The sequence below is a fragment of the Dendrobates tinctorius genome, unplaced genomic scaffold (assembly GCF_039654945.1).
Source record: "Dendrobates tinctorius isolate UK_male_01 unplaced genomic scaffold, ASM3965494v1 ptg000039l, whole genome shotgun sequence".
NCBI classification, from domain to species: domain Eukaryota; kingdom Metazoa; phylum Chordata; class Amphibia; order Anura; family Dendrobatidae; genus Dendrobates; species Dendrobates tinctorius.
The window spans coordinates 57,209,339-57,353,517 of NW_027361707.1; positions in this window are offsets into that span (position 1 = coordinate 57,209,339).

A 144,179-nucleotide genomic window follows, 5' to 3' on the forward strand; every position below is an offset into this window, starting at 1 on the left:
AATAAAGTGCGATCATGCTCATTCAACAGGTCCTTAATAATAATGGTGGAGCATTTAAATAGACCATCCTCCCAATTTTTCTGGAAAGCACTATCTACTTCCCAGGGATCAAACCACAACGTTTGTACTCCTCAAGACTCTTGATGTTCCACCAAGTCTTGGTGAGGGTTTTATGCAAATTAATAAGATCCCTAGAAAGGGCATCAAAATCAGTATGTTGACCACTACTCCCCACAGAGGAGGGTACCACTGGGACATCCTCAAAATTCCCCCGTGCCTGACTGCTCCAAGCAGCCTCTCGTGCTACAAGATCCATAATAAGATCACCATAAACTGTGTACCAATATTCCTGGGAAAGAATGGTGATAAACCACCAGCAAAACACTATGATAAATTGGAAACAGGAGGGCACCACTGGATAAAGGTGGGGGATACACCGGTGATCAGTAAAGACAATACAGTAGAATAAGTAGAAGAAAGCTACTGATCACAAACACAGGGATCACCACAAAAAATTACAATTTTTATTGCAGAAAAAACACACCATGTATAAAAACATTAAAAAGTCATACAATGACATAGCAAAAAACACGCAAGGCCCATAATAGGGCAAACAAAGCTCACCCTAGAGCATGAGCGCTAATGCATAGGTACAGGACATGATACATGTTACACATGCAGCAGTATTTACAGCAGGGTCATATGGTCCAACGTTGATCCTAAGGAAAATAATAAAAAATGAATATACACCAAAACAAGTTAGGCCAAAAAAATGCCAGTGGAAAAGGCATAAAAGTGATAGAAATGTATGAAGAAACAATGCATGTTAGCACCCTGCACAACTGTGCCATGTAGAAGCCGTACCTAGAAACAATAATGAAACACACTCAGGCTGGTTTCACACTTGCGTTTTTTTTCGCGGGATTTTAGCGCTAAAAAACGCATGCGTTTTTTTTTCCTATACTTTGCATGGGATGCGCTTATGTGCGCATACACACGCGTTTGTATGCGCTTTTGCGCGCATGCGTTTTTTTGCGGTATGCGCTCGGGCGCACAAAATGCATCCTGTTGCATTTTTTGGGCGTCCGACTTGCCTCAAAAAAACGCATGCGCGCGCAATGCGTTTTTTTACAGCAAGACACCCATTATAAGTCTATGGGTGCGCATATGTGCGCATTGGCATGCTTATGTATGCGTTTTTTTGCACATGCGTTTTTTTTTGTTAACCATGGAATTTAGGGGTTTGGGTTAGAGTTAGGGTTAGTTAAGGGGGTTTAGGGTCAGGGTTAGGGTTAGGGTCAGGGTTAGGGTTAGGGTTAGGGTCAGGGTTAGGGTTAGTTAGGGTTTAGGGTTTGGGTTAGGGTTAAGTATGGTTTGGTTAAGGGTTAGGGTCAGGGTTAGGGTTAGGGTCAGGGTTCGGGTTAGGGTTAGGGTCAGGGTTAGGGTTAGGGTTAGTTAAGGTTTAGGGTTTGGGTTAGGGTTAAGTATGGTTTGGTTAAGGGTTAGGGTTAGGGTCAGGGTTAGGGTTAGGGTTAGGGTTAGGGTCAGGGTTAGGGTTAGGGTTAGGGTTAGGGTCAGGGTTAGGGTTAGGGTCAGGGTCAGGGTTAGGGTCAGGGTCAGGGTTAGGGTCAGGGTCAGGGTTAGGGTTAGTAAAGTCATGGTTTAGGTTAGTGTGAGGGGCCACCTAATGTTTGGAAAAAACGCAAACGCGGTAAAAACGCACTAAAAACGCATACAAACGCATAAAAACGCTGCGTTTTTTTCATGCATGCTCATAAAAATGCTTGAAAAAAACGCAGCAGTTGTATGCTTTTGTATGCGTTTTTTCAATGCGTTTTTTTGAGGGAAAAACGCGCTGCAAAAAAAAGCAAGTGTGAAATTAGCCTCAGTGAGGCAGGAAAATGCCAATACCTATAAATGAGGTCATGACCAATGCATAAGCCAAAGAAGGCTGAAGCATGCAGATACAGCAGATAAATCCTGCCTAAATCATCTGAGAGTGGTATCGCTCACATGAGGGGGAGCTTGTGGAGTGCCCGATGCATGTCGCCACCGCATGGTGTCTTCGTCAGGGGCTGGAGAGCCAGTCTGCAAAATGCTATTTAAATACAGTATGTTCAATAATTAGTAATAATAAAATACAGCCGCAGCGATATACCTGTTAAAGGCACCTTAAACATGGAGGCCAAGAGGCGCAGTCACGCCAGAGGGGGAGGTGTAGTCCCGGGAATCATTTCCTGGTTAGAGTAGTGTGACGTATCAGATTTCTACTGCGCAGCATTAGCATTTTGCAGACTGACACTCCAGCCCCTGACGAAGCCACCTTGCGGTGGCCACACGCGTCGGGCACTCTACAAGCTCCCCCACATGTGAACGATACCACTCTCAGATGATTTAGGCAGGATTTATCTGCTGTATGTGCATGCTTCAGCCTTCTTTGGCGTATGCTTCAAACGCAACCTGAAAACCCATCTTTTCAGGAAAGCTTACAGCCTGCAATAACTATTCTGCCGCCTCATCACCGCCTGAGCTGCTGAACCCCCGACCTTCTGTCTCTTCCCCACAATCCTGTAGAATGTAAGTCTGCAAGGACAGGGTCCTCTCCCCTCTGTACCAGTCTGTCATTGTAAATTTGTTTACTGTTAACAATATCTATAACTTTGTATGTAACGATATCTAAAACTTTGTATGTAACACCCCCATCTCATGTACAGCACCATGGTATTAATGGCGCTATATAAATAAATAATAATAATAATAAAAAGAGAAGTAACACTTTTTTCTTTAACCCTTAGCCCATCTGGCATTGCAGCTTTGATTATCCTCACTGGTCTATGGTTATGTTTGAACTCGTCACTGTGGATGTGAAGTGAATGGATAGAAAACTCTGCAGATATACTATAGTCACCAATCACAGCTGTGCCCTATTGGAGGCTACCTTTAAAATTAAGTGGCCACCATTAACCCCTTAATGACCGCTGATATGCCTTTTAACGGAGGCATTTAAGGGTACTTATTCCTCAGCGCCACTTTTTAACAGTGCTGAGAAATAAGGGTATAGCTCCCCCAGCGTCGTAAAATCGGGGTTGGATTGTGTTAGGGTTGGAGTTAGAATTGGGGTGCTTCCACAGTTAAGGTACATCACGAGTCTCCAAAAGTGACATGGCACCAGTCTTTGATTACAGCCAATTTTGTGTTCAAAAAGTCAAACAGTTCTTGTAACCTTCTGAGCTCTTCCATGAACCAAAACAGTGGCATTCCTCCACATACGAGGTATTGGTGTGCTCAGGAGAAATTAAAAGACAAATTTTGTGGTCCATTTTCTCCTGATACCCTTGTGAAAATAAAATCGTTTGGTTCCAAAGTATTTTTTTTTGTGAAAAAAGTAAAATGTTCATTTTTTTCCTTGGCAATAGGAAAAATAGAAGTGGATCCAGCTCACTCACAAAGCTTATTTAAAAATTAGCTAACTTTTATTGGAAAATCCTTTAAAAATTCAAGATTACAGACAGACATCTCAGATGGCACAGCAATGACAGGGGGTGTTGTGTAATGAGACCATACGCGTTTCGAGCAGTGTTCAAGAGCCGTGTTGCTCGAAATGCGTATGGTCTCATTACACACCCCCCCCCTGTCATTGCTGTGCCATCTGAGATGTCTGTTTGCAAACTTAGTTTTAGTTCTGGTAAACTTTTTGGATGTGGTTTTGAGCACCTTGAGGAGTGCAGCTTTTAGAATGTTGTCACATTGGATATTTTCTGTTATATTGACCCCCCAAACTCACTTCAACTGTAAGCTGGTCCCTAAAAAAATGGCTTTGTAAATTTTGCTGGAAAAGGAGAAATCACAGGTCAATATTTAACCCTTATAACATCTTAACAAAAAAAGGTTTCCAAAATTGAGCTGCTGTAAAGTTTAAATGTGAGAAATGTTATTTATTAACTATTCTTTGTGACATGACTCTGATTTAAGGGCAAAAAAATTAAAAGTTTGAAAATTGCAACATTTTCTAAAGTTTTGCCAAATTTCCATTTTTTCATAAATAAATTCAAGTCATATCAAAGAAATGTTACCACAAGAGTTGAGCGAAACGGGTCGGCCAAATTCAGAAGTCGCCAACTTTGGCTAAAATTGGGTTTTGCCTATCGAAACCTGACCACAGCGTGAGGTCGGCCATGAGGTCACCGACTTGAGCGCCAAAGTCGCGTTTACCACAATGCTTCCTGCGCCTTTTCTCAGCCAATCATCAAGGACACACACTGTGGGCAGCGCAATTACATAGGCAGCAGCCCCCACCATCTTAGAGAAGGGCATCCAAGTGATTGGCTGGCTTTGTGTGGCATCACAGTGGCTATAAAAGGATGTTACCGCCGACCGCCATCTTACTTCTGCCGATCTTAGCATAGGGAGAGGTTGCTGCTGCTCGTTCTCAATAGGGAGAGTGTTTAGGCAGGAAAAAAAAAGTGCTTCTGCTGATAGCGATTTTCACTGTACAACACAACAGTACAGTATGCAGTGACAGGGGAGGCTATATTTGTGTGCAGCAGCTCTGTTGGTGACTAGGCTGCCTTATAAGGTTCCCTGATAGCTGCATTGCTGTTTGCACACTGCTGTGCAGAGTGCTTTTTTAAAAGCAAAAAACTTTTATTCCTTTTCTCTGCACAGTTACTAAGCGTTCATTTTTTCACACTTTTGTGTGCAGCATCGCTGGTGGTTATTAGGCTGCCTTATAAGGCTACCTGATAGCTGCCCTGCTGTGTGCACACTGCTGTGCAGACTGCTTTTTTCAAAGCAAAAATACTTTTATTCCTTTTTTTCTGCACAGTAGTTACTGAGCGTAAATTTTTGCACACACCGTATAGAGGTGTACGCTCCTCATACACTACCGTGTAACGGCTGGTATCACGGACAAATACATGCTATATGTGTGTGACTCCGTAAAAAAATACACGGAGATTAACATTTTTCCATACATACACCGTACAAAGGTGTCCGATTCTCAAACAGTATCGGATATCTGCTGTTCTTAATAAGGTCACATCTACACAAAGTCAGCGTGTGTGTGTGACACTTCGTAAATACATATATGGACATTTCCTTTTCTCCATACACCATATTGAGCTGTACGATTCTCAAACAGTATTGCATATCTGCTGTTCTTATTAGGGTCACATCTACACAGAGTCAGTGTGTGTCTGTTAGACTCCGTAAATACATATACGGACATTTCCATTTCTCCATACACCTTATTGACTTGTCCGATTCTCAAACAGTATCGGATATCTGCTGTTCTTATTACGGTCACATCTACACAGAGTCAGCGTGTGTCTGTGAGACTCCGTAAATACATATACGGACATTTCCTTTTCTCCATACACCGTATTGAGCTGTCCGATTCTCAAACAGTATTGGATATCTGGTGTTCTTATTACGGTCACATCTACACATAGTCAGTGTGTGTGTGACACTCCATAAATACATATACGGACATTTCCATTTCTCCATACACCGTATTGAGCTGTCCGATTCTCAAACAGTATTGGATATCTGGTGCTCTTATTACGGTCACATCTACACAGAGTCAGCGTGTGTGACACTCCGTAAATACATATACAGAGATTTCCATTTCTCCATACACCGTATTGAGCTGTCCGATTCTCAAACAGTATTGTATATCTGCTGTTCTTATTACGGTCACATCTATACAGAGTCAGCGTGTGTGACACTCCGTAAATACATATACGGAGATTGACAGTTTCACCAACAACGTATACAGCTGTACACTTCTGATACAGTACCATATATCTGCTTGTTGGATTACGGTGAAATACATACTGGATGAGCGTCTGTGACTCACAAAATATATGCGGAGATTTAACTTTTTACATACACCTTACACAGCTGTACTCTCCTCATACAGTACTATTTCTCTGCTGGTATTTTTGGTACATTTTCCCAAACATGAGGAAGTATGGTGGATGAGGCCACGGATGTGGGTGTGGGGGGCCAGCTGGTACTGATGGTGGTGGTGGTGCATCTGCTGGTAGTGCCAAAAGCTCAATAGCAGCTAAGGCAGGAGATGTTGAGCCTGCATCATCGTCTGGCACAAGAACGCCTTTAAGGCTCCCTTTCCTGGGAGTAGGTAAACTGCTTTTAAAGCCGGAGCATCAGGAACTGGTTTTGCCTTACATTGCCGAAACAGCCTCCAGCTCTATCCCCTCCTCTTCTGAAGTTTAAAAAATGCAAGCACTGAGTCGTCAGTGCAAGCTTCTTGTCAGGAACCACCCGTTTCCTTGTCTCCTTCACCCCCACTAAAAGTGAAGGATGCGGCAGCCCACACTTCAGATTACTCCTTGGAGCTCTTTTCACATACCATGCCAGTGTTATCAAGTGAAATTCTGAATTCCCCAGTCCAACATGAATCAGAGATGGAGTGCACTGATGCACAGCCACTGCTAGATGATTCTGCTGGTACATTGACCCACAGCACTACATTCCCCTCGCACTCTACAGAGCCAGAATGTAACACTGATGAAACTCAGGTGCCCCTTCCCGCACACTAAACCACCTTACACAGTGACACAGAGGAAGGTGCAGAGGAAAGTTCCGGTTCCCTGAGCAGGTGGGGGGTCCTACTTGTGGGTGACGGCAGTGGCACAGGGCCCCTTATAGTACGCAAAAATGTCTCTGCTGGTGGGAGGGCCCACTCGCCGTCAGACATACCGTCGTACTATGAGTGGCCTTGTGCCAGTGCCGTCACCCACGAGTGGGCCCCGCATGCTTGCTCAGGGCCACAGCACTTGCAATACTTACCTCTCCCTGCTCCACCGCCGTGATGTCTTCCGCTTTTCCTGACAGTGACATTCAGGATACAGAGTGCGATGACATCACGTCTGTATGCCCTCTACCGAAACAGTACAAGTGCAGAGAGCTTGGAGATGGCAATGCTGAGGAGTCCAGAGTAGAGCAGTGTCCAGAGAGGAGAGGTATTTATTTTTTTTAAATATTGGGAGCATTTTTTGGGGAGCAATATACACTGGAGAATGATATATGGGGCCCATCATACACTGGAACATCAGCCCATCATATACTGGAGCATTCCAAATGGGGGACAACAGACACTGGAGCAGCATTTACGGGGCCCATTATACACTGGAGCATTAGAAATGGAGCCCATTATATATGAAGCATTATTTGGGCCCATAAGACAGTGGAGCATCATCCATGGGGACCAACATATACTGTAGCATTATGTGGAGCTCATCATATACTGTATGGAACATTATATGGGACCAATTATTCTGTATGGAGAAATATATGGGTCTCATTATTCTGTATGGCGCACTAGGTGGTGGCCATCATACTGTATGGAGTAATATACTGTCCGTTTTTTGAGCTATTGTAGTATTTAAAATAGATATCAGTCACGTAAGCAGTGAAGTATTTTTCATTGTACTATAACTATATTTCTATGCCGTATCGGAGCATTATGAATTGTGGTATGTGTTAAAAGGGCGCACTGACACTCTTTGGCCCAGGGCACACGAAAACCTGGCGTCAGCCCTACCCCCCACAACTTTAGCCTAATAACCCCCAGTTTTCAATGCGTAACTATTATTATAAAGTAAATTAAGGTTGACAAGCTTAAGTAATAAGAATTGATGTTGTTGGCATTGAAATGGGCACTGTAGGTGTGTTTACTGTCCTCCACTCCCTGCCGACTTTGCTACCCCATTGACTTGCATTGGGTTTCGTGTATTAGTCGGACCTCGACTTTTCACTATAGTCGGCCAATTTCGTTCGACCCGACTTTTAAGAAAGTCTGGTTTCATGAAACCTGACTCGACCTGAAAAAGGCAAAGTTGCTCATCTCTAGTTACCACTAACATAAAGTACAATATGTCATGAAAAAAAATAACAATCTCAAAATCAGTGGGATCCTTTGCATCGTTCCAGAGCTATAACCTCATAAAATGATAGTGGTCAGAATTGTAAAAAATGGCTTGGCCATTAAGGACAAAAATGGCTCTGTCACTAAGGGGTTAAAGATAGATATCAGTAATGGAATAAAAATGTAGATATATATGTTTTAAACCTCATGTAGAGTCATCCAACTGTTTGTAAAAGGGGACAGATAGCTTTTACAGCTCTGGCATGTCATCTACAGCAGTTTTTTTTATATAATGGACTGTTTATTTTGAATCTTTCTTGAAAGAAAATAAAATATATTTTGTTGACCCCACTCTGCCTCAGGGTAGTGTACAAGATACTGTTGTATATCACAGCTCAATACTGAATAATATGTGGCTTGCAATGATGTATTTTTTCTTCCAGCCATCAAGTGAAACAGATTAAATCAACATTTTAGCATTAGCCATCAGCAAGTTATAAAATGAAATTTTGATCTAGGATTTTCTAGATGTTTGCTAGACCATTCTAATGGTGCCACAAATCAAATCTCAATCTGTTATGTGATCCCAGTATGATTTTGTTTTCCTGCTAGCTCATGGATGCGTTATATAAAAGATTTGACAATACTGCTACCTGTAGGGATCTTTTTTTTATAGACTTAACCATTATTATTTTATAAATGAATAACCTTTGTTAATCCATAAAAAGATGACAACCGGGGACAAAAATTTAATTTTCCAGTTCAGCTCAAATATGGATTTTAGGAATTAGAAATGTTGGATTGTGTGATTTCTTAAAAAAAGTCTTATATAATAAGCATTAAGAAATGCGCTTACAAGGTTTTATTGTAGAGGCACTAAAGGATACATAAGACTAACTATAAAAAAACCCCAAAACTAAATAAAAGTTAAAATGTAAGAATGCACTGAGACACTGACTTAACTCTTAAAGTTACATATTTTATTTATAATCTTACAAGCTGAAGAGCCCGGCGCTGCCCGGGCATAGTAACTAACTGTGGTTAGTTATAGCAAATTATAATTATCCTCCATCCCATAGTCCCGTGCCCATATACCCATCATACATATCCACAATCCCATAGTCCTGTGCCCATATACCCATCATACATATCCACCATCCCATTGGCCCGTGCCCATATACCCATCATACATATCCTCCATCCAATAGTCGAGTGCCCATATACCCATTACACATCCTCCATCCCATAGTCCCATGCCCATATACCCATTACACATCCTCCTTCCCATAGTCCCATGCCCATATACCCATCATACATATTCGCCATCCCATAGTCGAGTGCCCATATACCCATCACACATCCTTCATCTCATTGTCCCATGCCCATACATCCATCATACATATCCTCCATCCCATAGTCACGTGCCCATATACCCATCATACATTTCCGCCATTCCATAGTCCCGTGCCCATATATTCATCATTCATATCCTCCATCCCATAGTCCAGTGCTCATATACCCATCACACATCCTCCATCCCATAGTCAACCATTATGACATCATAATGAGCGGCTTGCAGCCTATAATGCCATCAGTGAAAAAAGGAGGATGATTGACCTCATGGAGATCAACATCCGACACTGCGGAGACACCATCACGTGTTTCTCAATGCAGTGATTCTAGAGCACTGCTCCCATCCCTTATGGGAAATATGTAAAACATGCAAATATATAAGCCGCGGAGACACCATCACATGTTTCTCAATGCAAGCAATGACTAGCCAGGTCTTTCACCGGGAAGGAACAACCAAGGGAAGGGCAGTCCCCAATTTGCATGTTTTACATATTTCCCATAAGGGATGGGAGCAGTGCTCTAGAATCACTGCATGGTTTTTTTTACATTTTTGGGAAAGGGATGAGTTTGTGGTTTGAATCAGGGTTATGAGCTTCGGTTCCCTGCATACAGGGGCCAAATCATCAAAGAGTATACAATAGAAATTTGATGTAAACTTTTTGAAAAATCACACAATTTGTGAAACATGTGGTTATCCAAAATTGCATTTTTCTCTGGTATTTTTACACTAGTACTGGTCAACTGTGCAGAGCTTGGGAGGAGCTGGGGTGAGGTGAGGCCTTAGGTGTGGCCATGCCCTCCAGCCAAATACTCAATAGTGCTGGCATTTCTTACTACAGAATTGTTACTCCAAAATCCAATCTATGATCAAATCTAAACTTTGGTAATTTTGCTGTCTACAGACAGGTAGGAAAAAAGGTAACCTAAAGACAGTGACTCATGGTTCTATTATTTTTACTAACAATGTTCTTGTACTTTCAAGCAAGTGGTGTCAGAGACCCACTTCTTAACCACTAAAGTCACGTGGAACTGAAAAAAATAATGTCCACTTTCTGTTTTTTGTGACCTCATTGTTTCATCAATAAAGGATGCCCTTTGAATATAGAGTTGCAGTTATTTTAAGAGAGATGTCTGTATTGACAAGTATTCTATCTGATATTTTTGGGGAAAAGTATTGGTCTAACTACAGTTTATTTTTATTATGCGTACTTATATAGTGCCATTAATTAATTTATTTTTCTCATTTACATAGTACCGTTAATTCCACAGCGCTTTACAAACAATATTGGCACTGTCCCTATTGAGGCTCACAATCTAGAAACCCTATCAGTATGTCTTTGGAATTTGGGAGGAAACCTATACAAACACGGGGAGAACATAAAAACCTCTTTGGAGATGTTGTCCTTGGTGGGGTTTGAACCCAGAACCCCAGCGCTGACTGCAGTGGTAACCACTGAGCTACCGTGCTACCCCTAACATTGACTTTGTTATCCTTAAGTCACTTTGCTACCATTTTGTCAATATACTTTGGGTCATTGTCCATTTGGAAGACCAATTTCCGCCCAAGCTTTAACTTCCTGGCTGATGTCTTTAGATGTTGCTTCAGTATTGCCACATAATCTTCTTTTCTCATGATGGCATCTATTTTGTGAAGTGCACCACACTCTCCTGCAGCAAAACAAACCCAAAACATGATGCTGCCACCCCCGTGTTTCACACTTGGGATGATGTACTTAGGCTTCCAAGCTTTATTCTTTTTCCTCCAAATATAATGATGGTCGTTATGCCCAAAAAGTTCAATTTTAGCTTCATCAGACCACAGGACATGTCTCCAAAAATTAAGACCTTTGCCTCTGTGATTATTTGCAAGCAATAATCTGGCTTTTTTATGTTTCTCTAGGAGTGGTGGCTTCTTCCTTGCAGAGTGGCCTTTCAGTGCATGTTGATACAGTACTCGTTTCACTGTGGATAATGACACAACCTTACCAGCTACTGCGATCATCTTCACAAGGTCTTTTGCTTTTGCCCTTGGGTTGATATGCACATGTCAGACCAGTGCATGTTCATCTCTGGGACACAAAACCCTTCTCCTTTCTGAGCGGTATGATGGCTGGACATTCCCATCTTGTTTGTACTTGTGTTTAATTGTTTGTACAGATGAATGAGGTACCTTCAGGTATCTTGAAATTGTACCCAAGTGGTGAGCCAAACTTAATTTTTCTTCCTGATATCGTGGCTGATTTCTTTAGACTTTCTCATGATGTACACAAAGGAGCAATGTGTTTCTGGTGTGCATTAAAATACATCCACAGGTGTGTCTCTTATTAACTCAGATGTTCTAAAAAGAAATAGAAGCTTCCCAACACATAACAATCCAGAATTGTTTAAAGGCATAAAAATTTGTGTATGTAAACTTTTGTCTTTGCGTAAGTAATAAAAATGCCTTAAAACATTCTCTCATTATTCTGGCATTTGGCAAATATCAATAATTTTGGTAATCCTAATTGACCTAAAACAGGAAAGTTTCATTCTGGTTTCATGTCAGTTATTGAGAAAAACATGCATATGTGTATTTTTTGTATAGTGCATGTAAACTTCTGGTTTCAACTGTATCTGTCTATCTATCTATCTATCTATCTATCTATCTATTGGTGTAATGTGTCCTCAATGTGTAAGGTTCGGCCAGGGTGGTAGTCATGGCTGAGGCTTCTGTTCCATCACACCCTGGCCTCCCCTCACATAAACATCGTGTCCCTTAGTCAGCATACCTGTGTCCTCAGGTCCAGCATCGTCAGGTTCTCTTCTGTGCCACTGAAGGCTGTCTGCAGACGATTTCGGAAGAATTGAGACATAGTCCATTTCAACATGAAACTGAACATCTTTACTGTTCCCGTTTCTCAGCACATCCAAGTATTTCACAGCATTAATCACAGGTTGCATATCACATGTTCCTTCATCTTTCCCTGCACTACTTGCCACGTCCTCCAGTATATTACGGGGTAATAGCGTCTTTGGCGGTACAGCAGCATCCTCCTTGAAATTCACTGTGTTTGGGGATCCCCTCATCTTTTTTGCCCCAGATCGAAAGGCATCAGCCCATGCATTGACCTGCCACATATTGGACAATCTGTGCCCTGTACTCTTCCCGGACTGCTTTCTTTCTTCTCTTCCAAACTGCTGCAACACTGATACTTAATACTGATCTTATGTCCTAAGGACCCCCGAATAGCTGGGTTTCACTGCTCCCTTAACCTAACAGACCTGCTGCGGCGTCCTGGGCCTATAACCCATGTGGACAGTTTGGGCGCCTGGGTCCTTCTGTTTCAACCTAACACTGTGTACTTGCTTAATACACAGCAGCCCCTCCTACAGTTTAACTATTCACATGCTGGTTTCCTATTCCTACTATACTATATACAATCCCATGAACTCTGTGCCCCATCTAGTGGTCAATCTTATACTTGCACTTACCCTATTAAACATAGCAACATTACAAAAGTATAACATTATACAAATACACTCACTGGCCACTTTATTAGGTACACCTGTCCAACTGTGTGTTAAGACTTAATTTCTAATCAGCCAATCACATGGCGGCAACTCAGTGCATTTAGGCATGTAGACATGGTCAAGACAATCTCCTGCAGTTCAAACCGAGCATCAGTATGGGGAAGAAAGGTGATTTGAGTGCCTTTGAACGTGGCATGATTGTTGGTGCCAGAAGGGCTGGTCTGAGAATTTCAGAAACTGCTGATCTACTGGGATTTCCACGCACAACCATCTCTAGGGTTTACAGAGAATGGTCCGAAAAAGAAAAAAAATCCAGTGAGCGGCAGTTCTGTGGCCGGAAATGCCATGTTGATGCCAGAGGTCAGAGGAGAATGGGCAGACTGGTTCGAGCTGATAGAAAGGCAACAGTGACTCAAATTGCCACCCGTTACAACCAAGGTAGGCAGAAGAGCATCTCTGAACGCACAGTGCGTCGAACTTTGAGGCAGATGGGCTACAGCAGCAGAAGACCACACTGGGTACCACTCCTCTCAGCTAAGAACAGGAAACTGAGGCTACAATTTGCACAAGCTCATCGAAATTGGACAGTAGAAGATTGGAAAAACGTTGCCTGGTCTGATGAGTCTCGATTTCTGCTGCGACATTCGGATGGTAGGGTCAGAATTTGGCGTAAACAACATGAAAGCATGGATCCATCCTGCCTTGTATCAACGGTTCAGGCTGGTGGTGGTGGTGTCATGGTGTGGGGAATTTTTTCTGGGCACTCTTTGGGCCCCTTGGTACCAATTGAGCATCGTTGCAACGCCACAGCCTACCTGAGTATTGTTGCTGACCATGTCCATCCCTTTATGACCACAATGTACCCAACATCTGATGGCTACTTTCAGCAGGATAATGCGCCATGTCATAAAGCTCGAATCATCTCAGATTGGTTTCTTGAACATGACAATGAGTTTACTGTACTCAAATGGCCTCCTCAGTCACCAGATCTCAATCCAATAGAGCATCTTTGGGATGTGGTGGAACGGGAGATTCGCATCAGGGATGTGCAGCCGACAAATCTGCGCCAACTGTGTGATGCCATCATGTCAATATGGTCCAAAATCTCTGAGGAATGCTTCCAGCACCTTGTTGAATCTCTGCCACGAAGAATTGAGGCAGTTCTGAAGGCAAAAGGGGGTCCAACCCCTTACTAGCATGGTGTACCTAATAAAGTGGCCAGTGAGTGTATATACATTTAGCAAGAAACCGTAGCAGTACCATTGTATAGAAATTGTAATACACATAATTGTGTAGCAGTGCCATTATATAGTAACAAATATACATACACTGATAATATACTCTGTCATACGGTACCGGGACGAATGAGAAAGGAAAGGTATAGCAGTAATATAGTATACCCCTACACATGGACAAAATTATTGGGACGCCTACAAATTACACTTACAGAATTGTTAAGAACATAGCATTTTAAATTCATAAGCATTAATATGAAGTTGGACTCCTTTTGCAGCTACAAGTTTCCACTGTTTTTGGATAGATTTTTACAAGGCTTTGGAACTTGTGTATGGAAAATTTTGCCCTTTCATTCAGAAGATCATTTGTGAAATCAGAAACTGAGGTTGGACAAGAGAGCTAGTTATTTTTTTCCACATCAAACTTCTCCTAACGTGCCTTCATGGACTTTGCTGTAGGCACTGGGCCACAATCCGACTGGAACATCAAAAGGACTTCCTCAAAACTGTTCTCACAAAATTGGAATACTGCGAGTGTACAAAATACTTTGGTATACTGAATCATTACCATTTCCATTCACTACAATTGATGAGTTTAGGCTAAACCCTGAAAAATAACTCCACAGCATTATCCCTACAGCATGAAACATTACATTTGGCTCAATGAATTCAGGCAAGTAACGATATTCTGCCATTCACCAAACCAAAACTTGTCCATCAAACTGCCAGGTAGAAAAATTTGGTGAATTTAAATTTCAAAAGATTTGATCATCTCTATTTATAACATAAAGACGAATTCTTGCAGAACTCCACTATCGTGTCTCATTCCATGAAATTAAGAAGCAAAAATGTAAGATAGGTATCCTGTAGTGTCGACACCACATGATCATGTCTGTGTAATCTGTCTTTCAATAACTTTATGTTGCAACTTTTATGACTAAACACTTTTGCTTCATTACTTCATCATATTTATATCTCTTGGTACATTCAACAATATCCCCTCTTTGCGCTGACCACCTGTTCTAACGCACCTGCTGCAATTTATAAACCATATGCTGCAGTCACAATTTAAAGATATTTAGACATGGTGTGCTTAATTTCGGAATACTTCACAGGCTTAGTTTTCCTTCGCTTCAAAACGATGTTGAAGCATTGATTTAAGAAACTTGTCAAGGCACTAGAATGTTTTTCTGCATTTCAATTCTTCCTTAGGCCACAGAAATATAAATCGGTCTAACGCTCAAATATTCCAGACAATAGGAGCTATGTTTGTTATTAGTAATATCTTTTCGAAAGGGACCTCATACTTTATCTATTTTACAAAAAACAGCTTAGCCGTGTAGAGATACAGTGGAAGTCAGTTTAATCGTTTAACCTAGTTTTGTGCTAATGCAATAAAGCTCTATACTTGTTTGTAAAAAATCCTGTATATTTTTTTTTTTTATTATCATAAGCTAAAAAGAAATGCAACTATCGGTCTAAGTCATAAAGATTTTCAATTGCTAAATATATGGAACATAAATATGTTAAATGTGTTTAACTGAATTTAGATCACTAAAGGCTTCTTAAATTCTTAAGGGATAATACAACACAAATGCAATGGCTAAACTTCCCATGCAAAAGTAGGCCACAGCAATTTAAAGCTCAATGAAACACTGCGCTAACAGAAATTTAACTCTTTGCTGCACTGTCATGTGAAGATATTGGATAATCCTTATCATTCTAAGAAAATTAATATTTTTCAGGATCACATAACAAAAATATGCTCTTGCAGCTAATGATCAATTCTCATAGTTGTTCATTTATTCAGAATATTTCAGTAAAAATATACGTCAATGTTAAGTAAAACAGATATTTTTCCTTAAAGGGAACCTGTCATGTGAATTAAAACACTACAAACCTACAGATATGAGGTTAATCTGCAGGTCGATAGTGTTCTGAACCTGCCCAGTGCCTGCCCTTAGAGCCCTGCTGCTGGTAGGAAATTAACTTTATTCTTCCCGGCAGCGTTCGGACTTCACTAACGGGGTGGCATCGGCATGGGTTCAGTCACTGCTGTGTGTATAGAGAGCAGCGGCTCTAACCACGACCCGACACTGACTGACAGCTGGCCCAAATGTTGAGCTGACGTCAGTCAGTGCCAGGGATGTGGTTACAGCTTCCACTCTTCAAACACAGAGCAGTGATTAATCCCGTGTTGGCACCGGCACTGCCTCCATGAGGAGCTCTAAGTGTAGGTACCGGGGAGATTCAGAACACTATTAATTGGGATATTAGCCTCACATCTCCAGGTTAATAGCATTTTTTCATGTGACAGGTTCCCTTTAAGTTTGTTAATACTGAAGAGATCAAGTTAGGGCACTGCTGGGTGGAAACTCTGATTAATACTGATGTGCAATGTATAGAATGACATATTTCACAGTGCTTATAAGAACTGCAATGCCTGGACTGACCTCTGATCTCCTGACCCAAATTTGTAGGAGGCTGTAAGTACAGGTGGTCCACATACAGGCAATGGTATTGACAGTCTGAGCCCTGATTTACAAATAGCCTGAAATCACAAATGCATATTATGGGGAGTTTTTAAGTCAATTTTTGATCCAAAGTAAGGGGTAGATATGAATGAGGGAAACCTGAGAAGACTGAGGCTAGTTTTACACGTAGCATATTTAGTGCTGTTTGTATGTGTAGATTCTATGAATGTAAAATCCCCAATACCTTACAGTATTAGAAATTGGATGAGTTTTAACCTAAAGGGGTTGTCTGGTTATAATATATGGAATAAGTCATCAATAACAGATTAGTTGAGGTCCGACACCTGGCATTTCTATTAATCAGATGTTACAAGCTCTTGAGGCAGATATAAGTACATGGAAGGAAGCTGCACTAAGCAGGAACTGTACACTCAATATGAAGCGGCTGCTGACAACTTCTGTAGAATGGATCTTTACTAGTTTTGAGCTTTCCGATACCGCAAGTATCGGGTATCGGCCGATATTTGCCGTATCGGAATTCCGATACCGAGTACCGATACTTTTTTCGTATCGGATACCGGAATCGGAAGTCCAAAATGCAATGAGCCACTTTTGTGGCTCTGATTGGCTGCCGAAATGACGTCATCATGATGCGCTGTCTGTGCGCATCATGATGCGCCGTCAGTTCGGGCCTTCGGGGGGGCTGTGCCGACTGTCCGGGGGTCTGTGCCGGCCTGCCAGGGGGCTGTGCCGGCCTGCCGGTGGTCTGTGCAGGCTCCGGTGGTCTGTGCGGGCCTGCCGGGGGGCTGTGCCAGCCTGCCGGTGGTCTGTGCAGGCTCCGGTGGTCTGTGCCGGCCTGCCGGGGGGCTGTGCAGGCTCCGGTGGTCTGTGTCGGCCTGCCGGGGGGCTGTGCAGGCTCCGGTGGTCTGTGCCGGCCTGCCGGGGGGCTGTGCCGGCCTGCCGGTGGTCTGTGCAGGCTCCGGGGGTCTGTGCAGGCATCGTCTGATGGGACTACAAGTCCCATCGGGCGATGCCTGCTACCATGACAGTGATTGACACATTAGCCAATGATGGGACAGTAGTAGTCCCATCATCCGGCTAATGTGTTGAATGTAAAAAAAAAAAAAAAAATTACATGCTACATACATGCTACATACATACAACATGCATACTACATATATACTACATGTAACATACATACTACATACATGCTACATACTACATGCCTGCTACATACATGCTACATACTACATACATGCTACATACATACTACATATATACTACATGCATGCAACATACATACTACATATATACTACATGTAACATACATACTACATATATACTACATGTAACATACATACTACATACATGCTACATACTACATACATGCTACATACATACTACATACATAATACATATATACTACATGCATGCAACATACATACAACATATATACAACATGCATGCAACATGCATACTACATATATACTATATATACTACATGTAACATACATACTACATACATACACTACATGCATGCAATATACATACTACATATATATACCACATGCATGCAACATGCATACTACATATATACTGCATATATACTACATGCATGCAACATACATATATACTACATACAATACATACATATAGACATACAGTACATATAACATAGAGTAAATATTTACCGTCACTTGTCACTTTGATCCCCGAAGCCATTGTCATCTGAGGAATAAATATCAAAATAAAAAAACACCAATATACTTACCCCGATCCGCAGAAGTCCACGAGGGTCCCACGTCCATCTTGCGTGGAGAACAACAGCATCAGCTGATGCTACCGTTCTCTACCAGCTCCAGGAATACAATGACGGGAGGTAGGTATCCTTCCGCACTGTATTCCTCCACCACTGTAAAAAAAAAAAGTCCCTAGTCTCACTTTATGCCATTGCTGTGTGGGAATTTCCCACGCAGCAATGGCATAAAGTGAGACTAGGGACTTTTTTTTTTTAAAGTGGTGGAGGAATACAGTGCGGAAGGATACCTACCTTCCGTCATTGTATTCCTGGAGCTGGTAGAGAATGGTAGCATCAGCTGATGCTGCTGTTCTCCACGCAAGATGGACGTGGGACCCTCGTGGACTTCTGCGGATCGGGGTAAGTATATTGGTGTTTTTTTATTTTGATATTTATCCCTCAGGTGACAATGGCTTCGGGGATCAAAGTGACAAGTGACGGTGAGTATGTACTCTATGTTATATGTACTGTATGTCTATATGTATGTATTGTATGGAGTATATATGTATGTTGCATGCATGTAGTATATATGCAGTATATATGTAGTATGCATGTTGCATGCATGTGGTATGTACGTAGTATGTATGTAGTATGTATGTTGCATGTATGCAGCATATATGTAGTATGTATGTTGCATGTATGTAGCATGTAGTGTTTATGTATGTAGCATGTATGTAGTATGTATGTTGCATGTGTGTAGCATGTAGTGTGTATGTTGCATGTATGTAGCATGTAGTATATATGTAGTATGTATGTTACATGTAGTATATATGGTATATATGTAGTATGCATGTTGCATGCATGTAGTATATATGTTGTATGTATGTTGCATGCATGTAGTATATATGTATTATGTATGTAGTATGTATGTAGCATGTATGTAGTATGCATGTTGCATGTAGTATATATGTAGTATGTATGTTACATGTAGTATATATAGTATATATGTAGTATGCATGTTGCATGCATGTAGTATATATGTTGTATGTATGTTGCATGCATGTAGTATATATGTATTATGTATGTAGTATGTATGTAGCATGTATGTAGTATGTAGCATGTATGTAGTATGTATGTTACATGTAGTATATATGTAGTATGTATGTTACATGTAGTATATATGTAGTATGTATGTTGCATGCATGTAGTATATATGTAGTATGTATGTAGCATGTATGTAGTATGTAGCATGTATGTAGCATGCATGTAGTATGTAGCATGTACGTAGTATGTATGTTACATGTAGTATATATGTAGTATGCATGTTGCATGTATGTAGCATGTATGTAGCATGCAATTTTTTTTTTTTTTACATTCAACACATTAGCCGGATGATGGGACTACTACTGTCCCATCATTGGCTAATGTGTCAATCACTGTCATGGTAGCAGGCATCGCCCGATGGGACTTGTAGTCCCATCGGACGATGCCTGCACAGACCACCGGAGCCTGCACAGCCCCCCGGCAGGCCGGCACAGCCCCCCGGAGCCTGCACAGCCCCCCGGCAGGCCAGCACAGCCCCCCGGAGCCTGCATAGACCACTGGCAGGCCGGCACAGCCCCCCGGCAGGCCGGCACAGACCACCGGAGCCTGCACAGACCACCGGCAGGCCGGCACAGCCCCCCGAAAGGCCCGTACAGACCCCAGAGAGTCTGTACAAGGCAAAAATAGGGTTTTTCTTATTCCGATACCGGAAGTCCCATAGACTTGAATGGGACTTCCGGTATCGGAATCGGCGATACCCGATATTTTTTTTAGATCGGCCGATACCATCCGATCCGATACTTTTAAGTATCAGACGGTATCGCTCAATACTAATCTTTACTCTTGAATAGCTGTTCTGCAGTACCTAAGCATGGCCATTACATATTGAATGGATAAGTCATCAATATATGACTGAACAACACACTTAACCTCATTCACATGCTGAGTTTTTATTTTCTAGTGTGCAGCATAGTCACAAATTTTTAAGATGATTTTACCTATTTTACCTATTTCAAAAAGGACTTTACATTCAGAGGTTAAACCACTGACCTAGCATGGTATGCTAAATTGGATCTGATTGTACAAATCCGATGGTGCTAAAACCGCCTCCACAGTACCATCCATTAAGGGGTTATGATTGACCCATCTTAGATTTTGGAGTTTTTAGCTGCCCGAGGCAATGGGAGATTTAGTTTCAGCCCAGAGGGCAGGAGCGGAGTGACCCAAAGTGGTTAAATACTCGTGTAAAGCATAGCCTATTGCTTTTAATCTGTGGAGGTCACCACAATACATAGTGTGGATAAAAGTCAAGTAACAGGAGCTCACCTCACATCTAGATACATTTAGATACATTCCCTGAGGGGTCTAGTTCCAAAATGGCACCACTTGTGTGGGGTTTCCACTGTTTAGGCAAATCAGGGGCTCTCCAAATGAGACATGGCATCCACTAATAATTCCTGCACATTTTGCGTTAAAAAATTAAATGGAACTAATACCTTACTGAGTACTGACTTGCACCCAAACAGTAGTTTTCCCTCACATTTGGGGTATCGGTGTATTCAGGAAACATTGCACAACAGATTTTGAGGTCCAAATTCTCTTCTTACTCTTATGAAAATCAAACATTTTGGACTAAAATTACATTTTTTATGGAAAAAATTAGTTTTTTGGCTTCCACAGCTCAACATCATAGATTTCTGTGAAACACCTTGGGGTTCTAGGTGCTCACCACAGATCTAGCTAAGTCCTTGAGGGGTCTAGTTTCCAAAATATGGTCAATTGTGGGGGTGTCCTCTGTTTGGACACATCAGGGACGCTCTAAACTCGACATGGAGCCCGCTTTCGATTCCAGCCAATTTTGTGTTCAAAAAGTCGAACTGTACTCTTTCCCTTTCAAGCCCTACCATTCGAAAAAACAGTACCTTTCCCCCACATATGGAGTATCAGCGTGCGCAGGAAAAATTGCACAACAAATGTTGGGGTTCATTTTCTCCTGTTACCCTTGTGAAAATAAAGAAATTTGGGCCTAGAGTAAAATTTTCATAGAAAAAAAGTCAAATGTTAATTTTTTCCTTGCACAATGGAAAAATTCATGTAAAGCACCTGAAGTGTTAATAAACTTATTGAATGTGGTGTTGAGCACCTTGGGATGTGCAGTTTTTAGAATGGTGTTAATTTTGGATAGTTTCTGTCATATAGGCACCCCAAAGTCACTTCAAATGTAACGCAGTCACTAAAAAATGGTTTGGGAAAATTTGCTGGAAAAATGAGAAAACACTGGTTAAATTTTAACCCTTCTAACTTCCTAACAAAAAAATTATCTTTAAAAAATTGTGATGATGTAAAGTAGATATGTGGGAAATGTTATTTATTAACTATTTTGTGTGACATAACCCTGCTTTAAGGACATAAAAATTAAATGTTTGAATATTGCAAAGTTTTCACAATTCTTGCCAAAGTTACAATATTTTCACAAATAAACGTAAGACATATTGAACAAATTTTACCACTATCATTAAGTACAATAAAAAAACGAAAAAGAAAAATCTCAGAATGAGTGGGATCCCTTGAAGTGTTCAAGAGTTATTTCCCCATAAAGTGAAACTGGTCAGAATTGTAAAATTTGACCTGGTCAGGATGTTTAAAACAGGCGTGTGGTGTAAGGGGGTTAATGGAAACTTAATGATTATCTGTGCTTGCTTTCAACAGTTGTTTGTGCTGACAAACTCTCTTTAAGGCTACGTTCTCACTATCTGTGTTTTGTCAGTATTTTTAAGCCAAAACCAGGAGTGGGCCAAATATACAGAAGCGGTGCAAATGTTTCTCTAATAATTTTTCATCATCGCATTGGAAACACATTACACACAGATGACCATACGGAGAACACTTGTGCTACACTCAGCAGGGAGACTCGGACCAATTTTCCATTTCTTTACTGTGACCCCAGCCTTAGTGTGTGGGAAGCAGGAAGGCACTGAGGAAGTGGCAGAACAATCTGGAAATGCATATCAACCTTTCAACTTTAAAGCATGATATAAATTTATTGAAACTAATATTTTCAAGTATGCAGGATAATTACAGGAAATTCCAATAGTGAGACAAGCACATAAAGGGAACCTGTCAGTAAATTCGTGCTGCCAAAACCACAATCTGTTAGGTGTCAGGTTCCTGCCTCTGCACAGCAGGAACCCAGGCCTTGCCTTCTGCGGTCTCCCATTCCTCTCCAGCCGCAGAGGAGCCTGCTCAGCAAAGATGTCATTCCCAGCGTCTTGCTCAGTCTACTTCTGTTGGCTTGGTTACTGCTGCAGATCAGGGTTCAGCTATGGTAAGCTGCAATAGCGAGCAGCTCTTGGGACTAAGTCCTTCTTTCGGCCCACTGAGCATGACCGTGGGATGTCCTCTCATTAGAGGTCTGAGGTCACGTGCTCAGGTCCTATTGCTGCTCCAATTGGACCACTAGGAAGGACTATAAAAGGTTCGCATTGCCTCTCGGCCATGCGCTAATATAAACGCTATTACTCATGGTGTGTATGATGATGGATACATGTATCTGGTGACTGACTCATTGGAAACAACTACCCTTGGTTGTGTCTGTTGGTATAGGGATTCAGAGTTAGAGTCAGCACAAAAGGGTGGCTGTGCTCACGCCACTGTGCTTCTGGTACACTGCACACACTAGCGTCCGATGGTTTCGTCCACTGCAGGGCACCATGGCAAGTTACACTCACTACCTGTGTGGCGCCATGCACAAGTTTAGCGCTTTCCTCCCTGGTCCGGGTGGTTAGTGGCGTTCGCCAGAGCGGTGCTGTGCACACGTAGTGCGCTTTATCTATTTAGTTGTTTCTTCCTGGCACTGCAGTTCCAGTGCCGAGCACTAGTGTGTCTAGAGGGACTCTGACCCAGTGTCTTAGGGGTAGAGTCCTGTGACTATACACTAGTGTTCACTCTGCCGTGCTCTGTGAGCTTAAACAGGCCATGGCATTTATGTTTGGCGGGCGTGCGGCTCTGTGAGGTAACAGAGTCCGCCTCAGTACTCACAGGGTGAAGTTAACCCTGTGTGTTCCCTTATTATACTGCCATATCACGTCCTCCATTACTAAGCAGCAGTTTTCCATCTCTGCATGGTGGACCCCGGGTTGCGATCACACTTCCTTATATTTTATATTTAGTGCGATCCGCAACCTTAACACAATCCTTATGAATCAAAAACTGGCTTTGCATTCTAAACAAATCAGCTAAACTGTGAAGCTGGTGCAGAACAATCACAGCCCTGTTTTCAGTCTTGTATGCTCCAAACTGGAGTCCAGAGTGCAACACCTTGTATATCAGTGAATTAGTCTAATTGAGTTAAAAATAGGGTAGGCATGCGAGTGCTACAATCTGAACTTGAGCGCTGTATACTAAGCATTAATTAGTATAGCTAAGCATTAATGCTGCAAGCCATGGATGTCTACAGGATGCACCGTATGCTCAAAGAGGAAGCTGAATTATACACTTGGAAGAACTAGGCTAAAATTTGCTATAGAGCATGTGTAACCCTAAGGCCTCATTCATCATTTGCAATTTCTTGAAGCTGCTTTTCAATTTTGTTTTGTGGTATTCTCTGGCTCAAAATAAAAATGCTCTTTAAAAATGCTGCTGTCTCTGTAATTTATGTCCTTGTTTATTCCAGGACACACTCAGCTTTTTTTCCCACAGCGTCGCTTCATGCACAAACCAGCATTGTTACCGCGTTTGTGTGATTGATCCTCTGCAGCCCTCATCATCATCATCCCCTTTTTTCTGGTGTGTGCATGCTTGTTTCCTTGAGGATGAGTATTTAGTGCTATTGTCTTATGTGCGATTATCTATGGTATTTATAGTTTGTACCTTTATTGAATTGATACATGTTTACTTAGGTGGTGCCTTTGTATATCATTTGTCCACTTTTGCTACCTCTATTTAATCCTTTCAGCGCAGGTCTTTTTGTTTGTTTTGGATTTGTTTTAAAACTGTGGGCTGACACCGACCTACACTAAACCTAGCAGCTGGGGAACTATTAGTGCTTATTGCTTGGTAAGCGCTTGTGTGATCTGTTGTTTATTTTGCTCTTTATTTTTGTCTTTTATTATTTTTGCCACTTTTCAGCACCACAGATTATTTAAAAAGTCACAAAAATGCACCTAATTAAAAACTCCAGAATGGTTACTCATGGGGGAACTGGAGTGAGATATGCCAGAAATGCAACAGTTGGTGAAAAATGAATTTCATGAATTTGTAAAAAAAAAAATTAAAAAAGGCTTAAAATAGAAAGATAAAGCTTTGCAATACATATAGAGCCAAATTTATAACGATACATTTCTCATTTTGTCTTCAGTGGCATTTGTCCATGGTTTTGCAACAAATTACTCAAAATAGCGCACAGAGTTCAAAATCATTTTTACTTTTACTCAGCATTAGTGTTGAGCATTCCGATACTGCAAATATCAGGTATCGGCCGATATTCGCTGTATCAGAATTTCTATACCGAGTACCGATATTTTTTCAATATCGGATACCGGAATTGGAAGTTCCCATAATGCAATGAGCCACTGTTGTGGCTGTGATTGGCTGCTGAAATGATGTCATCATGATGCGTGGTCTGTGTGCATCATGATGCGCGGTCAGTGTGGGCCTTCCGGGGGTCTGTGTCGGCTGCCGGGGGGGTCTGTGTCGGCTGCCGGGGGGGTCTGTGTCGGCTGCCGGGGGGGTCTGTGCCGGCTGCTGGGGGGTCTGTGCCAGCTGCTGGCGGTCTGTACGGGCCTGCCGGGAGTCTGTACTGGCTGCCAGCAGTCTGTACGGGCCTGCCGGGGGTCTGTGTGTGTGCAGGCATCGTCGGATGGGACTACAAGTCCCATCGGGAGATGCCTGCTACAATGACAGTGATTGACACATTAGCCAATGATGGGACAGTAGTAGTCCCATCATCCAGCTAATGTGTTTAATGTAAAAAAAAAACATACATACTACATACATACTGCATACATACAACATACATACTACATGCATACTTCATATATACTACATTCATACAACATACATACTACATACATACTACATATATCATACATTCATACAGCATACTACATACATACTACATTCATACAGCATACATACATACTACATATATACAACATTCATACATACTATATTCATACAGCATACATACATACTACATACATACTACATATATACAACAGTCATACAACATACATACTACATACATACTACATATATACTACATTCATACAGCATACATACATACTACATACATACTACATATATACTACATTCATACAACATACATACATACTACATACATGCTATACATGCTCACCATTACTTGTCACTTTGATCCCTGAAGCCAGTGTCATCTATGAAAAATATGAAAAAAACAAACCACCAAATACTCCCTGTTCCACAGAAATCCATAAGTGAGTGTCCAACGACGATCTCCCATGGAGAACAGCAGCATCAGCTGATGCAACCGTTCTCTAGGGGCTCCAGGAATCCAATGACGGGAGGTAGGTATCCTTCCACACTGTAGTCCTCCACCACTGTAAAAAAAATAGTCCCTTGTATGAATGTATGAATGTATTGTATGTAGTATGTAGTATGTATGTAGTATATCTGTAGCATGTTTTATGTATGTTTTATGTATGTAGTATATATGTATGTTGTATGAGTGTTGTATATATGTATGTAGTATGTATGTAGTATGTATGCTGTATGAATGTAGTATATATGTAGTATGTATGTAGTATGTATGAATGTAGTATGTATGTTGTATGAATGTTGTATATATGTAGTATGTATGTAGTATGTATATATGCTGTATGTATGTAGTATGTATGTATGCAGTATGTATGAATGTTGCATGTATGTAGTATGTACAGTATGTAGTATGTATGCTGTATGAATGTAGTATGTATGTAGTATGTATGTACGTAGTATGTATGTAGTATGTATGAATGTTGTATGTATGTAGTATGTATGTAGTATGTAGTATGTATGCTGTATGAATGTAGTATGTATGTAGTATGTATGTTATATGAATGTAGTATATATGAATTATGTATGTAGTATGAATGTTGTATGTATGTAGTATGTATGCTGTATGAATGTTGTATATATGTAGTATGCATGTAGTATGTATATATGCTGTATGAATGTAGTATGTATGTAGTATGTATGTATGTTGTATGTAGTATGTATGTAGTATGTATGTAGTATATATGTAGTATGCATGTAGTATGTATGTATGTTATATGAGTGTAGTATATATGAAGTATGTATGTAGTATGTACAGTATGTTGTATGAATGTTGTATGTATGTAGTATGTATGTTGTATGAATGTTGTATATATGTAGTATGTATGTAGTATGTATGTATGTTGTATGAATGCTGTATATATGTAGTATGTATGTAGTATGTATGTATGCTGTATGAATGTAGTATATATGTAGTATGTATGTATGTTGTACGAATGTTGTATGTATGTAGTATGTATGTGGTATGCAGTATGTATGTATGGTGTATGAATGTAGTATATATATATAGTATGTATGTAGTATGTATGTATGTTATATGAATGTAGTATATATGAAGTATGTATGTAGTATGTATGTTGTATGAATGTTCCATGTATGTAGTATGTATGTTTTTTTTAGCATTCAATACATTAGCCGGATGATGGGACTACTACTGTCCCATCATTGGCTAATGTGTCAATCACTGTCATTAAAAACAAAATCAGTGTACAGAAAAATGCACAGGATGACATCACCACCTGGTGAGCCTCCCAGCAAACAAATTCACCAACTCCAATAAATTATGCCATAACAAGAGAAACTGGAGTACACGGTGACAGCAAGAAAAATACTTTTTGTATAAAAATATAAATGTTTATTTATGTATACAAAATATATAAATGATTGTACATAGTAAAACAGTGCACCAAGGAGCATACAAGCAAAACACAAGGGCCACCCCTCTGGCAAAACAATCCCGTTGCAAGCAAATCCACAGGTCAAGTGACCAAAAAAAAAAGTGTATAAGGGGCAGGTCAGGAAGTGCCCATCATAGACCGCAACATGACCGCGATATATCCTGAATAGCCAAGTTAAATAACTAAATAGTACCGCTTACCGGGATCTGAGAAGCCAGAGAGGGAGCCCCAGGTGCCCAATGTCCACCCCCGACGCGCGTTTCGCGGGCTCTGAAGCCTGCTTCCTCAAGGGGATAGTGAATAGTGCGGAATAGGACCTTAAAATAGCTCATGTGATGGGTCACGTGATGCAGAGGAGCCAATAGCGGTGGTTTGTGACGGCGCATGCGCGGTGTGTGCGCCAGGTCCTCCACACAGCCCGGGCGTCATGCCATCCTATGCACAAACAGGACAACGATTGTCCCGCTGTGCATGGAGGCATAGAGACGCCCTGCAGCCAAAGGACACAAGCGCCCACTACCACGAACGCGCACAACCACCTTGGCTCCGCAAAGTCTGCCACCAATAATATAATAATACATATGGGTGAACCCAAAAGTACATAATACACAGAAAGGCAGGTAGTCCGCCCCAATAATGATGTAACAAAATAAACACCCAAAAATAAGAAAGGGATACAGAAAAAACGATGCAGAAAAAACAATAAGAAACAAATAAATGCACCAACAACAATACAGAATAAACAAAAAATAAATAATACAGAATGATATAAGGCTCAACAGATATATATATATAGGTAAAAAACAAGCAGCAGAGAAGATGAGGAAGGAATCATCACAATATATCCATCTGTTTGGGTTTTTCTTCCCCTCTTTTCAAAAATTCTGCAGCCGTTTCAAATTTTGGGAGCTCTAAATGTATCACAAATTGAGAGAAAAGGAATCCTATAATACACACAAAAAATTCAAAAAATTAATTAATAAATTAAAAGCAGTGAAATAAAAACAATATTGAAACAAAGGACATAAGGCAGTGATAGAACCAGCAGATGACAAACATAGGCCATTTATACAGGAACTAGAACTCATAGGAAAGGTGCAAAACTGAGATGTTCATTTAGGCCCTTAGGGGCCATAGTGTCCAACAAAACAATCCAACGAGTCTCCATCTGGGCCAAGATCTTTTTATAGTTACCCCCTCTAATCCCCAGATGGAGAATATCAATGCCACGTATTTTAAGGGACCCCGCATCACAATTGTGGTGGGTTTTAAAGTGGCGCGGGATTGTTTTTAGTTCCGAGGGGTCCATAACTGCTTTTGCAGCGCCAATATCACGGACATGTTCACGCACCCGTACACGCAGTTCCCTTGTTGTCAAACCAACGTATATCCTGGGGCAGCCACAAGTGGCATAATAGACCACATTATTGCTGCCGCAGGAAATACGATGGCGAATGTCAAAGGTGCGTAGACCATCCGAAGCGGTGAAGTTTGTACTCCGTTGAACATTGGCGCATGCGAGGCAGTGGCCACAGGGAAAGAAACCCGGAGTTGGACCACGAGAGCTGAAAACATTACGAGTTGCCGGAACGTAATGGCTCTTGACCAATAAATCACCCAAGTTTTTGGAACGTCGAGATGTCATAGCAGGGAGGTCACACCGCGCTGTGTCCTGTTTGTGCATAGGATGGCATGACGCCCGGGCTGTGTGGAGGACCTGGCGCACACACCGCGCATGCGCCATCACAAACCACCGCTATTGGCTCCTCTGCATCACGTGACCCATCACATGAGCTATTTTAAGGTCCTATTCCGCACTATTCACTATCCCCTTGAGGAAGCAGGCTTCAGAGCCCGCGAAACGCGCGTCGGGGGTGGACATTGGGCACCTGGGGCTCCCTCTCTGGCTTCTCAGATCCCGGTAAGCGGTACTATTTAGTTATTTAACTTGGCTATTCAGGATCTATCGCGGTCATGTTGCGGTCTATGATGGGCACTTCCTGACCTGCCCCTTATACACTTTTTTTTTTGGTCACTTGACCTGTGGATTTGCTTGCAACGGGATTGTTTTGCCAGAGGGGTGGCCCTTGTGTTTTGCTTGTATGCTCCTTGGTGCACTGTTTTACTATGTACAATCATTTATATATTTTGTATACATAAATAAACATTTATATTTTTATACAAAAAGTATTTTTCTTGCTGTCACCGTGTACTCCAGTTTCTCTTGTTATGGCAATCACTGTCATTGTAGCAGGCATCGCCCGATGGGACTTGTAGTCCCATCGGACGATGCCTGCACATACACATACAGACCCCCAGGCAGCCGGCACAGACCCCCGGCAGGCACGTACAGACCGCCGGCAGCCGGCACAGACCCCCCGGCAGCCGGCACAGACCCCCGGCAGGCCCATACAGACAGCCGGCAGGCCCGTACAGACCACCGGCAGCTGGCACAAACCCCCCGGCAACCGGCACAGACCCCCGGCAGGCCCGAGCAGACCGCCAGCAGCCGGCACAGACCCCCGTTAGGCCCGTACAGACCCCCGAGAGGCCTGTACAGACCCCGCCCGCACACACAGACACGCACAGTGTCCGCCCACGCACCGCCCACACTCTTCCCCCCTCCCAAACTGGATGTACAAGGAAAGAAAGGGTTTTTTTAAAATTCGATATTTCTGTCCCATTGACTTGAATGGGACTTCTGGTATCGGAATCGGCGATACCCGATACTTTTTGTGTATCGGGCCGATCCAATCCGATCCGATATTTCTGGATATCGGGTGGTATCGCTCAACACTACTCAGCATTCATGATTTTTCAGTACCAAACCTTTAAAAAGAAGCAAAAATGCTCCAAAATTGAAAACGTCTCCAAAAACCTTACCCAAGGGAATGAGGGGGGGTCATATGGACTGCAGCAAGATGAGCTTAAAAAATGTAACATTTCATAAAAGTTGCATTTCATGAATCTGTCTTAAACCTCTGGATAAGCAAAGCTGTCTAGGAAAAATCCAAAAATACTTAAATGGGTATTCCCAGCTTATGTAGTCATGGATAGCTAAGCTACTGCTATGCCAACACATGATTAAAAAGACATAGTGAATCAGAAGAGCTATACTTCATTTCTAATTGGAGGTATTTCCTAATATTACTATTATTATTATTATTATTATTATTATTATTATTATTACATTTACTGCATATTGGCATAGGTTCTTGGAGATGGGAATACCCCTTTAAAACAGAAAAAAACAACTTAAAAATAGAATAAGTTGTATATACTATTAAAGACTAAAGCCACTAAAAAGAAGAAAACTACTCCAGAAAACTGCAGAAACAACAATAATGAATCAGGGACCTATAGTTAATACTTGTACTCATACATCAGGCATACTCCAGCATAGAAGTGTTGTGCGAGAAGCCATTTTGAAACTATTTGCAGATATCTAATATATATAGCTCAAAGTGTGTATGTATGTGTGTATGTCCGGGATAGGCATCTGCAACGTCGCAGCTACAGCCACAAAATTTGGCACAGTCACACGTCTGGACCCCGAGAGCATCCTAAGCTATGTTGTGAGGCAAAATTTTAACCCCGCACGTTCCAATTTACCAAACAATTTTGCCCCTATCTACATACTGGGGAAAAAGTGTGTGCGTATCAAGCCCCGCCCCTCATTATGATGTCATAATGGTTGCCATGGCGATGCTGATGTCATCATAGATTGCAAGCCCCACTGCTCATTATGATGTCATAATGGTTGACTATGGGATGGAGGATGTGTGATGGGTATTTGGGCACTGGACTATGGGATGGCGGATATGTATGATGGGTATATGGGCACGGGACTATGGCATGGAGGATTTGTATGATGGGTATATGGGCATGGGACTATGAGATGAAGGATGTGTGATGGGTATATGGGCACGGGACTATGGGATGGCGGATATGTATGATGGGTATATGGGCACGGGACTATGGGATGGAGGATATGTATGATGGGTATATGGGCATGGGACTTCAAGCCCCGCCCCTCATTATGATGTCACAATGGTTGCCATGGCGACGCTGATGTCATCAAGCCCTGCTGCTCATTATCATGTCATAATGGTTGACTATGGGATGGAGGATGTGTGATGGGTATATGGGCACTGGACTATGGGATGGAGGATATGTATGATGGGTATATGGGCACAGGACTATGGGATGGCAGATATGTATGACGGGTATATGGGCACAGGACTATGGGATGGAGGATGTGTGATGGGTATATGGGCACTGGACTATGGGATGGAGGATATGTATGACGGATATATGGGCACGGGACTATGGGATGGTGGATATATATGATGAGTATATGGGCATGGGACTATAGGATGGAAGATATGTATGATGGGTATATGGGCATAGGACTATGAGATGAAGGATATGTGATGTTTATATGGGCACTTGACTATGGGATGGCGAATATGTATGATGGGTATATGGGCATGGGCCTATGGGATGGAGAATATGTATGAGGGGTATATGGGCACTCGACTATGGGATGGAGGATATGTATGACGGGTATATGGGCACGGGCCTATGGGATGGTGGATATGTATGATTGGTATATGGGCACGGGCCTATGGGATCGTGGATATGTATGATGGGTATATGGGCACGGGACTATGGGATGGAGGATAATTATAATTTGTTGTAACTAACCACAGTTAGTTACTATGCCCGGGCAGCGCCGGGCTCTTCAGCTAGTATGTGTATAAAATTACTGAGCATCTTTGTCTAGAGAAATATTGCAATAATTTGACATGTACAGCATCTGATGACAGATCTACTGATCATATATACTCTTCTATACTTTTTCTTATAGCTTAAAGTAATATGAGGAGTGGGGTGTAATAGAACCATCTCTTTAAAAGACGTGAGGCCCTTTTCATTATTTGTGAGTTTTGATGTCACTAGTGTGATTTTCTGATGATTTTTGCCCACATTTTTCAAAATATTGCACAGTGCATGAATTCATAAAATCAAAAAAACATTGTATTTGTCTTTTATCATTTGTTGGGACTTTTCAGCTTCATTAGTTTCAAATTCTTTAGAAAGTCTTAAAAATGCACTGAAAAATGGCCGCCAGATAGGTCCTTGAGGGGAGATATGTGTCATCGCGGTTGGTAGCCATGGTGATTTGAGCTCGGAAGCATGCTGCAGCACACATAGTACTGAGAGAGTTATTAGGCTATTCCAGGGCTGGGTTTTACGAGCAGTCATAAGAGAAGGGTGGGAATGACTGCTCACATATCCCCTCCCCAAGGGCATGGTTCAGCAGATAAAATAGAGGCCAAGTGTCTGGAGCTGCAGATGTGTGGATCTCCCATGTGTAGGTCTGTGCTGAGTCCTAAAGAACCAGACAACATCTTGAGCAGGCGGACCCACTGTATGTTGTATGGACTTTTTTCTTTACATTTTCACTTTGTGCCGGAAGAGGCTGTTCTTTTGTTTTGCTATCCTGAGTGGTATATGCAATTTTAAATTAAAAGTTTAAATAAACTTGCATGGACTTTTCAGCAACACCGCTTCCTGTGCCTACCTCAACTGCAGCTGAGTGAGTACAAACCTCTACAGCACCAAATTGAGAACTCCAAAAACCTTTCTCATGTGGGGGGGCTGGAGTGAAATGTGCCAAAGATGCAACTATTTGGTAAAAACAACAGTGCATGAATTTGTCTATATCTAAACTTGACCAGACCCACTGAGGAAGCTGCATATTACATATGTCAAACACATGTTGAGTTCTCATCTTGTATGGTAAAAGTGCATTGTGCACTAGTGCTATGGGTATGAGCATTTTCTTTCATGTACTTATGATCTGATACTTAGGTGTCTGCATTTGGTTTAATGACCATGGTCTCTTTACATGTATACAAAAATATGCTTATGCATACTTCTCTGATTAACTGCTGCTAATTTGCATTTACTGACTTGTTGCTCAAGTACTGTTTTGTCTGTATTTTTTTCCTTTTTGCTTATTTAAATGATATTTACTATATGTACAATTAATAAATAAGTAATTTTTTAGCTAAAAAAAATCTGCTTTTCCTCCTTTTTGCAATTGTCAGTATATGGAGTTGCAGTCACTTAATTGTGTGAACTAGAGTTGAGCGACTTTGGTCGGATCAGGTTTCATGAAACAAAATTTGTTTCAGATGAAACTGGTCCGACTAGGGCAAAAAAAGTCAGAGTTTCGTCCGAAACCAGACCACAATGCAAGTCAATGGGGAACAAAAGTCGGCATTGAGTGGATGAATGTCATCCGCTCAATGCCGACTTTTATTTCCCATTGACTTGCATTGGTGTCGGGTTTCGGACGAAACTCTGCCTTTTTTTGCCCTAGTCGGACCAGTTTCATCCGAAACAAATTTTGTTTCATGAAACTCGATCCGACCAAATTCGCTCAACTCTAGTGTGAACTTCTGTTCTATGTTCAATGGCTAAGTTCACTTTGCAACAAAGCACCATGTGGATTTAATTTTTTTAACTAAATCTCAACCTGTCTAGATGAGCAAAGTTGTCAATAAAAATTTAAAAAAGGACTTGAAAAATAAAGGAACGTTTAAAAGTTGCACAATACATATAGAGAAGAAAGGCTCAAATACTAAATTCATTGAGAAGGAGAAAAGTAATCCAGAAATCCAGAGGAAAAAAACTAAACTCATTAGGGACCATGGTTTTCAGTGTCCTGTTAATAGTAGAGATAATCGCATCTTTGAATTTGCCGTGTTGAAAAAAAATTGATTTGCAGTACCGTAAATCTTTTCAATCATTTCTGATTGTGGCTTTGTGACAACATTTCGTGGACTTTGCTAGCATATTGTGATAAGGTTTTGAATGACTATTTTATGAATCCAAATCAAAATCTACAACTTTATTAAGACCTGTCACAAGGTTCAAAGTGGCTACTTTTATTTAATTTCTGCTGCTCCCCAGAATATGCCAGTGTTTTTTGTGATATGATCCTTTTCGTTCAGTATTAAATGTTATGGTTTTTATCAAGGCGTTGTTGCTCAAAGATTATCAATTGGTATGTCTTTAGTAGAGTTGAGCGAAACGGGTCGAAAAAATTCAAAAGTCGCCGACTTTTGGCAAAGTCGGGTTTCATGAAACGAAACCCGACCCTAGGATGAGGTCGGCCACGAGGTCGGCGACTTACGCGCCAAAGTCGCGTTTCAAAAGTTTGTTTTGCGTTCTTTTTCAGCCAATCAGGATCCACGGACACTGTGGGCAACGTGATGACATAGGCACGGGTCACCACCATCTTTCAGAAGGGCATGCAAGTGATAGGCTTGCTTTGGTGGGCGTCACAGGGGGTAAAAAAGGGCGTGCACGCCGACCTCCATCTTACTTCTGCCGATCTTAGTATAGGGAGAGGTTGCTGCTGATTCTGTAGGGAGAGCGTTAGGCAGGGAAGAAGACAAAAAAACTGCTTCTGCTGCTAGCGATTTGGCCTGCACAACACACCAGTCACTGTGTGTGCAGTGCAAGGGGAGGCTATATAGTGGTGTATCAGTGGTGTTGGTTGTTGGGCTGCCTTCTAAGGCTTCCTGACATTCCTACATTGCTGTTTACCCACTGCTCCGCAAACTGCTTTTTTAAAAGCAATCCCAATTTTTTTTTTTTGTCCTGCTGAGAAGAAAAAAAAACTGCTTCTGCTGCTAGCAATTTGGCCTGCACAACATATCAGTCACTGTGTGTGCAGTGCAAGGGGAGGCTATATAGTGGTGTATCAGTGGTGTTGGTTGTTGGGCTGCCTTCTAAGGCTTCCTGACATTCCTGCATTGCTGTTTACCCACTGCTCCGCAAACTGCTTTTTTAAAAGCAATCCAATCTCCCTTATCCTCTAGTCACTTTTGTCACAGCTGTGCCATCGAGCCTGTCACATAGCGCTCAGATATTCATTGGGCCTCACACAATCCAAAAGTGTCCAGTGTCCAAAAGTGTGTGCAGAGATTCAAAATCTCCCTTATCCTCTAGTCACTTTGGTCACAGCTGTGCCATCGAGCCTGTCACATAGCGCTCAGATATCAGTGGGCCTCACACAATCCAAAAGTGTCCATCCAGTGTCCAAAAGTGTGTGCAGAGATTCAAAATCTCCCATATCCTCTAGTCACTTTGGTCACAGCTGTGCCATCGAGCCTGTCACATAGCGCTCAGATATCAGTGGGCCTCACACAATCCAAAAGTGTCCAGTGTCCAAAAGTGTGTGCAGAGATTCAAAATCTCCCTTATCCTCTAGTCACTTTGGTCACAGTTGGGCCTTCGAGCCTGTCACATAGCGCTCAGATATCAGTGGGCCTCACACAATCCAAAAGTGTCCATCCAGTGTCCAAAAGTGTGTGCAGAGATTCAAAATCTCCTTTATCCTCTAGTCACTTTGGTCACAGCTGGGCCATCGAGCCTGTCACATAGCGCTCAGATATCAGTGGGCCTCACACATTCCAAAAGTGTCCAGTGTCCAAAAGTGTGTGCAGAGATTCAAAATCTCCCTTATCCTCTAGTCACTTTGGTCACAGCTGTGCCATCGAGCCTGTCACATAGCGCTCAGATATCAGTGGGCCTCACACAATCCAAAAGTGTCCATCCAGTGTCCAAAAGTGTGTGCAGAGATTCAAAATCTCCCTTATCCTCTAGTCACTTTGGTCACAGCTGTGCCATCGAGCCTGTCACATAGCACTCAGATATCAGTGGGCCTCACACAATCCAAAAATGTCCAGTGTCCAAAAGTGTGTGCAGAGATTCAAAATCTCCCTTATCCTCTAGTCACTTTTGTCACAGCTGTGCCATCGAGCCTGTCACATAGCGCTCAGATATCAGTGGGCCTCACACAATCCAAAAGTGTCCATCCAGTGTCCAAAAGTGTGTGCAGAGATTTAAAATCTCCCTTATCCTCTAGTCACTTTTGTCACAGCTGTGCCATCGAGTCTGTCACATAGCGCTCAGATATCAGTGGGCCTCACACAATCCAAAAGTGTCCATCCAGTGTCCAAAAGTGTGTGCAGAGATTCAAAATCTCCCTTATCCTCTAGTCACTTTTGTCACAGCTGTGCCATCGAGCCTGTCACATAGCACTCAGATATCAGTGGGCCTCACACAATCCAAAAGTGTCCATCCAGTGTCCAAAAGTGTGTGCAGAGATTCAAAATCTCCCTTATCCTCTAGTCACTTTTGTCACAGCTGTGCCATCGAGCCTGTCACATAGCGCTCAGATATCAGTGGGCCTCACACAATCCAAAAGTGTCCATCCAGTGTCCAAAAGTGTGTGCAGAGATTCAAAATCTCCCTTATCCTCTAGTCACTTTTGTCACAGCTGTGCCATCGAGCCTGTCACATAGCGCTCAGATATCAGTGGGCCTCACACAATCCAAAAGTGTCCAGTGTCCAAAAGTGTGTGCAGAGATTCAAAATCTCCCTTATCCTCTAGTCATTTTGGTCACAGCTGTGCCATCGAGCCTGTCACATAGCGCTCAGATATTCATTGGGCCTCACACAATCCAAAAGTGTCCAGTGTCCAAAAGTGTGTGCAGAGATTCAAAATCTCCCTTATCCTCTAGTCACTTTTGTCACAGCTGTGCCATCGAGCCTGTCACATAGCGCTCAGATATCAGTGGGCCTCACACAATCCAAAAGTGTCCATCCAGTATCCAAAAGTGTGTGCAGAGATTCAAAATCTCCCTTATCCTCTAGTCACTTTTGTCACAGCTGTGCCATCGAGCCTGTCACATAGCGCTCAGATATCAGTGGGCCTCACACAATCCAAAAGTGTCCATCCAGTGTCCAAAAGTGTGTGCAGAGATTCAAAATCTCCCTTATCCTCTAGCCACTTTGGTCACAGCTGTGCCATCGAGCCTGTCACATAGCGCTCAGATATCAGTGGGCCTCACACAATCCAAAAGTGTCCATCCAGTGTCAAAAAGTGTGTGCAGAGATTCAAAATCTCCCTTATCCTCTAACCACTTTGGTCACAGCTGTGCCATCGAGCCTGTCACATAGCGCTCAGATATCAGTGGGCCTCACACAATCCAAAAGTGTCCATCCAGTGTCCAAAAGTGTGTGCAGAGATTCAAAATCTCCCTTATCCTCTAGTCACTTTTGTCACAGCTGTGCCATCGAGCCTGTCACATAGCGCTCAGATATCAGTGGGCCTCACACAATCCAAAAGTGTCCATCCAGTGTCCAAAAGTGTGTACAGAGATTCAAAATCTCCCTTATCCTCTAGTCACTTTGGTCACAGCTGTGCCATCGAGCCTGTCACATAGCGCTCAGATATTCATTGGGCCTCACACAATCCAAAAGTGTCCAGTGTCCAAAAGTGTGTGCAGAGATTCAAAATCTCCCTTATCCTCTAGTCACTTTTGTCACAGCTGTGCCATCGAGCCTGTCACATAGCGCTCAGATATCAGTGAGCCTCACACAATCCAAAAGTGTCCATCCAGTGTCCAAAAGAGTGTGCAGAGATTCAAAATCTCCCTTATCCTCTAGTCACTTTTGTCACAGCTGTGCCATCGAGCCTGTCACATAGCGCTCAGATATCAGTGGGCCTCACACAATCCAAAAGTGTCCATCCAGTGTCCAAAAGTGTGTGCAGAGATTCAAAATCTCCCTTATCCTCTAGTCACTTTTGTCACAGCTGTGCCATCGAGCCTGTCACATAGCGCTCAGATATTAGTGGGCCTCACACAATCCAAAAGTGTCCAGTGTCCAAAAGTGTGTGCAGAGATTCAAAATCTCCCTTATCCTCTAGTCACTTTGGTCACAGCTGTGCCATCGAGCCTGTCACATAGGGCTCAGATATTCATTGGGCCTCACACAATCCAAAAATGTCCAGTGTCCAAAAGTGTGTGCAGAGATTCAAAATCTCCCTTATCCTCTAGTCACTTTGGTCACAGCTGTACCATCGAGCCTGTCACATAGCGCTCAGATATCAGTGGGCCTCACACAATCCAAAAGTGTCCATCCAGTGTCCAAAAGTGTGTGCAGAGATTCAAAATCTCCCTTATCCTCTAGTCACTTTGGTCACAGCTGTGCCATCGAGCCTGTCACATAGCACTCAGATATCAGTGGGCCTCACACAATCCAAAAGTGTCCATCCAGTGTCCAAAAGACTGTGCAGAGATTCAAAATCTCCCTTATCCTCTAGTCACTTTGGTCACAGCTGTGCCATCGAGCCTGTCACATAGCGCTCAGATATCAGTGTGCCTCACACAATCCAAAAGTGTCCATCCATTGTCCAAAAGTGTGTGCAGAGATTCAAAATCTCCCTTATCCTCTAGTCACTTTTGTCACAGCTGTGCCATCGAGCCTGTCACATAGCGCTCAGATATCAGTGGGCCTCACACAATCCAAAAGTGTCCATCCAGTGTCCAAAAGTGTGTGCAGAGATTCAAAATCTCCCTTATCCTCTAGTCACTTTGGTCACAGCTGTGCCATCGAGCCTGTCACATAGCGCTCAGATATCAGTGGGCCTCACACAATCCAAAATTGTCCATCCAGTGTCCAAAAGTGTGTGCAGAGATTCAAAATCTCCCTTATCCTCTAGTCACTTTGGTCACAGCTGTGCCATCGAGCCTGTCACATAGCGCTCAGATATCAGTGGGCCTCACACAATCCAATAGTGTCCATCCATTGTCCAAAAGTGTGTGCAGAGATTCAAAATCTACCTTATCCTCTAGTCACTTTGGTCACAGTTGGGCCTTCGAGCCTGTCACATAGCGCTCAGATATCAGTGGGCCTCACACAATCCAAAAGTGTCCATCCAGTGTCCAAAAGTGTGTGCAGAGATTCAAAATCTCCCTTATCCTCTAGTCACTTTGGTCACAGCTGGGCCATCGAGCCTGTCACATAGCGCTCAGATATCAGTGGGCCTCACACATTCCAAAAGTGTCCAGTGTCCAAAAGTGTGTGCAGAGATTCAAAATCTCCCTTATCCTCTAGTCACTTTGGTCACAGCTGTGCCATCGAGCCTGTCACATAGCACTCAGATATCAGTGGGCCTCACACAATCCAAAAATGTCCAGTGTCCAAAAGTGTGTGCAGAGATTCAAAATCTCCCTTATCCTCTAGTCACTTTTGTCACAGCTGTGCCATCGAGCCTGTCACATAGCGCTCAGACATCATTGGGCCTCACACAATCCAAAAGTGTCCATCCAGTGTCCAAAAGTGTGTGCAGAGATTCAAAATCTCCCTTATCCTCTAGTCACTTTTGTCACAGCTGTGCCATCGAGCCTGTCACATAGCGCTCAGATATCAGTGGGCCTCACACAATCCAAAAGTGTCCATCCAGTGTCCAAAAGTGTGTGCAGAGATTTAAAATCTCCCTTATCCTCTAGTCACTTTTGTCACAGCTGTGCCATCGAGCCTGTCACATAGCGCTCAGATATCAGTGGGCCTCACACAATCCAAAAGTGTCCATCCAGTGTCCAAAAGTGTGTGCAGAGATTCAAAATCTCCCTTATCCTCTAGTCACTTTTGTCACAGCTGTGCCATCGAGCCTGTCACATAGCACTCAGATATCAGTGGGCCTCACACAATCCAAAAGTGTCCATCCAGTGTCCAAAAGTGTGTGCAGAGATTCAAAATCTCCCTTATCCTCTAGTCACTTTTGTCACAGCTGTGCCATCGAGCCTGTCACATAGCGCTCAGATATCAGTGGGCCTCACACAATCCAAAAGTGTCCATCCAGTGTCCAAAAGTGTGTGCAGAGATTCAAAATCTCCCTTATCCTCTAGTCACTTTTGTCACAGCTGTGCCATCGAGCCTGTCACATAGCGCTCAGATATCAGTGGGCCTCACACAATCCAAAAGTGTCCAGTGTCCAAAAGTGTGTGCAGAGATTCAAAATCTCCCTTATCCTCTAGTCATTTTGGTCACAGCTGTGCCATCGAGCCTGTCACATAGCGCTCAGATATTCATTGGGCCTCACACAATCCAAAAGTGTCCAGTGTCCAAAAGTGTGTGCAGAGATTCAAAATCTCCCTTATCCTCTAGTCACTTTGGTCACAGCTGTGCCATCGAGCCTGTCACATAGCGCTCAGATATCAGTGGGCCTCACACAATCCAAAAGTGTCCATCCAGTGTCCAAAAGTGTGTGCAGAGATTCAAAATCTCCCTTATCCTCTAGTCACTTTTGTCACAGCTGTGCCATCGAGCCTGTCACATAGCGCTCAGATATCAGTGGGCCTCACACAATCCAAAAGTGTCCATCCAGTGTCCAAAAGTGTGTGCAGAGATTCAAAATCTCCCTTATCCTCTAGCCACTTTGGTCACAGCTGTGCCATCGAGCCTGTCACATAGCGCTCAGATATCAGTGGGCCTCACACAATCCAAAAGTGTCCATCCAGTGTCCAAAATTGTGTGCAGAGATTCAAAATCTCCCTTATCCTCTAGTCACTTTTGTCACAGCTGTGCCATCGAGCCTGTCACATAGCGCTCAGATATTAGTGGGCCTCACACAATCCAAAAGTGTCCATCCAGTGTCCAAAAGTGTGTGCAGAGATTCAAAATCTCCCTTATCCTCTAGTCACTTTTGTCACAGCTGTGCCATCGAGCCTGTCACATAGCGCTCAGATATCAGTGGGCCTCACACAATCCAAAAGTGTCCAGTGTCCAAAAGTGTGTACAGAGATTCAAAATCTCCCTTATCCTCTAGTCACTTTGGTCACAGCTGTGCCATCAAGCCTGTCACATAGCGCTCAGATATTCATTGGCCTCACACAATCCAAAAGTGTCCAGTGTCCAAAAGTGTGTGCAGAGATTCAAAATCTCCCTTATCCTCTAGTCACTTTGGTCACAGCTGTGCCATCGAGCCTGTCACATAGCACTCAGATATCAGTGGGCCTCACACAATCCAAAAGTGTCCATCCAGTGTCCAAAAGTGTGTGCAGAGATTCAAAATCTCCCTTATCCTCTAGTCACTTTTGTCACAGCTGTGCCATCGAGCCTGTCACATAGCACTCAGATATCAGTGGGCCTCACACAATCCAAAAGTGTCCATCCAGTGTCCAAAAGTGTGTGCAGAGATTCAAAATCTCCCTTATCCTCTAGTCACTTTTGTCACAGCTGTGCCATCGAGCCTGTCACATAGCACTCAGATATCAGTGGGCCTCACACAATCCAAAAGTGTCCATCCAGTGTCCAAAAGTGTGTGCAGAGATTCAAAATCTCCCTTATCCTCTAGTCACTTTTGTCACAGCTGTGCCATCGAGCCTGTCACATAGCGCTCAGATATCAGTGGGCCTCACACAATCCAAAAGTGTCCATCCAGTGTCCAAAAGTGTGTGCAGAGATTCAAAATCTCCCTTATCCTCTAGCCACTTTGGTCACAGCTGTGCCATCGAGCCTGTCACATAGCGCTCAGATATCAGTGGGCCTCACACAATCCAAAAGTGTCCATCCAGTGTCCAAAAGTGTGTGCAGAGATTCAAAATCTCCCTTATCCTCTAGCCACTTTGGTCACAGCTGTGCCATCGAGCCTGTCACATAGCACTCAGATATCAGTGGGCCTCACACAATCCAAAAGTGTCCATCCAGTGTCCAAAAGTGTGTGCAGAGATTCAAAATCTCCCTTATCCTCTAGTCACTTTTGTCACAGCTGTGCCATCGAGCCTGTCACATAGCGCTCAGATATCAGTGGGCCTCACACAATCCAAAAGTGTCCATCCAGTGTCCAAAAATGTGTGCAGAGATTCAAAATCTCCCTTATCCTCTAGTCACTTTTGTCACAGCTGTGCCATCGAGCCTGTCACATAGCGCTCAGATATCAGTGGGCCTCACACAATCCAAAAGTGTCCAGTGTCCAAAAGTGTGTACAGAGATTCAAAATCTCCCTTATCCTCTAGTCACTTTGGTCACAGCTGTGCCATCGAGCCTGTCACATAGCGCTCAGATATTCATTGGGCCTCACACAATCCAAAAGTGTCCAGTGTCCAAAAGTGTGTGCAGAGATTCAAAATCTCCCTTATCCTCTAGTCACTTTTGTCACAGCTGTGCCATCGAGCCTGTCACATAGCGCTCAGATATCAGTGAGCCTCACACAATCCAAAAGTGTCCATCCAGTGTCCAAAAGAGTGTGCAGAGATTCAAAATCTCCCTTATCCTCTAGTCACTTTTGTCACAGCTGTGCCATCGAGCCTGTCACATAGCGCTCAGATATCAGTGGGCCTCACACAATCCAAAAGTGTCCATCCAGTGTCCAAAAGTGTGTGCAGAGATTCAAAATCTCCCTTATCCTCTAGTCACTTTTGTCACAGCTGTGCCATCGAGCCTGTCACATAGCGCTCAGATATCAGTGGGCCTCACACAATCCAAAAGTGTCCAGTGTCCAAAAGTGTGTGCAGAGATTCAAAATCTCCCTTATCCTCTAGTCACTTTGGTCACAGCTGTGCCATCGAGCCTGTCACATAGCGCTCAGATATTCATTGGGCCTCACACAATCCAAAAGTGTCCAGTGTCCAAAAGTGTGTGCAGAGATTCAAAATCTCCCTTATCCTCTAGTCACTTTGGTCACAGCTGTGCCATCGAGCCTGTCACATAGCGCTCAGATATCAGTGGGCCTCACACAATCCAAAAGTGTCCATCCAGTGTCCAAAAGTGTGTGCAGAGATTCAAAATCTCCCTTATCCTCTAGTCACTTTGGTCACAGCTGTGCCATCGAGCCTGTCACATAGCGCTCAGATATCAGTGGGCCTCACACAATCCAAAAGTGTCCATCCAGTGTCCAAAAGTGTGTGCAGAGATTCAAAATCTCCCTTATCCTCTAGTCACTTTGGTCACAGCTGTGCCATCGAGCCTGTCACATAGCGCTCAGATATCAGTGGGCCTCACACAATCCAAAATTGTCCATCCAGTGTCCAAAAGTGTGTGCAGAGATTCAAAATCTCCCTTATCCTCTAGTCACTTTGGTCACAGCTGTGCCATCGAGCCTGTCACATAGCGCTCAGATATCAGTGGGCCTCACACAATCCAATAGTGTCCATCCATTGTCCAAAAGTGTGTGCAGAGATTCAAAATCTCCCTTATCCTCTAGTCACTTTTGTCACAACTGTGCCATCGAGCCTGTCACATAGCGCTCAGATATCAGTGGGCCTCACACAATCCAAAAGTGTCCATCCAGTGTCCAAAAGTGTGTGCAGAGATTCAAAATCTCCCTTATCCTCTAGTCACTTTTGTCACAGCTGTGCCATCGAGCCTGTCACATAGCGCTCAGATATCAATGGGCCTCACACAATCCAAAAGTGTCCATCCAGTGTCCAAAAGTGTGTGCAGAGATTCAAAATCTCCCTTATCCTCTAGTCACTTTTGTCACAGCTGTGCCATCGAGCCTGTCACATAGCGCTCAGATATCAGTGGGCATTTCACAATCCAAAAGTGTCCAGTGTCTAAAAAAGTGTGTGCAGAGATTCAAAATCTCCCTTATCCTCTAGTCACTTTGGTCACAGCTGTGCCATCGAGCCTGTCACATAGCGCTCAGATATTCATTGGGCCTCACACAATCCAAAAGTGTCCAGTGTCCAAAAGTGTGTGCAGAGATTCAAAATCTGCCTTTTCCTCTAGTCACTTTTGTCACAGCTGTGCCATCGAGCCTGTCACATAGCGCTCAGATATCAGTGGGCCTCACACAATCCAAAAGTGTCCATCCAGTGTCCAAAAGTGTGTGCAGAGATTCAAAATCTCCCTTATCCTCTAGTCACTTTGGTCACAGCTGTGCCATCGAGCCTGTCACATAGCGCTCAGATATTCATTGGGCCTCACACAATCCAAAAGTGTCCAGTGTCCACAAGTGTCTGCAGAAATTCAAAATCTCCCCTGTCCTATAGACACCTTGTACCTTGTTTTACATTACTATATAGTTTGTTGGATTTTGTCTACATTTCTACCAAAAATGAGGAAGGCTGGTGGAAGAGGCCGTGGAATTTGGCGGGGGTTGGCAGCTGGTAATGATGGTGTTGGTGGTGGATCTGATGGTAGTGGCAAGAGCAAAATAGGACCGAATGCAGGAGGTGCTGACCCTGCGTCATCGTCTGGCTACATAAGGCCTCGAACGCTTAGTTTTCTAGGAGTTGGCAAACCGCTTTTAAAGCCAGAGCATCAGGAAAAAGTTTTGTCTTACATTGCTGACTCAGCCTCTAGCTCTATCGCCTCCTCTTCTTCAGTTGTAAAAAGTAAAAGCACTGAGTCGTCATTGGAGGCTCATGTTCATGAACCACACCTTTCCTTGTGTCCTTCACCCCAACCAAGATTGAAGGATGATGCAGGCCATACTACTGATTACTCCATGGAGCTGTTTTCACATACCATGCCTGGATTATCAAGTGAAATGGTGAATTACCCAGGCCAAGATGAATCTGACATGGAGTGCACTGATGCACAGCCGCTGATGGATGATTCTGCTGGTACATTCACTCAGAGCACTACATTGTCCTCGCAGTGTACAGAGCCAGATTCTGACCCTGATGAGACTCAGGTGCCCCTTCCCGCACACTATACCACCATACACGGTGACACAGAGGAAGGTGCACATGACATAGAAGAGGAGGTGATGGATGACCCAGTTGTTGACCCAGATTGGCATCCATTGGGGGAAGAGGGTGCTGCTTCCAATAGCTCAGATGAGGAGCATCCACAGCAGACATCGACATCGCAACAGCTGTTATCTGGCAGGCCCGGAGCACTCCAAAGACAGGTTCCAAACATCAAAAGAGTTGCTGGACAGCTTGTCCAGAGGGTCAAAAGATCACAGCGTGCTAGGCCGCAAAATGTCTGCCAAAGTAGGAAGAGTGCAGTGTGGCACTTTTTTGAACAAAATCCTCATGATCAGGCCAAGGTTATCTGTAAGAAGTGCGCAAAGACCTTTAGCCGAGGGAAAAATCTGAAAAATTTGAATACCAGTTGCAGGCTTAGACATTTAACCAGCATGCACTTGCAAGCGTGGACACAAACCTCAAGTGCCACAAGTGCAACTGATCACAACGAAGGTAGTCAGCAACGCTACATTGTTTCCCCCACTGTAAGCCCACCGGTTAGCACAGCAGAAAATGTTGAGGTGTCGTTGCAAGACCACAGCAGTCAGGGAATCCCACTGTTATATCAACGAAAGACTGATTCTAGGCCATCAGAAAGAACACCAACTCCATCACCATCATCAACCCTCTCTCAGTCCGCCCTGTCCACCGCTACTTCCACCATATGCAGCTCTCAAGTCCAGCTCACCTTCCCAGACACTATGAGTAGGTCAAGAAAGTACTCAGTCTCTCATCCGCGTACACTGCATTTGAACGCCCACATTGCCAAACTAATCTCGTTTGAGATGATGCCCTTTCGGTTGGTGGAAAGCGCAGCTTTCCGCCAACTCATGGCCTATGCAGTACCACGCTATGACCTACCCAGTCGCCACTTCTTCTCTCGCAAAGCCATCCCAGCCCTCCACCATCATGTGAAAGACCGCATTGTCCATGCACTCAAGCAGTCAGTGAGCGGAAAGGTGCACCTCACAACTGATGCATGGTCCAGTCGGCATGGCCATGGCCGTTACGTGTCCATCACTGCGCACTGGGTTAATGTGGTGGATGCAGGGTCCACAGGGGACAGCGGTGGTGGGACAGTGCTGCCTAGCCCACGGTATAGGAAACAGTTGGCTGTAGGCGTTCGACCCTCCTCCTCCTCCTCCTCCAGAAGCGAAAGCTCTTCCACAGAGCGCAGTCGTACGAGCACTCCATCTGCAGCTGCCACTGTTGCACACGATGTGTCCCCCTATCGAGCAGCTAGTGGAAAGCGTCAGCAGGCTGTATTGCAGATGATGTGTTTGGGCGACAGACACACTGCCGAGGTGCTGGCCGAGTACTTGAAGCGACAAACTGAGTCATGGCTGGGCAGTGTACATCTTGAGGCAGGCAAGGTAGTTAGTGATAACGGCCGTAATTTTGTGGCAGCCATAGCCCTTTCAAAACTCAGCCACATACCTTGCTTGGCTCACACCTTGAACCTGGAGTTGCAGTGCTTCCTCAAAAATTATCCGGAGTTAACAGCCCTGCTCCAGAAGGTGCGAAGACTGTGCGCGCACATCCGCCGGTCGCCTGTACACTCCGTTCGTATGCAGAAGCTGCAGCGATTGCTCCACCTTCCCAACCACCGCCTCATTATCGACATTGCAACAAGGTGGAACTCCACCCTGCACATGGTGGAGCGGCTGTGCGAGCAGAGGCAGGCCATAATGCATTTGTGGGAGGATACACGGCCAGGCACTTTGAGAGCAGACATGGAGTTGACAGGTGTGCAGTGGTCGAAGCTGAAAGACCTTTGTAAAGTCCTTCAATGTTTTGAGGAATGCACACGGCTGGTAAGCGCAGACGACGCCATCCTAAGCATGAGCATCCCACTTATGCGTCTGCTCATGCAAACTTTGACGCACCTTAAGGAGCAGGTGTCTGCAGCCAATGTTGATGAGGAGGAAGAGGAGGAGGGAATCCTTGATGACATTCAGCCATTGTCTGCTCAGGGACCTCTCCTGGACGAGGTGGAGGAAGAAGAGGAGGAGGAGGATGATGATGGGGATGATTACCTAGGGGAGGAGGATGCATCTCGTGGGGCAAGTGAAAATGTTGGCGTGGCAAGGTCTGGTACAGGGTTTGTGCGTGACTGGAGGGATGTGGATTTGCCAGAAAGTGCTCCTCCACCCAGCACTTGCAGTGCATCATTGACACCGGGAACATTGGCCCACATGTCAGATTATGCCTTGCGGATCCTAAAAAGGGACCCCCGCATTGCCAAAATGATGAACGATGACGACTACTGGTTGGCCAGCATCCTGGATCCACGCTATAAAGGCAAATTACAAAACATCATGCCACAGGAGAACCTTGACCTAATATTGGCTAATAAACAAGCAACTCTGGTAAATCGGTTGCTTGAGGCATTCCCAGCACACAGCAGCGGTGATGGTTCTCACACGAGCCGTACGGGCCGGGGGCAGCTTGGCAGAGGTGTTCGTGGTGCACACAGCAGAAGTGGCGTTGGAGACAGGGGTTTCATGACAATGTTGTGGACTGATTTTTCAAATACCGCTCACACAACTGGTAATACTGCATCGATGGAAAGTGACAGGAGACAGCAGTTGTCAACTATGGTTACAAACTACTTTTCCTCCCATATCGATGTTCTCCCACACAGGTCATTCCCCTTTGACTATTGGGCCGCTAAACTGGACACCTGGCCTGAATTGGCCCAATATGCCTTACAGGAACTCGCTTGCCCAGCTGCAAGTGTGCTATCGGAAAGAGTCTTCAGTGCAGCTGGATCAATCCTGACAGAAAAAAGGACCCGTCTGTCAACCCAAAATGTGGATGATCTAACCTTCATTAAAATGAACCACGCATGGGTTTCCAAGGATTTTGTCCCACCTTCCCCTGATGACACATAGGGTGACAGAAAAATGGCTTGCTTTGGTCCACCTCTTCCTGGTACTTCACCTATTTTGCCTTTTGCATCAGCTGAATGTCCAACATCAACATATGCCACTTTCTAAAACTCCCTAACTGTGCTGCCTCCCCCCCATGGCCGGGGTCACCACCTAGTGCACGACACCGTGCGAGTGCCGTTGCCCTGAACAGGTGGGTAGGCCGACTCTTGGGCGCGGGCACTGGCACAGGGTCCCTCATAGTGCAATCAAGTGTCTCTGACGGTGGTGGTGCACACCCGCCGTCAGACACACCGCTGTACTATGAGGGGCCCAGTGCCAGTACCGATGCCCACGAGTGGGCCCCCCTTGCTTGGGCAGGGCCCCAGCATTTGCAATCTTTACCTCTCCCTGCTCCTCCGCTGTGTAATCTGGGCCGTCAAATCCATACTGTGACTGACACCGTCTGAGCCTGCCTCCTGAGACATATATTTTGAATGTGTACGCTATCCATACATGTTATCCGGGGATACGGTACCCTTTCTAACCTTTGTGCAATCACGTGCAATCCATACTGGGCCTAACACCGTCTGAGCCTGCCTCCTGAGACATATATTTTGAATGTGAACGCTATCCATACATGTTATCTGGGGATACGGTACCCTTTCTAACCTTTGTGCAATCACGTGCAATCCATACTGTGCCTAACACCGTCTGAGCCTGCCTCTTGAGACATATATTTTGAATGTGTACGCTATCCATACATGTTATCCGGGGATACGGTACCCTTTCTAACCTTTGTGCAATCACGTGCAATCCATACTGGGCCTAACACCGTCTGAGCCTGCCTCTTGAGACATATATTTTGAATGTGTACGCTATCCATACATGTTATCTGGGGATACGGTACCCTTTCTCACCTTTGTGCAATCACGTGCAATCCATACTGGGCCTAACACCGTCTGAGAATGATAGATGGGGCCCACCATACACTGGAACATTCCAAAGGTGGACATCAGACACTGGAGCAGCATTTATAGGGCCCATTATACACTAGAGCATTAGAAATGGGGCCCATTATGTTTGGAGCATTATTTGGGCCCATAAGACAGTAGAGCTTCATCCATGGGGACCAACATATACTGTAGCATTATGTGGAGCTCATCATATACTGTTTCAAACATTATATGGGACCAATGATTCTGTATGGAGAAATAGATGGGCCTCGTCATGAGATGTAAAAAGTGAGGTATTTTTCTTTGTACTATACCGCTATTTCTCTGCCGTATCGGAGCATGATGAGTTGTGGTATGTGTTAAAGGGGCGCTCTTTCGCCCAGGGCACATGAAAACCTGCAGCCAGCCCTCCCCCCCCACAACTTTAGCCAAATAACCCCCATTTTTCAGTGCGTAACTTGTATTATGAAGTTAATTAAGGTTGACAAGCTTAAGTAAGAAGAATTGATGCTTTTGGCATTCAAATGGGCACTGTTGGTGTGTTTCCTGTCCTCCTCTCACTGCCGACTTTTATTCCCCATTGACTTACATTGGGTTTCGTGTTTCGGGACGACCCCAACTTTTCCCTATAATCGGACGATCTTGCTCGACCCGACTTTTGGAAAAGTCGGGTTTCACGAAACGAAACGCGACCCTAAAAAAACAAAAGTCGCTCAACTCTAGTCTTTAGGGTGCTCTTAAAATCACTCTGTGCTAAAGACATCCCAATGGTAAAGACTGTAAAATTAGCACCAAGAAATAAAGGCCCATATCTTTGGATTTTCAATAAGCAGAAAAACTGTATACTCAGTGGAGCAAAGAAATAAAATAAAGCAAAAACTTGTGATTTTTTATCTTTTGACTGGTCCTCTTTAAAGGGAACCTGTCACGTGTAAAAATGCTATTAACCTGCAGATTTGGGGTTAATCTGAAGGATAATTGTGTTCTGAACCTGCTTGTAGTCCACACTTAAACCTCGCACTGCTGTGAGGAAATTAAATTTATTCCTTCTGGAAGCATTCAAGTTTCAGTCATGGGGTGGAACCGGCGCAAGTTCAGACAACACTCTGTGCATAGAGTGCATTTACTTTACCATGTTCCCCCGTCACTGACTGACTGTCAGGGGTCTAAATACCGGCACTGGACAAGTGAAAAAGCTATTATGCCCCATACCTGCAGGTTAATCGTATTTTTTTCATATGACAGGTTCCCTTTAACATTGGACCAATTAGTATCTTCCAACTGGAATAATCCTTCTAACACTACCACCAGCATACACAGTAGGTGAGTGATCTCTTCCTCAGTCTTACTCTGAGAAATTTAGAAATACTGAAGAATGCAGTGAATGTAGTCAGCCCCTGTCAAGAACTGAATAACTCTGTGACCTTGAGGGATGATGCTCCCCTCTGATTTGTGTGCACTTAGACTAGTCCTTTTCCCCCTGCAGCTTGCTGTGTGTTGATTTGAGCAAGAAGCAGGAAATAATGTTAAGAAAGTGTGACGAAAGACCCATGCCTGGTGATAGAGAAAGAACAATAAGAGTGTCCTAACACTGAGAGACTGTTCAATTAACCAATGGCTTCAAGGGAGAAGATAGTGCCCAGTTACTGCAGGATCGATCAACAAGACCGCATCAGAAGGAAAGAGTTGCATTGCCCAGCCAAAGTGATTCTCCTCGAGCACCTATAACTTGAGAGAGAAAACAATGCTGTGGTACCAGTAATCCTTCAGCACTGAAAGTGGGAGAGAGACTTGCCCATATCAGAAGAAGAAAAATCCATTAATCTTCAGGAAAAGCTCAACACAGCAAGCTCAGCTCCACTACATCGGTACCAAGCAGAAGCTATCAGACTTTCTCCTATAAAAATGCTACAAAGCTGTAACATGGGTATTCAACTGTGTTACGGTGTAGAACAAGGTTCTTTATCGAGGGCGGAAAAGCATTAGGCTAAGTGCCCACGTTGCAGAAATGCTGCGGAAATGTCCGCAGCATTTCCGCAACTCCCTGCCGCGGGTAAAATGAATGCAGAATTCGCATGCGTTTTCCCGCAAAACACAAGCATTTTGCAAGCGTTTTTTAGCTTGCAGAATGCTTGCACATTTCCAAGCGATTTGAAGCATCACTTGGAAAGGTGATTGACAGGTTGGTCACACTTGTCAAGCATAGTGCTTGACAAGTGTGACCAACTTTTTACTATTGATGCTGCCTATGCTGCATAGACAGTAAAAGATAGAATAGTAAAAATAATTAAAAAAATATATATATGGTTATTCTAACCTTCTCACGACCCCCAATGTCCTTAGAGGCGCTCCTGTTACGTTCATTTCCCAGGGATGCTTTGAGCGATGGACCTTTGTGACGTCACTCTCACGAGACCACCACGTCATCTCAGGTGATTCGCGCAATGCATCCCTGGGAACGGAAGATGCTGGCAGCGTGGCTGATAGACGGGAGGGCCATGAGAGGGTGAGTATATCACTATTTTTTATTTTAGTTCTATTTTTTACAGGAATATGGTACTCAGGGCCTGGAGGAGAGTCTCCTCTCCTCCAGACCCTGGGTACCATCCACACATGAAGCGCTCACTTTGCGCATGGTGGGCATAGCCACATGCGTAAAGTGAGCGTTTCAATGCAATTCTATGGCGGCGAATTCGCTGAGATTCCACAGAAATAATGGACATGGTGCGGATTTTACCGCTATATGATTCCCCAGCAGGAAAATCCGCAGCATTGGCATTGGAATGCGTTTTTTAAGCATTTTTTAAGCGTTTACGCTGCGGGAAAAATGTGGCTGAAACGCTTAAAAAATGCAACGTGGGCACACAGCCTAAGTCTTATTTTCCAGCATATAATCCTCTTTCAATAAAGCCATTGTTTTGTTTTTACCTTCTCATCTACTGTACCGTATCTGAGTCCTGCCCAATAGTGTTGTTCTGTGACTGCTACAGTGGCACATGCCAAGGATCAGATTTTTGATAAAAAAGCAATGATTTTTAGGAATGAAAAATTGTAAGTTGTATGTTATATCATTTTTGAGTAAAGAAAGAAAGAATGTAAGATGACTTGGCACATACAGTACTTTTAGTCACAAGAAACTCATTTTTATGTCGACATTTTCCCAAGCCCTGGATTACTTGCTGACATAAGCTTCTTTCCTGTCTAAACTATCTTATCAGCTCATGTTCTCATTTCATGACAAGGAATGAAAACTTGTGGCAATCACTGATGCAGAAAAGCTGCGAGTTATCATTAAATACAGCATCTTTTCACAATAGCATTCCGAAAATAGTTAATGCTGCTGTTACTGGTAAACCCTAAGCTACAGATTTAATGCAGCCAGTGTGAGACACAGCATAGTGAGACAATCATGTTTTATATGTTTGCTGAATTTCATTAGCTCTATTATCTTTTGTGCATATCTCACTGATTATATTTGCTTGACTTGACATTTGGCAGCACATCCTTAGAGCAACTGTCATATGTAAAGCATATATGTCATTCCCTACTATGGAAGATTTAATATGAAATAAGATAATATTACCAGATTTTCTTCTACATGACTCTTAAAAAACTGCTTCCCAAAGTTTTATGCATAGATAAATTATCATGCATGAATTGGGTAGGACAGACCGCCTTTGGAGCTGCAGAGGGGTCAATTGGAGAGGACTTGTTGATTTATAAGCTATGCTGTATAACAGTTGTGCTCAAAGTTTACATTCACCAGCAGAATTTTTGCTTTCTTGGCCTTTTGTCCAGAGACTATGAATGATAACACCAAAACTTTATCTCCACTCATGGTTAGTGGTTGGGTGAAGCCATTTATTGTCAAACTACTGTGTTTTCTCTTTTTTAAATCATAATGACAACCCAAAACATCCAAATAACACTGATTAAAAGTTCACATACCCTGGTCATTTTGGCTGGATAACACGTGCAGAACTTGACACAAATAGGTTTGAATGGCTACTAAAGGTAACATCCTCACCTGTGACGTGTTTTCTTGTAATCAGTGTGTGCATAAAAGTTGAGTGAGTTTCTGGGATCCAGACAGACTCTTTCATCTTTTATCCAGCTACTGATGGTTCTGGATTGTGAGTCATGTGGAAAGCAAAAGAACTATCAAGATCTACAGGAAAAGGTAGTTGAACTATGTAAAACAGGAAAGGGATACAAAAAGATATCCAAGGAATTGATAAAGCCAGTCAGCAGCGTTCAAACTGTGATTAACAAATGAAAAATCAGGGGCTCTGTAAAAGCAAAACTATGGTCAGGTTGACCAACAAAAATTTTGTCCACAACTGCCAGAAAAATTGTTCAGGATGCAAAGAAAAACCCACATATAACATTAGCTGAAATACTGGACTCTCTGAAAACTACCAGTGTGGCTGTTTAAAAATGCACAATAAGGAGGCACTTGAAAAAAATGGGTTGCATGGTCGAGTTGGCAGAAGAAAGCTATTACTGCACAAATGCCACAAAGTATCTTGCCTACAATATGCAAAACAGCACAGTGAGAAGCCTCAAAACTTCTGGAACAAGGTAATTTGGAGTGATGAGACCAAAATTTAACTTTTTGTCCACAATCATAAACATTAAATTTGGAGAGAGGTCAATAAGGCCTATGATGAAAGAAACACCATTCCTACTGTAAAGCACGGAGGTGGATCACTGATGATTTGGAGATGTGTGATTTACAAAGGCACAGGAAACTTATTCAGAATTTGTAGGAAAGATGAATGCAGCACATTATTAGCAAATATTGGAGGCAAATTTGAAATCATCAGCGCGGAAGCTGCGCATGGGACGTACTTGGACATTCCAACATGACAGCGATCCAAAACACAAGGCCATGTCGACCTGTCATTGGCTACAGCAGAACAAATTGAAGATTGTAGAGTAGCCATCTCAGTCTCCTGACCTCAATATCATTGAGTCACTCTGGAGAGATCTCAAGCGCACAGTTCATGCTAAGCAGTCAAGGAATTGACAGGAACTGGAGTCTTTTGGCCAAGAAGAGTGGGCAGCTTTATCATCTGCGAAAATAAAGAACCCCATCCACAACTACCACAAAAGACTTCAAACTGTCATTGATGTTAGAGGGGGCAATACATGGTATTAAGGAATGGGGTATCTAAACTTTTGATCAGGGTCATTTGGATGTTTTGGGTTGTCATTATGATTTAAAAAGAGAAAACACTGTAGTTTGACAATAAATGGCTTCACCCAACTACTAACCATGAGTGGAGAAAAAGTTTTGGTGTTATGATTCATATGCTCTGAAAAAAGGCCAAGAAAGCAAAAACTCTGTAGAGGTATGTAAACTTTTGAGCACAACAAATGCTAGGTTTATGGCTAGGGTTAGGGCTAGGGCTAGGGTTAAGGTTGAAGTTAGAATTGGGGGGTTTCCACTGTTTTGGCACATCAGGGGCTTTCCAAGCGCGACATGGTGTCCGATCTCAATTCCAGCCAAAAAAGTTAAATGGCGCTCCTTCCCTTCCGAGCTCTGCCATGCACCCAAAGAGTGGTTCCCCCCACATATCAGGTATCTGCATACTCAGGACAAATTGCACAATAACTTTTCCAGTCCAATTTCTCCTGATACCCTTGGTAAAATAAAAAAATTGAACCTGGAGTAATTTTTTTTGTGAAAAAAAGTTAATGTTCATTTTTTTTTAAACATTCAAAAAATTCCTGTGAAGCACCTGAAGGGTTAATAAACTTCTTAAATATGGTTTTGAGCACCTTGAGGGGTGCAGTTTTTAGAATGGTGTCACTTTTGAGTATTTTCTATCATATAGACCCCTCAAAGTGACTTCAAATGTGATGTGGTCCTTAAAAATAAAATGGTGTTGTAAAAATGAGAAATCGCTGGTCAACTTTTAACCCTTATAACTTCCTAAAAAAAAAATTTTGGTTCCCAAATTGTGCAAATGTAAAGTAAACATGTGGGAAATGTTATTTATTAAGTTTTTTGTGTGCCATATCTCTGTGATTTAAGAGCATACAAATTCAAAGTTGGAAAATTGCGAAATTTTCAAAATTTTCGCCAAATTTCCATTTTTTTCACAAATAGACGCAAGTTATATGAATGAAATTTTACCACTAACATGAAGTACAATATGTCATGAGAAAACCGTGTCAGAATCACCAGGATCCATGGAAGCGTTCCAGAGTTATTACCTCATAAAGGGACAGTGGTCAGAATTGTAAAAATTGGCCTGGGAATTAACATGCAAACCACCCTTGGGAGTAAAGGGATTAAACCAGTTTTTTACACAGGATAATATTGTCCCAGCTACCTTTGTAAACTCATAGGAGATAGAAGGCTACCATCACACTGCTGACTGTGCCAAAGCACACAGAAGCACGAGCAGTGAGCTCCTGATAGCATTGCTTTGTACATGAGAGTTTTATCAGGCAAAAAGAATTTAAATGTTGTTTCTCTTCTTTTCAGGCATATTGATCTGCTACAGTATATCCATTGTGGACATATTTCTCTATGCTAGTGTATTATAGCAAAAAAAGCTGAAAAATGAGCAATCTTTTTTACAATAAAGCTAATATAAAATAATGAAAACAAATCAATAAGCACATTCTTGTTCTTGCACAAGGGTCTTTTCCTGTCTCTTTTCACCAGTGCAAAGAGTGAACACAAGAGAAACAAAATAGAAATGTAGGATGCGTCATCAAGGAACCTCATGCAATACGGTTTCCAAACACCACACCTAAAAGTAAATATCAGGCACTAGAAAAACAATGAAGGTAATAGACACATGGTAAAAAATAAGTGCACAGAAAGCAGTAAAATGGGGAACAGACTAATGCCCTGACAAACTAAGGGGTTATATGAAAAAATGCTGTAGTAGCATGAAGCAGCAGTATCTCACCCACAAAATACACTCCACACTCGATTCGCGTTTTGTCACAATCTCACCTGCTGAGGATGCCATTGCTTTTCCTAGACTTTCATACATTTCTTTGCCTGCCCTTGTCTTAATGTTTTACCATGCTTCTGTTTCGGCCTGCACACCCACACCAGTCCCACATCTCCTGGCTGCTTACCCACTGTATTTTGTAGTGCTAGACTCCACTACTGATGTCAGGGCTGCTATTATTGTCTACAATACCAACACATCTTTTTGCCTGCTTTTCCTAATACTTGAACATGTAGCTTCAGACACTTTCACTGCCCAGCCACACCAGCCAAATGTTTCCTAGCTGCATACTGCGTTTTATAGTGATTGACTATTCTATTGATGGTAAATGGTGTCTCTTCAGTGTACATTGAGAGTTCACAAAATAATTCTATTTTTTTTAGAGTCTTGTTGACAAAAAGCCAATGCTTTTTCATTTTGAAGACTGCTAGCTTGTTCCTACTCCCCCCAAAAAAAAGTGTAACTTTTAGAAATACTTGTGTAATTGTTTACTTATTTTGACTATTCTCAACCTGTTGCTGCTCCCAAAAAAGTGATTTTTTTTTATCACTGCTTGTTGACAAGCCATTACTGATTCAACTTTAAAATTACTGAGAGCACCTGTTTAGCTCCCTAAACAAAGGGATAATTTTTGGACTTGTGTAAAAGCTATTGCTTCTTCATTTAGCAAAAAAAATATTCAATCCCTCAAAACAGGGTTAAATTTTGCACCACTAGTGTACCACATGTGCAAAAGTCATGACTTCTAAGTTTTACACTGCCTAGGTATAAAAATGAGCAAAGCAGGCATCTGCCCCAAAAAGGAATAATTTTTGTCTGTTTCTAAAATGTATTAACCTGATTATTCTGACACTGCCACTTATTAAATATTTACCATCTATTACCATGTCTTAATTTATTCAAATAGGTTGAGATGACTTGCATAGCTATCTTTGTATTAACCCTTTCACCCTCCACGACCTTGGACCTATGGGTACGTCCAAAGTCATGTCTCTTGCTTTGATTCGGGCTCCAATGTTGAGCCCACATCTTTCCCTACATATTACAACTGATCTGATCAGCTGTTATGCACCTCTAACATCCATAGGTAGATCTTAGGTCCACCTACAGCTGTTAACTAATCAGTTAAATTATGCTGTTAATCTCTAACAGAGAGATTTAACATGTGCTGGCCGGAAGCATGTCACTAGTGCCTCCCATTGGTGGCCCCCAATCATGGGTCACCGATGGGTCTTCATGTCAGCCGAGGGTCTGCAGAAGACCCATGCCTGTCATTGTGAACCTCCTATGAGAAATAGTGATTTTTTTTCTACACATAGCAAGGCAGGAACCCTGTTATGTGTAGCGCAAGTGATGAGATGATTGCAGTTTCAAGTCTGATAAGGGGACTACTGAAGCAAGTAAAAAAACAATTTTTAAAATAATAAAAAACTAAGTGTCAAATGACTCCCCTTTTTCCCCATTCAAGTTAAAACAAATACAAAAAATATACATATTTGGTATTGCTGCATTCAGAAATGTCTGAGCAACATATAAAGTAGTTTAGCCAGATCCATAAATGGCATAACAAGAAAAAAAAAATCTAAACACCAATTTACTTTTTTTTGCCACCACAACATTACAATAAAATGCAATTACAGGCAATCAAAACACTGTATCTACTCCAACATGATATCAATCAAAGCGTAAGCTCGGCGCACAAGAAATAATCCCACACCAAGGCCCAGATCATGTAAATTGGAGATGCTACAAGTCTCAGAAAATAGCAACATATTCAATTTTTTTTCTTACAAATTTGTTTTTTGTACCACTTAAATAAAAAAGAACCTCTGTATGTTTAGAAATGTTTGAAATTTCACAGCACTTGGAATTTTTTCTTGTTTTCCAGTATGACATAAAAATCAAAGCTATTATTCAAAAGTACAACTTGTCCTGCAGAAAACATGTTCAGATACAGCTATATTGGCAGAAAAATTAAAATGTCATTGCTCTGGTAAGAAGGGTAGCAAAAAGCAAAAGTGCAGAAAAGCGGGAAATTGCAAGATGGTGATTAAGTTTAACCCCTTAACGACCGCCGATACGCCTTTTAATGGTGGCAGTTAAGGGTACTTATTCCTCAGCGACGCATTTTAATGGCACCAAGAAAAAAGGGCATTGCACCCCCTAGTGTCAGAAAATCTTCAGGGTCTCCACTACCTGCGGTAGCGGAGAACCTGGAGAACATGATTCGGGTCAGTTTTTGCCATCTCCAGCTTTGTGATCTCCATTATTCAGCGAATAACAGCAATCACAAGAAAAGTCAGATTTCCCTTTCATTTCTGTCTCCCCTGATATGATCTAGCATACCAAAGGAGAGAGAAATGGGGTCCCCCAAGCCCTCCTGGTCCCTTCACCTTCTCTGGACCCTCTGGCTCCGTCCCCCAGCCCTGCACATCATCTTCCTGGATGAAAATGGCAGGTGCATGTGTAGTGCACCCGTTGAGATCTGCCAGCTGGTACCCTGAAACAATATCAGAGTTTTCCTATTGGTACATTTTGATCACTGTGATAGACCCTATCACAGTGATCAAAATAAAAAAAATCATAAAATCAAACCCCCCTTTATCACCCCTCTTAATTAGGTAAAAATAATAAAATTAAAAAAAAAATTTTTTTTGCATTTTTTAATTAGGGTTAGAGATGGGCTAGGGTTAGTGTTGGGGTTAAATTTAGGGTTAGGGTTGAATGCTAGAGTTAAATTTGGGGTTAGAGATAGAGTTAAGATTTGGCTAGGGCTAGGGTTGGGGCTAGGGTAAGAGCTTGGGATAGGGTTGGGATAGGGTTAGGGTTGGGGCGAGGGTTAGAATTGGGGATAGTGTTAGGTTTGGGGTTAGGGTTGGCACTAGGGTTTGGGTTAAGGTTTTGTTGGGATTAGGGTTGTGTTGGGGTTGGGGCTACGGTTTTGGTGTTAGGGTTAGGGTGGTGTTTGGGGTTAGGGTTATGGTTAGGGCTATCGCTGTGGTTAGAGTTGGAATTATGGTTACGTGTGTAGGGGTTGGAGCTGTGTTATGGTTGGAGTTAGAATTGGTTTCCACTGTTTAGGTACATCATGGGTTCTCCAAGCATGACATGGCGCCCGCCATTTATTCCAGCCAATTCTGCATTCAATAAGTCCCTTCTGAGCCCTGCCATGCACCCAAACAGTGGCTTTCCCCTACATAAGGGTGTACTCAGGAGAAATTGCACAACATATTTTGTGGTCCATTTTCTCTTGTTACCCTTGTGAAAATAAAAAAAAGTTTGGGTCTAAAGTAAATTTTTTGTGAAAAAAAGTAAGTGTTCATTTTTTCCTTCTACGTTGCTTTTGTTCTCGTGAAGCACCTGAAGGGTTAATAAACTTCTTGAATGTGGTTTTGAGCACCTTGAGGGGTGCAGTTTTTAGAATGGTGTCACTTTTGGGCATTTTCTGTTATATTAAACCACCAAACACTTCAAATGTGAGGTGGTCCCTAAAAAAAGAGTTTTGTAAATTTTGTTGTAAAAATGAGAAATCGTTGGTCAACTTTTAACCCTTATAACATCCTAACAAAAAAAATTACATTTCTGAAATTGTGCTGATGTAAAGTTGACATGTGGCAAATGTTATTTGTTAACTTTTTTGTGTGACACAACTCTCTTATTTAAGGGCACAGAAATTAAAAGTCTGAAAATTGCAAAATTTTCAAAATATTTGCCATATTTTCATTTTTTTCATAAATAAACACGTCATATTGTAGAAATGTTACTACTTATATGAAGTACATTGTGTCACAAAAAAAATCTCAGAATCAGCTGGATCCGTTTAAGCGTTCCAAAGCTCTAACCTCATAAAGAGACAGTGGTCAGAATTGTGAAAAATTGGCTTGGTTATTAAAGACAAAATTGGCTCTTTCACTAAGGGATCGAGATCTAAAAAATTAGCTCAATATAGTAATATGAGACTTCTGAGTATTATAAACTTAGTTGCAGGGCAATAGATTGCTTTGCAGTATAGCGATTTGCAGAAAATATACTCTCCGCAAATGAAATTATTTGGGGGAAAATTTGGTAAACCAGGTAACATTACTCTTTTAAAGGTTTGCTTATCTCTACTTACTGAAGAACTGATCCCAGCAAAGAGCAAACAGATGAACGGCATACTAGGGCACACAAATCACCACATTACCAGACGGAGCTATTTATCTGAAGTATTGCGGCATATAATTCAGTAAAAAAATGGAGGTGCTTGCATGAAAAAACATGAATATTTCAATGTGAAGCAAAAAAGAAGAAATATGCAGCACTCACCGATGTAGCTGAAAAACTGTGAGTCTTTATTTCACATAATTTCCATTAAATGTGTGGACATGCAGGACGTAGAGGAATGCTAGGGGAGGGAGGTGCCGGACAACGGCCGTTTCGCGATTACTCGCTTCTATGGGTCCAGGTAGAGGGTGGACCCTCTTCTTTTTTTACTGAAGAACTGTACTGTTCATACATTCATGAAAAAGTTACCATGTGCTCTCATCTGCATTGAAAAAACAAATCTCATTGAAAGCTCAGCAATGATCAAGAATATTTTGAGCATGGGCACTTCACACTTCACAGTAGGAGTTCATTTAGAGGGCTGTTGTCTTAGGGATACAAGTCTATGAATCATTGTAGGTAATAACTAACATGAGTTGCTTATTTTTCACTTTTTCTCAATATAAAGGCAAAAATAATGTTGTACTGTAGAAGTAATTGGAAGACTAGATTACAGAAAATTTAAATATATTGTCTATGTACGGAGCATCATCACTTTATTTAAGGTAGAGCAATTGTATACAAGCTAAATTGTCCACCCAAAAATATATCATAGGAGTCATCTAATGATTGTAATAGTGCATTGTATTTCATCGGTACTGGGGTATTATTGATGACTGATCCCTTTTGTTCATGGACATAAAATTGAACTGTTTGGGAACATTAAGTGAAGTTGGGAAATTTGAATTTCAAAAGATTTGATAATCTCTAATTACAAGTGGATGCAAAATCATGATACTGTGTCAATTTATATTCATGCTTACATGCAAATATGTGTAGGAAAATATATATACAGTACACCTTTACTAAAAATGTCTGTACAAAAAGAATATATGTAAATTGCTTCTTCAGAGAGAAAGTGGACTTGAACTCTATAGTGCCACCTATAGGAAATAACAATCCTACAAGTCACAATCAGCCCTTTAACGAGTCTTGCAATATGACTTAGCATAAAAGTCAAATCAGAATCTCAATTTGCAGAAACGGTGTTTTGGGCTATCGGCCCTCGTCAGTGCATAGTATGAGCACTGATTTGGCTAGGTGAGGGGCTCTGGACTGGGGTCTAAGGCCTCTTTCACACATCAGTTTTTTGCCTTCAGGCGCGATCCGGCTTTTTTTGGAAAAAACGGATCCGGCAAAATGCAATGCCGGATCCGGTTTTTCCCCATTGACTTGCATTAGCGCCGGATCGTGCCGGATGGCATTGCGTTTCATCCGTTTTTTGCCGGATCCGGCAACTTGTCTCATTCCGGCGTCTTGAAAAAACGTCTACTGTAACGTTTTTTGTCTCCGGCGAAAAAGCCGGAAGCGCCGGATCCGGCGCTTCCAGCTTTTTGCTACAATGAAAGTCTATGGGCGCCGGAATGCGCCGGATCCAGAAAAAGACGGATCCAGCAACCGGATCCGGTTTTTTTAAGTCTGCGCATGCTCAGATCCAATTGGCCAGCCGCCAGGAACAGAGACGGATCCAGCAAAAAAACGGATCCGTTTCTACAGTTCTCCAAAATTTATGCCGGATCCGTTTTTTCTAAAAAAAGCCGGATCCTGCCTGACGGCAAAAAACTGATGTGTGAAAGTAGCCTAAGGGGTAACATTTCTCCTAGTGGAGAGTGACTTCCCAGCTCTGGCTAGTCAAGGTAAGGAGACTTATTCACCATGAGATGGTCCTCTGGGAAGTTTAATATGCAAATTACCTCTAGAAAGAAATGTGCTATGGAGACATATGAATGTAAAAAAAGTGAACTGAAGAGAACAAAATGTTTGCATCAACAAAAAATAATAAAATATGCCAAAAAAGAAAAATGAACAAGGGCAAAGAAGCATTTGGTTAAACATGATAGATGAAGGCAAATATATATGGCATGCAAAAAAAATGATGTTTCAGAAGGAAAGGAGCAAAATGCCTCTTATGGGAGAGCAACAATAATAAGAAAAAATGACACGTTTAGCAATAAGAGAAAAATACATACAAATATACCAGCAGAGAATGACCAGCCCTCACCCCTTACACAGTCTCAGAGGTAGACTAGCTTTATTTAACTCCAAAGCAGGGATCTAGACTTATTACAGGGTTCTCAGAGTTTCATTCTTGGCATAGTTGCTGACTGGAAGAGCAAGCTTGAAGCAGCGGTGATTGCAACAGTATAAGTGACTCTTGTTAGGAGACAAAACTTAGGTTAAAGGAAATGCCAGGACTAGATATTAGAGAAACAATAAAAAGCAAAGTCAGACAGGCTGAGGTTCCTACCACTTGTCTTAGGCCAGAGTCAGAAACAAAGTATAAAAATACGGTCTGTATTTTACAGTCGAAATATGCAGAAATGTTCCCTGAACAGTGATCCATATGTCATCCGTTGGCAATGCTAGAATGCTATTTGTGCGCATGAAAGCATCCGTATGACATCCATATGACATCCGTATTGCATTCTTATACCGAGATTATCTCGCTGGCTTGCAAAATGGGCATATAATGGATCCCAATGACAGGTTTTAAAACACAAATGAAAGAATAGATATAGACACATAGAATATACCGTACAGACCAAAAGTTTGGACACACCTCATTCAAAGAGTTTTCTTTATTTTCATGACTATGAAAACTGTAGATTCACTCTGAAGGCATCAAAACTATGAATTAACACATGTGGAATTATATAATTAACAAAAAAGTGTGACACAACTGAAAATATGTCTTATATTCTAGGTTCTTCAAAGTAGCCACCTTTTGCACTGAATACTGCTTTGCACACTCTTGGCATTCTCTTGATGAGCTTCAAGAGGTAGTCACCGGAAATGGTTTTCACTTCACAGGTGTGCCCTGTCAGGTTTAATAAGTGGGATTTCTTGCCCTATAAATGGGGTTGGGACCATCAGTTGTGTTGTGCAGAAGTCTGGTGGATACACAGCTGATAGTCCTACTGAATAGACTGTTAGAATTTGTATTATGGCAAGAAAAAAGCAGCTAAGAAAAACGAATGGCCATCATTATTTTAAGAAATGAAGGTCAGTCAGTCCGAAAAATTGGGAAAACTTTGAAAGCGTCCCCAAGTGCAGTGGCAAAAACCATCAAGCGCTGCAAAGAAACTGGCTCACATGAGGACCTCCCCAGGAAAGGAAGACCAAGAGTCACCTCTGCTGCGGAGGATAAGTTCATCGGAGTCACCAGCCTCAGAAATCGCAGGTTAACAGCAGCTCAAATTAGAGACCAGGTCATTGCCACACAGAGTTCTAGTAGCAGACACATCTCTACAACAACTGTTAAGAGGAGACTTTGTGCAGCAGGCCTTCATGGTAAAATAGCTGCTAGGAAACCACTGCTAAGGACAGGCCACAAGCAGAAGAGACTTGTTTGGGCTAAAGAACACAAGGAATGGACATTAGACCAGTGGAAATCTGCTTTGGTTTGATGAGTAAACCAAGTACCCTTACAACAACTTCTAGATAGAGATGTGCATAAAAACAACCTTTAATGAAGCCTAAATAGTAGACAAAACAACCACATAAACAACAAGCAACCGTGTCACCTATTACACCCTACTATGGGGTACTGATATAAAAGCTGCCTAACAACGGAGGTTGGCACCCTAAACACAATCGAGATTGGCGCCCCGTTCCACGATGGCTGAACCCTAAAACTCCTAAATAGGCCTGAATATGTGCCACATTTGGTCAACCAATTATTCTGAAAAAGAGTGTATAGGGGTTGCCAGATAGGAAGCTCAATAGGCAACAAAGAGAAAAAGTGCAAAAATAGTGCAAAAAAGACAAGACATAAAGTGACAAGTGCATTAGCGTATCTCACAATCTGTCCCCTATAACTGTATGCCTTCCTGTCAGTGGAGGTTGGCACCCTACTAGTTCATAGAGTTCTAAATAGCATAGTAGCCGCTAAATCAATTGCCGGCTTCTGTAAAATCATTACAAAACCCAACATGAAATGACACATGGTTTACATACAGTAAACCATTTCATGTCATTTAGTTTTATATATTTCTTTGACTAATAATTAGATAAATTAACAGGTAAATTTGTTGTAAAAAATTGCGTGGGCTCCCGTGGTATTTTCTCCACCAGAGAAGGAAAGCCAGTGAGTGAGGGCAGATATTAATGTGTCATGTGTCATTTCATGTTGGGTTTTGTAATGATTTTACAGAAGCCGGCAATTGATTTAGCGGCTATTATGCTATGTAGAACACTATGAAATATAAAAATATATATACTGTATATATTTGTCTCAATGACATGCATATATATATATACTGTATATATTTGAAACCAGGAGAAAAAAACGGAGTATTGAATTCAATATAGTATAAAAGTATAAATGTTATTAATCACATATATATTATCAAGTTTCATAAATTGAATGTACAGTTACAAAATGACAGGACATGCACAAGGCGAGCGGTGTTTTGGATCATTGTCTTGCTGAAATATCCATCCCCTGCGTAACTTCAACTTCGTCACTGATTCTTGCACATTGTTGTCAAGAATCTCCTGATACTGAGTTGAATCCATGCGACCCTCAACTTTAACAAGATTCCCGATGTCGGCATTGGCCACACAGCCCCAAAGCATGACGGAACCTCCACCAAATTTTACTGTGGGTAGCAAGTGTTTTTCTTGGAATGCTGTGTTTTTTAGCCTCCATGCATAACGCCTTTTTGTATGACCAAACAACTCAATCTTTGTTTCATCAGTCCACAGGACCTTCTTCCAAAATGTAACTGGCTTGTCCAAATGTGCTTTTGCATACCTCAGGCGACTCTGTTTGTGGCGTGCTTGCAGAAACGGCTTCTTTCGCATCACTCTCCCATACAGCTTCTCCTTGTGCAAAGTGCGCTGTATTGTTGACCGATGCACAGTGACACCATCTGCAGCAAGATGATGCTGCAGGTCTTTGGAGGTGGTCTGTGGATTGTCCTTGACTGTTCTCACCATTCTTCTTCTCTGCCTTTCTGATATTTTTCTTGGCCTGCCACTTCTGGGCTTAACAAAAACTGTACCTGTGTTCTTCCATTTCCTTACTATGTTCCTCACAGTGGAAACTGACAGGTTAAATCTCTGAGATAACTTTTTGTATCCTTCCCCTGAAAAGCTATGTTGAATAATCTTTGTTTTCAGATCATTTGAGAGTTGTTTTGAGGAGCCCATGATGCCACTCTTCATAGGAGAATCAAATAGGAGAACTACTTGCAAGTGGCCACCTTAAATACCTTTTCTCATGGTTTGATACACCTGGCTATGAAGTTCAAAGCTCAATGAGGTTACAAAACCAATTTAGGGCTTCAGGAAGTCAGTAAAAAGTAGTTAGGAGTGTTCAAATCAAGAAAATGATAAGGGTGCCCATACTTTTGCACCGGTCAAATTTTGTTTAAATGCAGATTGCACATTTTCTGTTAGTACAATAAACCTCATTTGAATCCAGAAATATAACTGAGTCCATCAGTTATTAGATATATGAAACTGAAATAGCTGTTGCAAAAACCAAAATGTTATAAAGAAAAAAGGTTAACATTAATAGGGGTGCCCAAACTTTAACATATGACTGTACATACATTTTATGCACATATTCTAACTTCATAAGAAAGCTGACTAAATCCCCCCTAATAATAAATAACCATGACACCAAGTGTATTTTCATCATGACCATACTAAAATATGCATTTTATCAATTTTCTGTTGTTTAGTAATAGTTTATTAATTCAATTATATTTTGCTGTTACCATTATAAAGATAATGTTTTAGGCTTCATCTGTGGCACATTAATTCACAATAGTATGATTTTTATCAATGTGTATGACACAGGGAAGGGGAATAGTAAATGAAAAGCACTGGTAATTAAACAACGTATATGAATTGCATTGTCTACAACGCTGCATAAATTAGTTTAATTAGGGAACATTAATAGTGAAACAAAGAATATTCTCAAGCATCCAGTTCTTGCCTACAGTAATCTTACACATTAATTCTTTGCAGTAAGAACATTCTCTGAGGCTGTTCTTTAATGTTTTTTAATTAAACGATTGATAAATTTAATTGATTATGATTGCTTCTTTTCATTTTAAAAATAAAATAATTTTAAAATAATGGTTACTTTTTATTTTAAATAACATTACTTTTGGAATTTTGTAAAGGTCCATTCATTTTCCATACTACATTTCAAAACATAGAAATAGTTTAAAAAAAAACAACAATATAGTAATACTAAATATAGGTAATAAAATAGCAGCTAAGATTTTTAATCAAGTGCAGTTAAGAATAGTAACTTAAAAAAGATGATAAGATACATATCAGAAAAAAATACCCACACTGATTTTCTAAATACAGTATTAACATATTAACTTCTCAAGTGATCCAGTGATCAGTGATTGTCTTTTTCATTGCTTCTTCTCACAATTCTTTCTCACTGCAGGACAACACACTGCAGCAGAAGTCTTCCCCTGTTCTCTACCTAAAGTGCCACCAAAACTATCTGTCAGTCAAAACGGAAAAGATGAAAGATTTCTAAAATATTGTTTGTTCAGCATCATGAAGAAAACAGTATGACTAAGTATATTTCCTGCTTCTTAAGTATTTTTTTCTTTTTATTTGGTCCCAAGAGCAGATTTTAAATAATGCAATGGCATGAAACAAAACTATTCATTAAATGGGATGTCCAGGATTTTGCTATAGCACTGATAAAGGAGGTGATTGGCTGCAGTGGTCGGGTGGACGTGGAGCATGGCGCACGTACTGAGAAGTGTGACGTCACATGCCACTTGCTTTCACCCACGGTCCAGCAGAAGCACCAGGTGAGTTTCCAGCCGGCACTCCCTGGGAGCATTCACCATGCTCCACATCCGTCTGTTTCCTGGCCTGCATCGCTCTGTCAGGAGCAATCACAGCTGCCACAGACTTCCTTCACTGCTGTTCTCACAGGATGTTCGTCGTAGCAGTGAGTGCCCAGAAACATTGCGCTCCCACCTGGGGCTACAATTTTCTTATGAGTATAAATGTATGCATAGCAGATATTCAGTGTTTCTTCTATTTTGAAGCCTACTCTTTGTTTCACACAATCTAATATCTATATGTTAGTCCACTTATACCAATATATGCTTGACAACCTGCCACTTTATGCTATTTAGTTCAGGTGTACACCAAACAGGTTGTCAATAAGAATTTTATACGTTTTTTTTTAGTTTACTATCACTAGATTGTTTATTTAGTTTTACAACCTTGCTGGTTCATAGGTTGCTTCTATTTCCAATTAGATAGGTCTGCTAAACAATTGTTTTGTAGCCCTCACTTTTAAGTAACTTTTTTAAATACAATTGTTTGCAACCTTGGTATGTTACTCTAAAACACTCAGACTTATTTTTCCCTTTTTTCATGAGTTATATAATATATATTTCTATTTAGCGCAGTATCATATTTATATTTCTTTGTTCAGGTTCTTTTCATCTCAGACTATATAGCTCCCCTGATCTCAAAATGACTGCTGATGAAGAAACATATGACCAGACCTGGGCATCAGCCTTATCCAATTACAAAACATTGCACATGGGAAAACTGTTTTTTTTTTTAATTTAATAAGGCTGATGGGCATCAAAAGGTTAAACAACATATAAAAAAACTGACCCTACCACTAATCTCTAAGGCCCGTCTGCTCCTTAACACTAATCATAGTCTCATCTTCAGATTGCTGCAAGTCGTAAAGTTCACTCACCTCTTGAACATCATGAATTTTCTCACAGTTGTGCAGAACCATCCTGGGGCTCATCAGAGCTGAAAATTGAAGCTCAGTGTGAGAGGCTTGGGGATTTCAATAATTGGGGCGGGGATCAGAACAGGTGGAGTGAACCAGACAGGTGATAGTGAGGGGTGGAGGGGCCAGAATGGCAAGCATTAAAGTTAGTTTAAGGATTTCTTTTATTTTTAACATGTTATGCTTATTATGACCTGGGGATCTCACTATGTACTGAGCAGTGATTGAAGCCATGCATCTATGACTGAAAGCTTGAGGCTGTCGGAAGGAATAAAGCTCATTTACTCTTGTAAGGAGGGCTGTGATGCTTGTCACTTCTCATGGCCAAGCCATGAGTCAGAATAGTCAAGGAGTCCAAAGTCAGAAGCCAGGAGGGTACGTGATAAACAGAAGGAAGAGTCAAAATTGTAGTCAGGTAATGTTCCAAGGTCAGAATACTAGGAGGATAATGGATCAGAGCAGAAGTGGCTAAACAGATGGATGGTCAGAATGAGGTCCAAGGTCAGGCAATGAATGATCAAGCATTACAGAACTCAAGGCTCAGAGAGACAATGCTCACTTAGCTGAATTTACATCTTGTAGAGGTCTGCGAAAAACAAATCAGTTAAGTAGCATGGTAATCACCTAGACTAATGAACACTTGGAGAGAGCCAGTTCCTCCCAGTCTCAGATTTGATAGTCGAGCTGTCAATCAACACACTGACAGCTCAGCACACCCCTGTACCAGACTGGATTACTGAACTGTCAATCAAAGCATTGACACCTTCAGCACTCCCCTGTACCAGATTGGACGGCTGTCTGTCAATAACTGCATCCCAGATGCACTGAGGGTTGGAACCATGACAGGGGCTTTCAGTTTGGCAGCCTCATGCTATGGAATGCTAATAACGTGTATATTAATCCCATATCAGCAGGTTAATAGCAAGTGTTAACAGGTGTGTGCCACAGTGTGTGGCTAGACTGTGCCCTGTACTAACTGAAGCGTGCACCAGCACATGGCCTGACTGCCCTGTTTGATAACTGATGTGGCCACGGGGTGTGGCTAGGCTGTGCCCTGAGTAGAGGATAACCTGCCTCACCAGGAACAGCTAATGCACACACTCACAGACACAGGCCATTAGAGGCAGAGCTGAAGCCCCAAGCACACACAACGCAAATATGTATGATCTTAGCATGCTGCTGGGTGGCCCAGAGAACCTTTTATATGTTCCAGTCAGTTAGGACCTTGCTTGTGGGCCAATCTGGATCCACCACAGGACCGGAGCAGTTGATGACCGACCATCAATGAGTGGTCGCCACCACACGAGCATGCTCAGTAGGGTGAATCCTGGACTTAGCCTCAGGAACAACTGCTCACTACTGTCTATGGCCAGTTACTATAGCTCAACCTGGAGAGGCAGCAGTAACAGTGCACAGCACGAGTCTGGGCAAGACCTCGAGACCGACATCTCTGCTGAGCGGGCTCCACTGTGGTCAAAGAAGAATGGGAGACCACAGAGGGAGACAAGGCTTGGGATCCATCTTGTGCAGAGGGAAGATCCCAATGCCTAACATTACCCCCCTCCTAGCACCCCCCCTGTGAGCCTCACCATGCTTAAAGGCTGCAATAAGCTGAGGGGCATGAATGTGCTCAATCGGCTCCCAGGTCCTAACCTCTGGCCCATGACCCATCCAGTACACCAAATAAAATTTTTGGCCGTGTACCACCTTGGAACCGACAATCGCATTCACCTCAAAATTGTCCAAGGATGTACCTGACATCTCGGCCGATGGCTCAGAAAACCGAGACATATAAACAGGTATCAAGAGGGAGATGTGAAAGGTATCAGTAATATTCAGGCGTGGCAGAAGGGACAGGAGATATACCACAGGATTTAACTGCTCAAGGACTTTGAAAGGACCTAGATAGTGGGGAACAAACTTAGCAGACTCAACGCATAGCTTGATATTACGAGCTGAGAGCCATACCAAGTTTCAGGGCACAAAGACAGGAGCAGGGTGGCGATGTGCATCAGCAGAGACCCTAATTCTCTCCTTAGAAGCCTTGATGGCATCCTGTGTGCAGTCCCAGATATCACGAGCCTCCACAGCCCAGGCTACCACCCTAGAGTCGGAAGACGAGACGGGCAAGGGGACGGGGAACAGGCGGATGCTGACTGTAATTGAGGAGGAACAGGGTCTGCCCTGTAGAGTCAGTGGCCGAGTTATTAAGGGCAAACTCTGCCCATGGCAGTAAGGACACCCAGTCGTCATGCCTGGCAGAGACAAAATGCTGTAGATATGTGATCAGAGTCTGATTGGCCCTCTCGACCAATCTGTTCACCTCGGGATGGTATGCAGAGGAGAGATTGTGCTCAATACTGAACAGCCGACAGAGCTCTCTCCAGAACCAAGAAGCAAACTGGGAACCCCAGTCACTGACTATCATGTCAGGCATCCCATGAAGACGAAAGATGTGCTTCACAAAAAGCGTAGCCTAGGCCCATTCCAACAGTACACGCGAAAGAGTGACCAGATGCACCATTTTTGAGAAATGGTCGGTAACTACCCAAATGATGGTATTATTACGGGACTTGGGCAAGCCCACAATAAAGTCCATCCCGACCATCTCCCATGGCCTATCTGCCACAGACAGGGGATGTAAGAGACCTGGGGTCTCTGCCAGGATGGTTGATTCTGGGCACAGGAGACACATGCCTGGACGTAGTCACTAACATCACGCGCCATCTGCGGCCACCAATATGACCTCGCCTGGAGCTCGGTAGTCCTCTTGGTCCCGAAGTGACCACCTAACTTGGATGTGTGAACCCACGAGAGGACCTCTGGCCACAGGTTTGGTGGTACAAGAGTTTTGCTCGCAGACACCAACTCAAGCAACATCGGAGCCACCATTCGCTGACTCTCTGAAGTGATAATTAGCTGTGGCTCATCCCCCTCTTCGAAGGACACTAGAGAATGGGTAAGGCATCAGCCCATAAATTCTTCTCCCCTGATAGAAGATGTATGGTAAAGTTGAATCGAGAGAAGAATAGAGGCCACCTGGCCTGGCGAGAGTTCAGCCGTTGGGCCGTCTGCAAATGATGGAGATTTTTATGGTCCACATACACCTGAAAGGGATAACAAGCTCCCTCCAGAAGGTATCTCCATTCATTGAAGGCCATCTTCGTGGCCAATAGCTCCCTGTCCCCAATAGATTAATTCCTTTCCGCCGGTGAGAAGGACTTAGAAAAGAAGAAGCACGGCCGTGTCCGACCGTGAGCATCCTTACTGATACAACACAGCCCCCGCACCGACACAAGAAGCACATCCACCTCCAGGATGAAGGGCTTATCAACATCTGGCCGATGCAACACAGGAGCCCTAGCGAAATAGGATTTTATGGAAACAAAGGCCTCAGAAACCTCTTTGGACCAAAACTTGGGGTTAGCTCCCTTCTTGGTGAGAGCTACCAAGGGAGCCGTGAGAGCAGAGAAGTGGGTAATGAACTGGCGGTAGTAATTAATAAATCCCATAAAGCGCTGCACCGTTTTAAGGGAATTAAGTTCCTGCCAGTTCAACACAGATTCCTGTCATGGTTTGAACAGGGTTCTTGCCCTGCACTCACAGGGTTAAGTCTTCGTGGCCTCTTTCTGGATCTGGGAGGGATATTTATACTCACTCTTAACCAGGGTTCTCTGTCTATGCCCCTTGGTAACATTGCCCTGTAGTTACCTTTCTAGGAGTTTCCCTGCAGCTCCTAGATCTGTGGAGCTTAGGCCACGCCCCCAGCAGTCATGTGCTTCAGGTCCTGATACTCTGAAGCACGCATCGTCACCGCTGCTGCCCTGCTCCACAGGTATCTGTGAGTACTGTCTTTGTACTCAGGACACCCGCACTGGCACAGTGAGCAAGTGCAGTGCGGTGTTCCTGACATTATAGCTGACCATTTCAGTTTTTTTTTTTCCCCCTCTGAGAAAAGAAAAAAAAAAAAAAAAAAAAAAAAAAGGTGTGTTATCCTCATGGATCCCATACAAGCCTTGGCTGATCAGGTCAAGCACCTGACCCAAATGTTCCACAAACTTAATGTGGAACAGCGCATGATGGCCCAGACCCAGCATCAGTTGGTGGATACGGTACAGGGGGCTGCCTCTACAGGGGATTCTTGTGCTGGGGATAGAGATGTGTCATTGGCATTCCCAGAATCTCCGGTCAAATTGCTAGACCTTTTCTCAGGGGATAAAAAGGAGTTCAGGTCTTTCAGAGAAGGATGCAAGCTTTTTTTTTCTCTGAGGCCCCGCTCTTCCGGGGATGAGTTCCAGAGGGTGGGGGTCGTCATTTCCCTACTTCGGGGGGCTCCACAGGCATGGGCTTTCTCTCTCTCTTCCTCTGCTCCTGAACGCATGTCTGTGAATTTGTTCTTTGAGGCTCTGGGGCACATTTATGATGAGCCTGATAGAGTGCGTCTGGCAGAGGATATGGTGATGAGTGTGACACAGGGAAGGAACTCTGCTGAATGGTTCTGCTCTGAGTTCAGACGCTGGGCAGCGGAGGTCTCCTGGGATGACGCTGCCCTCCGGGGTTTGTTCTGTAGAGGCCTGTCCGAACGTTTGAAAGATGCCCTAGCCCTTCATCCTCCACCGGATTCTTTGGAGGACGCTATGATCCAGGCTGTCCGCATGGACCGTAGGCTGCGGGCAAGAGGGGTCATGCTGCAGGAGACCCCTTTATTCTCCAATCTGAGAGACTCTGCATATAGTCCTGAGCCCATGGAGGTTGGTGCCACGTCATTGGAGGAAAAAGAGAGGAGACACCGAAGAAACAACCAATTGTGCTTTTACTGTGGATCCGCTGGACATTGGAGAAGGAACTGTCCTTCTTGCCCTTCTTCAGTGAAGCCGTCAGGAAAACGACTGAGTCTGGGTAACAATCGAGGAGGTTGCCCAGACTCCCAGGTACCCTTTTACTCGCTTACTAAAATTCTGCTTCCAGTGGAACTGGAACTAACAGGCGGCCCGGTTGGGACTACCGCCTTTGTTGACTGTGGTTCTTCTATTAATCTGATCGATGCCAAAGTTGTGACTTTTCATAAGATAGGGACAGTCAGGTTAAAAGATCCTGTTAAAATCGTGGCAATTGATTCTTCTCCTATCACCCAGGAGGGAATTTGTTTCATGACTGATACCTTTTCTCTGAAAGTGGGTTCCACTCACGTGGAAAAATTAAGATGTTTTGTCATAAATAATCTGCCGGCTGGACTGATACTGGGTATGCCTTGGCTTCAACGTCACAATCCTACTATTGACTGGGTCACAGGGGAGATCATTCAGTGGGGTTGTATGGCTAATGGTCTATGTTGTAACTTGACAACCATTGTCACCCCAGTAAAATCTGTGTCAGTGTCGTCTGTTGATCTGGAAGGTATTCCGGAGTGCCTGAAAGATTTTCGAGACGTATTTTCTGAAAGTGAGGCTGAGGCGCTACCACCACATAGACCCTTTGATTGTGCCATTAATCTAGTCCCTGGAGCCAAGTTACCCAAGGCTCGCCTGTTCAATTTGTCCGGGCCCGAACGTCTAGCCATGAAGGAGTACATTACTGAGAGTCTCCGCAAAGGGCATATTAGGCCTTCTGTTTCACCTGTGGCAGCGGGCTTCTTTTTTGTTAAGAAAAAAGATGGTGGTTTGCGGCCGTGCCTCGACTTTCGGGAATTAAACAAAATTACTGTGAAAAATACATACCCTCTCCCCCTAATTCCTGATTTATGTAACCAACTCACCGGGGCCAAGTGGTTCTCTAAACTGGATTTACGTGGGGCATATAACCTTATAAGAGTCCGTGAAGGGGACGAATGGAAAACAGCATTCCTGATGACTGAAGGGCTGTTCGAAAACTTGGTTATGCTCTTTGGTCTCACCAACGCTCCTGCTGTTTTTCAGAATTTTATTAATGTAATTTTCTCTGATTTAATCGGTCGTTTTGTGGTTATCTATTTGGATGACATTCTGGTGTACTCGGTGGACAGTCAATCTCACTTGCACCATTTGCGGATGGTTCTCATGAGACTGAGGGAGAATCATTTGTATGCCAAGCTGGAAAAATGCTCATTTTTCATGCAAGAAGTATCCTTTCTGGGGTTGATTGTGTCAGGAGAGGGGTTCCGCATGGATCCTAAGAAAGTCCAGGCTGTTACGGAGTGGGTGCAACCTCATGACTTGAAAGGGTTGCAACGATTTTTGGGCTTTGCCAACTTTTATAGGAAATTTATTAAGGGCTTTTCGCAGGTGGTAAAGCCTCTAACGGACCTCACTCTCAAGGGAGCTGATGTAAAAAATTGGTCTGTAGCTGCAAAAAACTCTTTCATGACATTAAAAAAGTGCTTTTCTTCAGCCCCTGTATTGGTACAACCCGACCCGTCAAGACCTTTTGTCGTGGAGGTTGACGCCTCGGAAGTGGGGGTGGGGGCAGTTTTGTCTCAGGGCCCTCCTACCCTTACTAACCTGAGGCCTTGCGCCTTCTTCTCTAAAAAATTTTCCTCTGCTGAGAGAAATTACGATGTCGGCAATAGAGAGTTGTTGGCGGTAAAGTTGGCTTTTGAAGAATGGAGGCACTTCCTGGAGGGGTCTGTTCATCCCATTACAGTCATCACTGATCACAAAAATTTGGCCTATATCGAGTCTGCCAAGAGATTGACCCCCAGACAGGCTCGGTGGGCACTTTTTTTTTCTCGTCTTCAGTTTACCATCACATTCCGCCCGGGATCTAAAAACATCAAGGCTGATGCCTTATCCCGAAGCTTTGATTCGGTGTCCCCTCCAGAACCTCCCTCCTCCATTCTTCAGCCAGGAGTAGTGGTGGCCGAAATCTCATCTGAGTTACAGAGATGGATTTTGGAGGCCCAGGCTCGGGCTCCTGGTGGTAAACCCCCGGGTAAATTGTTTGTACCGGAACGTTTCCGTCTCGGACTTATGCAGGAATTTCATGATTCTGTGTTGAGTGCTCATCCTGGGATTGCAGCTACCCGGGGGGCAATTGCGAGGGATTTCTGGTGGCCCTCTATGGTAACAGATATTAAAAAAGTTTGTGACTGCATGTGGGGTGTGCGCTCGTTCTAAAAGTTCTCAGGTCCGGCCGGCCGGGGAATTGGTGCCTTTGCCAATTCCGGATAGACCATGGACACATTTGTCCATGGATTTTATCACAAATCTTCCCCCTTCCAGGGGCAACTCGGTGATATGGGTGGTGGTGGATAGGTTTTCAAAACAAGCTCACTTTGTACCTCTCCCCGCGTTACCATCTGCTGAAACCCTGGCCCGCTTATTTATGCAGCATATAATTAGGTTACATGGAGTGCCTATGAATGTGGTGTCAGACAGAGGGGTACAGTTTGTAGCCAGGTTCTGGAGGGCTTTTTGCAAAAAGCTGGGGATTTCGTTGTCCTTCTCCTCTGCCTACCACCCAGAGTCTAATGGACAGACGGAACGCACGAACCAATCGTTGGAGCAGATTCTGAGATGCTTGGCCTCTTCCAGGCAGGAGGACTGGTGTGAGGTATTGCCCATGGCAGAGTTTGCATTCAACGGTCGTGTGAGTCAATCTACTGGGAAGTCTCCTTTTCAGGTCAACTATGGCTTTAACCCACATTTTGGAGAGTTTTCCCGTATGGATTCAGGTTGTCCTGCTGCTGAGGATGTGACACAACGTCTTAGAATTCTGTGGAGGGAGGTTCAGAGGAATATTTCCAAGGCCCAGGAAAACTATAAGCGATTTGCTGACAGGAGGAGGGGGCCAGGTCCAGCATTTGCAGTAGGGGAGAAGGTGTGGCTATCCACCCGCAATATCAAGCTTAAGATACCTTCTATAAAGCTGGGCCCCAAGTTTATTGGCCCATACAAAGTTGTGGAGGTTGTTAACCCAGTAGCCTACCGACTGCAGCTGCCCACCTCCTTTAAAATTTCTAATGTCTTCCACAGGTCCCTGTTAAAGCCTGTGGGGACGGTGAGAGAGGATCCCTCATCAAATGCTCCGCCAGTGCTGGTAGAAGGGCAGCTGGAGTATGAAGTAGGGCGCATTGTTGACTCCCGGTGGGTGCGCCGGAGACTCCAGTATCTGATACACTGGAAGGGGTACTCTCTGGAGGATCGGTCATGGGTTCCGGCCAGTTCGGTGCATGCCGATCGTCTGGTGTGGGCTTTCCACGCCAGATACCCAGACAAGCCTGGGGGTCCAGTGGCCCCCCATTAAGAGGGGGGTACTGTCATGGTTTGAACAGGGTTCTTACCCTGCACTCACAGGGTTAAGTGTTCGTGGCCTCTTTCTGGATCTGGGAGGGGTATTTATACTCACTCTTTACCAGGGTTCTCAGTCAGCTATACTGTTGTTCTGGTGTGTCTGACCCCTGGTGTGCGTGTATTCTGTGTTGCTTGTTTGATTCCCGTGTATGACCCGGCCTGTTCCCTCACTCTGTACTCCGTCTCTCGCTTTGGTACTACTGTCTTCTCCGGTTCTGACCTCCTGGCTTGGCTATCGTTACTCCGTTACAGTTTGTCCCTATTGTACCGTCTATTGCCCGTTCTGGTTTTCTGACCTATTGCTACGTCCTGACTATCCTTTCTGTCTAAACCCCGTGGTACTGTATTGCTATCTGGTGCTTTGACCCTGGCTTCGTCTGGTTTCTGTCTCTGTCTATGCCCCTTGGTAACATTGCCCTGTAGTTACCTTTCTAGGAGTTTCCCTGCAGCTCCAAGATCTGTGGAGCTTAGGCCACGCCCCCAGCAGTCATGTGCTTCAGGTCCTGATACTCTGAAGCACGCATCGTCACCGCTGCTGCCCTGCTCCACAGGTATCTGTGAGTACTGTCTTTGTACTCAGGACACCCGCACTGGCACAGTGAGCAAGTGCAGTGCGGTGTTCCTGACAATTCCACCTTGGCAGGATCCATAGCCAAACCCTTGGCTGAGATGATATAGCCAAGGAATGGTAAAGACTCCTGTTCAAAGAGACACTTCTCAACTTTGGCATAGAGAGAGTTGGCTCACAAGAGTTCAAAAACTCTGGCAATGTCTCTGCGATGAGCATCCAGATTGGGAGAGAAAATAAGAATGCCATCCAAGTAGACAACCACTGAGGTGGATAACATCTCCCGAAAGATGTCTTTTACTCAGTCCTGGAAGACAGCTGGAGCTTTACAAAGACCAAATGGCATTACTAAGTATTCATAATGCCCATCTCAAATGTTAAATGCTGTCTTCCACTTGTCACCCTCTTGAATGCGTATTAGATTACAGGTGCCTCACAGATCTAGTTTAGTAAATATCCTCAATCTCCGCAGTCTGTCAAACAGCCTGGAGATAAGTTGCAGAGGATATTTATTTTTTATGGTGATGGTATTCAGACCCCTATAATCTATACAAGGACGGAGTTCCTCATTCTTCTTCTGGATTATGAAGAACCCAACCCCTGCAGGAGACACAAATTTCCTAAAAAATCCCCTCGCCAGATTCTCCTTTATGTATGCTGACATCGCCTCAGTCTTCTGGAGTGACAAAGGGTTTACACGCCCACGGGGTGGCTCTGTCCCCAGTATAAGATCTATCGGGCAGTAATAGTGATGATAGGGGAGAAAGTGTCTCCATGGCTTTCTTTGAGAACACATCCACAAACTGTCAGTAGCGCTAGGGGAGCAAAGTTAGATCTGCTGGAACCTCAGACGACCCAACCAGGACTTGGGCTTTGAGACACTGACCCTCGCATGACCTACTCCATCCCTGTATACTCCCCATAGTCCAATCAATATGGGGTGAATGGTGGCGCAACCAGGCCATACCCAGCAACACTTCATCAATACCCTCGGGGATGACTAACAAGGAGATTAACGCCTGATTATTAGGAAAAGGCTCGAGGGATAGGGGAATGGTTCGATGGGTGATCTTAAAGGGTAGCACTGAACCATTAACCACTCGTATGGTAATGGGCTTAGGGAGAATCACAAGGGGTATTGTGTGCTGTAGGGCAAAGGAGGAAGACATAAAATTACCCTCTGCCCTGTCCACATAATCCTCTACAGAGAGAGAGATCGACCCATAGGACAGTGTCACCTTAAATGTAATTTTGGAGGACATGTCCAATGAGTCTGGAGCACCTCCCCTAATTGCCACTAGAGACAGCTGTTCACTCTGGTGCCTAGCACGCCGGTTGGCGACATGACCAACCTGCATATTGTCAGGACAGGTTGATGAGGGACGAACGGAATAGAACTTAGCGTCTGTCCGACGAACCCCCGGAGGTTCATTGGCCTGAGTAGGAGACCTCAGAGGATTGTCAACAATTAGTGCCAGGTGAATCCTGTGTCTACACTGGGCTCGTTCCAACCTTTGTTTGGTATACTGAAGGTCAATACAAGTGTAGATATTAAATCCTCCTGTGTAGTGGGAATCTCCCTCATGGTCAGTGCATGCTTGACATGGTCTGCAAGACCCTTCCAAAACACTGGAATCAAGACCTTATCTGGCCACTCCAGTAGGAAGCTATTGTCCGGAACCAAATGGCAAGCTGGCTGGTTGGTGAAGGGCCCTGCATTAGGGTCAGGATTTGGAGTGCGACATCATGGGTAACATGCGGTCCCAAAAAGACCTGTTTCAGGGTGCTCAAAAAATGAGAAGTGCTCCGAATCTCCAGGTCCTTGCATTCCCATAATGGCGGCATAGCGCACTCCAGCCCTCTGTCCATTAAGAGAGACACCACAAATCCCACTTTGGCCTGCTCTGATGAGAAACTTGAACCCAGTAGCTCCAGCTGAATTGAGCACTGGTTCACAAATCCTCTGCAAGCCTTGCTATCCCCAGAAAAGATATCGGGGAGTGGGCAGCCTGGCAAAAACAGTACAGGTGATGCAGCTGAAACCCAGGTAGCGGTTTCACTGGCTATCTGCGCCGCTACTGTGGATGAATCCACAGCTGAGGCTGCTTGCTCTAAAGCAGACAACCTGCTCTCCAGCTTCTGGAAACTCCTCGTCTACCATTGCTAGCCAGACCCTGATGCTAGGATACTGTTAGGGTTGGCGGAACACACTAAATAAAATATTATAATGAAGTGCGTTCGCAACCCGGGGTCCACCGTGCAGAGGTGTAAAAGTGCAGCTAATGTGAACAATGGCGGTGCTGCACTGCAAACATTCACAAAAAGCACACTGGGTTAACTGCACACAGTGTGAACAGAATTCTAAGGTACTGCGCTCTGTTGTTTCACAGAGTGGTTCAATGATGCAGAGCACCTAATGCTAGCACACTGCGTTAAACATCACGCAGTGTGAGCTGAACATAAAGAACCGACCCTGTTACTCCACTGAGCGGTAAGGAAGCTATGTGTCAGAGCACGTGGATAAACTGTGCTCTATGTACAGCACATGCTAGCAGGTGTGTGCCACAGCATGTCGCTAGACTGTGCCAAGTACTAAATGAAGCATGCACCAGCATGTGGCCTGACTGTGCCATGTGTGATAGCTGATGCGGCCACGGCGTGTGGCCAGAAACTGTGCCCTGAGTAGAGGATAACCTGCCTCACCAGGAGCAGCTAACGCTACACTCACAGACACACTCTCAGACACAGACCATTAGAGGTAGAGCGGAAGCCCCAAGCACACATGATGCAAATATGTATGATGCTAGCATGCCGCCGGGCGGCCCAGAGAACCTTTTATATGTTCCAGTCAGTTAGGATCTTGCTCGTGAGCCAATCTGAATCCGCCGCAGGACCTGAGCAGCTGACGACGACCACCAATGAGAAGTCACCACCTCACGAGCATGCTCAGTAGGGTGAATCCTGGACATAGCCTCAGGAACAGCTGCTTGCCGCTGTCTATGGCCAGTTACAATAGCTGAACCTGGAGAGGCAGCAGTAACACAGCGCACAACACGAGTCTGGGCAAGACGCCGAGACCAAAGTCTGTGCTGAGCAGACTTCACTATTGTTGAAGAAGAATGGAAGACCGCAGAAGGAGACAAGGCTTGGGATCCATCCTCTGCAGAGTGAGGATCCCAACGCCTAACACCCCTCTCTGGCTTCTCCTCTCCTAAACATCATCCATCTAGTCCTTGTCAAATCTTCTGCTTGCTTCTGGAAGAGCTGAAAGCAAGGCTTGAGCAAATTAGCATCTGCACTGCCCAAAATGCCACGTATTCTTTTGCTAAGAAAACTTTGGATCAGATGCACAGTAGAGTTCAGTTGCCAATAGATACATCCTTCTTTTTCTTTATACAGTGGTGGGTGGTATAAATTAAATATGATTAAAATTGCTGATCTACACTATTTCCAAATTAGCAATATTTTGTTTGAAAAGTAACAAACTTCATCAGCTTAATTAATGTAGTTCTAAAACAGATAGTGTTAATTAATGAAAAAGTACATAAATGTTTTTGGTTTTGTTAAATAAATTTGACATTCTCGCATATGTTTTAGCAGAATTTTCTTTATTTATAAGAAAACAAATTGAAAACAAACAAACATGATCTAGCAAAGTAGAGTGAATTAATACAGATATACAGTATGCCACTGTATACCCTAAAATCCATTGGGATTGAATAGGTCAGTTGAGTGGTAGTTGATTGGTAAGTTTACCAGTTTAATTGATATAGTGCAACTGGAACAAAAGTGTTTCTTGCGATTGGTGTAAACAATCTGAATGATCCCTTATAAGGATGAACATCTACTCTAGCTGGCAATGAACAATTGACCCAAGTTAGAGTAGACAATATTTTTCAGTTAATGTTAGAGAGCTGTTAATCTCTAATATTGAAGTGCTGCCCAAAGGTCTACAACTGTTCTATATCTTTTAGCGTTTTTTTTTGCAAATTTGTTAAATTATTTATGTCTGGTTTTCTATTTTTGACCCTCTGTAAAGTGTGTCTGAAGCTGTTTACTCAGAAAGACAACCTTAAGGGGCCTGTACACATAGCGATATCGCTAAAGCGTCACCGATTTTGTGACGCAGCAGCGATATCGCTAGCAATATCGCTATGTGTGATACTTACCTCCGACCGGCTCCCCCGCTGTCTGTCGCTGATCGCGCAAGATCGTGCAGCTACATTTCTTGTTTGGCGCTTCCTGTTGGGCTTCCTGCTGGCGCCGACGAGCAACGCGTGGACGCGGGCGGAAGGACGTCAGGATCGCCGTGTCTGAAAGGTAAGTAGCGACCGCTGCTGCATTGCTACATCGCTGTGAGATCTGCCTGTGTGGCAGCTCACTAGTGACCATTTAGCGATGCACCAGCAATCCTGACCGGGTCGTATCATTGTCGGGATCGCTGGTGCATCGCTAAATGTAAAGGGGTCATTAGATGATAGAGATGACCAAAGCCACTTTGGCTATCAGGTCCAGATAAATCTTGGCCTTCACAATTTAAATCTTATTTTAGAATTACATCGGGGCCCTGGGTTGTATCCATAAAGTAGATGCTTGGTAGTGGAGCTAATATAAGGAAAGAAAATCAAAACTAGCCATGTCAATGGACAAAATCAGGATATCAGCAGATAGACAAAAGCACCAGAGAGAAATAAGTTAATTCAAACTCAATAAATGGCAACTCCCAATAAACTGATGGAATTTAATATAGGTTTTAGTAATGTAACTTAGTCCACAGAAGGAGATGATTACAAGTACTGAACAGCTAGACAGGATACATCCATTTTCCCTGGATGGGTTGTACAACAAGTCACAGCCACATTAGAATTCTTGCTTGTACATAACATGAGAGTAGTGGTCTGTGAATAATACATACATTTAACTGATGGGAGGAAATAGAGATCGGAGAAGCCATTAGCAGCATTTTCAGTGTGATCAATGACATTAAAGATGTGTCTGACATGATATCAGGACTCTTCAGACCTACAGATGCCTACCCATTCTTGCTAATACATGTGAGGACAAATGACACTGCAAGAAAGGAACTGGAAACAATCTGCAGGGACTTTTGAAAATTAGCAAAACTTACTGTAGGTAAGAAAGGGAAAGAACTCATCCGTGGCCATCCATGCTCCCAGTGGATGGCCATGGAACGATGAGATGAAATAAGATTCTGCAGGTGAACAACTGGCTTCGGCAATTGTACCATCAACAAGGATTTGGATTTCTGGATCATGGAGCGAATTACTTATATGATCGACTAATTGCTAGTGATGGGGTGGACCTTACGAAGACTGGAAATGTATTGATGAATGTATGAATATGTATTTGGAAGCTGCTTTGCTACACTCATCAGGAGAGCTTTAAACTAGAACAATATGGGAAGACAAATACTATTAAGAACTCTGCTAATAGAAGTGGAAAGGAAGAACAAAGAAAACAATCTAAATATTAAAAATATTGGAAAAAGAGAAGATCACAAACTAAAATGTTTCTATACAAATGTAGTAGTTCCAAGGAGGATTGGAACTACTAATGCAGGAAAAGAAATATGATGTCATTAAAATCACTGAAACTTGGTGGGATGATACACATGATTGGAATACAAGGCTAGAAGGATACAATTTATTTGCAAGAAATAGACTTGATAAATGAGGAGGAGGTGTTGCATTGTATGTTAGAAAAGCATATATCTGCACAGAGATCCAAGCTTCAGAGACTGGGAGTTCTGTGGAAATTGTTTGGTTAAGAATACAAGGAGAGAACAATGGAAAGGACACCATTGTAGGCATTTACTACAGGCCGCCAGTGCAAGCTGAAGATATGGATTAAGTCTTTATGCATCAGATGGCCAATTTCTCAAAAAAAATGCCATAGTGGTTATGGGATATTTCAACTATCCAGACATTTGTTGGGAATCTCTCTCAGGCAAAACTAACAGGTCAAGCAAATTCTTATCCTCTCTTGCTGACAACTTTATCTTCCAAAAGGTAGGAGGAGAAAACAAGGTGATCTGCTACCTTGAATCTAATCCTTATAAACAAGGAGGAAATGGTTGAGGAGGTAAGAGTGGCTGGAACCCTAAGAGGTAGCAGCCATGCTGTTTTAGAATTTTGGATGACTAGAAGAGGAAGACCTGTGAAGGCTCAGACTTCAATGTTAGATTTCAGAAAGGCAGAACACAAAGCTTAAACAGATGCTAAAAAGGAAGCAAGAAATGTTTATCAAATGGAAAGAGGGAGGCATATCTAAAGAAGATTATAATGCATTCTGCAGAACCTGCAGGACACAAATCAGATTAGCTATTAAAGGAATAGAAGTATCCAGGCTATATATAAACAGAAGATAGTGAGGGAATACTTAGCTAACATAAATGAATTCAAGTTTCCAGGTCCACATGAATTATACCCCAGAGTATTGAAGGAGATAGCAGAAGAAATATTTGAACCACTCTCCTTAACCTTTGAAAATTTGCAGAGAACAGGAGAAGTCCCAGAAGACTGGAGAAGAGCAAATGAAAAAGGGGAAGAAGGTGGACCCATGAAACTATGGGCTGATTAGTCTGACTTCTATACCAGGAAAGATCTTTGAACAAATTATTAAATTACATGTATCTATGTACCTGGTTAAGAATGAATTGATTAACCAGTCAGCATGGGTTTTTAGCGAATAAGTCATTTCAGACTAACGTAATTTCCTTCTATGGCAGGATCACTGACAGGGTGGAACAGGGAAATGCTGTAGATATAGTACAGTATATCTTGACTTCAGCTAAGCATTTGTCAAGTATCTCACACCATCCTTATTGAAAAAATGACTAAGTATAAAATGGACACGGCAACTGTTAAGTTGATTCATAACTGGCTTAGTGATCGGACCCAAAGAGTGGTCGTAAATGGCTGCACATCCAGATGGAAGAATATCAGAAGTGGGGTACCACAGGGCTCTGTTCTGGGCTCTGTAATTTTCAACATCTTTATCAATGATTTAAATGAATGAATTTAGGGTAAACTGATTAAATTTGCTCATGACACAAAGTTAGGAGGGATAGCTAATAATAGAGAAGAGAGAGGATTCAAAAACATATAAATATACTGTAGCAGTGGGCAGCAACTAACAGAATGGTTTTTAACAGGGAAAAATGCAAAGTACTACATTGGGGCAATAAAAAAGAATAAAGCATATACAGAATGGAAGGAATAGGGCTAAGCAACAGCACATGTGAAAAAGAGTTGGGTATAATAATATATCACAGAGGTAACATGAATCAACAATGTGATGCAGCAGCAAAAAAGGCAAATACAACTGTATTAACCCCTTAAGCCCCAAGGGTGGTTTGCACGTTAATGACCAGGCCAATTTTTACAATTCAGACCACTGTCCTTTTATGAGGTAATAACTCTGAAACGCTTCCATGGATCCAAGTGATTCTGACATTGTTTTCTCGTGACATATTGTACTTCATGTTAGTGGTAAAATTTCATTCAAATAACTTGCGTTTATTTGTGAAAAAAATGGAAATTTGGCGAAAATTTTGAAAATTTGGCAATTTTCCAACTTTGAATTTTTATGCCCTTAAATCACAGAGATACGGCACACAAAAAACTGAATAAGTAACATTTCCCACATGTTTACTTTACACCAGCACAATTTTGAAACCAAAATTTTTTTTTTTAGGAAGTTATAAGGGTTAAAATTTGACCAGCGATTTCTCATTTTTGCAACACCATTTTATTTTTTCCGGACCACATCACATTTGAAGCCACTTTGAGGGGTCTATATGATAGAAAATACCCAAAAGTGACACCATTCTAAAAACTGCACCCCTTAAGGTGCTCAAAACCACATTCAAGAAGTTTATTAACCCTTCAGGTGCATCACAGGAATTTTTTGAATATTTAAAAAAAAATTAACATTTAACTTTTTTTCACTAAAAAAATACTTCAGGTTCAATTTTTTTTAATTTACCAAGGGTAACAGGAGAATTTGGACTGCAAAAGTTATTGAGCAATTTGTCCTGAGTACGCCGATACCTGATATGTTGGAGGGATCCACTGTTTCGGCGCATGGCAGACTTCAGCAGAGAAAGAGCGCCATTTGACTTTTTCAATGCAAAATTGGCTGGAATTCAGATCGGACGCCATGTCGTGTTTGGAGAGCCCCTGATGTACCTAAACAGTGGAAACCCTCCCAAGTGACCCCATTTTGGAAACTAGACCCCCAATGAACTTATCTAGATATGTGGTGAGAACTTTGAACCCACAAGGGCTTCACAAAAGTTTATAACGTACAGCGGTACAATTAAAAATTCATATTTTTTCCACAAAAATGATCTTTTTACACCCAATTTTTATTTTTCCAAGGGTAATAGGTCCCTAAAAGTTATTGTGCAACTTGTCCTGAGTACACTGATACCCCATATGTGGGTGTAAATGACTATTTGGACGCATGGCAGAGCTCGGAAGGGAAGCAGCGCCATTTGACGTTTTTGGCTGGAATTGAGATCGGACACCATGTCACGTTTGGAAAGCCCCTGATGTACCAAAAGAGTAGAAACCCCCCCACAAATGACACCATTTTGGAAACTAGACCCCCCAAGGAACTTATCTAGATGTGTGGTGAGAACTTTGAACCCACAAGGGCTTCACAGAAGTTTATAACATACAGCCGTACAGTTAAAAAATCATATTTTTTCCACAAAAATGATCTTTTCACCCTCAATTCTTAATTTTCCAAGGGTAACAGGACCCTAAAAGATATTGTGCAATTTGTCCTGAGTGCGCTGATACCCCACATGTGGGGGTAAACCACTATTTGGGTGCATGGCAGAGCTCGGAAGGGAAGCAGCGCCATTTGACGTTTTTGGCTGGAATTGAGATCGGACACCATGTCACGTTTGGAAAGCCCCTGATGTACCAAAAGAGTAGAAACCCCCCACAAATGACACCATTTTGGAAACTAGACCCCCCAAGGAACTTATCTAGATGTGTGGTGAGAACTTTGAACCCACAAGGGCTTCACAGAAGTTTATAACATACAGCCGTACAGTTAAAAAATCATATTTTTTCCACAAAAATGATCTTTTCACCCTCAATTCTTATTTTTCCAAGGGTAACAGGACCCTAAAAGATATTGTGCAATTTGTCCTGAGTGCGCTGATACCCCACATGTGGGGGTAAACCACTATTTGGGCGCATGGCAGAGCTCGGAAGGGAAGCAGCGCCATTTGACGTTTTTGGCTGGAATTGAGATCAGACACCATGTCGCGTTTGGAAAGCCCCTGATGTACCAAAACAGTAGAAACCTCCCATAAATGACACCATTTTGGAAACTAGACCCCCCAAGGAACTTATCTAGATGTGTGGTGAGCACTTTGAACCCCCCAGTGCTTCACAGAAGTTTATAACGCCCGTGCGTGAAAATACAAAAATCTTATTTTTTCCACAAACATGATCTTTTAGTCACCAATTTTTTCATTTTCCCAAGGGTACAAGGATAAATTGGACCCCAAAAGTTGTTGTCCAATTTGTCCTGAGTATGCTGATACCTCATATGTGGGAGAAAACTACTGTATGGACACACATCGGGGCTCGGAAGGGAAGTAGTGACGTTTTGGAATGCAGACTTTGATGGAATGGTCTGCGGGTGTCATGTTGCTTTTGGAGAGCCCCTGATGTACCTAAACAGTGGAAACCCCCCACAAGTGACCCCATTTTGGAAACTAGACCACCTAAGGAACTTATCTAGATGTGAGGTGAGCACTTTGAACCCACCAGTGCTTCACAGAAGTTTATAACAACCAGGCGTGAAAATAAAAATATCGTATTTTTTCAACAAACATCATCTTTTAGTACCCATTTTTTTATTTTCCCAAGGGTAACAGGATAAATTGGACCCCAAAAGTTGTTGTCCAATTTGTCCTGAGTACGCTGACACCCCATATGTGGGAGAAAACTACTGTATGGGCACACGTCGGGGCTCGGAAGGGAAGTATTGACGTTTTGGAATGCAGACTTTGATGGAATGGTCTGCGGGTGTCATGTTGCCTTTGGAGAGCTCCTAATGTACCTAAACAGTGGAAACCCCCCACAAATGACCCCATTTTGGAAACTAGACCCCCTAAGGAACTTATCTAGATGTGTGGTGAGCACTTTGAACCCCCCAGTGCTTCACAGAAGTTTATAACGCCCGTGCGTGAAAATACAAAAATCTTATTTTTTCCACAAACATGATCTTTTAGTCACCAATTTTTTCATTTTCCCAAGGGTACAAGGAGAAATTGGACCCCAAAAGTTGTTGTCCAATTTGTCCTGAGTATGCTGATACCTCATATGTGGGAGAAAACTACTGTATGGACACACATCGGGGCTCGGAAGGGAAGTAGTGACGTTTTGGAATGCAGACTTTGATGGAATGGTCTGCGGGTGTCATGTTGCTTTTGGAGAGCCCCTGATGTACCTAAACAGTGGAAACCCCCCACAAGTGACCCCATTTTGGAAACTAGACCACCTAAGGAACTTATCTAGATGTGAGGTGAGCACTTTGAACCCACCAGTGCTTCACAGAAGTTTATAACAACCGGGCGTGAAAATAAAAATATCGTATTTTTTCAACAAACATCATCTTTTAGTACCCATTTTTTTATTTTCCCAAGGGTAACAGGATAAATTGGACCCCAAAAGTTGTTGTCCAATTTGTCCTGAGTACGCTGACACCCCATATGTGGGAGAAAACTACTGTATGGGCACACGTCGGGGCTCGGAAGGGAAGTATTGACGTTTTGGAATGCAGACTTTGATGGAATGGTCTGCGGGTGTCATGTTGCCTTTGGAGAGCTCCTAATGTACCTAAACAGTGGAAACCCCCCACAAATGACCCCATTTTGGAAACTAGACCCCCTAAGGAACTTATCTAGATGTGTGGTGAGAACTTTGAACCCCCAAGGGCTTCACAGAAGTATATAATGCCCAGGCATAAAAATAAAAAAATCGTATTTTTTCCACAAACATGATCAATTAGTCTCCAATTTTTTTATTTTCCCAAGGGTAACAGGAGAAATTGGACCCCAAAAGTTGTTGTCCAATTTGTCCTTAGTACGCTGATACCTTATATGTGGGAGAAAACTACTGTGTGGGCACATGTCGGGGCTCGGAAGGGAAGTAGTGACGTTTTGGAATGCAGACTTTGATGGATTGGTCTGCGGGTGTCATGTGCGTTTGGAGAGCCCCTGATGTACCTAAACTATTGAAACTCCCAACAAGTGACCCCATTTTGGAAACTAGACCCCCCACGGAACTTATCTAGATGTGTGGTGAGCACTTTGAACCCCCAAGTGCTTCACAGACGTTTATAAAGCCTGGGCGTGAAAATAAAAAAATCATTTTTTTCCACAAAAATGATATTTTTGCCCCCAATTTTTTATTTTCCTAAGGGTAACAGGAGAAATTGGACCCCAAAAGTTGTTTTGCAAATTTGTCCTGAGTATGCTGATACCCTATATGTGGGGGTAAAACACTGTTTGGGTGCATGGCAGAGCTTGGAAGGGAAGGAGCACCATTTGACTTTTTCAATGCAGAATTGGCTGGAATTGAAATCAGACACCATGTTGCATTTGGAGAGCACCTGATGTGCCCAAACAGTGGAAACCCCCCAATTATAACTCCAACCCTAACCTGTTATGATTGAGTCACCGTAGGAGGCAAAAACAGAAATGCTAGCTAAGTCCAGAAAACCAGAGAAGTTGGCAGCTATCGGATTGCAGACCCCTGAACCTATCAACACAACTATCAGTAGCCGTGGGGGGTTCCTACGATGCCCTAGACCCCTCGATCACAGCCAGAGAATTAAATAGGCCTAAAGAAAGAAAGGGGAAGTCTAAACTGCCCCAGAGCAGATCCCAAAGCAAAAGGCAGCCCCCAACATATAATGACGGTGAAGCAAGATGAAAACACTAACACAGACAGAAAGATAGACTGAGCAAAGACGGGGCCCAAGCTAACTAGATAGAAAAGGACAGGAAGGCTGCTGTCTGCAATCCGTGAAAAACCCTATGAAAATAAGAGCCAACAGACTGACAGTGAAAAAGGCCCTGAAGACGCTAGGCTTCAAAAAAGCTATATGTCAGTACTCAGGAATATTCTGAAGACAGAGCTACAGGCAAAAGGAGATTCAGCTCACCCCAGCAGGGAATGGAAGAATACAGAAAAGCAAGGAAAACAAAAACAAAACATAAATGCTAACAGGCAAAGCAGAAAACTTAGCTTTAGAGGAGCAGGAATCAGACTGGTGTCCTAGAAGTCCACAGAGTAATCACCCGCAGGGCAGAAGGGCGTCGGCAGCCTTATATCCAGTCCGTGACTCCACTCAGCCAGTCATCCTCATTAGGCTCAGGTGCCTGATAATCAGGCTCATTACCTTCCTTTACCAGAATAGGGAGTTCACCAGACCTCAGTGACAAAGGGGAAAATGAACTCACAACAGTACCTCCCCCTTGAGGAGGGGTCACCGAACCCTCAACCACACCACCAGGGCGATCAGGGTGAGCCCGATGAAAGGCACGCACCAATCTTTTGGCATGAACATCAGAGGCAGAGACCCAGGAATTATCCTCCTGACCATAACCCTTCCACTTAACCAAATACCCGTCTAGCCAGACGGGAATCCAGTATTTTCTCTACCTCATATTCCATGTTACCTTCAACCAATACATAGAATCATAGAATCATAGAATCATAGAATCGTAGAGTTGGAAGGGACCTCCTGGGCCATCTGGTCCAACCCCCTGCTCAAAGCAGGATTCGCTAAATCATCCCAGTTAGATGTCTGTCCAGCCTCTGTTTGAAGACTTCCATTGAAGGAGAACTCACCACTTCTCGTGGCAGCCTGTTCCACTCATTGATCACTCTAACTGTCAAAAAGTTTTTTCTAATATCTAATCTGTGTCTCCTCCCATTCAGCTTCATCCCATTGCTTCTAGTCTTTCCTTGTGCAAATGAGAATAAAGTTGATCCTTCTACAATGTGACAGCCCTTTAGATATTTGTAGACAGCTATTAAGTCTCCTCTCAGTCTTCTCTTTTGCAAACTAAACATTCCCAAATCCTGCAACCTTTCCTCATAAGACAGGGTTTGCAGACCGGTCACCATTCTGGTCGCTCTTTTCTGAACTTGCTCCAGTTTGTTGATGTCTTTTTTAAAATGTGGTGCCCAAAATTGGACACAATATTCCAGATGAGGTCTGACCAAAGAGGAGTAGAGGGAAATAATTACTTCACGTGATCTAGACTGTATGCTTCTGTTAATACATCCTAGAATTGCATTTGCCTTTTTTGCTGCTGCATCACACTGTTGACTCATATTCAGTCTGTGATCTATTAGTATACCCAAGTCTTTTTCACATGTGCTGTCACTTAGCCCTATTCCTCCCATTCTATATATGCTTTTTTCATTTTTATTGCCCAGATGTAGTACTTTGCATTTCTCCCTGTTAAAAACCATTCTGTTAGTTGCTGCCCACTTCTCCAGTTTATTTAAATCTTTTTGAATCCTCTCTCTCTCTTCTCTAGTATTAGCTATCCCTCCTAGCTTTGTGTCATCAGCAAATTTAATCAGTTTACCCTCAATTCCTTCATCTAAATCGTTGATAAAGATGTTGAACAATACAGGGCCCAGGACAGAGCCCTGTGGTACCCCACTTGAGTCATTCTTCCAACTGGATGTGCAGCCATTTACGACCACTCTTTGGGTCCGATCACTAAGCCAGTTATGAATCCACCTAACAGTTGCCTTGTCCATTCCATACTTAGTCATTTTTTCAATAAGGATTGTATGAGAGACTTTGTCAAATGCTTTGCTGAAGTCAAGATATACTATATCTACAGCATTTCCTTGATCCACCCAATCAGTAATACCATCATAGAAGGAAATTAAATTAGTCTGACATGACTTATTAGTTACAAACCCATGCTGACTCTGTTTAATCACTTCATTCTTATCCAGGTATTGACATACATGTTGTTTAATAATTTGTTCAAAGATCTTTCCTGGTATAGAAGTCAGACTCACCGGCCTATAGTTGCCTGGGTCCACCTTCTTCCCCTTTTTGAAGATAGGAACAACATTTGCTCTTCTCCAGTCTTCTGGCACTTCTCCTGTTCTCCAAGAATTTTCAAAGATTATGGAGAGGGGTTCAAAAATTTCTTCTGCTATCTCCTTCAGTACTCTGGGGTGTAATTCATCTGGACCTGGAGACTTGAATACATTTAGGTTAGCTAAGTGTTTCCTCACTATCTTTCTGTTTATAGATATCCTGGATTCTTCTATTCCCTTAATAGGACAGTGAATAACAGTTGATGTTACATTTCCTTTCTGAGAGAAAACAGATGCAAAATAGGAATTTAAAAGTTCAGCCTTCTCAACATCCTGTCTTACCATTTCATCATTTTCATCCTGTAAAAATCCTATAGCATCTTTGACTTTTCTTTTACTTTTGACATATCCCCAAAATCCTTTATTATTGCTTTTGACATCTCTTGCAAGCCTCAATTCATTTTCAGCTTTAGATAATCTGATTTGTGCCTTGCAGGTTCTGCAGACAGCATTATATTCTTCTTTAGATATGCCTCCTTCTTTCCATTTTATAAACATTTTTTGCTTCCTTTTTAGCATGTGCTTAAGTTCTGTGTTCATCCATCCTGGTTTCCTTAAATGCGTCCTATTCTTCCCTCTTTTCGGAATTGTTAACAACTGTGCTTTGAGAATTTCATTTTTCAAGATTTCCCATCCTTCCTGGACATTTTTGTCTTTAAGGATATCCAGCCATTGGATCCCTCCAATTCTCTTTCTGAATCCCTTAAAATCTGCCTTTCTGAAATCTAACCTTGACGTCTGAGTCTTCACAGGTCTTCCGCCTCTAGTTATCCAAAATTCTAAAATAGCATGGTCGCTACCTCCTAGGGTCCCAGCCACTTTTACCTCCTCAACCATTTCCTCCCTGTTTATAAGGATTAGATCCAAGGTAGCAGTTCCCCTTGTTTTCTCCTTTACCTTTTGGAAGATAAAGTTGTCAGCAAGAGAGGATAAGAATTTCCTTGACCTGTTAGCTTTGCCTGAGAGAGATTCCCAACAAATGTCTGGATAGTTGAAATCTCCCATGACAACTATGTCATATTTTTTGGAGAACTTGGCCATTTGATGCATAAAGAGTTCATCCATATCTTCAGCTTGCACAGGCGGCCTGTAGTAAATGCCTACAATGGTGTCCTTTCCATTGTTCTGTCCTTGTATTCTTACCCAAACAGTTTCCACAGAACTCCCAGTCTCTGAAGCTTCAATCTCTGTGCAGATATACGCATTTCTAACATACAATGCGACACCCCCTCCTCGTTTATCAAGTCTGTTTCTTGCAAATAAGTTGTATCCTTCTAGTCTTGTATTCCAATCATGTGTATTGTCCCACCAAGTTTCAGTGATTCCAATGACATCATATTTCTTTTCCTGTGTTAGTAGTTCCAATTCTCCTTGTTTGTTGCCCATGCTTTGTGCATTAGTATAGAAACATTTTAGTTTGTGATTGGTTTCTCTTTCTCCAATATTTTTTTTAATTAGATTCTTTCGTCTTTGTTCTTCCTTTCCACTTCTAATAGCAGAGTTCTCAGTAGCATTTGTCAGGTGTATGGCTTTTTCTGGTCTTTTGCTTCCCTTCCCATGTTGTTCTAGTTTAAAGCTCTCCTTACAAGTGTAGCAAGGCGACTTCCAAATACCTGCTTTCCAGTCTTCGTAAGGTGCACCCCATCTCTAGCAAGTAGTCCATCGTATAAGTAGTTCACTCCGTGATCCAGAAATCCAAATCGTTGCTGACGGCACCATCGACGTAGCCAGTTGTTCACCTGCAGAATCTTATTCCACCTCCTTGTTCCATGGCCATCCACTGGGAGGATGGAAGAGAAGACCACCTGCGCTCCCAGTTCTTTCACTTTCTTGCCTAAGTCTTCAAAGTCTCTGCAGATACAGGGTCTGGAGGTGCCACCCCAGGAACAACTGGTTCAACAAACCTCTTCAACAAGGACTTATGGAACACATTATGGATTTTAAATGTGACAGGAAGAGCCAAACGAAAAGAGACCGGATTAATAATCTCCAAAATCTTGTAAGGTCCAATAAATCTAGGCTTAAACTTAGGAGAAGCCACCTTCATAGCAATATTTTTTGATGATAACCACACCATATCACCAATCTTAAACTGGGGACCAATGGTCCTATGTCGATTGGAAAACCGCTGGACCTTTTCCTGGGAGAGAGATAACTTATCCACCACTTGGTCCCAGATCTGGTGCATTCTCTCCACCACAGTGTCAACACCTGGGCAGGCAGAAGGCTCCACCTGCCCTGAAGAAAATCGAGGATGAAACCCAAAGTTACAAAAAAAAGGTGACATCAAAGTGGCAGAACTAGCTCTATTATTTAAAGCAAATTCGGCCAAGGGCAAAAATGAAACCCAATCATCTTGATCAGCGGAAATAAAACATCTCAAATACGACTCCAAGGTCTGGTTTGTTCTCTCTGTCTGCCTATTGGTCTGAGGGTGAAAAGCAGAGGAGAAGGACAACTGAATTCCCAGCTTGGAACAGAAAGTCCTCCAAAATCTAGACACAAACTGAACTCCTCTGTCAGATACAATGTTCTCAGGAATCCCGTGTAAGCGAACCACCTGTTGCAAAAACAGGGGCACCAACTCAGAGGAAGATGGCAACTTAGGGAGTGGTACAAGATGAACCATCTTAGAGAACCTATCACAAATCACCCAAATAACAGTCATTCTTTGAGAGACCGGCATATCAGAGATGAAATCCATTGAAATATGGGTCCATGGCCTCCTGCGGACCGGCAAAGGCATCAACAACCCACTAGAGCGAGAACAAGATTTAGACCGGGAGCACATCTCACAGGACTGCACAAAATTCCTGACATCATGAGACAAGGTGGGCCACCAAAAAGAGCGACTCACCAGATCTCTAGTACCAAAAATACCTGGATGACCAGCCAATGCAGAGCAATGAACTTCAGACATCACACTTTTCTTCCACTGGTCAGGAACATACAACTTTCCACTGGGACAACGCTCAGGTTTGTCCTCCTGGAACTCTTGCAGAGCAAGTCTCAAATCGGGCGAGATGGCAGAAAGAACTACCCCTTCACCTAAGATGGTAGCAGGCTTGTTCACCACAGGAGAATCAGCAAAGAAACTCCTAGAGAGGGCGTCTGCCTTGACATTCTTAGTTCCAGGAAGAAAAGAGACCACAAAATCAAAACATGTAAAAAACAAGGCCCACCTAGCCTGTCTAGGGTTCAAGCATTTAGCCGACTCTAGGTAAATCAAATTCTTGTGGTCAGTGAGGACCACAACTTGATGTTTGGCTCCCTCCAACCAATGTCTCCACTCCTCAAATGCCCATTTCATGGCCAACAGTTCCCGATTAACCACATCATAGTTACGTTCAGATGGAGAGAACATTCGGGAAAAGAAAGCACAGGGATTCATTTTAGATGTTACAGGATCCTTTTGGGACAAAACAGCTCCTGCACCAATCTCAGAAGCATCCACCTCTACCTGGAACGGGAGTGAGACATCAGGTTGCTGCAAAACGGGGGCGGAGGTAAATCTTCGCTTCAGCTCCTGAAAGGAAGCAACAGCCTCCGGAGACCAATTCAACACATCAGCACCCTTCTTAGTCAGATCAGTCAATGGCTTGGCAATACTAGAAAATTTTGCTATAAATTTCCGATAAAAATTAGCAAAACCCAAAAGCTTCTGGAGGGCTTTCAAAGAAGTGGGCTGAACCCAATCATAAATGGCCTGTACCTTGGCCGGGTCCATTTCAATAGTTGACGGAGACAAAATAAATCCCAAAAATGAAATCCTCTGTACTCCAAAAAGGCATTTCGATCCTTTGACATAGCAAGACCACAAAAGAGCATTTGTCCCAAAAGGATCCTGTAACATCTAAAATGAATCCCTGTGCTTTCTTTTCCCGAAAGTTCTCTCCATCTGAACGTAACTATGATGTGGTTAATCGGGAACTGTTGGCCATGAAATGGGCATTTGAGGAGTGGAGACATTGGTTGGAGGGAGCCAAACATCAAGTTGTGGTCCTCACTGACCACAAGAATTTGATTTACCTAGAGTCGGCTAAATGCTTGAACCCTAGACAGGCTAGGTGGGCCTTGTTTTTTACACGTTTTGATTTTGTGGTCTCTTTTCTTCTTGGAACTAAGAATGTCAAGGCAGACGCCATCTCTAGGAGTTTCTTTGCTGATTCTCCTGTGGTGAACAAGCCTGCTACCATCTTAGGTGAAGGGGTAGTTCTTTCTGCCATCTCGCCCGATTTGAGACTTGCTCTGCAAGAGTTCCAGGAGGACAAACCTGAGCGTTGTCCCAGTGGAAAGTTGTATGTTCCTGACCAGTGGAAGAAAAGAGTGATGTCTGAAGTTCATTGCTCTGCATTGGCTGGTCATCCAGGTATTTTTGGTACTAGAGATCTGGTGAGTCACTCTTTTTGGTGGCCCACCTTGTCTCATGATGTCAGGAATTTTGTGCAGTCCTGTGGGACTTGCTCCCGGTCTAAATCTTGTTCTCGCTCTAGTGGGTTGTTGATGCCTTTGCCGGTCCCCAGGAGGCCATGGACCGATATTTCAATGGATTTCATCTCTGATATGCCGGTCTCTCAAAGAATGACTGTTATTTGGGTGATTTGTGATAGGTTCTCTAAGATGGTTCATCTTGTACCACTCCCTAAGTTGCCATCTTCCTCTGAGTTGGTGCCCCTGTTTTTGCAACAGGTGGTTCGCTTACACGGGATTCCTGAGAACATTGTATCTGACAGAGGAGTTCAGTTTGTGTCTAGATTTTGGAGGACTTTCTGTTCCAAGCTGGGAATTCAGTTGTCCTTCTCCTCTGCTTTTCACCCTCAGACCAATGGGCAGACAGAGAGAACAAACCAGACCTTGGAGTCGTATTTGAGATGTTTTATTTCCGCTGATCAAGATGATTGGGTTTCATTTTTGCCCTTGGCCGAATTTGCTTTAAATAATAGAGCTAGTTCTGCCACTTTGATGTCACCTTTTTTTTGTAACTTTGGGTTTCATCCTCGATTTTCTTCAGGGCAGGTGGAGCCTTCTGCCTGCCCAGGTGTTGACACTGTGGTGGAGAGAATGCACCAGATCTGGGACCAAGTGGTGGATAAGTTATCTCTCTCCCAGGAAAAGGTCCAGCGGTTTTCCAATCGACATAGGACCATTGGTCCCCAGTTTAAGATTGGTGATATGGTGTGGTTATCATCAAAAAATATTGCTATGAAGGTGGCTTCTCCTAAGTTTAAGCCTAGATTTATTGGACCTTACAAGATTTTGGAGTTTATTAATCCGGTCTCTTTTCGTTTGGCTCTTCCTGTCACATTTAAAATCCATAATGTGTTCCATAAGTCCTTGTTGAAGAGGTTTGTTGAACCAGTTGTTCCTGGGGTGGCACCTCCAGACCCTGTATTGGTTGAAGGTAACATGGAATATGAGGTAGAGAAAATACTGGATTCCCGTCTGGCTAGACGGAGACTCCAGTATTTGGTTAAGTGGAAGGGTTATGGTCAGGAGGATAATTCCTGGGTCTCTGCCTCTGATATTCATGCCAAAAGATTGGTGCGTGCCTTTCATCGGGCTCACCCTGATCGCCCTGGTGGCGTGGTTGAGGGTTCGGTGACCCCTCCTCAAGGGGGAGGTACTGTTGTGAGTTCATTTTCCCCTTTGTCACTGAGGTCTGGTGAACTCCCTATTCTGGTAAAGGAAGGTAATGAGCCTGATTATCAGGCACCTGAGCCTAATGAGGATGACTGGCTGAGTGGAGTCACGGACTGGATATAAGGCTGCCGACGCCCTTCTGCCCTGCGGGTGATTACTCTGTGGACTTCTAGGACACCAGTCTGATTCCTGCTCCTCTAAAGCTAAGTTTAATTTTTCCGTATTTTTTCACCCACCGAGTCCTGTGAGGTCTTATTCTTTGCGGGACGAGTTGACGTTTTTATTGGTATCATTTTTGGGCATGTGACATTTTTTGATCGCTTTTTATTCCGACTTTTGGGACGCAGAATGAACAAAAACCAGCGTTTCATGAATTTCTTTTGGGGGGGTGCGTTTACACCGTTCCGCGTGCAGTAAAATTGATAAAGCGGTTTTATTCTTCGCGTCGGTACGGTTACAGCGATACCTCATTTAGGTCTTTTTTTATGTTTTGTCGGTTTTTTGCAATGAAAACAATTTTATATAAAAAATAATTATTTTTGCATCTCTTTATTCTGCGAGCTATAACTTTTTTATTTTTTGCGGATGATGCTGTATTGAGGCTCGTTTTTTGTGGGACAAGATGTTGTTTTCAGCGGTACCATGGATATTTATATGCGTCTTTTTGATCGCGTGTTATTGCACTTTTTGTTCGGTGGTATGATAATAAATCATTATTTTTTGCTTCGTTTTTTATTTTTATTTTTTAAGGGGTTTGCTAAAGGGGTTAACTAATGGGACAGTTTTATAGGGCGGGTCGCTACGGACGCGGCAATACCAAATATGTGTACTTTTATTGTTTTTTTTTATTTTCAAAAAATGAATTTATTGGGGAATATTTTTTTTTTTTACTAATTTATTTAGCGATTTTTTTCAAATTATTTTTACACTCTTTTTTTTTAACTTTATTACATAGTCCCAGGTGGGACATCACTGTCCTGTGACAGATCGCTGACCTGTCACATCACAGATCACTGTGACAGATCAGCAATCTTTCACAGGCAGTTCTGCAGACTTCCTCATGCCTGCGCTTTGCAGGCAGTGAGGAAGTCAGCTCCCTACAGGCCCCCGAAGGCCCCCGTCGCCATATCGGATCCGGGGGCCTGTAGGGAAAGAGCCCCCGGCAGCAGCGCTGCACATTACGCTGCCGTGGGGGGCTCAGGGAAGCACGGAGGGAGCCCCCTCCCTGCCGATGCTTCCTTTTAACTCCCGGTACACCGCGATCATGTTTGATCATGGTGTACAAGGGGTTAACGTGTCGGAGGCGGTCCGTGACCGCCCCTGACACATTGTGCCGGGTGTCAGCTGTGATAATCAGCTGACACCCGGCCGCGATCAGCGGCGCTCACCACGTGGGCACCGCTGATCGCATTAGACGTACTATCCCGTCCTTGGGAATTAAGTCCCAGGGCATATGGACGGGATAGTACATCTAATGGCAGAAAGGGGTTAATAGAAGCATACAGTCTAAATCACGTGAGGTCATTATTGCCCTCCATTCCTCTTTAGTCAAACCTCATCTGGAATACTGTGTCTAGTTTTGGGCACCACATTTTAACCCCTTCACTACCAAGGGTGGTTTGCACGTTAACTCCAGGGACAATTTTTACAATTCTGACCACTATCCCTTTATAACTCTGAAACTCTTCCATGGATCCCGGTGATTCTGACACTGTTTTCTCGTGACATCTTGTACTTCATGTTAGTGGTAAAATTTCATTCAAATAACTTGCATTTATTTGTGAAAAAAATGGAAATTTGGTGAAAATTTTTAAAATTTTGCAATTTTTCAACTTTGAATTTTTATGCCCTTAAATCACAGAGATACAGCACACAAAAAACTTAATAAGTAATATTTCCCACATGTTTACTTTACATCAGCACAATTTTGGAACCAAAATTTTTTTTTGTTAGGAAGTTATAAGGGTTAAAAGTTGACCAGCGATTTCTCATTTTTGCAACACCATTTTATTTTTACGGACCACATCACATTTGAAGCCACTTTGAGGGGTCTATATGATAGAAAATGCCCAAAAATGACACCATTCTAAAAATTGCACCCCTTAAGGTGCTCAAAACCACATTCAAGAAGTTTATTAACCCTTCAGGTGCATCACAGGAATTTTTTTGAATATTTAAAAAAAAATGAACATTTAACTTTTTTGCACAAAAAAAATACTTCAGGTTCAATTTTTTTTATTGTACCAAGGGTAGCAGGAGAAGTTGGACTGGAAAAGTTATTGTGAAATTTGTTCTGTGTACGCTGATACCTGATATGTGGGGGGAACCACTGTTTCGGCGCATGGCAGAGCTCAGAATGGAAGGAGCGCCGTTTGACTTTTTCAATGCAAAATTGGCTGGAATTTAGATCGGAAGCCATGTCACGTTTGGAGAGCCCCTGATGTACCTAAACAGTGGAAACCCCCCACAAGTGACCCCATTTTGGAAACTAGACCCCCCAAGGAACTTATCTAGATATGTGGTGAGAACTTTGAACCCACAAGGGCTTCACAGAAGTTTATAACGTACATCGGTACAATTAAAAAATCATATTTTTTCCATAAAAATGATCTTTTCACCCACAATTTTTATTTTCCAAAGGGTAACAGGACCATAAAAATATTGTGCAATTTGTTCTGAGTACACTGAAACCCCACATGTGGGGGTAAACCACTATTTGGGCGCATGGCAGAGCTCGGAAGCGAAGCAGCGCCATTTGACGTTTTTGGCTGGAATTGAGATCGTACACAATGTCACGTTTGGAAAGCCCTTCATGTACCAAAACAGTGAAAACCCCCCACAAATGACACCATTTTGGAAACTAGACCCCCAAGGAACTTATCTAGATGTGTGGTGAGAACTTTGAACCCCCCAGTGCTTCACAGAAGTTTATAACGCCCGGGCGTGAAAATAAAAAAATCGTATTTTTTCCACAAACATGATCTTTTAGTCACCAATTTTTTTATTTTCCCAAGGGTACCAGGAGAAATTGGACCCCAAAAGTTGTTGTCCAATTTGTCCTGAGAACACTGATACCCCATATGTGGGCTAAAACTACTGTATGGGCGGCACACGTCAGGGCTCGGAAGGGAAGTAGTGACGTTTTGGAATGCAGACTTTGATGGAATGGTCTGCAGGTGTCGTGTTGCCTTTTGAGAGCCCCTGATGTACCTAAACAGTGGAAACCCCCCACATATGATCCCATTTTGGAAACTAGACCCCCTAAGGAACTTATCTAGATGTGTGGTGGGCACTTTGAACCCCCAAGGGCTTAACAGAAGTTTATAATGGACCGGCATGAAAATAAAAAAATTATATTTTTTCCACAAACATGATCTTTTAGTCACCAATTTTTTTATTTTCCCAAGGATACCAGGAGAAATTGGACCCCGAAAGTTGTTATCCAATTTGTCCTGAGTACGCTGACGGATAGTACGGGTTGACACTGTTGTACCCTCGGACTGCAGGGCAGCTTGAACTTGTTTGGATGTTAGTCGAGGTTCTTTATCCAACATCGCACACTCTTGCGTTGAAATCTCTTGTCAATTTTTCTTTTCCGTCCACATCTAGGGAGGTTAGCCACAGTGCCATGGGCTTTAAACTTCTTGATGACACTGCGCACGGTAGACACAGGAACATTCAGGTCTTTGGAGATGGACTTGTAGCCTTGAGATTGCTCATGCTTCCTCACAATTTGGTTTCTCAAGTCCTCAGACACTTCTTTGGTCTTCTTTCTTTTCTCCATGCTCAATGTGGTACACATGTGGGGAGGAGGACTCTCAGACAGTGAAAGGACAGGTACCCAGGAGACCACCTTCAGGGTTCCTGAGGGAACGATGCTGGGGGGACAGTAAAAGGAAAGACTTGACTGAAGTTGTCAGGAAAACAGGGGGCGGGGTAAGCTTAAAAGGAGCAGGGGGCGCGCTGAAGTGGCAGTTGACAGAGAGCAGGACAACAGACAGGAACCCATGTGAGACAGAGAGGACCGAGGGAGCAGACAGTGTGTTGTGGAGAGACCAACAGGGGCCTGTGAAAGGAATAATATACTTATTACAAACAAAGGAGAACAGTTATATTCACCCTAAAGGTTCTAAATCATAATTTATTTAAGTAGACACACTAGAATCATATACCAAAAATAGACTACTTAAAAACCAAACTTTACCAAAGTGTTGTTCAATTAGACAATTTTTATTGATTAGAGACACCAACAAAAGATTTATTTAAAAACAGTTTTTTTTAAAAAAAAAGCATATTAGAGGAAACAGGTCAACATACACTATCAAAATATAGTAACCATGACCAGGCCATATAATATCTCCAAAAATTTAAAAACAGTTGATATAACCATATATAATAAAGTTCCAGTGCTCATGTGCAAACTATTGCTAATATACTATGCTAATAATATACCAAGTGTCACCATATTCTAATTATAAATAGATCCATAAAGTGCATAGTCATTTTTAATAAAAAGTGAATCTAGATCATGATAATAATATAAGGTAAATCTAAGTCATGATGAACAAGGGTTAATTTAACCAACCTGGATTCATGCTGTGTATGTAGACGCTGTGACCTCGCACTCCAACGAGCGTTTCACACGTTTGCTTTCTCAGGGAGTGAAGTTGCGGGCTCACCGACTAGTGACACGTGAGAGACTTGCACCGGTGGACGCTCCCCGCATACGGTCCCATACAGCCACTCCCACTGCTTCCCACCCTGTTGTGACAAGGCGGCTACCTCAGGCGACCGCTGCGACTACAGACCATTCCTTTACAGCGGTCAGGACACTGCCCCCCTGCCTTCTCCCACAGCTGCGGCTCTGTCATCACTGGCCCCAGGGAGCGCCACCTCGCTACAGGCGGTAGTAGAGGCCCCCGTCCAGTTTGCTAAGGGACCCTGAGCAGAGGTTGGTGAACGGTTATATTTTGAGACTGCGTCATAACCCCGCAGTGAGATGAGAGGCGCAAGGAGACGCCAGTTGCGCTCATCGGCACAGTTTCTTGAGGGCCTGTTGCGCCCCACCGTCATAGTTTCTTCAGGGCCTGTTGCGCCCCTCCGTCATAGTTTCTTCAGGGCCTGTTGCGCCCCACCATCATCGTTTCTTCAGGGCCTGTTGCACCACACAGTCATCGTTTCTTCCGGGCCTGTTGCGCCCCACCGTCATCGTTTCTTCAGGGTCTGTTACGCCCCGCCGGCATCATTTATTTAAGGGCCTGTCGAGCCCAGCTCCATCCCGGAATATCGAGGCGTCAAGGCAGCCGCATCAGCGACCTCTACGCAGCCACGCCTGTGATCCTGACAGACCCCTGGAAGGATAAGTTTATTATAAGAGATAAGGACCCCCCAGTTTAGTCATGCATGGCCTGCATGCTGCGAACCTGCTAGAACCCTACACTCCGCAGGATGCAGTCTCCGAGCACAGACAGTGGTGCCCCAGATCAGGGTAGAGCTGTAAACTCTACAAATGATGAGGGTCCCAGTACCAACATATCATTGGGGGCCATGCTGAACAACCTGCCTAGATTTTCCGGCTCCAATACTATGTTATGGAGCTGGACAGAGCGGATGCGGGAGCTCTTTCGTATGTACCCAATGACCCCTGATCTGGAGGCTGAGGTGGCACTCATGGCACTGGACGGGGAGGCGCGGAGGTCAGTGATGTTGAAACCTCTGGGTCACCGCAACACTTTTGAAAAAGTGTTACAGATAGTATAACAGACCCATGGGGACCCTACTGATGTGGGAGAGTTAAGAACCCATTTGTTTAGTCGGATGCAAGTAGAAGGGGAGACGATCACAGAGTATATGAATGTCCTCCAAGAATTGCATACGGCTATAGAAAGAAAGGACGGGGTAGGGGCACGACCTGTTGACATTACCCTACGTGACCTACTGGTGATTGGTTTGTGAGATCCATTAGTCAAGCAGGCACTGCGGGAACAGATCAGGATGAATCCCCGAATAGATTTTTCAGAGGTGGGAAGTCAAGAGCATGTGTTTGAGAGCAGGAGCAGGGGATGGCGTTCCCCGTGGGGAAAGTCCGAGGTGTGGAGGCCTCCGTGAATGTAGTCAAGGAGCCTCAGTGGGTGGAAGAGATGAAGCAAGAGCTGAAAAGTATTAAGGGCGAGTTGGCCAAAGTAAAGAGAAGAACCGAGACCGGGACTGGACGACCTGGCTTTAACCCTGGCTTCTGGGGATCACGCTCCCCGCGGGGTGGTCAACCTACACAGGCCTGGTGTTTTGAGTGTGGAGAACCAGGCCACTTTGCCCGAGAGTGTCCGCGGCATGGGAGATAACCACCCGGCTGCCATTAAACTAAAGGCCTCCGGGCTGGGGGGACGCCACTCGGAGCCGAAAACCACAACTAGGGGTGATGGAAGTTCCGAAGATTTCGTAGCAAAATGCCCGGTGGTTTGGGCAGAAGTGGAGGGCCGGGCCGTCCGGTGCCTGGTGGACACAGGGTCACAAGTAACCACTATGCCCGCAACGTATTTTCAACAGAACTTCTCGGAAGCAGCAAGGCCTCAGTGGGGGCCCGTGATCAGACTAGTAGCTGCCAACCAACTGCCGGTGCCAGTTGCTGGGGTGGTGTGGGTGCAAGTGACGCTGTGCGGTAAATCCCTTGGTCGCAGAGGGGTGGTACTGACTCAAGGAGAAGCTGATAAGCAACACCCCACCACCCTAGGCATGAATGCTCTATGAGAGTTCGGTAACCTACTGCTCAATGACCCAACACAGAGGATTTTGAAGCAGTGGGGTTCTCGCACAGCCCAGGGACAAGTATTCCAGCAGCTGGTGCGGGGAGCACGGGTACACCAGGACCGCCAGGAAGGCGAGGCTCTGGGTAAGGTCATCACCCCAGCGACTCCCCTGCTTGTGTTACCACCCAGACAGACTGTGGTGGCCCTGCCCATTTGAGCCCCAATACCCATGGAGGGCGTGTAGGTGCAGGTGGAGCTGTGTCACTCGGAGCGCTTACCTCCTGGCATACTGGTGGCCCGTTCCCTGGCTACCGTGCAAAAAGGAGCCGTCCTGGTGCGTTGCATTAACCTTGAAGACCAAGACACCGTTCTGAAAGCACGGACTGTGCTGGCCAAACTAGTAAGGCCTTTAAAAGAAGTGCTTCCAGCTCCTGCGGTTCAATTACAAGTACACCCCGAGGATCCTTGGGAAGTAACAATACGAACCTTACAGGCCCACGAAGTCTCGGCACAAGAGAAGGCCTGAAAGATTTTGGAGCAGATGCGGGCTGAGCTTTCTGGATTAACTGCAGCCCAACTCTCACAGATAAAAACATTGCTGGGACAGTACTATGAAGTATTTGCTAGTCATGAGGACGATTTTGGGTGTACCACCGCCATCACTCATAAAATCCCCACAGCAGGAGCGCCCCCTATCCGGGAACGATATCGACAGATTCCGCCACAACTCTATCAAGAGGTGAAAACTTTGCTGGCCCAAATGCTGCAAAAAGGGGTGATACGGGAAAGACAAAGCCCCTGGGCGGCCCCAATCGTGTTGGTCCGGAAGAAAGATGGTACACTACGATTCTGTGTGGATTATCGTAAACTGAATGCTTGCACTATTAAAGACTCATATCCACTGCCCTGCATAGAAGAATCCCTGTCCGCCTTGGGAAAAGCAACATATTTTTTAACCCTGGATTTGGCCAGTGGGTACTGGCAGGTGCCCATGTCAGAAGAAGATAGAGCCAAGACTACGTTCATATTGCCCATGGGACTGTTTGAGTTTAATCGGATGCCGTTTGGGCTGGCCAATGCCAGCGATTGATGGAGCGGTGTCTGGGAGATCTCAATTTTGAGGCTACGTTGATCTATCTGGATGACATCATCGTCTATGCCGCCACCTTTGAGGACCACCTGAAGCGGTTGGGACAGGTACTCAGTCGGTTGCAAAAGTACGGGTTGAAGGTGAAGCCTCAGAAATGCCACCTATTTCGCTCTCAGATTGAGTATCTGGGTCATGTCGTTTCGGCAGAGGGTGTGAGGCCATACCGGGAGAAAGTTGCTGCTATCCAGGAATGGCCTACCCCCGAGACGGTGAAAGATGTGCGAGCTTTTCTGGGGTTAGACGGATATTACCATCGCTTCATAAAGAATTTTGCATGTCGAGCTCGAGCCCTGCACGACCTGCTGAAGGGGGCTCCCGCTGGGGCCAATGGTCGAAAAATCCAGTGGCAACACCCTCAGGAAAAGGCCTTCCGAGACCTCAAGACTGCGCTCTCGGATGCCCCAATGTTGGCTTATGCGGATTTCTCCCAACCGCTCATCCTGCACACTGATGGGAGTCTTCACAGGCTGGGGGCTGTGTTGTCACAGGATCAGGATGGCCGGGAGAGAGTGATCACATATGGAAGTCACTCACTCCATGACTCCGAGCTTAACCCTGACAATTACAGTTCTTTTAAGCTTGAGCTCCTCGCAGTGGTGTGGGCTATAACATAGAGATTTGCAGAGTACCTAGCGGGCTCCGAGGTGGTAGTGCGAACTGACAACCCGCTGGCTCATTTGGAAAATGCCAAATTGAGGGCTCTGGAACAGCGATGGGTGGCCCGGATGGCGAAGTACAATTATAAGATTATCTATAAAAGAGGGGCCGAGAAAGTCCATGCAGACACCCTCTCCAGGATTCGATATACAACTCCAGGACAGAATCGAGATGAAGAATTAGAAGGAGAGGAAATACCGTTCACTCTCACTGCTGCCGTGCTCACAACCGACAATAAAAAATATCTTCCTCTGAGACCCCAAGGGGCATATTAGAACAATCCCGGGATAAGTGGATACAACAGCAACAAGAAGACGAGGAGGTTGGCCTTCTCAGGACATGGGTCGCCGCTGGGCAATTACCCCCTGACTCACAACGGCAAAATTTGACTCAAGACCTGTTGCTTATGCTGCGACAATGGGAGAGGTTCGTTATCCGAAAGGGATTATTGTATCGTAAAATAACATCACAAACAACCTCAATGACAGTTTGGCAGGTGGTTACGCCAGGAGCCCAACTTCACGTACTGGCTCGGGAGGCTCACAAAAAAGGGGCCCATTTCGGAACAAAAAAACTTTGCAAAGGCTGCAACAGAAAGCTTACCACCAGCGCTTGCCGGCTGTTGTGGACGAAATTTGCCGGACCTGCCGCTTGTGTGAACTAGCCAAACCACCTGCGCAGCGAGCCGCAACACAGACTATTGTGACCTCAGTGCCCCTTGAGCTCCTGATGGTGGATTATCTGACCATTGGGCCTGCATTTCAGGGATACGAACACTGTCTCGTTATGGTAGATCATTTCACCAAGTTCATTGTGGTCACCCCCACTCGGGATCAGACCGCAGAGTCAGCTACCTCCGCCATTTGTAGAAACTCTATACAAGTATACAGCTGTCCTCAACGAATGCATTCTGATTAGGGAGCATGTTTTTTGGGGAAAGTCATGGAAGAACTATATCACCTCCATGGAATTGACCACACCGAATCACCCGCAAGGGAATGGGGCTTGTGAATGATTTAATCGGACATTGATTCAGATGTTGCGCACTCTGGAGAGTGACAAGAAGGCCCGTTGGCCCGAATATGTTTCCGAATTAGTTTGGGTCTATAACAATAGGGTACATTCCCTGTTGTTCGGGCGAGAAGGTAAAGGGATCACGGAGGTGGAGTTAGACCCCGAAGAACCTGAGCCCTGAACTGGAGTGTCGTCTTGGGTCCAAAATCATCGCCATCAGCTGCAAATTCTTCACCGAATTGTACACACCAAGCTCCGAGACTGGGAGCACCCAGGGAAGAATGCAACCCCGCCTCCTCACCTCCAAAGCGGGGACCAGGTGCTTGTACTAGATCAACGCCCCCAGAACAAACTGGAGCTGCATTGGGAAGAAAGTCCTTATCGGGTCTTACGCCGTATCCATCCTGACGGACCGATGTACGAAATACGACCCGAGGAGGAGGAAACACGGCCCACTCGTGTTGTGCATCGTAATATGTTACGCCCATGTACTTCCTCCGACCCGAAGCAACCGGAGCCTATCCTGTCGACATCTGAACCGTCTTCCTTATGTTAGGACCCGGACGACGAAGATTGTCTCCCAAGACCCGGAGGCCCTCCACTCAGTAATGAATCATCTGACACAATTAGCCCACCTGCACCAACCAGCCCACTGATGTCCACCACCCCAGACGACTCTACCTCAGTCGAACTTAGACGCTCCGAGCGGTCAACAGCCCCTGAACGATATGAGCAAGATCAATTCATATGGCAACGAACATTGAAACCTCTACAGACCGATCTCAATAGACTAAGACCCTCGCCCGAGGACTGGCGAGCTTGCAGGGTGGGGGAGGACTCCCAGACAGTGAAAGGACAGGTACCCAGGGGACCGCCATCAGGGTTCCTGAGGGAACGATGCTGGGGGGACAGTAAAAGGAAAGACTTGACTGAAGTTGTCAGGGAAACAGGGGGCGGGGCAAGCTTAAAAGGAGCAGGGGGCGCGCTGAAGTGGCAGTTGACAGAGAGCAGGGCAACAGACAGGAAGCCGTGTGAGACAGAGAGGACCGAGGGAGCAGACGGTGTGTTGTGGAGAGACCGACAGAGGCCTGTGAAAGGAAAGCTGCAGACTCACCGACTAGTGACACGTGAGAGACTTGCACCGGCGGCCGCTCCCCGCATATGGTCCCATACAGCCACTCCCGCTGCTTCCCACCCTGTTGTTACAAGGAAGCTACCTCAGGCGACCGCTGCAACGACAGACCATTCCTTTACAGCGGTCAGAACACTGCCCCCCTGCCTTCTCCCACAGCTGCAGCCCTGTCATCACTGGCCCCAGGGGGCGCCACCTTGCTGCAGGCGGTAGTAGAGGCCCCCGTCCGGTTTGCTAAGGGACCCTGAGCAGAGGTTGGTGAACGGTTATATTTTGAGACTGCGTCATAACCCCGCGGTGAGACGAGAGCTGCAAGGAGACGCCTGTTGCGCCCATCGGCACAGTTTCTTGAGGGCCTGTTGTGCCCCACCGTCATAGTTTCTTCAGGGCCTGTTGCACCCCACCGTCATAGTTTCTTCAGGGCCTGTTGCACCCCACCGTCATCGTTTCTTCCGAGCCTGTTGCGCCCCACCGTCATCGTTTCTTCCGGGCCTGTTGCGCCCCACCGTCATCGTTTCTTCAGGGCCTGTTGTGCCCCACCTGCATCGTTTCTTCAGGGCCTGTTGCACCCCGCCGATTCAGTCTTCCCAGCCTGGTGCAGGGCTACAATTTTGTTTCTGGTGTCCTTTGACAGCTCTTTGGTCTTCACCATAGTGGAGTTTGGAGTCAGACTGTTTGAGGGTGTGCACAGGTGTCTTTTTATACTGATAACAAGTTTAAACAGGTGCCATTACTACAGGTAATGAGTGGAGGAAAGAGGAGACTCTTAAAGAAGAAGTTACAGGTCTGTGAGAGCCAGAAATCTTGATTGCTTGTTTCTGACCAAATACTTATTTTCCACCTTAATATGCAAATAAAATGAAAAAAATACAGACAATGTGATTTTCTGGATTTTTTTTTCTCAGTTTGTCTCCCATAGTTGAGGTTTACCTATGATGTAAATTACAGACGCCTCTCATCTTTTTAAGTGGTGGAACTTGCACTATTGCTGACTGACTAAATACTTTTTTGCCCCACTGTATATATAAACAAGTGTGTGTGTGTGCATCAATGATGATGTCATAATTGTTGCCATCACGACGATGATGTCGTAATAGGTTGCAATGGTGACGGTTATGTCATAATGTTTGCCATGGTGACAATGATGTCATAACAGGTTGCCATGGTGATGATGATGTCAGAATGGTTGCCATAGCGAAGATGATGTCATAATGGGTATATAGAATCATAGAATCATAGAATCGTAGAGTTGGAAGGGACCTCCTGGGCCATCTGGTCCAACCCCCTGCTCAAAGCAAGACTCGCTAAATCATCCCAGACAGATGTCTGTCCAGCCTCTGTTTGAAGACTTCTATTGAAGGAGAACTCACCACCTCTCATGGCAGCCTGTTCCACTCATTGATCACTCTGTCAAAAAGTTTTTTCTAATATCTAATCTGTGTCTCCTCCCATTCAATTTCATCCCATTGCTTCTATTCTCTTTGTGCAAATGAGAATAAAGATGATCCTTCTACAATGTGACAGCCCTTGAGATATTTTCAGACAGCTATTAAGTCTCCTCTCAGTCTTCTCTTCTGCAAGCTAACCATTCCCAAATCCTGCAACCTTTCCTCATAAGACACGGTTTGCAGACCGGTCACCATTCTGGTCGCTCTTCTCTGAACTTGCTCCAGCTTGTTGATGTCTTTTTTAAAATGTGGCGCCCAAAACTGGACACAGTATTCCAGATGAGGTCTGACCAAAGAGGAATAGAGGGCAATAATGACTTCACGTGATCTAGACTGTATGCTTCTGTTAATACATCCTAGAATTGTATTTGCCTTATTTGCTGCTGCATCACACTGTTGACCCATATTCAGTCTGTGATCTATTAGTATACCCAAGTCTTTTTCACATGTGCTGTTGCTTAGCCCTATTCCTCCCATTCTGTATATGCTTTTTTCATTTTTATTGCCCAGATATAGTACTTTGCATTTTTCCCTGTTAAAAACCATTCTGTTAGTTGCTGCCCACTGCTCCAGTTTATTTATATCCTTTTGAATCCTCTCTCTCTCTTCTCTAGTATTAGCTATCCCTTGTAGCTTTGTGTCATCAGCAAATTTAATCAGTTCACCCTAAATTCCTTCATCTAAATCATTGATAAAGATGTTGAACAATACAGGGCCCAGGACAGAGCCCTGTGGTACCCCACTTGAGACATTCTTCCACCTGGATGTGCAGCTATTTACAACCACTCTTTGGGTCCAATCACTAAGCCAGTTATGAATCCACCTAACAGTTGCCTTGTCCATTCCATACATTTTTTTCAGTAAGAATTGAGTGAGATACTTTGTCAAATGCTTTGCTGAAGTCAAGATATACTATATCTACAGCATTTCCCTGATCCACCCAATCAGTGATATGGATCAGGGCACGGAATTATGTGATGAAGGATCTGTAATGGGTATGTGGGCATCGGACTATAGGATGGAGGATATGTATGATGGGTATATGGTCACGGGACTATGGAATGGAGGAAGTGTGATGGGTTTATGGTCCCTGGACTATGGGATGGAGGATATGTGTGATGGGTATATGGGCACGGGACTATGGTATTAAGGATATGTATAATGGGTATATGGGCACAGTACTATAAGATGCAGGATGTGTGATGGGTAAATGGGCACAGGACTATGGGATGGAGGATATGTGTGATGGGTATATGGGCACGGGACTATGGTATTAAGGATATGTATGATGCGTATATGGGCACAGTACTATAGGATGCAGGATGTGTGATGAGTAAATGGGCACAATTTGTTATAAATAACCACAGTTAGTTACTATGCCCGAACAACGTGGGGCTCTTCAGCTAGTATGGATACTAAACTCCAACTATTTTATGGGTGAGAAAACAAAGCCAAACTATACAGGAGGCAATTATTTTTTAGAATAAATATTTCTAGGGGAATAGCCTTCGGAATTTAAAAAAGTTAGCTGACACAAATAATTCTCATATTTCATCCATGCAATTATAAATTTCAGCAGAGATTACTGACATTATAGCGTATGATTGATTGAAGAAAGTTAAAGGTACAGGTTGTGCACATAGGAGTTTTAATTACGCGAGACCTAATTAGAACAAAACAATTAATTAAAGATTAATGATCTCTGGTATAAATAAATAGAAAACACAATGCTAATAAAAAGAGCTTTGTGCAATGGCAGTAATAATATTGAAAAGGTAAGTAAACATATCATTTAATTCCTCGGGCTACCTTTGCTTACATATACATTTTTAATGTGATTATTGAAAGGGTTTGTCTCATAAAATTATTTTGCTCTTGGCAGTGTCCCAAAGCCCTATGGCTGAAATGTGAAATTAACTTGCTATTATTATTACAGTATATACTGTGCAGACATGGAAAGTCAATATCCCTACAAAGATTTTAGTGATTTTATACATTTCATATCTATTTGCTTGAAATGAAATAATTATTATTTTGCACAATATTAATAGGGTTTCTGAGAAAAAAATTGATGCCCATGACTGCATCATGCCCTCATTCAAGCTCCAAGCTTCACAAAGCTTTTCTGTGGTAGCTGTTATTAGTGTTTGAGGCCATTCTGAAACTTTGCATGTCTCTGATTTCATATGTAGGCACAAAAAGGTTGAAGAATCCGACAGAAAAAAAGTGACAGTCTTTATCAAATGCTGTATAACAGAGGTTCCGTAATATTCCTAACAATGTCTTTGCAGTTTTTTCGCAGGATTTCTATGTGCCACCGTATAGGCTCCCTATACCCAGTTCCGCCAAGTGCATGAATTCTAAACCATGCGATACATTCTTAACGCTAACAGAACAAAATTAAATATCTTGTGAGTAAAGCATAGTAGAGATTACTCTTAAAATAGTTGTCAATACTTTATTATAGATTACCTATCCTTTGCACCCCTGCCGATCAGCTGTTCTTTGTCGGCTTCGTCCAGAAATGCTCAGTTTTGGAGATGCTCCATCTTTTGATAGTGACAATGGCTGAGTATTGCACATTTCCCTCATATCAATAAGAGGTGGATGCTCAGTACTCAGCCTTGGCCACTAACAGAAGACAGAGCAACTCCACAATTGAATATTTCCAGTAGTTGGCCGCTGCCACTGACAGCTGGAATAGCTGATTGACAAGGATGCCAGATGTCATTTCCAGACCAGACTGATAGGGTTTTTGCGGATGGCAGACAGCAGCTTTCCTATCCTGTCCTATTTAGTTAGCTTGGTCCCCATCATTTGCTCAACCTATCTTTCTATCTGTGTTAGTGTTTTCATCTTGCTTCACCATCATTATATGTTGGGGGCTGCCTATTGCTTTGGGGTCTGCTCTGGGGCAGTTTAGTTTTTCCCCCTTTCTGTCTTTAGGCTATGTAGCTCTCCGGCTGTAATCGAGGGGTCTAGGGCACCGTAGGAACCCCCCACGGCTACTGCTAGTTGTTGTGGATAGGTTCAGGGGTCTGCAATCTGATAGCTGCCAACCTCTCTGGTTTTTTTGGACTTAGCTGGTATTTTGTTTTTTACTCCTTCGGTGACTCATCATAACACCAGACATTGATGACCTATCCCGAGGATAGGTTATCAATAGAGTTGAGCGACTTTTGGTTTTTTAGGGTCGAGTTTCGTTTCGTGAAACCCGACTTTTCCAAAAGTCGGGTCGAGCAAGATCGTCCGATTATAGGGAAAAGTCGGGGTCATCCCGAAACACGAAACCCAATATAAGTCAATGGGGAATAAAAGTCGGCAGTGAGAGGAGGACAGGAAACACACCTACAGTGCCCATTTGAATGCCAAAAGCATCAATTCTTCTTACTTAAGCTTGTCAACCTTAATTAACTTCATAATACAAGTTACGCACTGAAAAATGGGGGTTATTTGGCTAAAGTTGTGGGGGGGGAGGGCTGGCTCCAGGTTTTCATGTGCCCTGGGCGAAAGAGCGCCCCTTTAACACATACCACAACTGATCATGCTCCAATACGGCAGAGAAATAGCGGTATAGTACAATGAAAAATACTTCACTTTTTACATCTCATGACGAGGCCCATCTATTTCTCCATACAGAATCATTGGTCCCATATAATGTTTGAAACAGTATATGATGAGCTCCACATAATGCTACAGTATATGTTGGTCCCCATGGATGAAGCTCCACTGTCTTATGAGCCCAAATAATGCTCCAAACATAATGGGACCCATTTCTAATGCTCTAATGTATAATGGGCCCTGTAAATGCTGCTCCAGTGTCTGATGTCCACCTTTGGAATGTTCCAGTGTATGGTGGGCCCCATCTATCATTCTCCAGAGTATAGTGCTCCCCAAAAATTGCTGTCCCAACATTGAAAACAATCAAATAAGTCTCCTCGCTAGGGAATCCCTGTACTAGTCTGGACTCCTCGTCGTCCCCATCTTGCATCTCACTGCACAGTATTTCAACCTTGCAAGTGCTGTGATCCTGAGCAAGCAGGGGGGGGCCCACTCATTGGCGACGGCACTGGCACAGGGCCCCTGATAGTACGGTGGTGTGTCTGATGGCGGGTGGGCCGAACCTGCACTTTCATCTGCAGCTTCCTCTTTGTCACCGTGTAAGATGGAACTGTATATGGGAAGGGTAACCTGAGTTTCATCAGGGTCAGATTCAGGCCGTGTAGCGTGCGAGGGGAATGTAGTGGTCTGGGTCAATGTACCAGCAGATTCATCGAGCAGTGGCTGGGCATCAGTGCACTTGTGACGCCCCCAGGAGTACGGTCGCCACAGTGGCATTACCTTCCTCCTAGGGAGTGTGATGTCATGCTTGGGAGCAACGAAGGATCTCTCTAGTAGGTTAACTGATTGGGCGGCGTTATTCCCACGAGTCATGACCCTCCAAACAGCGTTCATGAAGGCAAAGTGTTTGTTTTACGTGGGCAGTATGGTTTGCGAAGCTGAACCTTAAAGGAATGTCCAGAAGGGCATCACCAGGAGTGGAGCCTACGGTTAAATTCGACTCCACCTGGGAAACCTCAACCATGCCAGCTACAGAACAGATGCACACATTGCAAGCTTAATTCCGTTAACGAACGAGACTCCGTCATGCCCCGCGGTCCGAGTCCGGCTTACTAGAGGGACACGTGAGGCTCTGCCACATGAGATTGGCCAATAAATGGTGTGTCATGCCCTTACATGTCCGTGGCTGCATGTGCGCTACACTGAAAAGGCCAGCGTTTGTCGCTTACAGGTGCAGATAACCCGCTGAACAACGTTAGTGATGGGGATCACTGATTACAATTATTACCCGCGAACGATGATTTCCCAGTAAGTGCAGGTCAACCGCAGTTCCGGAATTAGGCCTAACCGTCATTCCTGAAAAAATGAAAAACTTACGTGTGCAAACCACAGGTGCTGTAGCTTGCTTAACAGCTCGCCAGCCGTTCTCACGTCCAGTATGGATTACACGTGATTGCACAAAGGTGAGAAAGGGTACCGTATTCCCAGATAACATGTATGGATAGCATACACATTCAAAATATATGTCTATACATCAGGAGGCAGGCTCAGACGGTGTTAGGCCCAGAATGGATTGCACGTGATTGCACAAAGGTTAGAAAGGGTACCGTATCCCCGGATAACATGTATGGATAGCGTACACATTCAAACTATATGTCTATACATCAGGAGGCAGGCTCAGACGGTGTTAGGCCCAGTATGGATTGCACGTGATTGCACAAAGGTTAGAAAGGGTACCGTATCCCCGGATAACATGTATGGATAGCGTACACATTCAAAATATGTGTCTATACATCAGGAGGCAGGCTCAGACGGTGTTAGGCCCAGTATGGATTGCACGTGATTGCACAAAGGTTAGAAAGGGTACCGTATCAACGGATAACATGTATGGATAGCGTACACATTCAAAATATATGTCTATACATCAGGAGGCAGGCTCAGACGGTGTTAGGCCCAGTATGGATTGCACGTGATTGCACAAAGGTTAGAAAGGGTACCGTATCCCCGGATAACATGTATGGATAGCGTACACATTCAAAATATATGTCTATACATCAGGAGGCAGGCTCAGACGGTGTTAGGCCCAGTATGGATTGCACGTGATTGCACAAAGGTTAGAAAGGGTACCGTATCCCCGGATAACATGTATGGATAGCGTACACATTCAAAATATATGTCTATACATCAGGAGGCAGGCTCAGACGGTGTTAGGCCCAGTATGGATTGCACGTGATTGCACAAAGGTTAGAAAGGGTACCGTATCCCCGGATAACATGTATGGATAGCGTACACATTCAAAATATATGTCTATACATCAGGAGGCAGGCTCAGACGGTGTTAGGCCCAGTATGGATTGCACGTGATTGCACAAAGGTTAGAAAGGGTACCGTATCCCCGGATAACATGTATGGATAGCGTACACATTAAAAATATATGTCTATACATCAGGAGGCAGGCTCAGACGGTGTTAGGCCCAGTATGGATTGCACGTGATTGCACAAAGGTTAGAAAGGGTACCGTATCCCCAGATAACATGTATGGATAGCGTACACATTCAAAATATATGTCTATACATCAGGAGGCAGGCTCATATGGTGTCAGGCACAGTATGGATTGCACGTGATTGCACAAAGGTTAGAAAGGGTACCGTATCCCCGGATAACATGTATGGATAGCGTACACATTCAAAATATATGTCTATACATCAGGAGGCAGGCTCAGATGGTGTTAGGTCCAGTATGGATTGCACGTGATTGCACAAAGGTTAGAAAGGGTAACGTATCCCCGGATAACATGTATGGATAGCGTACACATTCAAAATATATGTCTATACATCAGGAGGCAGGCTCAGACGGTGTCAGGCCCAGTATGGATTGCACGTGATTGCACAAAGGTTAGAAAGGGTACCGTATCCCCGGATAACATGTATGGATAGCGTACACATTCAAAATATATGTCTATACAGAAGGAGGCAGGCTCAGACGGTGTTAGGCCCAGTATGGATTGCACGTGATTGCACAAAGGTTAGAAAGGGTACCGTATCCCCGGATAACATGTATGGATAGCGTACACATTCAAAATATATGTCTATACATCAGGAGGCAGGCTCAGACGGTGTTAGGCCCAGTATGGATTGCACGTGATTGCACAAAGGTTAGAAAGGGTACCGTATCCCCGGATAACATGTATGGATAGCGTACACATTCAAAATATATGTCTATACATCAGGAGGCAGGCTCAGACGGTGTCAGGCCCAGTATGGATTGCACGTGATTGCACAAAGTTTAGAAAGGGTACCGTATCCCCGGATAACATGTATGGATAGCGTACACATTCAAAATATATGTCTATACAGAAGGAGGCAGGCTCAGACGGTGTTAGGCCCAGTATGGATTGCACGTGATTGCACAAAGGTTAGAAAGGGTACCGTATCCCCGGATAACATGTATGGATAGCGTACACATTCAAAATATATGTCTATACATCAGGAGGCAGGCTCAGACGGTGTCAGGCCCAGTATGGATTGCACGTGATTGCACAAAGGTTAGAAAGGGTACCGTATCCCTGGATAACATGTATGGATAGCGTACACATTCAAAATATATGTCTATACATCAGGAGGCAGGCTCAGACGGTGTTAGGCCCAGTATGGATTGCACGTGATTGCACAAAGATTAGAAAGGGTACCGTATCCCCGGATAACATGTATGGATAGCGTACACATTCAAAATATATGTCTATACATCAGGAGGCAGGCTCAGACGGTGTTAGGCCCAGTATGGATTGCACGTGATTGCACAAAGGTTAGAAAGGGTACCGTATCCCCGGATAACATGTATGGATAGCGTACACATTCAAAATATATGTCTATACATCAGGAGGCAGGCTCAGACGGTGTTAGGCCCAGTATGGATTGCACGTGATTGCACAAAGGTTAGAACGGGTACCGTATCCCCGGATAACATGTATGGATAGCGTACACATTCAAAATATATGTCTATACATCAGGAGGCAGTCTCAGACGGTGTTAGGCCCAGTATGGATTGCACATGATTGCACAAAGGTTAGAAAGGGTACCGTATCCCCGGATAACAAGTATGGATAGCGTACACATTCAAAATATATGTCTATACATCAGGAGGCAGGCTCAGACGGTGTCAGGCCCAGTATGGATTGCACGTGATTGCACAAAGGTTAGAAAGGGTACCGTATCCCCGGATAACATGTATGGATAGCGTACACATTCAAAATATATGTCTATACATCAGGAGGCAGGCTCAGACGGTGTTAGGCCCAGTATGGATTGCACGTGATTGCACAAAGGTTAGAAAGGGTACCGTATCCCCGGATAACATGTATGGATAGCGCACACATTCAAAATATATGTCTATACATCAGGAGGCAGGCTCAGACGGTGTCAGGACCAGTATGGATTGCACGTGATTGCACAAAGGTTAGAAAGGGTACCGTATCCCCGGATAACATGTATGGATAGCGTACACATTCAAAATATATGTCTATACATCAGGAGGCAGGCTCAGACGGTGTTAGGCCCAGTATGGATTGCACGTGATTGCACAAAGGTTAGAAAGGGTACCATATCCCCGGATAACATGTATGGATAGCGTACACATTCAAAATATATGTCTATACATCAGGAGGCAGGCTCAGACGGTGTCAGGCCCAGTATGGATTGCACGTGATTGCACAAAGGTTAGAAAGGGTACCGTTTCCCTGGATAACATGTATGGATAGCGTACACATTCAAAATACATGTCTATACATCAGGAGGCAGGCTCAGACGGTGTTAGGCCCAGTATGGATTGCACGTGATTGCACAAAGGTTAGAAAGGGTACCGTATCCCCGGATAACATGTATGGATAGCGTACACATTCAAAATATATGTCTATACATCAGGAGGCAGGCTCAGACGGTGTTAGGCCCAGTATGGATTGCACGTGATTGCACAAAGGTTAGAAAGGGTACCGTATCCCCGGATAACATGTATGGATAGCGTACACATTCAAAATATATGTCTATACATCAGGAGGCAGGCTCAGACGGTGTTAGGCCCAGTATGGATTGCACGTGATTGCACAAAGGTTAGAAAGGGTACCGTATCCCCGGATAACATGTATGGATAGCGTACACATTCAAAATATATGTCTATACATCAGGAGGCAAGCTCAGACGGTGTTAGGCCCAGTATGGATTGCACGTGATTGCACAAAGGTTAGAACGGGTACCGTATCCCCGGATAACATGTATGGATAGCGTACACATTCAAAATATATGTCTATACATCAGGAGGCAGGCTCAGACGGTGTTAGGCCCAGTATGGATTGCACGTGATTGCACAAAGGTTAGAAAGGGTACCGTATCCCCAGATAACATGTATGGATAGCGTACACATTCAAAATATATGTCTATACATCAGGAGGCAGGCTCAGACGGTGTCAGGCCCAGTATGGATTGCACGTGATTGCACAAAGGTTAGAAAGGGTACCGTATCCCCGGATAACATGTATGGATAGCGTACACATTCAAAATATATGTCTATACAGAAGGAGGCAGGCTCAGACGGTGTTAGGCCCAGTATGGATTGCACGTGATTGCACAAAGGTTAGAAAGGGTACCGTATCCCCGGATAACATGTATGGATAGCGTACACATTCAAAATATATGTCTATACATCAGGAGGCAGGCTCAGACGGTGTTAGGCCCAGTATGGATTGCACGTGATTGCACAAAGGTTAGAAAGGGTACCGTATCCCCGGATAACATGTATGGATAGCGTACACATTCAAAATATATGTCTATACATCAGGAGGCAGGCTCAGACGGTGTCAGGCCCAGTATGGATTGCACGTGATTGCACAAAGTTTAGAAAGGGTACCGTATCCCCGGATAACATGTATGCATAGCGTACACATTCAAAATATATGTCTATACAGAAGGAGGCAGGCTCAGACGGTGTTAGGCCCAGTATGGATTGCACGTGATTGCACAAAGGTTAGAAAGGGTACCGTATCCCCGGATAACATGTATGGATAGCGTACACATTCAAAATATATGTCTATACATCAGGAGGCAGGCTCAGACGGTGTCAGGCCCAGTATGGATTGCACGTGATTGCACAAAGGTTAGAAAGGGTACCGTATCCCTGGATAACATGTATGGATAGCGTACACATTCAAAATATATGTCTATACATCAGGAGGCAGGCTCAGACGGTGTTAGGACCAGTATGGATTGCACGTGATTGCACAAAGATTAGAAAGGGTACCGTATCCCCGGATAACATGTATGGATAGCGTACACATTCAAAATATATGTCTATACATCAGGAGGCAGGCTCAGACGGTGTTAGGCCCAGTATGGATTGCACGTGATTGCACAAAGGTTAGAAGGGGTACCGTATCCCCGGATAACATGTATGGATAGCGTACACATTCAAAATATATGTCTATACATCAGGAGGCAGGCTCAGACGGTGTTAGGCCCAGTATGGATTGCACGTGATTGCACAAAGGTTAGAACGGGTACCGTATCCCCGGATAACATGTATGGATAGCGTACACATTCAAAATATATGTCTATACATCAGGAGGCAGTCTCAGACGGTGTTAGGCCCAGTATGGATTGCACATGATTGCACAAAGGTTAGAAAGGGTACCGTATCCCCGGATAACATGTATGGATAGCGTACACATTCAAAATATATGTCTATACATCAGGAGGCAGGCTCAGACGGTGTTAGGCCCAGTATGGATTGCACGTGATTGCACAAAGGTTAGAAAGGGTACCGTATCCCCGTATAACATGTATGGATAGAGCACACATTCAAAATATATGTCTATACATCAGGAGGCAGGCTCAGACGGTGACAGGACCAGTATGGATTGCACGTGATTGCACAAAGGTTAGAAAGGGTACCGTATCCCCGGATAACATGTATGGATAGCGTACACATTCAAAATATATGTCTATACATCAGGAGGCAGGCTCAGACGGTGTTAGGCCCAGTATGGATTGCACGTGATTGCACAAAGGTTAGAAAGGGTACCGTATCCCCGGATAACATGTATGGATAGCGTACACATTCAAAATATATGTCTATACATCAGGAGGCAGGCTCAGACGGTGTCAGGCCCAGTATGGATTGCACGTGAATGCACAAAGGTTAGAAAGGGTACCGTTTCCCTGGATAACATGTATGGATAGCGTACACATTCAAAATACATGTCTATACATCAGGAGGCAGGCTCAGACGGTGTTAGGCCCAGTATGGATTGCACGTGATTGCACAAAGGTTAGAAAGGGTACCGTATCCCCGGATAACATGTATGGATAGCGTACACATTCAAAATATATGTCTATACATCAGGAGGCAGGCTCAGACGGTGTTAGGCCCAGTATGGATTGCACGTGACTGCACAAAGGGTAGAAAGGGTACCGTATCCCGGGATAACATGTATGGATAGCGTACACATTCAAAATATATGTCTATACATCAGGAGGCAGGCTCAGACGGTGTTAGGCCCAGTATGGATTGCACGTGATTGCACAAAGGTTAGAAAGGGTACCGTATCCCCGGATAACATGTATGGATAGCGTACACATTCAAAATATATGTCTATACATCAGGAGGCAAGCTCAGACGGTGTTAGGCCCAGTATGGATTGCACGTGATTGCACAAAGGTTAGAACGGGTACCGTATCCCCGGATAACATGTATGGATAGCGTACACATTCAAAATATATGTCTATACATCAGGAGGCAGGCTCAGACGGTGTTAGGCCCAGTATGGATTGCACGTGATTGCACAAAGGTTAGAAAGGGTACCGTATCCCCAGATAACATGTATGGATAGCGTACACATTCAAAATATATGTCTATACATCAGGAGGCAGGCTCAGACGGTGTTAGGCCCAGTATGGATTGCACGTGATTGCACAAAGGTTAGAAAGGGTACCGTATCCCCGGATAACATGTATGGATAGCGTACACATTCAAAATATATGTCTATATATCAGGAGGCAGGCTCAGACGGTGTCAGGCACAGTATGGATTTGACGGCCCAGATTACACAGCGGAGGAGCAGGGAGAGGTAAAGATTGCAAATGCTGGGGCCCTGCCCAAGCAAGGGGGGCCCACTCGTGGGCGTCGGTACTGGCACTGGGCCCCTCATAGTACAGCGGTGTGTCTGACGGCGGGTGTGCACCACCACCGTCAGAGACACTTGATTGCACTATGAGGGACCCTGTGCCAGTGCCCGCGCCCAAGAGTCGGCCTACCCACCTGTCCAGGGCAACGACACTCGCACGGTGTCGTGCGCTAGGTGGTGACCCCGGCCATGGGGGGGGAGGCAGCACAGTTAGGGAGTTTTAGAAAGTGGCATATGTTGATGTTGGACATTCAGCTGATGAAAAAGGCGAAATAGGTGAAGTCCCAGGAAGAGGTGGACCAAAGCAAGCCATTTTTCTGTCACCCTATGTGTCATCAGGGGAAGGTGAGACAAAATCATTGGAAACCCATGCATGGTTCATTTTAATGAAGGATAGATCATCCACATTTTGGGTTGACAGACGGGTCCTTTTTTCTGTCAGGATTGATCCAGCTGCACTGAAGACTCTTTCCGATAGCACACTTGCAGCTGGGCAAGCGAGCTCCTGTAAGGCATATTGGGCCAATTCAGGCCAGGTGTCCAGTTTAGCGGCCCAATAGTCAAAGGGGAATGACCTGTGTGGGAGAACATCGATATGGGAGGAAAAGTAGTTTGTAACCATAGTTGACAACTGCTGTCTCCTGTCACTTTCCATCGATGCAGTATTACCAGTTGTGTGAGCGGTATTTGAAAAATCAGTCCACAACATTGTCATGAAACCCCTGTCTCCAACGCCAATTCTGCTGTGTGCACCACGAACACCTCTGCCAAGCTGCCCCCGGCCCGTACGGCTCGTGTGAGAACCATCACCGCTGCTGTGTGCTGGGAATGCCTCAAGCAACCGATTTACCAGAGTTGCTTGTTTATTAGCCAATATTAGGTCAAGGTTCTCCTGTGGCATGATGTTTTGTAATTTGCCTTTATAGCGTGGATCCAGGATGCTGGCCAACCAGTAGTCGTCATCGTTCATCATTTTGGCAATGCGGGGGTCCCTTTTTAGGATTGGCAAGGCATAATCTGAAATGTGGGCCAATGTTCCCGGTGTCAATGATGCACGGTGAGTGCTGGTTGGAGGAGCACTTTCTGGCAAATCCACATCCCTCCCGTCATGCACAAACCCTGTACCAGACCTTGCCACGCCAACATTTTCACTTGCCCCACGAGATACATCCTCCTCCCCTAAGTAATCATCCCCATCATCATCCTCCTCCTCCTCCTCTTCTTCCTCCACCTCGTCCATGAGAGGTCCCTGAGCAGACAATGGCTGAATGTCATCAAGGATTCCCTCCTCCTCTTCCTCCTCATCAACATTGGCTGCAGACGCCTGCTCCTTAAGGTGCGTCAAAGTTTGCATGAGCAGACGCATAAGTGGGATGCTCATGCTTAGGATGGCGTCGTCTGCGCTTACCAGCCGTGTGCATTCCTCAAAACACTGAAGGACTTTACAGAGGTCTTTCAGCTTCGACCACTGCACACCTGTCAACTCCATGTCTGCTCTCAAAGTGCCTGGCCGTGTATCCTCCCAGAAATGCATTATGGCCTGCCTCTGCTCGCACAGCCGCTCCACCATGTGCAGGGTGGAGTTCCACCTTGTTGCAATGTCGATAATGAGGCGGTGGTTGGGAAGGTGGAGCAATCGCTGCAGCTTCTGCATACGAACGGAGTGTATAGGCGACCGGCGGATGTGCGCGCACAGTCTTCGCACCTTCTGGAGCAGGGCTGTTAACTCCGGATAATTTTTGAGGAAGCACTGCACCACCAGTTTCAAGGTGTGAGCCAAGCAAGGTATGTGGCTGAGTTTTGAAAGGGCTATGGCTGCCACAAAATTACGGCCGTTATCACTAACTACACTAACTACCTTGCCTGCCTCAAGATGTACACTGCCCAGCCATGACTCAGTTTGTCGCTTCAAGTACTCGGCCAGTACCTCGGCGGTGTGTCTGTCGCCCAAACACATCATCTGCAACACAGCCTGCTGACGCTTTCCGCTAGCTGCTCGATAGGGGGACACATCGTGTGCAACAGTGGCAGCTGCAGATGGAGTGCTCGTACGACTGCACTCTGTGGATGAGCTTTCGCTTCTGGAGGAGGAGGAGGAGGGTCGAACGCCTACAGCCAACTGTTTCCTATACCGTGGGCTAGGCAGCACTGTCCCACCACCGCTGTCCCCTGTGGACCCTGCATCCACCACATTAACCCAGTGCGCAGTGATGGACACGTAACTGCCCTGGCCATGCCGACTGGACCATGCATCAGTTGTGAGGTGCACCTTTCCGCTCACTGACTGCTTGAGTGCATGGACAATGCGGTCTTTCACATGATGGTGGAGGGCTGGGATGGCTTTGCGAGAGAAGAAGTGGCGACTGGGTAGGTCATAGCGTGGTACTGCATAGGCCATGAGTTCGCAGAAAGCTGCGCTTTCCACCAACCGAAAGGGCATCATCTCAAACGAGATTAGTTTGGCAATGTGGGCGTTCAAACCCAGTGTACGCGGATGAGAGACTGAGTACTTTCTTGACCTACTCATAGTGTCTGGGAGGGTGAGCTGGACTTGAGAGCTGCATATGGTGGAAGTAGCGGTGGACAGGGCGGACTGAGAGAGGGTTGATGATGGTGATGGAGTTGTTGTTCTTTCTGATGGCCTAGAATCAGTCTTTCGTTGATATAACAGTGGGATTCCCTGACTGCTGTGGCATTGCACCGACACCTCAACATTTGCTGCTGTGCTAACCGGTGGGCTTACAGTGGGGGAAACAATGTAGCGTTGCTGACTACCTTCGTTGTGATCAGTTGCACATGTGGCACTTGAGGTTTGGTGTTGTGTCCACGCTTGCAAGTGCATGCTGGTTAAATGTCTAAGCATGCAACTGGTATTCAAATTTTTCAGATTTTTCCCTCGGCTAAAGGTCTTTGCGCACTTCTTACAGATAACCTTGGCCTGATCATGAGGATTTTGTTCAAAAAAGTGCCACACTGCACTCTTCCTACTTTGACAGACATTTTGCGGCCTAGCACGCTGTGATCTTTTGACCCTCTGGACAAGCTGTCCAGCAACTCTTTTGATGTTTGGAACCTGTCTTTGGAGTGCTCCGGGCCTGCCAGATAACAGCTGTTGCGATGTCGATGTCTGCTGTGGATGCTCCTCATCTGAGCTATTGGAAGCAGCACCCTCTTCCCCCAATGGATGCCAATCTGGGTCAACAACTGGGTCATCCATCACCTCCTCTTCTATGTCATGTGCACCTTCCTCTGTGTCACCGTGTATGGTGGTATAGTGTGCGGGAAGGGGCACCTGAGTCTCATCAGGGTCAGAATCTGGCTCTGTACACTGCGAGGACAATGTAGTGCTCTGAGTGAATGTACCAGCAGAATCATCCATCAGCGGCTGTGCATCAGTGCACTCCATGTCAGATTCATCTTGGCCTGGGTAATTCACCATTTGACTTGATAATCCAGGCATGGTATGTGAAAACAGCTCCATGGAGTAATCAGTAGTATGGCCTGCGTCATCCTTCAATCTTGGTTGTGGTGAAGGACACAAGGAAAGGTGTGGTTCATGAACATGAGCCTCCAATGACGACTCAGTGCTTTTACTTTTTACAACTGAAGAAGAGGAGGCGATAGAGCTGGAGGCTGAGTCAGCAATGTAAGACAAAACTTTTTCCTGATGCTCTGGCTTTAAAAGCGGTTTGCCAACTCCTAGAAAACTAAGCGTTCGAGGCCTTATGTAGCCAGACGATGACGCAGGCTCAACACCTCCTGCATTCGGTCCTATTTTGCTCTTGCCACTACCATCAGATCCACCACCAACACCATCATTACCAGCTGCCAACCCCCGCCCAATTCCACGGCCTCTTCCACCAGCCTTCCTCATTTTTGGTAGAAATGTAGACAAAATCCAACAAACTATATAGTAATGTAAAACAAGGTACAAGGTGTCTATAGGACAGGGGAGATTTTGAATTTCTGCAGACACTTGTGGACACTGGACACTTTTGGATTGTGTGAGGCCCACTGAGTATCTGAGCGCTCTGTCACAGGCTCGATGGCAGAGCTGTGACCAAAGTGACTAGAGGATACGGGAGATTTTTAATTTCTGCACACACTTGTGGACACTGGACACTTATGGATTGTGTGAGGCCCACTGACTAGTATCTGAGCGCTCAGTCACAGGCTTGATGGCAGAGCTGTGACCAAAGTGACTAGAGGATAAGGGAGATTTTTAATTTCTGCACACACTTGTGGACACTGGACAATTATGGATTGTGTGAGGCCCACTGAGTATCTGAGCGCTCTGTCACAGGCTCGATGGCAGAGCTGTGACCAAAGTGACTAGAGGATAAGGGAGATTTTTAATTTCTGCACACACTTGTGGACACTGGACACTTATGGATTGTGTGAGGCCCACTGACTAGTATCTGAGCACTCTGTCACAGGCTCGATGGCAGAGCTGTGACCAAAGTGACTAGAGGATAAGGGAGATTTTTAATTTCTGCACACACTTGTGGACACTGGACACTTATGGATTGTGTGAGGCCCACTGACTAGTATCTGAGCGCTCTGTCACAGGCTCGATGGCAGAGCTGTGACCAAAGTGACTAGAGGATAAGGGAGATTTTGAATTTCTGCACACACTTGTGGACACTGGACACTTATGGATTGTGTGAGGCCCACTGACTAGTATCTGAGCGCTCTGTCACAGGCTCGATGGCAGAGCTGTGACCAAAGTGACTAGAGGATAAGGGAGATTTTGAATTTCTGCACACACTTGTGGACACTGAACTCTTATGGATTGTGTGAGGCCCACTGACTAGTATCTGAGCGCTCTGTCACAGGCTCGATGGCAGAGCTGTGACCAAAGTGACTAGAGGATAAGGGAGATTTTGAATTTCTGCACACACTTGTGGACACTGGACACTTATGGATTGTGTGAGGCCCACTGAGTATCTGAGCGCTCTGTCACAGGCTCGATGGCAGAGCTGTGACCAAAGTGACTAGAGGATAAGGGAGATTTTGAATTTCTGCACACACTTGTGGACACTGGACACTTATGGATTGTGTGAGGCCCACTGAGTATCTGAGCGCTCAGTCACAGGCTCGATGGCAGAGCTGTGACCAAAGTGACTAGAGGATAAGTGAGATTTTTAATTTCTGCACACACTTGTGGACACTGGACACTTATGGATTGTGTGAGGCCCACTGAGTATCTGAGCGCTCTGTCACAGGCTCGATGGCAGAGCTGTGACCAAAGTGACTTGAGGATAAGGGAGATTTTTAATTTCTGCACACACTTGTGGACACTGGACACTTATGGATTGTGTGAGGCCCACTGACTAGTATCTGAGCGCTCTGTCACAGGCTCGATGGCAGAGCTGTGACCAAAGTGACTAGAGGATAAGGGAGATTTTGAATTTCTGCACACACTTGTTGACACTGGACACTTATGGATTGTGTGAGGCCCACTGACTAGTATCTGAGTGCTCTGTCACAGGCTCGATGGCAGAGCTGTGACCAAAGTCACTAGAGGATAAGGGAGATTTTTAATTTCTGCACACACTTGTGGACACTGGACAATTATGGATTGTGTGAGGCCCACTGAGTATCTGAGCGCTCTGTCACAGGCTCGATGGCAGAGCTGTGACCAAAGTGACTAGAGGATAAGGGTGAATTTTAATTTCTGCACACACTTGTGGACACTGGACACTTATGGATTGTGTGAGGCCCACTGAGCATCTGAGCGCTCTGTCACAGGCTCGATGGCAGAGCTGTGACCAAAGTGACTAGAGGATAAGGGATATTTTTAATTTCTGCACACACTTGTGGACACTGGACACTTATGGATTGTGTGAGGCCCACTGACTAGTATCTGAGCGCTCTGTCACAGGCTCGATGGCAGAGCTGTGACCAAAGTGACTAGAGGATAAGGGAGATTTTTAATTTCTGCACACACTTGTGGACACTGGACACTTATGGATTGTGTGAGGCCCACTGAATATCTGAGCGCTATGTCACAGGCAGAAATTGGCTAGTGTATCACAAACTACAAGGTGTATGTAGAATTGGTCAGAATTGGAATCTGCCTAGAGTGCAGGTCTGTAAGAACGGAACATGTCCTCGACTTATTCTCACAGAGTGACTCACTGATAGCTTCACTGTGGCTGTGATAACAGCCGTTACACGGTACTGTGTGAGGAGCGTACACCGCTGTATGGTGTGAAAAAATGCACGCTCAGTACCTCAGCAGGACAAAAAAAAAAATTGGGATTGCTTTTAAAAAAGCAGTTTGCGGAGCAGTGGGTAAACAGCAATGCAGGAATGTCAGGAAGCCTTAGAAGGCAGCCCAACAACCAACACCACTGATACACCACTATATAGCCTCCCCTTGCACTGCACAGTGACCGGTGTGTTGTACAGGCAAAATCGCTAGCAGCAGAAGCAGTTTTTTTTTCTTCTTCTCAGCAGGACAAAAAAAAAAATTGGGATTGCTTTTAAAAAAGCAGTTTGCGGAGCAGTGGGTAAACAGCAATGCAGGAATGTCAGGAAGCCTTAGAAGGCAGCCCAACAACCAACACCACTGATACACCACTATATATCCTCCCCTTGAACTGCACAGTGACTGGTGTATTGTACAGGCAAAATCGCTAGCAGCAGAAGCAGGTTTTTTTTCTTCTTCTCAGCAGGACAAAAAAAAAATTGTGATTGCTTTTAAAAAAGCAGTTTGCGGAGCAGTGGGTAAACAGCAATGCAGGAATGTCAGGAAGCCTTAGAAGGCAGCCCAACAACCAACACCACTGATACACCACTATATAGCCTCCCCTTGCACTGCACAGTGACTGGTCTGTTGTACAGGCAAAATCGCTAGCAGCAGAAGCAGGTTTTTTTTCTTCTTCTCAGCAGGACAAAAAAAAAATTGTGATTGCTTTTAAAAAAGCAGTTTGCTGAGCAGTGGGTAAACAGCAATGCAGGAATGTCAGGAAGCCTTAGAAGGCAGCCCAACAACCAACACCACTGATACACCACTATATAGCCTCCCCTTGCACTGCACAGTGACTGGTGTGTTGTACAGGCAAAATCGCTAGCAGCAGAAGCAGTTTTTGGTGTCTTCTTCCCTGCCTAACGCTCTCCCTACAAAATCAGCAGCAGCAGCAGCTCTCCCTATTCTGAGATCAGCATGAGTAACATGGCGGTCGGCGTGCACGCCCTTTTATACCCCCTGTGACGCCCACCAAAGCAAGCCAATCACTTGCATGCCCTTCTGAAAGATGGTGGTGACCCGTGCCTATGTCATCACGTTGCCCACAGTGTCCGTGGATCCTGATTGGCTGAAAAAGAGCGCAAAACAAACTTTTGAAACGCGACTTTGGCGCGTAAGTCGCCGACCTCATGGCCGACCTCATCCTAGGGTCGTGTTTCGTTTCATGAAACCCGACTTTGCCAAAAGTCGGCGACTTTTGAATTTTTTCGACCCGTTTCGCTCAACTCTAGTTATCAATGATAAAACAGTGGAGAACCTCTTCAAGTCAATTTCCAACCTTTTGCAGCCTGACCAGGAATAAATTCCAACCCAGAAACTAATGTGCATAGCATGTTTTTGGATGCGTGTCTCTCATAAGTGTAGAGCAGAGTCAGGATGGCTGAGTGGAAGTACTGGTTCTTCTAAATATGTTGACCATTTAATGTACACTTCATACTAATGTGTTAAAAACAAGGACATACTACATTTTATAATTTCCTTGAAAACTTTATCTTAGCAGGTTTACAAAAGTCAACGCGTTTTGAGGTCAATGCGGGACCTCTTCATCAGGACAAAAACCTATTCTAGGTTTTATCCAGATGAAGAGGTCCTGCATTGACCTCTAAACCCGTTGACTTTGTAAACCTGCTAAAATAAAGTTTTCAAGGAAAATATTTGTTGGATATAATTATCAGCAGCACATCCAGTGACACTTCACCTAGATATGTTCTTTCTGCAAGTCCTTTGGACTCGTGTCCTGTAGCAGCTGATATATCTGGTTGATACTTGTTGCTGTGTTGCAGCACCACCAGGTGAGCAGATCCATGTTGGTTTCTGTATTGTTTTAACATTTAAAATCCTATTGTGCACTTTTCCTTTTTTCCAGTTTTCCTTACTACTACATTTTATAACATGTCTTCATCAGAGGCTAAGCTATTATTTTTTCTAATTGTGTACTATTTCCCCTACTGAAGAATAGTTATTATTGATGGCATCAGGCGGCTATCGCATTTGACATAGAAGTAACATTTGCTGGTTTCCTCCCCATCTTAAAACAGTTTAAGACCAGATAGTAATATTGGCAAGTATGTCCCCATTAGGGTTGCATTTGTACATGTGCTGGAGTTCAAAAAATGTGAATGTTTGGTTTTAAGTAGGGATGGGCCAACTGGTGGAAGTTTGGGTTCTGGTACCGGACCCAAACTTTTTGGAAAGTTTGGTTCAGGTAGCAGAACAGTACTCGAACTTCCAACAGAATCTGAACCCAATTGAAAATAATAGATACACAAATTGCTAAAATTAGAAAAAAATCTCTCTGTATCTTCCACAATTTTTTATAGAATCATGGAATGTTAAAATTGGAAGGGACCTCAAGGGTTATCGTGTCCAATACCATGCTCAATGCAGCGCAGGATTCACTAAACAGATTTCTATCCAGCATCTGTTTTAAGACTTCCATTGAAGGTGAACCACCATCTCTCATGGTAGCCTATTTCACTCATTGATCACCCTCACTGTCAAAAAGTTTTTTTCTAACATCTAATCTGTATATTCTCCCTTTCAATTTAATTACATTGCTTCTCGTGTTTCCATGTGCAAATGAGAATAAGAATGGTCCCTCTACACTGTGACACCACTTCAGATACTGTATTTGTAGACAGATATTAAGGCTCCTCTTATCCTCAGGGACCTCACTCCTAATGTCATTGTTTGAATTGTCTTAACTTGTATTGAATTTATTGTCTGTACATGTCCCCGCTTAATTGTAAAGTGCTGCGGAATATGTTGGCGCTATATAAATAAAAATTATTATTATTATTATTATTATTATCCTTCTTTTTTACAAAATAAGCATTCCCAAATCATTTAATTTTTCCTCCAAGGACATACTTTGTAGTTCGCTCACCATCCTGGTAGTTCATCTCTGAACTTGCTCCAGTCCTTGCTTCATGGAATACTACAAGTGCTGTCTTCTATGTGGATCTGCATATATATTAACACATAGGACTTTTTGCAGTGCACCAGACAGGTGAGCTTATTGCCTTTTTTTGTTACTATTTATAGTCATAGTTTTTGATTTATTCAAGTGGTGAAAAAAAATTTCAGAAAGTTGTAAAATAAAATTTGCTTTTAATGCCATTTTACGAGAGTCATAACATTTTACATTTTTGGGGTATGGAGCATTGTAAGGATATTTTTGCATCCTGAACGAATGTTTGATATTGATATTATTTTGAGATAGATACGATGTTTTGACCTCCCTCCTCTTTTCTTATTACATATTTTTGCTGTTGAGGTCGAAAAACCGCAATTCTGGCATAATTTCTCATTACTAGTGATGGTCACACCCCTGGATGTTCATGTCCTGTGGGTTTGACTGAACATTTAAGAAAGTTTGGTTTGAGTACCAAAACAGTACCCAAACCCGGACTACATTCAGATGAATTTGAACATCCATTGTTTGCCGATCTGTCATCTGCATGACAGCGCAACAAACACTGTCTCTGATTGACAATGGCAAGATTATTACTGGCATTCAAAGATCTGTGGTTCCCACACTGTCAGTTAGTCACAGAGGCTTCGGCTGATGAGAGTACTACTCCCATCTGCCTACGCCTACTGTCATTGATAATAGCAAGAGCAGGCACACTTGATGAAAGCATTCATCAGCCAGCACCTACACTATAAATAAATTTAAAAAGAATTTGGTGGGGTTGGTTCTATTTTTTATAAACAGAGCAGGCAAAACTGACAGCTATGAGCTGCAAGCCTCAGCTGTCAGATTTATCATGACTGGTTATCAAAAACAGAGGCATGGAGTCCCCTCATTTTTGACTGTCAACCAACCTAAAGTAAACAGCTGGAGGCTGGTATTCTTAGGCTGGTAAGGGGCCATAGATATTGGCCTCCCAGCCTACAATTAGCAGCTGCCAGCCACACCAGAAAAGATGCATCTATTAGATGCACTAATTCTGGTGCTTTTCCAAACTCATCCCACTTGCTTTGTGGCGGTGGCAAGTGGGGTAAATATTTGTGGGGTTAATGTCACCTTCGTATTGTCAGGTGACACCAAGCCAAGTCATATTGTTTTTTTATTAAATAGAAAAACACCCAAAGTAAAGTTCTTTATCTAATAAATAAAGCTCAAAGTGTGTATGTATGTGTGTATGTATGTGTGTATGTGTGTGTGTATGTGTGTGTGTATGTCTGGGATAGGCATCCGCACCGTCGCAGCTACAGCCACAAAATTTGTCACAGTCACACGTCTGGACCCCCATAGCGTCCTAAGCTATGTTATGAGGTGAAATTTTAACCCCGCGTGTTCCAATTCACCAAACAATTTTGCCCCTATCTACATACTGGGGGAAAAAGTGTGTGCGTGTCAAGCCCCGCCCCTCATTGTGATGTCATAATGACCCTATTTGCATACTGGGGAAGCAGTGTGTGCGTATCAAGCCCCGCCCCTCATTATGATGTCACAACGGTTGCCATGGCGACGCTGATGTCATCATAGGTCGCAAGCCCCGCCACCGCTCAATATGATGTCATAATGGTTGACTATGGGATGGAGGATGTGTGATGGGTATATGGGCACTGGACTATGGGATGGAGGATATGCATGACGGGTATATGGGCATGGAACTATGGGATGGCGGATATGTATATGGGCATGGGATTATGGGATGGAGGATGTGTGATGGGTATATGGGCACTTGACTATGGGATGGAGGATATGTTTGACGGGTATATGGGCACGGGACTATGGGATGGCGGATATGTTTATGGGCACGGGACTATGGGATGGAGGATGTGTGATGGGTATATGGGCATTGGACTATGGGATGGAGGATATGTATGACGGGTATATGGGCACGTGACTATGAGATGGTGGATATGTATGATGGGTATATGGGCACGGGACTATGGGATGGAGGATATGTATGACGGGTATATGGGCATGGGACTATGAGATGAAGGATGTGTGATGGGTATATGGGCACTCGACTATGAGATGGCGAATATGTATGATGGGTATATGGGCATTGGGCTATGGGATGGAGAATGTGTATGATGGGTATATGGGCGTGGGACTATGGGATGGCGAATATGTTTGATGGGTATATGGACATGGGACTATGGGATGGGAAATATGTATGATGAGTATATGGGTATGGGACTATGGGATGGAGGATGTGTGATGGGTATATGGGCACTCGACTAATGGATGGAGGATATGTATGATGGGTATATGGGCACGGGCCTATGGGATCGTGGATATGTATGATGGGTATATGGGCACGGGACTATGGGATGGAGGATAATTATAATTTGCTATAACTAACCACAGTTAGTTACTATGCCTGGGCAGCGCCGGGCTCTTCAGCTAGTCTAATATATAAAGCTCAAAGTGTGTACTGTATGTATGCATGTATGTATGTGTGTGTGTGTGTATGTCCGGGATAGGCATCCGCACCGTCGCAGCTACAGCCACAAAATTTGGCACAGTCACATGTCTGGACCCCAAGAGCATCCTAAGCTATGTTGTGAGGTGAAATTTTAACCCCGCGCGTTCCAATTTACCAAACAATTTTGCCCCTATCTACATACTGGGGAAAAAGTGTGTGCGTGTCAAGCCCCGCCCCTCATTATGATGTCATAATGCCCCTATTTGCATAAAGGGGAAACAGTGTGTGCGTATCAAGCCCGGCCCCTCATTATGATGTCATAATGGTTGCCATGGCGACGCTGATGTCATCATAGATTGCAAGCCCCGCTGCTCATTATGATGTCATAATGGTTGACTATGGGATGGAGGATGTGTGATGGGTATATGGGCACTGGACTATGGGATGGTGGATATGTATGATGGGTATATGGGCATGGGACTATGGGATGGAGGATATGTATGATGGTTATATGGGTATGGGACTATGGGATGGAGGATATGTATATGGGCACGGGACTATGGGATGGAGGATATGTGATGGGTATATGGGCACTGGACTATGGGATGGAGGATATGTATGATGGGTATATGGGCACGGGACTATGGTATGGAGGATATTTATGATGGGTATATGGGCAGGGGACTATGGGATGGAGGATATGTATGATGGGTATATGGGCATGGGACTATGAGATGAAGGATTTGTGATGAGTATATGGGCACTCGACTATGGGATGGCGAATATGTATGATGGGTATATGGGCATGGGACTATGGGATGGAGAATATGTATGATGGGTATATGGGTGTGGGACTATGGGATGGAGAATATGTATGATGGGTATATGGGCACGGGCCTATGGGATGGAGGATATGTATGATGGGTATATGGGCACGGGCCTATGGGATCGTGGATATGTATGATGGGTATATGGGCACGGGCCTATGGGATGGAGGATAATTATAATTTGCTATAACTAACCACAGTTAGTTACTATGCCCGAGCAGCGCCGGGCTTTTCAGCTAGTATATATATATAAACTGTATATATATATACATATATATATATATAATATGTATATATACTGTGCATTTATGTATATATATACAGTGGGGAAAAAAAGTATTTAGTCAGTCAGCAATAGTGCAAGTTCCACCACTTAAAAAGATGAGAGGCGTCTGTAATTTACATCATAGGTAGACCTCAACTATGGGAGACAAACTGAGAAAAAAAAATCCAGAAAATCACATTGTCTGTTTTTTTTTCATTTTATTTGCATATTATGGTGGAAAATAAGTATTTGGTCAGAAACAAGCAATCAAGATTTCTGGCTCTCACAGACCTGTAACTTCTTCTTTAAGAGTCTCCTCTTTCCTCCACTCATTACCTGTAGTAATGGCACCTGTTTAAACTTGTTATCAGTATAAAAAGACACCTGTGCACACCCTCAAACAGTCTGACTCCAAACTCCACTATGGTGAAGACCAAAGAGCTGTCAAAGGACACCAGAAACAAAATTGTAGCCCTGCACCAGGCTGGGAAGACTGAATCTGCAATAGCCAACCAGCTTGGAGTGAAGAAATCAACTGTGGGAGCAATAATTAGAAAATGGAAGACATACAAGACCACTGATAATCTCCCTCGATCTGGTGCTCCACGCAAATTCCCACCCCGTGGGGTCAGAATGATCACAAGAACGGTGAGCAAAAATCCCAGAACCACGCGGGGGGACCTAGTGAATGAACTGCAGAGAGCTGGGACCAATGTAACAAGGCCTACCATAAGTAACACACTACGCCACCATGGACTCAGATCCTGCAGTGCCAGACGTGTCCCACTGCTTAAGCCTGTACATGTCCAGGCCCGTCTGAAGTTTGCTGGAGAGCATTTGGATGATCCAGAGGAGTTTTGGGAGAATGTCCTATGGTCTGATGAAACCAAACTGGAACTGTTTGGTAGAAACACAACTTGTCGTGTTTGGAGGAAAAAGAATACTGAGTTGCATCCATCAAACACCATACCTACTGTAAAGCATGGTGGTGGAAACATCATGCTTTGGGGCTGTTTCTCTGCAAAGGGGCCAGGACGACTGATCCGGGTACATGAAAGAATGAATGGGGCCATGTATCGTGAGATTTTGAGTGCAAACCTCCTTCCATCAGCAAGGGCATTGAAGATGAAACGTGGCTGGGTCTTTCAACATGACAATGATCCAAAGCACACCGCCAGGGCAACGAAGGAGTGGCTTCGTAAGAAGCATTTCAAGGTCCTGGAGTGGCCTAGCCAGTCTCCAGATCTCAACCCTATAGAAAACCTTTGGAGGGAGTTGAAAGTCCGTGTTGCCAAGCGAAAAGCCAAAAACATCACTGCTCTAGAGGAGATCTGCATGGAGGAATGGGCCAACATACCAACAACAGTGTGTGGCAACCTTGTGAAGACTTACAGAAAACGTTTGACCTCTGTCATTGCCAACAAAGGATATATCACAAAGTATTGAGATGAAATTTTGTTTCTGACCAAATACTTATTTTCCACCATAATATGCAAATAAAATGAAAAAAAAACTGACAATGTGATTTTCTGGATTTTTTTTTCTCAGTTTGTCTCCCATAGTTGAGGTCTACCTATGATGTAAATTACAGACGCCTCTCATCTTTTTAAGTGGTGGAACTTGCACTATTGCTGACTGACTAAATACTTTTTTCCCCACTGTGTATATATATATATATATATATATATATATATATATATATATATATATATATGTACATTTATTGCTATACAAGCATTTATCTCCAAGTATGTTCAATTCGTCCATTCTCACAGATGGTTTATGGAAATGGCAAAAGGTTTAGCAACTGACATTGTTAGGTAGTTTGTCAAAGTACTGTAGAAGCCATAAATAGAACCTTAGCAGCTGGTGCATATACTGGTGCTATGAATGTAAAACACATTACATATCTAACACACATCTTAACAAAGTATGGTGTCTTAATATTCTTCTTATTTTCTTAAAGGTACATTGATGAAGGGCCAAAGCAATATCTTTAGCATTTGTTTATATGTCTAACAAGGTATTACCTCTCAGCTTGAAATGTAGCAATCTTTGGCACCTCGTGAACCTGACCCAGTCAAGCAAGGTTAACATGACAGCACTCCTTTATTATCAAAATCTGTTCTGTTCATTCATGCAATGCTGACATGAAAGCAAGAAATGAAATTCCTTTATCTGCGCACCAAAGAACTCCAAAGCACTTATTTATTTTTGCAGCCAGTGTCACAATATATACGACAGCAAATTAATGACTCTTACTGTTCTACATTGCAATGCACAGTGAATAAGATGCCTCTAGCTATGTGATACTTAACCCTTCTGCTGCCTCTTTCTCCATAAGATACAGGTTTTATATGTTTAAGAAAACCCATATGCTTTAAGGATTGTATGTAAATCATTATCCCGTACGGGCAAACTGTAATAATATTGTTCCTAACACAATCAACAGCATAATACGTTTCCTAATAATACTGTAGCCAGAAGCCATACTTTTATTACAGCACAACAATCTAATTCACCAGTTTGCCCAATGTGACAAGAAACTATATGGATTCCAAGAACAGAACACTGATATTGAAGATCAATGATGTGTTTTGCCTGTCTGTGGACAGTTATTCATTGCATACATTGCAGATGATAGAATCATGATGTTTCCTTTAGGTTATTTCCACAAGGACTTTGGCTCAAGGCAGTAGGCAAGTGGAAGCAAGTGTAAAGTTTATGTAAGAAAAAATTGTAATGAAAAAGCAATAAGACCATTGAGAGCACCAGATTATTTACTGACTATATTTTATGGTTGTGCTTTGTATTAATCAACTTCCATTAAATAAAACATCTTACAGGTGGGAAACTGGAATATTTTTCAGGAACTCCATTTCTTAGAAAGGTATGCTAGTCCAAGAAGAAAGCCAAATTCATCCAGTATAGTGTATGCTGGCATTTTTTGTAGGTAACTTGCCTTTTTATGTGAGTATTATTAAGCATACTGTATTTTCAAGTTGAAACATAGTGTCACGTATGTGGATCATAACAGTAGTTAGGGCAAATGTATGCCCTTGAACAAAGCAGTAGGTTGTGTTTTCACCCTGCTGCTTTGTTCAGAGTCTATGGTGCTAATAGAAAAATAGAAAAAGATCTGAGCTCTGCCAAATTATTTGTTAATGTGTGACTGCAGACTTGGGAAACACTACTGCTCACGCACTGTGCACTGTGAGGATTAGCTGCTGTTTGCCCCGTAGGGCCAAGTAGGCGATAAGTATACTTCCGGGCAGTACCCCTCTAGTGGCAGTGGCCCTGCTCAATGCAAGTGCTACTGTGTTAGATCATCAAATGGCATCACTCGTTTGTATGGAGAAAGCATACTCACCAGCAAAAGGAGAAAGGCTTTAGCTATCCTCCCCTTCGTAATCACCTTTCTGGTAACCCACAAGTAGTGACCTGTCATTGTCATCAGCACCACCATTATCTTCCGGTTTCCTGAGACTACCTACTCTGTCTCAGTTGCATCTTCAGTTCTCCTTTTGTTTGCTCAAAAACGTGCATTCATTTATCCAATTATAAGGAAATTGCTCTCCCAAATGTCCAAATTTGCCACAGTTGATGACAGTCAACATGGAAAGAAGGCAAACAAGATGGCTGACAAGCCGTTTATTCTTCCCTTTGAAACAGCTAGTCTGTTCCTGTTCCATAAAAAAAGAAACATTTTTAAATGGCTTGATTAGAAGCCTTTTTAAATGTTTACTCATTTTCAGAATAAGAAACCTGTTGTGAATCCCCAAAAGGGATAATTATTTCACTACTACTTGTAGGCACAGCAGCATCGCCCCCCTCCTGCTGCCAGCATCCTGAAGCAGCTACCCTGCCTACTGGAGCAGCAACACTACCTCCTGTGACCCGCCACTGCCGGCCTTCCAGGGTAAGCTACATTTAAAACAGACTAACAGCATCATTTAATTAAAAAATATTTCCTATTTTGCATCCCAAAATTTGGGGTGCGTCTTACAGCCCATTTCTTCTAAAGGAGCACAAAATACGGTATTAAAAAAATTCTATGGAAGCAGGAATACCATTTAAACTCATGTTAGAAGTCATTTGCATTTATAAAAAAAAGTGAAAGTGCATTTTTTTTATTTTTGGTTTACATTTTTCACTAAGTAAAAAAGCAGACTATAAAAATGTTTTAAAAATGAATCCACATTTTTCTGAAAAACAGAGACAAATATAATTTTAAAATCCACTGGAAAAAATTTTTTCAAGCCCTTAATAGTGCATGTATAATATAACTTGAAAATGTGCCTGGCCAGAAGTGGGAAAATGGCCTGGTTATGAACTGGTTTTTATGGCTGTGCTTGCATTTAAGTGCTCAAAACGAGATCAATACATTTCTTAGATACCTCTGAGTGTTATACATCTATTTTCATGGCAACTAGAGGCCTTGTAATATTGGGCTTAGTGGCAAATATATTTCATGAAAATTTGAAAGTGAAATACGAATTTGTCAATGAATTCAAATTTTAAATGTCATCATCTCTAGCAGGTATGTAATCAATTTTTAAAGCAGAGCTAAGTGTATATTTTAAAGGAAACCTGTCAGCAGGATTTTGCTCAGTAACCTACAGACAGTGTCAGGTCGGCGCCATTATACTGATTAAAATGATACCTTGGTTGATGGAATCCGTCTTGTGGTTCTTGTTTAATCTTTATTTTCAGTTTTGAGCTAATGATATGCTTGTGCTCCAGGATGAGGCTGTGGGGGGTCTTCATGTGGCGTTCTGTCCCTCTGTGATCTGCCCTCTAGTTTACATATTGAATATTATATATATATATTTCTTTTAAATCACCTTCTGCAGGCACGCGCTAGCGGCTGAACCTACTGTGATCATGACTGCATATACAGTGGGGAAAAAAGTATTTAGTCAGTCAGCAATAGTGCAAGTTCCACCACTTAAAAAGATGAGAGGCGTCTGTAATTTACATCATAGGTAGACCTCAACTATGGGAGACAAACTTGGAAAAAAAAATCCAGAAAATCACATTGTCTGTTTTTTTTTCATTTTATTTGCATATTATGGTGGAAAATAAGTATTTGGTCAGAAACAAAATTTCATCTCAATACTTTGTGATATATCCTTTGTTGGCAATGACAGAGGTCAAACGTTTTCTGTAAGTCTTCACAAGGTTGCCACACACTGTTGTTGGTATGTTGGCCCATTCCTCCATGCAGATCTCCTCTAGAGCAGTGATGTTTTTGGCTTTTCGCTTGGCAACACGGACTTTCAACTCCCTCCAAAGGTTTTCTATAGGGTTGAGATCTGGAGACTGGCTAGGCCACTCCAGGACCTTGAAATGCTTCTTACGAAGCCACTCCTTCGTTGCCCTGGCGGTGTGCTTTGGATCATTGTCATGTTGAAAGACCCAGCCACGTTTCATCTTCAATGCCCTTGCTGATGGAAGGAGGTTTGCACTCAAAATCTCACGATACATGGCCCCATTCATTCTTTCATGTACCCGGATCAGTCGTCCTGGCCCCTTTGCAGAGAAACAGCCCCAAAGCATGATGTTTCCACCACCATGCTTTACAGTAGGTATGGTGTTTGATGGATGCGACTCAGTATTCTTTTTCCTCCAAACACGACAAGTTGTGTTTCTACCAAACAGTTCCAGTTTGGTTTCATCAGACCATAGGACATTCTCCCAAAACTCCTCTGGATCATCCAAATGCTCTCTAGCAAACTTCAGACGGGCCCGGACATGTACAGGCTTAAGCAGTGGGACACGTCTGGCACTGCAGGATCTGAGTCCATGGTGGCGTAGTGTGTTACTTATGGTAGGCCTTGTTACATTGGTCCCAGCTCTCTGCAGTTCATTCACTAGGTCCCCCAGCGTGGTTCTGGGATTTTTGCTCACCGTTCTTGTGATCATTCTGACCCCACGGGGTGGGATTTTGCGTGGAGCACCAGATCGAGGGAGATTATCAGTGGTCTTGTATGTCTTCCATTTTCTAATTATTGCTCCCACAGTTGATTTCTTCACTCCAAGCTGGTTGGCTATTGCAGATTCAGTCTTCCCAGCCTGGTGCAGGGCTACAATTTTGTTTCTGGTGTCCTTTGACAGCTCTTTGGTCTTCACCATAGTGGAGTTTGGAGTCAGACTGTTTGAGGGTGTGCACAGGTGTCTTTTTATACTGATAACAAGTTTAAACAGGTGCCATTACTACAGGTAATGAGTGGAGGAAAGAGGAGACTCTTAAAGAAGAAGTTACAGGTCTGTGAGAGCCAGAAATCTTGATTGCTTGTTTCTGACCAAATACTTATTTTCCACCATAATATGCAAATAAAATGAAAAAAAACAGACAATGTGATTTTCTGGATTTTTTTTTCTCAGTTTGTCTCCCATAGTTGAGGTCTACCTATGATGTAAATTACAGACGCCTCTCATCTTTTTAAGTGGTGGAACTTGCACTATTGCTGACTGACTAAATACTTTTTTTCCCCACTGTATAATGTTTCTTTAATTATATTTTTGATGGTATTCATAAATTTTAAAAAAAAAAGTCAGTCTGAAAATGGCATCAACAGCACCTGCGCAGTAGCAGATATCAGAGATCCAATAGCTGCTATTGTGCAGGTGCTGGCAGTGCCATCTTGCTAGAAAGAAAAAAACTGTCTCCTCCAAGATGGTGCCGCCGAAACCTGTGCAGCAGCATCTATCATATCATCAATAGATGCTACTGTGTAATCGCCAGAGGTGCCATCTTGAAGGGGCGGCAGGCCAGGGGATCCGGTCACAGAACTATTAATGTAAGCACTCGCTGAATATTGGCACCTTGTGGACACTTCCCTGTATGCACTAGACGCACGTTATGCATTGTTTACTTTATACACCTGCTAGGCTGGGCTCTTAAACCTCCTACTAGAGGTTAGTCGTATGTACTGAGCTGGTGCAGCAACGGTTTTCACTTTGGAGTGTTGGGGCGAGCATTAAATTGCTTAACCTCTGCTCTTACATGTACACTTGTATTGATTGAGGTGCTCCTGCGGTGCTTCTTGTTTTTTTGGATCCCTGTGTTTTCCTGCAATAGTGGTGTTACTCTGCTGTTATTTAATGAATTTTTGCTAATAAAATTTGTTACTTTTTAGTCCAATATACTCCTTGATTCCCCTATTTCTTACTCTAGTCAGCCTGGTGGGGTCTTGTGTGGGTGTTGTTAGATTTTAGTTGTTTTTTGACTAATTACTTATCCCATTGTGAAGGGAATTTCAGTGTCTAATGATGCCATTTACAGACTGACTTTTTTTAAATTTATGTATGCCTGCGTAGTAGCAGCTGTCAGTGATGCGATAGATGCTGCTGCGCAGGCAGCGGAGGCAATTTTTTTTCTCTCTAGCAGGATGGCACTCTTCGTGCCTGTGCAGGAGCACCTATAGAATCGTTGATAGCTGCTACTGATTAGGCGCCAGTGGCTCCATCTTGCAGGAGAAAAAAAATTGCCTCCACTAAGATGGCGCCGTTTTCAGGCTGATTTTTTTTATTTTATGTATACCATAAAAAAAATAATTAAATACGCATTATAGTTGCGGTCATGCTGCAGCTCAGGCCTCGTCGCCGCTGCCTCCCTGCAGAAGGTGTTTTCTTTTTTTTTAATATAAATAATGTTCATTATGTAAAATAGGAAGCACGTCACTGAAGGATTAGTGGCCTGTCAGAAGCAATACTGGTGAAAATCTAATCAGTACCTAATCAGAGCACCACATGAAGACCCCCTTCAGCCCTGCCCCGTAGCACGAGCATATCATTAACTCAAAACTGAAAATAAAGATTAAAGAACAACCACAAGACAGATTTCTGTTAGGTGTCAGGTTTCTGCGTCTGCTCTGCCGGAATCCAGAGCTTCACATTCTGTGGTCTCCTCCTGTCTATCTACTGCAGAGAAGATTACTTTGCAGCAGACCGCTCCAGAGACTAAGTTCCTCTGTGCTCCTACTGGGCATGCTCACGAGACGATCTTCCATTGGAGATCGGGAGTCATGTGCCCAGGTCCTGCTCCAGATCTCATTGGTCCATCTTGGAGATCTGGAAGGTTCCGCATGGCTATAAAAAGCGCGCATGACCGTTCGGCCATGTGCTAGTATAGACTATACTTGCTATGTGTGAATCGTGACGGATGTATGTTTCTGGTGACTGACTCATTATAAAACCCTTCCCTCTGATATTACGAATGTGGATAGGGAATTAGTTTAGCAGTCAGCACCAGTCAGTGGCAAGCCTTAAGCCACTGTGCACACCGCACCACTATGCTAGCGTCAGACATTGCGCTTGCTTTCTGGCTTTGTCGTCGAGCGGCAGTGTCCTATGCCGCGCTGCAGTTGCAGCCCTTCTTGGCGCTCGCAGAAGCGCCGCCGCACACACGGTAGGTCGGGAGGGATGCAGCTCCTCTGTCTTGGGTCCTGCTCCTGTGACATGATACTGTGTGTGCATTTACCTGAGGCCTGTGTCACAAACAGGTTCAGCATTTTGTATGTTTTTGTTGCAGCACCTCTGTGTGTGAACAGAGCCCGCTCTGTGCACTCCGGGTGAAGTTGAACCCGTGCGCATCATACCGCCATATTGCTCCTCTGACAATACCTAGCAGCAGTGTAACACCTACTGCATGGTGGACCCCGAGCGGCGAATGCACTTTATTATTTATTTTTATTTAGTGCGTTCTGCCATTCCTAACAATTTCAGTATCATTTTAATCAGTTTACCGGCGCCGACCTTTCAAAGTGTAATTTCTAAAAATCTTTTGATACATCACACTGTAAGCCTTATGTGTTTCTCCTGCAAAACTAAAGGTGGGCTCCATAAAGTTTTAAATAGGATCATCTTTGGTGTTGACTGTGCCCAAAGATCAATGATCAATTGAACACTTTTCCTCCAGGAATTGCTGTCAAGTAAAGATTTTTTTTACACAGTGGATATTTGAAGGAATGGTTGACGTCACATCACTGGGACTCCCATTGAACCCTAGAATGGGGTTCCTAAGCTCAACTGCCTCTGTCAAATCCAAAGAAACTGAACAAAAAGAATAAAATGAAAAATAAATAGAAAATGCAAGATGCATGCACAACTACTGGTATATTCACACTACTCCTCCTGACTGTGCACTAAGGACGAATGATAAACTCCATACATCTGTTCCAGAGATCCACTCCAACTATTCAAAATTTACATCCTATCTTGTGGATAATTAATAGATGTTTTTCCAGGGTAAAATCCCTTATCTTCAAAACTAACTGCATAGCAATAGGCAGGAAAAAGTTGAGCACCATCGTTTATTTCCATACAGAGCAAATAACAAAAAAGAACCCTTAATTAACTCTTTGTGATATTATAGAGAAGAATTTACTTGCTTCAATGAATCTGTTCACTTACTGGGTATCAAATGCGTTTAATCCCAACAGCTTGTTTAGACACATTACACTTAGCATGTGGGGTCTGTGAGAAAAGCAACTAACATATGAAAACATGGTTGTTTCACATACAAAGATAATTTAATTTTTTTCTGCTCATCTCCGTTGTACATTTTTGAAATATTAGAATTAAAAAAATGTCTGATCTGTAATCATTTTTAAAAAAAAATCATGGACAGAAAGTAGAAATTGTGATCTGAGGTCTTGAGAGGGGATTAGTGCATCTTCTTCATCATATAGATTTCTTATTGGAGAATTACCTCTTCTACACCACAACAAAAGGGAAATATTTGGATTGAAAAACTGAAGCACTAACAATGGAAGAAAGATGGATGCACTACCTGTGCGCCTTGGGTAGTAGCTGCAATCCTAGAGTGTGAATTTATAGGAAGGGAAGGTTGAAGAACATGGGCCCTTAATAAATTTTAAAACCTTCTCAGATAAAGTGAATTAACCAAGACAAAAATCCAAATAACGGAAATTTTTAAAATACTTTATTATTACATTAAAAACGGGGAAAAAGAGTCCAGCAACAATAGACAAAATATAATACCATAAAGAATGTAGCGTTTACATGATAGATACAAGGGCCATAATACATAAAAACAATCATATATAATTCTATTGATAGTTAATATAAAGTGCAATAGTAGTTAGAAAATATATCTGAGGTAAGGTGCATAACAAATGTAAATAGGATTATAAATACCAGTGGCAAATGGCCCAATGAATCTCCAGCTCCAAAGCCCGTTTCGCCTGTTGTGGCTTTCACAAGGAGAATTATGTAAAGTATTTGAGGAACTGGCAAATTAAATTCTACAGTTGGCCAACTAATTTGAGAGGATTCAATGATCCAATTATTACTAACTTTTAAAATGGCTGAGTAATAGTAGCTAATTAAATTTGGAAGTGCTAGTCCTCCAAATCATCTTCATGTGAATAAGATGGACCTGGCTACCCTGGCTTTTTATTTCCCCAAATGATTTTCAGAACTTATGTCTGAAATTTTATAAACCTCTTTATAGGAATGACAATAGGAATATTTCTGAATATATCAAGAATCTTTGGGAGTACTAGCATTTTATAAAGAGTCAGTCTGCCTAAACATGTAGGCTCTATGTTTCCAAAATGTTTCAAATCTTCTTCAATTGACTTAAACATTATTAAAAGGTTTGACTCAACGACAGAAGAAAAGGTATGTGTCAAGCTGACTCGTAAATATCGAATATTTCTACTTAAAAGGAAAGGTCTAGGTGTATTTTAATAATTGCATCTATATTAAAATTTAGTAATTGTGATTTGTTAGGGTTTACCATTTTTGAAATATTGACAAAGGGAAGCAGTCTCATAAAGTACTTTACATGGGAAGCCTTCATCTTTGACTTAATCAATAGCGGGTCAGAAGTTCCAAGTGTTGAAATGAAGTTCGTTAAAATAAAGTATTTTAAATTCAATAATCCATCCTACATTCCAGACATGGCATAGTTTCTTTACGAAAATGAGTTTAGGCAATTTAATAAAGAACTCTGGGTGTATCTGCACAAAATTTACAAGAGAAACGTCTGTAAGCGCAAATTTATGATTCTAGCTGTATTCTTATTCAAGATGTTTTCTATAAAGGTCACTCTTTTGTAAGACTCCAGAAGAAATGCAAGGAAGATTTTATTAAAAATTGATTTTGACCTTAACAAAGAGTGAATTCACCTTTAACAAAAAAAAGATGTTGCAAAATCCCATTAACTATTATCATTGTGTGCAGTAATTAAAGTTCCCTCGTTCCGCGTTCCGTAAATACTGAAGCTTTGCAGATTTAAGCTTCC